General features: G+C 34.9%; 1 protein-coding gene across 1 annotated transcript; it reads left to right on the top strand.

Annotated features, from left to right (window-relative positions):
• Positions 1–11406: 11406 nt before the first annotated feature.
• On the top strand, positions 11407–95921 carry PCDH17 (protocadherin 17; the record flags this gene model as incomplete). The annotated part of the gene is made up of 4 exons (XM_082784495.1): positions 11407–14297; positions 37648–37706; positions 37853–38025; positions 95239–95921. The coding sequence occupies exons 1-4, from the start codon at positions 11682–11684 to the stop codon at positions 95919–95921; spliced, it is 3531 nt and encodes a 1176-aa protein (XP_082640621.1). The 5' UTR covers positions 11407–11681.
• Between the last annotated feature and the right edge of the window lie 48258 nt (positions 95922–144179).

Genomic DNA, 144179 nt, shown 5'->3' on the forward strand with positions numbered 1-144179 from the left:
AGCAATTAATCTAGGCTTAATAGGAGTTACTGCATGTTAAACAGGAACTAGTTACTAAGACATAAGGAAGTAAAAAAAAAAGAAAAAAAAAACAGATAAAAAATATATAAAAATGTATAAAATAATAAAAAGATATAAAATATATAAAAAATATAAAAAATATAAAAATACATCTGAATGAATATATCTAAAATAACTATACTGTTTTATTAATGTAACTGACTCATTAGATGCAAATTAAACATCTGTAGTGTAAACCAAATCTTAATATAAAATATTACTCATCTTAATACAGTACCCTCCCCTTTACACTACAGTGGACACAGCTAGGGGAACAGGCAAATGCCAGAAGTTAGCCATTTAAATACATAATGATTGTACACATTAAATTAAAACTGTCTGCAACATACATTTTGTAGTATTTTATTTGCAATTCAGATGTTATCTCTAGATGTATGTAAAGCTGTTAAACCTGCTAACAATTTAAGATATTATAATAAAACAGAAAATTGTAGCAATCCGTTTATGTTAATTTATTGACACTATAAATTCCTCAGGGCAGCAGCCATGAATACACTTTCCTATATAAAACTAAAAACTACAGATAGAACCATGCAATAGAAATACTAACTAGTATTTGTATTTGCATGGATTTCTTTTTCTGCCTTCCTTCCTTTCATCCTTCCTTCCTTCTCTTTCTTTCTGCCAGCCTTTCTCTATTTTTTATTTCATCATTCCAACAGTATGTGCTATTACTTTAAAATTTCTATAGTGACAAGTGATTTTAGGTACTCATTGATAAGATGCCTTAAAGGTCCTGATTTCCAGGACATAGGCACTTTGTTATTTTGAAAAGCCAAACCTCTTTAATATCCTTCATAAAGATGGATAAATTCACTTTATTTATTTTTTTATTCAGTCTCAAGGATACAATATTTCATGTTTTAATTTTAGGATCTGTTTTTGTTTTTACAGTATGTTAAAAGATTTTTTAAAGGTTAATTTTGCACCTTGGTTATTACATTTAGTTCTGGTGTTTTTTTAGTACTGGATTCTGACTAATCACTTATGACAAGATTGCAAGACAACCGTTTGCCTGCAGAAAGGGGGATGCATAGCGGCACCATACCAGGAGCAATCAGAGATGGGAATTTTAACTTTTAGAAATGTAATTTCCATTCTTGCTTGCCCCTGCCTCTAAGGGGGCACAAACTCCTACTACTCTGTGCCACCAGCCAACTGTCAGGTCAGCTCATCTCAGACGGCCGATGTGTTGAGGGGATGAAGCCAAAGCCCTGCATGTCCTCAAGCGCTGGCTGCCAATGCCCCATCAGGATGGGGACGGGTGGCCCTGCACAGGCTGCAGTTATCACTCTCCAGCTTTTGCCATGACCTGCAGTTCCACTAGCCCATGCCAGGAAGCAAACCCTCCAGTCTTCCTTATTTTCATGCACATTTGGGAAAAGAGTGTTTGACAATCTTATTTGGTTATTATGCCACCGAAAACAGTGTTGAGGTCTCAATTTGGTAGTCAAAAAATACAAAGAAATCATATGCTACTCCGTTATCTAGTTGTAGCTGTCCTGGACACATCAGGCAAAGAACCTGATCTTGTAATGCCTGTGAGGACTTGCACGTTTATTGGAGGTTTGGCCCTCATTGGATCCTTCTCTCCTTCAGAAAATGAAAGAGAGCTTCATACAAATAAATGGATTGCGCTGCATTTACAGACACGTCAAGCTTTGAAAACCTCATGCTCTAGACAGCCTTGCATTGCTGCTAATTGGTATGTTTTTCTTTAAAATGTGAAGATTCTAACCTTTTACTTGACAGATATGTGGGTAAAATGCCACACAACGTTTTGAAAGCTCATCTATAGTCTGCTGTTTACGAGCCTTGTTTATGTTGGAGCTCACACAGGAGTACACAAATGAAAAGGGTTAGCAGGAACACAACTGAATGGTTAACTTCAAATAGATGTGTAAAGTAGGAAAGAAAGGTTTTCACCTACAGAAAGTCTAAAGATGTTACTCTCTTTTAAAGGTAACCATACAAACATGACATTTGACTCAGTAGACTTCTTATATCATTACTTATCCCTAGATGTATCCCTGGACTTTTGGGGTGGTGAGTAGAAGAAGCAGTTTCATTACTTTTTTTTTTTTTTTTTTTTTTTTTTTTTTCTTTTTTCCCCTAATCTTATGAAATTGCTACAAGGAGAGAGTAAATGGGATTCAGTCTCGCTGTGAGATTTAACAACAGAACTGTTTACAGTGTTGCAATCAGTCATGTTTAAAGTAGAGCTACTAACTGCATAACTGAATAAGGGAATACTTTGGAAACAAAAGGGTTGCATAACAGGCAAATTTAGCTTGTAGAATCTTTAGTATGAACTGTATAAGAAATTTCATAAACCCTAGGGAGAGTTTGTAATTTTGTTGGTGGGTGCAAAATGCTAACTTAGAAAAACTAAAACAACAAAAATATGGAAATAACTGACAATCAAAAAGCTGGGTTAATTTTTTTCTTCTTTTTCCAGTAGGAACTTCAAATTTATATACACAGATTGCTTTGTACTTATAGTTCATGCCTATTCTTTTCAGGAAACTAACCACTGTACTAGAAAACCAGAAGTTTTGATGAAGTTTCAATCCAGCTAGGCAGTAAGGGTAAGAATACCAGCAGAGGTGAATCACTACGTAGCATTTTAAATTGGAATTATTTTAGAGTCTTCCCCAGTTCTCTGCTTCCTGACACAACTTGGAGGTGGCAGCACTGTCTCTGAATTTCTATAAAGACATTGGTCTTTGTCTTTACAAACCAACTGCTGACCTGTCTGACTGATGCAACAGCATACAAATCCTAAGCAGTGCTTTGAGAAGAAAAACTTTACCATAACTCTTTAGTTACTGCCAGTAACTATTGGCTCTGAAGCAACTGTAATACTGAAACACTAAAAAAAAGAGTGAAAAATAAAAACTTACCATTCCATAAGGAGCAATACCCGAATGATTAAAATTGGGGAAATTGTTTTGAAGAAGTGACCCAAATCTCCTGAAGCTTGAAGGTGTGAAATGTGGGAAGCCTGTGATGTTTCAGTTAAGAAACTTATTGGTTCTGCAGAGCTAGCCAGAGATTCAGCTTGACTCAGCAACAATATCAGCCTGCTCTCAATAATATCATAACATAGAAGGTGCAGTTATTTTATTCCTAAAAGGAGGTGCAGTGACACACTATGCTGAGATTTCAGTGAATTCCAAATTATTACCCATATTATTAATGTCTCTAGGGACATTCCTGTGTAGGAATCATGAAAAACACCCAGCGGCTTCCTCACACTCCATTTTGTCAGTAATCTTGTTTTGTCATTGTTGTTTTTATAACGAAGGGAGGTAGAAACAGATTCTTTCCATACTTAAGCTCACTGTACATAACTTATGTACATCACTGTACATAACTTTGAAGTATATGGGGTAGTATGTATGCTCCACACCTGAGTTTCAGTGGGGTCCCAAAGGACCGTTGTCATACAGTGTCAATGCCTAATTCTATATGATAATAGAGGTTTCAATATCATGTCTGTTCATCCTGTTCCTGCTTATTCTCTGTGCATTCTTTCTTTGCATTCAAGTAACACTTAGGTATGTCTTTGAATTTTGGTATGCAGAGAAACAATATTCCAAGCAAAATGTCATGTGTTTTCCTTCCTTCAAATTTTGTATTAGTATAGTTAGGTAACTCCAGTTAACTGCTAGTTATTCACTTTGGCTGTGACAACTGATTTGTTTCATCTGCGCAATGTATGTCAGTTAGCCAGATCTTAGAGCTGGATATGCTTCTACCTTTTCCATAAAGTGAGCACTACCAGCACTCCTACAAGGGTTTTAAGCTTCAAAGATCAGATTTCACTTCAAAATAAAGCTAAATAAATTGTTGTTTCTGTATTCTGTGCTAAATTAGACAACATGCGTGAAGAGAAACATGAGAATCCAAGTCCTAAGCCACTTATCCATGGCCTAACAAGTCACCCTTTCTCTAAGCTTTATGAACTTCTCTCTCCTTTTTTTTTTTTTTTTAATTCTTTTTCTCTCTCTCTCTCTATTTTTTTTTTTTTCCTCCTAGAATAACAGAGGTATAACTGTAAATGCAATATGCCCCAGCAAGATGGAAGAAGCAGGTCTTAAATGTTTCAGTGACAATCTCAGGCTTATCCCCTTCTTCCTGCTTCCCTTTCCCTGAAGTGTTCTAATAGCCCAATGCTCCACTTCAGCATCCTTTTTGAATTTCTGTCACTTCTTGGCTCCTGCCCTCCATTAGTCCACTAATACCATCTGCTCAAACACTTCTCTTGCCGTTACCTACTGCACTGTCAGTTCTTATTCCCCTTCTCAGTAACTGTTCTCTCTTCCACATGTCTTGCTGTTTAAATTGACATAAAACTACTTCCATGCAGAGCCACAGAAGTCATCTAATCTATTGTTCTGTTGGTACTTTGAAACAATACTAATAAACGGAAGAAATGCCCTTTTAATCTGTGTAAGTTCTGCTACTTTGTCATGATGGGATGCATCAAATCAGTGGAAAGGTTTCTATCGATTTCATTGAGTTTCTGGACAGTAGTTCTCTTACATTTCTCTAGATGCTATATGATTTCTATTTTTTATTGTCATTTCAACTAATTTTCCTAGTACTAAAAGTAAAGCTTGCCACACTGTAACTCCTTGATCACCCTTTTAGTCTTTTTTGAAGATAAACAGATTTTGTAACTTTTAATCCTCACACATAGTAACTGATTTTAATGACAGCATATTTTTAACAGTTGATTTACTTCATTTTTAGATTCTGTAAGAACTCTTGATGACTACCATTTAGTTAGATACTTTCTGCTCTTTGAGAATCTCTGTCTTGACACCTCAATATACACCCACATCTCATCTTTGTTACTAAAAAGAAAGATGATGAGGAAATATCTTCATTTGCTATGAGTACTACAGTACAGAAATTTAATTTCTCTGCAATGCTATCTCTTTCATAGCTGACCAACTAACAGGTCCACAAATTTTGTCTTATGGCTTCCCCATTTTGATAAGGCATATGTTTGTTTTTTTAGCAGTCACTTTGATTCTCTGATAGATGGATTCTTTGTTCCTCAAATTCCTTCCTCCGCTTCTCTAATTTTACCTCTTTCTATTGTTTTCAAGATGATTGGATTTGGGCTTTCCCAATGATACATTTTAGGCTCAAATAACTTAAATATTGAACCTTGACATTTAACTATATTGATCTTTTCCTTGCCTTCCCATTTTCTTTTATTTGTTTAGGGATGTTTGTTCTGAGACTTTTTTGCTAAGTACCCTTCATGCTGAGACTAAAGATTTTCATTTGAAAACTTTTGATTGAGGATAATTCCTGTTTATATATATATATATATATATATATATTTTTTTTTTTTTTTGGGGGGGGGAGTTAGGGGATGGGAGATGGGACTGGGGATAAAGGTTTACCTGTTCTTGCTGAGAACAGAATAAACTACTAGATTTTATAACAAACATTCCCCACAAAAAATAATAATAATGAAAAAAAAGGATAACATTGCATTATGTTCATGTTTTATTGTTTGTTTGTTTGTTTGTTTTAAAAATTGGTTTTGAGATAAGTCTTGTTACTACCTGTTATTTAGGTTGATGTGAGATTACAGCTTTCAATAAACAAACATTTAAAGTGTTAAAAATAGATTTCCAAATCATTATTTGATTCCTCCATACAAAGATCACTGTTAGGGCTGTTATATTGGACTTTGATCCTTTGCTGAGTTTCTCCAGCACAGTGCATTTAATATATTTTCCTTGATCAGCCTGATAGTGTAATAGGAATACACATATAGAAGGATTATTTAAGATTTCCATTTTGTCCATGTATTAGCCCCTCTACACTACAGTTTTATCACAAAACTGCTAATAAGTATTTTAAGATTCAGTTCATATTTTGTTTCTTTTTTTTTCAATCCATATTTAATACACAATGTCATGGCACAGCACATAGGTATCATTGGCCCTCATTGGCATTACCTTCACACATCTTATTTCCGTCTTTTCTACGTGAAAAATACAGCATAGAATTTCCATAGTATAGAAAAATAGTATAGAAAATTATGATGATACTCTAAGCTATCAAATAGGTAGTTTGTACTACAAATTTGACAGAAAAAAAAAAAAAAAAAAAGAAAAAAAAAACCACACCGCATTTTAGATATACTGTAAAATCATTGAACAAATAAAATATTCATTACTTGCACAGGTGGATTAAAATCAATAAATGCCATTTTGTTGCTATAAACTGTCTGATGTAACAAACATCAGTCTGGCAGAGGCACATATTCATATGCAGGAATAGTTTTTTACCTGACTTTTTCCAGTTAGGCACCTAAGTCTCTATTGGGATTAAGTGCCACAATTTTTAAAGATGTCAAGCTGATGTGATTTCCAAGAAATCAGTTGAACTCGCTAATAATCATGACTGAAAATGAGTATTAAAAAATAAGTCTGCTAAAGTTAGGACTAAAACACAGTGAATTGTAGGGTGAAGGGATACGACCTTCACTTACGATCATCACCATAGTCAGTCATTTGTTGTGATTCAGAATTTATTTTCCCTCTAAGTATTCTATGCATGTTGTTGGCACCAATGGGATGTTGTAAGCTGCAAGGTGTTTGATGGAAGAAAAAGGCAGAATTTACAAGCAAAGACTCCCGTTACTTGGATAAAGGATTATATAGTTTTCCCTTTTAATTCAGAGTCCCGAGTACTTGTTTTACAAACTGCAGAGTGCCCTCAAATGTATTGACTTCATTGTGGAGTCTGAGTATTTACTGTGTAATGCTGAGTCACATAAAAGAGAAAGGCAGTCTCTAGGCTATTGAAAAAAGTGATGGAGACACTGGCCTCCTCGCCCAAAAAGTCAAATACATCTTTTTTTTTTTTTTTCTTCTTTTGAATTATCTTTTTAACATAAACAGACCAAGAGATACACTGCCAGAAACCTATTACACAGTATATGTCATTGTAATACTGAAATTGTTTTATCCTGCTGGTGCTCCACCTGCTCCCTCCTAAAACCAGTTATCGTACACGTAGGCACACGCGTGCACGGTACATGCCCCAAATGCAGCAGACTTCCTAGCACGCTAGAGGGAGCCATGACATAATTGCAATGACCACTTTCCCCAGTTAGCAGAACTTGCATAGAAGATACCTGGACATCCTGAGACACCCTGCGGGCTTGGCATAGGCTACAGAATAAGGAAAGGAAAGCACAGGACTCAAGCTGCGGTGATACGAGGTCTCCTGGTAGCTCAGGGGCTAACTCTGGTGTTTGTCACATTTTAAAAATAGTGCTGCTTTTTATAGGTGACTTTTCCAAATAAGTGACTCGGACGAATACGCCGATTTTCCTCAGCCAATCTGAAGCCTGCATTCAGAAAGCGAAGCCTATTTTGTAAACATATCCTTTATTTCGTCTGTCTGTCGCTCTCACGTAGAAAGTTGGCACGTCTGAGAGTAGTGATTTTACGCTGCCACTAATGTATGTATAGTTTATTTATACACCGCATTTTAACACAGCATTAGTTTTACAATGGTTACTAGCAGACTCGTTCTGCATGGCAAACTATCCGTTTCAAAGCTGCAAAGAAGTCTTCAGGACGGGGGTTGGGTCTAGAAAAAGCACTTACTTGGATTTATACATTAGTAAGACTTTCTCCAATGCGAATGATGTTTATGGCCATAACTCAGAAAGGGCTGGAGGTTATTCTGTTGAGCAAGGCAGAAAAGCAGCTTCCTTAGCCCAATCTTTTAAAAGCTGCTACTAAAATAATTGTGAGGAGCGTCTTACAATTGCTCCAGAATTGGTCTCCCCCTCCCCTTTTTTTTTCTCTTTTTTTTTTTTTTTTTTTCTTAAACCTTAAATGATTCATGCTACTTACACGCTCGTCACTCACAGCTCGCAAATGGCAGCTTCCTTTCGGCACTCCGGCAATCCAAGCTCTCACCTTTCCAGCCTCCGGCCTCCCCCCGCGCCCCAGAGCCCCCCCCCAGCGCCGTGCCGGGGGTGGAGGCGGGCGCCGCGACCGCGAACCCCGCACCGGAGGCTGCCGCCGTGACCGACCCCCCTTTCCCCGGGGGGGTCCCCCGTGCTCCTGCCGAGGATGGGAAGGATGAGACCCACTCGGGGCGGCTCCTGCAAGAACCGCGGCGGGGGCATGCGGTGGGGGCTCCCCACCCAGCCACCCGCCCTCCCCTCCCGCAGCCCGGGGCTGTGCGGGTCCCCGAGGAGGGAAAAGGGTGGGGAGGGGGTCCAGTGTTCCCCGCTCACCTCCCTCGGAGCGATTTGAAGGAGGAGCGCGGCTGGGGTGTCACACCCGACACACACACACATAAACACACACACCCCAAAAACCTCGCGTCTCCTCCTTTTTTTTTTTTTTAACCCGTCATCACGGAGGAGTTGTCAATACGTCTTAAAAACAAATAAATAAATAGATAAATAAACAATAAAAATAAAATAAAAAAAAATAAAGAAAAAAAAATTTCAAAAATAAAAATAAAAAAATAGAAAAAAATAAGAAAAATAGAAAAAGGAAAAATAACAAAAATTTTAAAATTAAAAAAAATAGAAAGGGAGGAAAACCGCGGGCGGGGGTGAAGGGGAGAGTGAAGGAAGGGACGGAGAGGGGAATGAAGGGTGGTTGTGGATGGGGTATGTATAGGGGGTGCCCCCGCATCCCGCCCGACCCCCGCACACGCTGCGCGCCCGGCAGCGCCGCGATCTCATCAATGGCACCCGGCGCCCGCCGCCACCGCCCCGCCCCCGGCCCCCCCCGCATTGCGCAGCCTCCCCATTGGCCGAGCGGCGCCGGGGCGGTCCGTCGGCTCGGCCGGCGATTGGCTGCGCGTGAATCAGTATCAATGTTTAAGCCGCGGCGTGCGGCGCATAGAGGCAGTCGGCGAGCGGCGCTGGGCGAGCGCGGCGCGGCGTGGCGGCACCGCCAGTGCTGCAGTGAGGCAGGCGAGGCGGAGGAGGAAAAAAAAAAAAAAAAAAAAAGAGAGAGAGCGAGCGGCTCCAACTGTTGAATTTTCGCTGAATCTCCACTTGCTCCGCGGGCGGCTGGTGAAATGGATCTGGCTTACCAGGGATCGGCGTGGCTTTTGCGTGCTGTCTGGCTGGGGCTGGAGACCGTCTGTTTGAGAGGGGCCACCCGTCAATGAGGCGGAGAAGAGATCGGGTGTTTTCTTGGGGTTTTGAGAGCCTCTTCACCACAGGTTGCAGAATTAACTGTGTACTTTGGGGTCCGGACTCAAATAAAGGAGGAAAAAAAGCAGTGCAGGACTGAGACTTGGAACTAGATCTGTGAGCTATGCATTGGGAACTTATGGGTTGTTTTTTATTTTTTTGCTATCTTAATCTGAAAGATCTCTGATTATTTCACACATAACACTGAGGAAAGGTGGTTAAAAACACTCAGCAAAGCAGGAGACAGACGCGCCTCTGTGCCAGTGAGTGGATAACAGCCTTGTTTTCCTGATCCTCAGTCTCCAGGAGAAAGAGGTATAGTAAAAGTGTAGCTGGATCCGACACCCCCTTCTTTCATTCCTTTTTTTTCCCTCCAAAACATAAATCTGATTATTTTTTTTTTCTGTCTATAGAGTGAGTCAGAAGCGTTAGGAAGAAGCTGCAACTAATGTCTGTGAAGGGAGGAACATGAGGCGATAGTGAATGTGATTTGTTCCGCTGGATCTGACTCATCCAGCAAATTCAAACACCTGTATTTCTGGATCTGCCATTCATTTATTTCTGGTTGTAAAAAGAACCTGAAATAAAATTTACCATTCCCCAATATTTACTTATACATCATTTTACTGGGAAAGGTAAATCAGGGTGAATGTATCCAGCGTTGCTGCTGTTCTCCCCACTACACCAAGATGCCCAGAGAGACTACTAAAGCTTGAAAGGGCTGCAAAAAATGCATCACACCAGCCACGGAACTGCATAGGCTTTAATATAAGCGAATTAGCCGATTAAAAGATCTGCCACTTTATTCATCACCCAAATTGTTTTTTCTCTTCCTCTCCCCTCCCCTAAATGAAGAGGACTAGGCGGCAGTGTCATTGGAAGGAGATACTGAATAGAAAGAAAAGAGAGGCACTTGACAGCGCAGCCTTGTGAATACAGAGACTGTTTCCCTTTTAGCGAGAGACTAAGAGAGTGTGTGTGTGGTGGCTTTTCTTTCTCTCTCTCTTCCCCCCCACCCCCTTAGTCCTTTCCTTTCTCTCTCGCTCGCTTTTTTTTTTTTTTTTTTTTTTTTTTTTTTTTTTTTTTTTTTTTTTAATCTATCCGTGCAGCCATGGGTTGCCTGTTGATTTCCTCTTGACTGGAGAGAAAAGCAAACTGGAATTAATCTGCATCTAGAAAAGTGCAGCTCCTCAGACACGCATACGCACACACGCATAGATACACAGAGAAAGGATGTGGTGGTGGCGGCGGCTACTGGCCTGTCTTAAAGAAACCCAAGTGTGCATCTGATTGAACACAGCCTGTGATTTCTCTTAAAAGATATATGTTTACTGCTAAGGATGATGATCAGCTGGTGGGTTTCTTAATATTTTTCCACCCCAAAACGGTTGAGTGGGAGGCTGGTAGTGAAGGGAGAGAAAGGAAACTACAAATCCGGACACTAGTTTGTTATGTGTTTTGTTTTGTTTTCCCTTCTACTCTCCAATTCTAATTCCCTTGCCTTGTGATTCGGGAAGGAAAGAGTGAGGGTGTACGAGACAGAGAGGGGGAAATACCGGTGGCAGCGAGATGCAGCTCTCTGCCGCAAGCAATGCAAGATTAGATCTCTAAATGCAGCAAAACACTCCCTGAAAACCAACAACCCCGCGGTGCAATCAGACATTTCACTGCCTCTCACTGCACACGAAGAAGGCTTCAACAACAAGCTGAGACTTCTTTCCCCTTCTGTTTCTCTCTCATCCTTTCACTCTATCTATCGCATCGCAAGGGATGAGTAGCAAATAAGCTTTTCTCCCCTTGCTTACAGACCTGTGGCCACCACCCCTTTCCCCATGTATATATAAACACACGTATTAAAAAAAAATCTTTTTGATCGTTTTTAGAAAAACAACCACCGCCGCCGATTTTTTATGATTGTTATTTTTACTATCCTTTGTACATCTGCGGAGATTCAAGGATCTGGAACACTTCGCCTGCCCAAAGGAGAAGACCTTTTTGCCAATTTTCTGATTTTTGAAATCCTCCCACTGCCGAAGTTGGACAGCCGAAGTAACTGCGAGGGGACTGCAAGCACGGCAAGCGCTTGCTGAAAGGCTGCCGAGGCTGCTCCCCCTCCCCCGCGGCCCCCCCGCTCGCTCGCTCCCTCCCTCTGAGCTACATGGTCCATTTGCTGCCTCTCATCCTGTGTCTCTGCAGATGTTTTAGAGCAACAGGTTCAGGAACTTAAAATATAGGGGTGGGGAGAGAGGAGGGGAAAAAAGAAAAAAAAAAAAAAAAAAAAAAAAAGGAACGGTGTTGGAGGAGGAAGAGCAATCCCCGCACAGGAGGCAGAGAAGACGGGGACAACCCTGGTCGCCGCTGCAGCTGCTGCCACCCCCACCCCTGCTCGGGGATGTACCTTTCCATTTGTTGCTTCTTCCTCTTCTGGGCTCCCGCCCTGTCGCTGAAGAACCTGAATTACTCGGTGCCGGAGGAGCAGGGAGCGGGCACGGTAATCGGGAACATCGGCCGCGATGCGCGTCTGGCGGCGGGCACGGCGGGCGGTGGGATGCTGCCCGCTGAGCGCGGCGGCCCCGGCGGTGGTCGCGGCGCCAAGTCCACCTTCAGGGTGCTGGAGAACTCAGCCCCGCACCTCCTCGACGTGGACGGGGAGAGCGGGCTGCTCTACACCAAGCAGCGCATTGACCGCGAGGCGCTGTGCCGGCGCAGTGCCAAGTGCCAGCTGTCCCTCGAGGTGTTCGCCAACGACCAGGAGATCTGCATGATCAAGGTAGAGATCCAGGACCTGAACGACAACGCACCGGCGTTCCCTTCTGACCAGGTGGACATGGACATTTCAGAGAATGCCGCGCCGGGCACCCGCTTCCCCCTCACCAGCGCCCACGACCCAGATGCTGGGGACAACGGGCTGCGCACCTACCTGCTCACCCGTGATGACTATGGCCTCTTCTCCCTTGATGTGAAGTCTCGTGGTGATGGCACAAAGTTTCCGGAGCTGGTCATCCAGAAGCCATTAGACCGTGAGGAGCAGAGCCACCACACCCTGGTGCTGACAGCACTGGATGGCGGCGACCCACCGCGCTCAGGCACGGTGCAGATCAATGTGCGCCTCATTGACTCCAACGACAACAGCCCTGTCTTTGAGGCAGCCTCCTATGTGGTGGAACTGCCAGAGAATGCACCACTGGGCACAGCTGTCATTGACCTCAATGCCACTGATGCCGACGAGGGCACCAACGGGGAGGTGCTCTATTCCTTCAGTGGCTATGCACCTGAGCGTGTCCGCGACCTCTTCAGCATCGACCCACAGAGTGGCCTCATCCGCGTCAAAGGCAACCTGGACTACGAGGAGAGTGGCCTTATAGAGATCGACGTCCAGGCTCGGGACCTGGGACCCAACCCTATCCCTGCTCACTGTAAAGTCACCGTCCGTCTCATTGACCGCAACGATAATGCGCCCACCATTGGCTTTGTGTCTGTTCGCCAGGGAGCACTGAGTGAGGCTGCCCCACCAGGCACTGTCATTGCCCTGGTGCGGGTCACCGACCGTGACTCTGGCAAGAATGGGCAGCTCCAGTGCCGGGTGCTGGGTGGTGGTGGTGGGCCTGGAGCCGTCCCTTTCACCCTGGAGGAGAACTACGACAACTTCTACACTGTGGTCACCGACCGTCCCCTAGACCGTGAGGCACAGGATGAATACAATGTGACCATCGTGGCACGGGATGGGGGCAGCCCACCACTCAACTCCACCAAGTCGTTCTCTGTCCGGATCCTCGATGAGAATGACAACCCACCCCGCTTCAGCAAGAACCTCTATGTGTTGCAGGTGCCTGAGAACAATATCCCTGGAGAATACCTGGGCTCTGTATTGGCCCAGGACCCGGATCTAGGGCAAAATGGGACAGTTTCTTACTCCATTCTGCCTGGGCATGTAGGTGACGTCTCCATCTACACCTATGTCTCTGTCAACCCAACCAATGGTGCTATCTATGCCCTGAGGAGCTTCAACTATGAGCAGACAAAGCACTTTGAGTTTCGCGTGCTGGCCAAGGACTCGGGTTCACCCCACCGTGAGAGCAATGCCACAGTACGTGTCACTGTGCTCGATGTCAATGATAATGCACCCCTCATTGTCCTGCCTGCCCTCATCAATGACACTGCCGAGCTGCAGGTGCCACGCAACGCCGGGGTGGGCTACCCAGTGGGCACTGTCCGTGCCCTGGACAGTGACTTTGGGGAGAGTGGGCGCCTCACATATGAGATTGTGGAAGGCAACGAGGAGCACCTCTTTGAGATGGACCCCACTAGTGGTGAGATACGTACCTTGCACCCCTACTGGGAGGAGCTCAGCCCTGTGGCTGAACTTGTGGTAAAAGTCAGTGACCATGGCAAGCCCAGCCTCTCTGCAGTGGCCAAGCTCATTGTGAGGGCCTTGGCGGGGCCCCTGCCTGAGGCTGGTGAGCCACAAGTGAATGGTGAGCAGCATCGGCGACCACACTGGGACTTGTCTCTGCCCCTGATCGTGACCCTGAGCACTGTCTCCATCATCTTGCTGGCTGCCATGATCACTATTGCTGTGAAATGCAAGCGAGAGAACAAGGAGATCCGAACCTATAATTGTCGCATTGCTGAGTATAGCCACCCTCAGCTGGGAGGAGGGGGAGGCAGTGGCGGGGGAGGAGGAGGCAGTGGCAGTGGAGGGGGCAAGGGCAAGAAGAAGAAGATCAGCAAGAATGACATTATGCTGGTGCCCAGTGAGGGCGAGGACAGCCGGGGCCCCCTCAATGTCATGAACGTGGTGAGCAGCCCATCCCTGGCCACCTCACCCATGTACTTTGACTACCAGACCCGCCTGCCCCTCAGCTCTCCCAGGTCTGAGGTGATGTACCTGAAGCCCGCCTCCAACAACCTGACTGTACCCCAGGGACATGTGGGCTGCCATACCAGCTTCACAGGGCAAGGGACTAACGCCAGCGAGGCTCCCCCGAGCCGGATGTCCATAATTCAGGTAGGAGACTTTTAGAATACCCTGGACCTCACTTTAGATGCTGGTTTAACTTTACATTTTGTCTGCAGTGAAATCTGCTGTAAGGCATCACTGAGGAGATCAACCCAAGTCATTAAGGAGAGGTGGACTTAATAAAAGTGGAAACAGATCACATTTGATGTGTCTGGTTCTGCTGTCACACTGGCATTTCCTGTGTGGCTCAAAAGTAAGTGCTCACTGAAAGAAATGGAGCAGTGTAAAAGAGGTGCATGTAAGAGTGCAGGTAGGCACTTAATTTTGGGTCACTTGGGGCACTTTGGATTATTTTCCCAGAAGATCATCAGACAGAGGTGGGCACTTCCACAGGTTTCACATTGCTTTGGTTTGGGGCGTAGAAGGGGGAGGATGTTTCTGAAGCAGTCATATCATCTGTAGTAACGTGACATGGGAGAAACTCTACACACTGAGGACATCTATTGCAACAGTATATTATAGCCCTCCAATCCTGTATGTAAATATGAGCTATCTTTTCCAGATGTATGTTTTTAATTTTTTTTTAATTTCCTTCTTTAGAATATATATACATAAATATTTATTTTTGACATAGAACAGTATCATTGGGGCCCCATTGCCTCCTCCTCTCCCCATAAACAATCTCCAATTTTTGCTTAGTCAAGTAGAAAAATTGTACATGGCAGCTCCTTTCTACCCCCAAATGTTAACAAAACTCATATCCTGTCATAAAACAGCAAAACAACTAGTCAGATTTCCAGTAGCCTGAGTCAATATTGATTATTGCTTTATAGTGAAAGACTTATGTGCTCTGTCTTTTACCAAAGCTCATTTAGAAATTACAGCTGGGCTGCATTCTGCTGTCAGTTATATCCACACTGTCCTCTACTGACTTTTGTGACTCTGAGAAATGGCAGAATTTGGACCATTGGATAAAGGATGCTGATCAAATGAATTAATTTCTAGCAGATAGTTTAAAATCCAAACTCAGAAGATATATTCCAGAACAGTGAACTCACAGAGTGAAGATGAGGGCAGAATTTGGCTCCAGTTGATTTAATTTAAAATATTACTTCATGATTAATGCAGCTTAATGTTCAAATACTACAGGTATGTTCCAAAGTGATTTTTAACTTTTGGATTGAAAGCAGGCTCTGGATAATGACTATTAAATATATTTGAAATGTCATATCTGTTTTGTCCTGTGGTTCTCCTAATATGCTGTTCTGAGTCATAGGGGAATGAGCTGAGTGTATCAGAAGTGACACAGACTCATTTTGTGAATGCAGCTAGTGGGAAAGAAGTTGCACTGTAGACACTTGATGTATTGAAAGAAAATTCATTATACCTTTGAGTTATCCTACCCTGCAGTCTGTGGACATCGAATGTTCTAGTTGCCAACTGCATCTAACATTTTAAACTAAATAGAAGTGGCCATCAGTAATTGTCAAGTAACCAAAATTCTGGTAACTGTGAATTGAATACTTTTAACAGAAAAAAAAAAATAGAAAAAAGAAAAAAGAAGAAGAAAGAAAGAAAGAAAGAAAAAAAAAACAAGAAAAATCTGTCTGTACAAGGTCACTGTGAAATAATCCTCAACCTGTTACTGAGCTCTATCACAGAAACCATTTTATGCCTATCATGAAGTTGTGTTGCTATCAATTAGGTGAGCAGAACAATACTTAAAATCTGGAATTGATTTTAACAAAAAGTGACACTTCAGGAAAAAGTTTAGATTAGGACACAACCAGACATAATTTGATTTATAATTCATGCTTTACAAGACAAATAACTTTCAATGACATATTTAAGTAATGTAAATTTTTATTTTTTATTTTTATTTTTTAATGTAAAATGGAGTGGTCATAATGAAAAAAAAAAAAAGAATAATATATTTTTAACCTACTGACAAGTGTAATAGTTACTGAAAGACAGAAAATTTTACCTTTCTACAACCATGTAATGTCTATATAAAGCAATTAATTCATGTATTGATGCTACTGAGTAGTAAAGATTCAATTGTAGTGTAAACTCCCTATGGAAAATATGACTCCTTTTTTACAGTGTTCACTGTATATCAGTCATGACTTTTTTTTTTTTTTTTTTTTTTTTTTTTCCCTGAGACATATATAAAGCTCTAAGAGGAATTTCCTACCATAAAAAGGTGTGTTGTGGTTTCTATAAGAGTTTTCAACACAGGAAATGTGGGAAATGTTTACCATAACTTCACACAGAACATACATATGTAATGTTTTGCTCTTGCTTTCCTTGAATGTTTACACAGAGTGCTTGGGATGTTTAGATGGTGCAGATAGCAGATTAGGAAACATTTTTTCTGTAGTGAACACTCATTCAAACATAGTTTTTAATGCTGTACTTTGTAGTTATATTAACAAAACAAAACGGCATATGAAACCAAGCAGTTTTCTATTCAGGAAAGTCCCAGACTCAAAGTAGGTAGATGGGAATATCTGATCCTATTTGCTATGATTTTGTATTACTAAAATACATTTTGTATTCTCCATCTCTAGAGTAAATACTATATAAGATTTGCATTTAGACAGTAGAATGTACATTTAGAATGTAGACAAGTACTTTCTGTCTGGTCCTTTATTTCTGTGTCATGTAAAATTCAAACTGCAAACTTACAGAGAAACAGTAAAGGATAAGCCCTCTATCTGCATCTAATACATCCTTAATCAATCCAGAAAATCTCTGTCTGGAAGCGCAAATTGCACAGTTAAAATCAAAGTTATAGCCAGTGGGGGGGGAGGGAAGGGTGAAGGTGCAGAATCCAAACAGTTCAAAAAAGCAAAAAGGTGTTGTTACCTCAGTAAAGGAAAGCTAAATGTTTTGTAGTGAATATTCACTTTAGTTTTTCCAGATATATTACTGAGTCGTGATAATCTTACACTATATAATTTATACAATGGACCTGCTTTCCTTCACTCTCATTTTCTCGGCAAGTGTTTAATGGCAGATTTCTGTAACAGGAAGCCATTATTAAAACTTTATGTTTATATACATATAAATATATTTACTTATACACTATGGATTTATATATATACACATACTAAGTGTTCTATTATTACTTAGTACATTCAACTGAGTTTATAAATATTTAAAATCAAATAAATAATTTCTTTCTTAGTAAGATCCAGGTTTTCTCACTCTTATTAGGAGTGCCTATTTTTTTTTTTCTTTGCAGTAATGGCTATTAACATCAGTAAGTATCATGATTCCCTGATTTCTGGTGAATAGAATTTTGTTCTACATACAGCTCAGGTTGTATCAATGTACACCTGTGGGTTAAACTCATTGGCTTTGGGTTTCAGACTGACACCAAAGGACCATCACTTGAGTAAAAAACTGCTTGATACGTGTTAGAGCTGTGTAATCTTGTAAGCATCTTCTGTTCATTAGTCACAAGGTTTAAAAACTTGTTGTTTATTCACTACTTTGTAGTATTTGGCTATATGCAGTTATCCCATGTTATTAATGAACAATGAAATTATTCAGTGCCATATTAATTAGTTTAAACATGCACACATATAGGTACATATAACATTTTGGATTAATAGACAAGGATGCTGAATACCTACAGCATAAGAGAGGCATTGACATAGTAGAGCTGCAAATGCTTAGGGTCTGTGAAAATAGACCGTTTGTGATTCAAGCGCTCATGAGGTTGATGTGCATGAAGAACAGTGTTTAACTGGGAAGTTAGAACAGCCACACGTTAGCATGTTTCCTTGTTTTTTGCTTCAGCAATCATATTCTAAACATTCTTTAGAAACAGTGCTTTCAAAGGGTGAGTCAATAAAAAATATTTAAATATTTGCAGGAGAAAATGGAGTCTCTTAATGGCTGAAATATAATATGTATTCACTCTAGAATTTAAAGACTACTGGGAAAATTCTGTTCATCTTGTTCTGGAGAGTACATCAAGTTGATCTACTCACCTGGTTAAGAGAAACAGTATTTTGTTTTATTTTGAAGAGCAGTCATTAAATATTTGTATATTTAAAGCATATATATGTATAGATACAATTATGAAAAATGTATAAACTTACACACATACGTTCATATCTCTCCTACCAAAAAGTTCTGTGTTAATCAGTTTGTATTAACGTGGGAAAATCTTTCCCTGGTTGAACAAGGCACAATTTTTTTTCCTGCAGGTTTCCAACAGATAAAAGAATGGATGGATACAGGGAAATGAATAGGTTGTTTAAATAAATAGGTTCTGGAAAAAGATTCCTCAAAGTGATATGATAGAGTTATAGAAACCTGTATCCATATACAAAGATTGTTGATGATCCTAGAAATTATTTTTTATTTCACTTGTGGTGCAACTTGGAGAGGTTTGTATATGTATGAGGAATGAGAAGGGACTGAATAAAGGAGGCGGTGGTCACAGCTTTTTCTAAACAAACAACAAAAAAGAATGATTGTGTTGCAAGAAACTCTCAAGCTGGGAATCACTGCAGTTGCTGTATCAGCCAGTCCTGCAGCATTTTAAGATAAAGTACAGATCATTCCTAATACTTCAGGCACCTGATGTTTATGATGCACCAAAAGATTACTGTCAAGCCCCAGTGCAGCTTCATTGCCAGGTGTGTGGTAGTACATAAGAAGTAGCAGTCTTCAAGAGAAATAAAAATATAATTTGTATTAATGCTCCCTTGTCTTTACATGTAGTGTTGTTCCATGCTTTACTTTGATTGCAAAAAGAAGCACCAAACTTTACTTACAAAAGTTGCATTCATTCTCAGTGTTTTACATTCTTGTCATAAATCAGTCAATAAGTCTGATTTTTGTATCTTCTGCTGCAAATAAGGAGTATTATTCTCTTGCATTTTAGCTGATAGAAGTTTACATTTTGCACCAGGGAGATTTGGGGGCAATTTTACATGTTTGCAGGTAGACAGGTCTGTACTCTATATGTTTGGATTTTGCAGCTTCATATTCTAGGGCCATATCTAAGGATTGTTATCAAATGTAATATCAGAATTGCCTTACTATAATGCATTATGGTAGTTATTACAATCTGTCAAGGTTAGATTTCTTGCAAAATTACTCAAAATAACTACGAATGCTTGCATTGTGTAGATAGAGTCTGCAATTAGTATGATTTTGTGTTTTGCAGTTCTGTAGCATTATGTTTACTTATTCATCGAAGTAATATTGGGGTTGACTGGAAAAGAATTGCAGGACAGAATCTTTTTTTATGTTTTGGTGAAGCATTATCTCATTCTTCCTCAAGATACCCTGATAGCACAATGTACTTTGGGACCAGAACTGGCAACCTAGAGCTCACCCTTGCATCCACCCCGGCTGCCGAATTAGGCAGAGGAAGCAGGACTGGATTCCTGTTTTATGTTACTGCTGCTCTGGTTTTGGTCTTAATCTCCTTGCCAGTATTGTTTATAGTAATATTATTTTCAAAAGGATCATTCCTGATATATAAATCCATGTGAGATCTAAATAATTTTGAAATGCTATAATATTAAGCAATAAAAATAATATAGATAAAGGCAACTTAGGAGGCTGAAGTAGAACACTGATGTAAGAAAGAAGTTGTTGCTGCCAGAATAGAAATTCTCAATTACCAATAAATTAAGAATAATAACGTCTCCATAGAATTTGCTGTTTTATAAATTATAAGAGTATAAAAAAGTTAGTGAAGTTAAAAAAAAAAAAAGATGAGGCAAGTCACGCAACATTTACTAGATCACACAATGGGTCTTAAAGTTGCTTGAGCTTTCCTCATCTTGGTTCTCACGCTTACTGCCTAACCTTAACAGGGAAAATTCACATACATTTGTGATTACCATTTTTTTGTACGAATGATTCTTTGACCAGTTATCTTTTAACAGTAGATTTGGTCAGCTTTCTGTTAACCTTACACACGCTGGTGAAAAAGGCTGGTTTTACTCAGATATCAGTCAATAGCATAATTTTGACTTCATCAATTATTTCAGTGGTTCAAGAGTAAATTGTGACTAAGATTCTCACAGAGTGCAGCTAAGAATAGTATGATTAGGCCTGTTATTTTTAGACTTTAGCTTTTTGTATTTTCTTACAGCTTCTTTACAAACATTAATTGAGGAGGCTGGAATTTAGAGGATTTCATAACTATGATGTAAACTGTAACATAATCAGGTGTGCAGCTGAAAGGAGAAATCAGACTCCATTGAACATATTGCTGAGCATATATTTTCATATGTTTTCACAAACTTTTAAAAGTGTGCAGAATACAGATTATTCTTAACATTTAGCAAATATTGTTATGTAGTAAATTATCATTAGGTACCTGTGAAATATTGCCAGATAACATGGGCTATTAAGAAGGCATAGGTACAAACTTACTTTTCTAAGAAGGTAAAAATATCATCAAATAAGAATACATCCAAAGTCACAATACATGACCATGTATCCCAGTTGGGATTTTGTTTTCAAATGAAAAATATTTTTTCAACATTTTTTTCTTAATTTTTTATCTTCCTTCTCAGGAAACAATAACATACATGCTAATATTTGCATTTATATTTTTAAAGATTTTGCTTTATCTCTCTTTCCTTCATTGTTCCTATAAAAATTAACATGTCTTGCCAAATTTGTTTTAGGTAGAAGACACTCATTATACATATAAAAAGTGTATGTATTTGGCTTGTTGTTTTCTTACTGAAGAAAACATGTAGGATGCATGGCAGAGGTCTTGAGATACCTCTTCAAGATTTACGATTCTCAGCACGTATAAAGGAAAGACATTTTGCTACTAGTACTAGTATTTTACAACAGGTGAGAATTTTCTGTGAAAAGAACTTAAACAATGATTTGTTGACCGGAGCAGAAACACAGCTCCGTTTTTATCTTGAAAAGTGTCAAAGCAATCCTTTGATGTCAAAAGGTCAGAGTAGAGCAGTTGGGACAAATTTTTGCAGCAGATAGTCTTACAGCTTTATGCTTTCAGTTGTATCTCTACTTCAACTGTAAGAAGAGAAGTGGAGAAATTAATGCTAAAGGGTTTGAGAATCTAGGAAAAAAGTGAAAAGTATCAGGGCAGTGCAGGTTGTTACTTAAATAGGGAAAAATAAAAAATAAAAAGAAAGAAAAATAAGAAAGGTACGCAGAAGACAGTGGCAAAATCATTTTGTGGGAAAAGTTCACTGAGTGTAAGAGTTTCATTTGTTAGGTTTTTAAGGAAGCAGCAAGGAGATCAACTATTTGTTGCAGCCTTTCTTGATATGATTAGATGAAATGGAGTAGTATACTGCCTGCCATAAGTCATAGCCAGGGTGTGTTCTAAGCCCTTGTAATGTATTTGTCATGGTCTTTTTAGAGCATCCTTTAGTTTTTTTGTTTTGTTTTGTTTTATTTTGTTTTGTTTTGCTTTTTGTTTTCTTCCCTGCAGAAGATTCTGGATTAATTACTGTAAATCCCACAAGAAAAAAATAGATAAATTATTAAGCATTTTAGATAAAATTCTCAGTATTAAGTACTACATTCAAGAACAAGCAAATTCATATGAATGTCTCTGTTAATTAGGATATTAGGCAGTGCTTTAAATAACCTCCTTGATCAGTCATATGTTTTCTAGCTGAGTCCCAAAGGCTTCTGATACAGTTCCTGCTTATTAAGGTCATAGGAGAAGTATATCTTTCTTTACTGAATTGCTTCAACTAGTTAGTGGTGTTACCTGTACAGGATAGCATCAAATCAGTTCATCTCTTACTTGCTTGAAATGATAATTATTATTATTTTTTTCCTGTCTGGTGATGTGTCCTCAAAAAAGCAGTCCATCTACATATGAAGATAAAGCTGAATTGCTTCAGCCAATTATTAATGTTGCTTGTAAAGAAGCACAGCATAAAGATCAGTTTGTATCTTATTTTCATGTGGTGAGGAGCCAATTCCTCTTTCAATCCCCAAGACAATCAATCCCATGCTGATCTATTTTCAGTTCTGTATTCTATAGGCAATCTAGACAAATAAATACTTCAAGTGAACAGTATTTCATATTAGCTGTGGACATTTCTACTGGCTGTCATATATGCATCAGACCAGAGTTCCTCTGGTTCAGAAAATACTTTTGCTCATAACAGAAGAGTTTCTAATCACATTCTGTTTGCTGCTGGGTGACTGCATGCTGCAGTCTCCATGGCATGCCAAAGGAGGACTCTAAAAGGGAAAAACAAAACTCTTGTTACAAGATACAAATGCATACTTTCAGTTGTGTGGGTGGTACCTCTGATCGATGCATTGTAAGTTTTTGCAGTGATAGACATGTGAAATTAGTTTCAGGCAGTGTTTCAGACTGTCTATTGATATATGTGTGACACGCTTGTATTTGCCTGTACTAGTTCTAGTGACACTATGATTACTGGTATTTGCAGTCCTTGCCCTGGAACACTTCCAAGCAGTTTTATTGTATTGAAATGGCTCTTACAGTTCATTGAGCATCTAGCATAACACTGCTGAATATGATTGGCGCGTTTGCATATATTTATTCAAAAAAAATCAGGCAGTTAAACTGCATAATTATGGGAAAACGAATCATAACAATAAAAGACCATTTAAGTTAACAAGCTTTGTGATCAAAGGATAAATACAGGTTGGATAAATGAGACTCTAGATGTAACTAATCTACATAAATAGGCTTTGGTCTGATTACAGGAAAGGAATGTATTAAAATTATCTAAAGGTATTAAAAATAATTTTTCTTCAGTACCTTAAAAACATTTACTCTTATTTTATTTTTAATATTTCTGCATAATAAAAATAACTACGTTCAGAAATAGACCATGTTTATGTTTTTAGTTCTTGATTAGCAATGTTTACAGTGCAGAGAAAGCCTAAACTAACACAAGTAAACAAGAACAAAAAAGTTTTCATTCTAGATTAAATGCATCGTGACAAAAAAATATAAAAAAAAATTAGTCATTTATTTTTTTTTTACTGTTGCAATGTTTTTTTTTTTTTTTTTTTTTTTTCCTTGATTGACTTTTAATTAAAGAAAAACATTAAAGGGAACATTTAAAGGACAATTTCTTGTTTACTGTCTTTATCAGCAGAGAGCAGCCTTTGTAGTCTTTGAAAGCCAGTGCATTAAAAATCAATTCAAAGTCTTCAAAGCTGTAAACTCTTGCTTGCTTTGTAGATATATACTGTGTTTAAAATCATTGGAAGCACACTTGACAATTGAATTAAAAACAAAAGGTAAATAATGGCTTCATCAAACTTTTGAAGGATTTTAATGTATTTTTAATAATAGCTAAAGGATTTTCTTGCAGAGAACAGACATGTGAATAACAATTTGTAGCTTTTAAATGCATAATTTGTTCCTAATGACAGTTATATGTATTCTTTTATTAATAGAGTTTTGTTTTAAATTTCTGTTGGTGTTATTCTGTTCTTCTTAATGAATACCATGATTCAAACACAGAACATGTCAGTCAGTATCTTTACTTACTATATTTCTCTTTCATTCATTGCTGATTGCTAAGCAACCACTTATGGTTAAGCTTGTTTAGCTACAATTCAGCGTTTTTTCCTTTTTTTTTTTTTTAATTTTTTATATATATTTTTTTATTTTAAAGTTAAACCAATAACCAATATGAGCTAAACAAATTTTATGCATACTTAATGAAAATATTTGGATTTTATAAAATTTTAAAGGTGACAGAAACCCAAAAGCATTGTTTCAACAAAGCACCTTAGACTCAGCACTTGGTCTTTGTTCTGACATTTTTGCCTGATATTGAGGTAAAGTCTGTTCTTTCCACAAATCTAGAAAGAGCAGAACAATGTCCTTAATCAGCAGATGATTAATTTTAAGGCCTATGGACACCAACTTAAAAAAAAAAAAATAAAAAAATCACAGTAGTATTATGTCTTCCAAGGCATGATCCTTAGAAAATATTCGGTGAATATTTTAATTTAGGTCAACAGAGGCACAGAGTTAAATAGATGGCTTACAGGATTGGAGTTACTGATATGTGTAAGCATATGCGGAACTCAATTTAGAATCTGTTACTTGAACTGCTCCCTGTTGCTTCTCTGCCTTGCTTTAAAAAACATTGCAAAGCTGCAAAAGCTGTTCGTATCACTTAGCCTCAAACTGCATTCTCTAGTACTCTACTGAGATAGTCCTCATGTCTGAATATTTGATGTTTTTGCTCTTTCACATAGACTTGCGTAATTTGATATGCAGATTCATAAAAACAATCCTGCTTTGATGATCATGAGCAAGATTATCCAGCCACAGCTGTAAAGTACCCAGTGTGTTCTTTTCTGATCTCTTCATCATTTCAGTGGATCAAATGACAATAAGAATATAGTGGAATTTAGAGTGCCTTTAATGAATTTAAATGTCTTTTAAAAATGGGAGCCAGGAAGCCTTGGAAACTATTTGAATTTCTACAGTGTATGACAGATAATATACGTGCATGTGTGAATGCCTACATGTAGGTACATAGATGTTAGAACAGCATAGATTGAAAACAACTATCTAGCTGGATAAAAAGTATTGTTAACAACCTATGCACATCTAAATTATTTTATTTATTTATTTATTTACATTGTATATGATCTGTGCAGACTTCTGTCAGTCTGTATCTTTTACTGCACCCTAGAAAGCATCAAGTTCAGAGACAAATTCTGTTGTCATTTTTTCCTGAGGCAAGGATATAAGTAAGGAAGGACCTAATTTTCCACTTCATGGTAGAAGTTATACATCTTGCTTAAAACTGTGTATCCCACTATCAGACTTCAGGATTGAGAGATATGATGAAAAGTAGGGATGAAAAGTAGGTACAAGTCATGTAAGATGTGAGCATAACCCTCAATCATTTTGCTAAGGTATTAAAAAACAAACAATAATTTGTATCTTACAGTTTTGAGGCAAGAAACTTATCAGTCAACTTTGTAGCCATGGGGTGAAAAAGAGAGGAAAACAAAATGTTTTGTGTTATTTCCCTTAGTGCATAGTCTTTATATTGTCTAAGCTTGCATTCTGTCTGTTTAAACCACCTGTAACTTCTTATCAGGCCTAACAAAATACAATGTTGCAAGAGACAGAATAATTTAATTAATTTGTTTTATTAGTGTATTAATCAGCCACCATGTATTTGATCTTCCCAAATAGTTTGCATCCCATCATCACAAAAATGTGATCACACTGAAATAATAATTCTTTCAGTTGTGAAGTAGTTCATTTTAAGTATTCATGTGTTCATTGTTTCAAACAGACTACTAGATTTTTGAAGAAAGCTTTAATTAAACTTTATTTAAAAATATATACACAGAACACACATTGAGCCTCTTTTCTTCATCCCCTTCTACGCTTATATTGGCAAAGGAACCTTAGGAGTGAGTAGCCAGATTTCCAGGTTTTGACCCACTTCTTAGTCTATTTTACTTGGATGAAGATAAAGAAAAAGAAAACTGTTTCTATTAAACAAGCCTTAGGTATTTTGGCTAATATTGGCAAAGATCTTTAGATAAAGATAAATTGATTGCAGTTATACTGGTCTTGCTGATAGCAGTCAATGAAGAAACAAGTTCATGTGTTGAAGAGCTGGAGGAGGAGAAGAGATTGTTTAAAAAGGTTTTGTTCTGATTTAAATTTTGAGCCATACATTTTCTATAGTATTTTATAATAAAGACAATTACATTGTAGTTTGGGTTAGAATACATGCCCAGTTCTCAATCTCAAAACCCAATTTGTTACTACCTGTGGCTATTTTATTAAAAAACAAACAAACAAACAAACAAAATAATTGGTATGAGTCTCAGCAGTCTAAAAGTAAATTTTTATTGTTTATTTTTTCCAATTACAACACCTCCTTTAGGCAGATGTGTGAAAATGGCAGTTTAATTCTTGCCAGTATTTGTCTATTCCTTGTACATTCTAAAAATTGACGGTAGCTTGGCTCATCATTATGTTGTTGATGTTCATTATGCTATAGTTAAGTTAAAGCAGCAATCCTATTATTAATCTTTAGAAATAAGGCTTTACACCATTACCTTGGAAACTCTCTGCTGAATTTTGATACAAAAGTTCCTAGGAATAAGATCCTAACTCAATTTTCATGGAAGAGGATTGATTTTGCTCTTGATCTTAGTGCACTTTTGCAGGACAGATAGTATTTTATTACTTTATGCCTGAGAAGATTTAAACGACAACTACCAACAAACCCAGTTTACTCATTCTTGGGAACTCGTGTTGAAGTTAATGAAATTGCATGTGAACTGAAGACTGTATTTTTGGCCTTGCTTTTTGTTTTATTCACAATGGCACAGTAGCCATAGTAGCTTATTTAGAAATAAGCATCAATAAGTTACAATGTCATTTAATTCTGTAAATGAATAACTTTCCATGGAAATAATTTAATCCATCTCCCAATGAAATTCTCTCCCTGAAAGAAAACAAAACAAAGCAAACCAACAACAACAACAAAACTTTTGAGGATATATGTGCAGATTTGCATTTACAGGTATTCTCTCTCCTAGAGACAATTCTGTGTAGACAAGAACTTTGTGTTGAGTTCCAGTGAAGTTGGAAGTTGATATGACTTCATGTGGGCTCTTGATCCACCTGCAGAGAGCAGCATTAGTCTGTACTACACATAATTGGTTTGTCTGTTCACTGGGAACAACCTTAAGTTAGTATTTTTCCCCTTTGCATGAGTTCTTGTTTGGAATTTCATGCTCTATACCTGTAATATTTTCAATTTCTTTTCCCATTTTGAAAGAGGATTCCTCCCCACACACACTTATGCATGCTGGTTTGGGACTTATGTAATGTGGACATTGTTTATATAAGGTTGCATAAAGTCTTTGAAAATTTAAATGTAAGAAAAAAAAAAAAAAGAAAGAAAAAAAGATATACATCATTCAGCTTCCATTGCATGCATTCTGTTCCTGAAAAAAAAAAAAAAAAAAAAAAAAGTGTTCAAGTGCAGTCTGAACATCCTGCTGATTAAATATAGAGGCAAACCCATAATTTAATCACTGTATTCCAACTATACCCTCAGTCAGATATTAGTATTCCTGTACAGTCTCTATTCCTGGTGAAACTTGCAGCAGTGTCCTAGACATTGACAAACTAACACAGAAAGAGGACTTTTTCTAATCCTGCAATCTTTGCAGAGAAGTCTTTGTTGTAAGGCTTATTTTAACATCAAAATATGATTTCATAGTCTCAGTATGACAAGTTTTAATGAGAAGCATAATCCAAAAATTATTTTTCCCTAGGTTGTTAAGAATTTACATGTCAAAGTCACCCCCTAAAATACATATGAGTTTACAGATTACCAAGATAAGTGGGTGCAGTGTTCTAGGTAAGATGATCATACCTCAAGAAAGGTAACTATCTTCACTTGTTCTGTCATGTCAATTAACTTAATATGTTATTAAATTATAACCTGTATGAAGTCATTGCAGTATGCTAACATTAAAGTGACAGTGATATGGGTGATTATATGAAGCTCTGTATCCAAAAAAAAATTATTTTTTCTGTCCAAGTCTACTTGTCCATTGCTATTGTATTAATGGTGTATTCAATCAAATTTTAATTTTATGAGTTATCTCATCATAGGCAAATGACTGTTATGGCTTTAAAATATATTTAGGGACAGAACCTCTAGCTAAATTTGTGCAAGCCTAAATTATTTATTTTATGTCACAAATAATAAATCAACTCATCATCATTTCACACTTGAAAATCTCCTTACACAGGCATGTGAATCTGTAAAGTTAATCTACTATTTTGCCATAAATTCAGCCATTATTTTGGCAGTATATTTAGTGGTGTGTCTTTTTCTAATGCTAAGAGGAAATAATTATGCTAAGATATTTGTGTGAGAGCAGGCCTTTACATACTATCAGAAAGTCTCTTATAGAATACCTTGTTGGTGATTAACAAAATATTGTAAGAAATTTACGTGACATAAATGTGATATTATGGTCACGTAAATGTAACCATATTGTAACCTTTAGCACCTATGTTTTACTTCTTATTTCCTAAGGAATTTAAGGGAATCATTGCTTTTCTGGGGAAGGCTTTTAGGAAAAGAACGGGGATAAGGTTGCGGCTTGAAAGGAAAAGAGGTGATCTAGATTTACTCCGTTCTTCTGTCCATCACCTTAGAAGAAATCTTCAGTGTCCCCCTCTAAATACATTTTCTGTACAGGCAGTATGGTTTCAGAATCAGGTTCTGCTTTATCTTTATTGTTTTTTGTTTGTTTGTTTTTCCACACTGTAGTGAAGAAGCACAGAACTGGACTCTTCTGCCGCATGCAGTGTCTGTTGCCTAGTGAATCACCCTTCCCTGTCATTGACATTACTATTCTGTTTAAATGTTGTCCAAGGAGCAGACCATATGCTGGGATAAAGGAACATTACATTTAAGAATATCTTCTCATCACTACCATAATCTTTCTCCTGCTCCTTTTCAGCTTTCTACAGCATGCAACATATGAATCTGTGGGAATGTAGCACACTACTTATCCCATAATTGAAGAAGACTGATCCAAGGACTACTGAAACCAATTTGACAATATCCATTGATTTCAGTGGACCTCAGGTCATGGCTAGTGGGAGTTTTATTGTTGACTTTAGTAAGAGTATAGGTTGGACAGAAGAAGGTAAATGTAGTGGTAGATGTTAACAAAAACTTAACAGATTTAAAATATCTGGTGTCTTTGTTACCCCTTACTAAATATTATGAGTACAAAACAGTTTGTCAGTGTTAAAAGGCCATAATTTGATCTCCTCTTCACCTTATATTATTGCAGCTTTTATAAAGCTTTTATATGTTCAGAAAGCATTTCTGATATGCTGCTCTCAGAAACAGGAAAACAGCAGTTTAAAAAGAGGACAAATTCTACAACTCCTACTGGCTTCACTGAGTATTTGTGTTTGGTAAGATCTTTCAGATATATGTCAAAATTAAAAATAAAATCCCAAGAGCTTACAATTGCATAGTGGAATTTGTGTTTATGAAAGAAAGGCAGAAAAGACAAAGTTGTTTTTACACAGGAAAAAAAAAAAGGTTACTAACGTGAGAAAAAATATTTTTGAAATGCTAAGAAGTACTTTGATAATCTCCTTAAATTTCGAGACAGTAGTGTTTTTTTTTTTTTTTTTTTTTTTTTTTAAGTCTCCATCTAATTTTAATTTCTTAACTTATAGATTTCATAGTTAATGTGGTTTGGAATGAAAAAAAAAAAAAAAAAAAAGCAACACACAAAAATAATGATATCAAAGATATTCCCCCAAATGTTATTTTGATTTCATGCTATGATATTTTTAGAGTAAACTGATGAGTGCAGATTTCATTCTAGTTAGCTAACTGTAGTTGAGTTTGTTATGCAGTAAACATAATATCTGTTAGGAATACTAAGGTAGACTCAATATGGTGGGAGCCATAGATAAAAGGTGCATTAAAGCGTTTCAAATTCAATCATTAGGTTTCATTGCACCCATCTGCTACCAGAAAATATAATTGGCAACTTGATTCATTGACCTTTAACTGTCATTTTGGACCACTTTTTTGTTTGTTTGTTTGTTTGTTTGTTTTAATCCATATTTTCAAGTTAGACCTACAGAGTTAATTTCATAAGAGAATACCTAATACATTTTGATGAAATTACTTTTTTTTTTTTTTAAGAAACATTTTTTTAAAAATATAATTAGGTTTAATGGTCTGTTGTATATTCTACTAATCCAGTCAAAGTAGTTATTTAATATTGAATAGGTTAAAAGCAACTAATGTTCAACTTCATTAAGGCTTCTATTAAATAGAAGACTTGCTGAACTTCTACTTACATATATATAGCATATATATAAATACTATATAATATATATTAAAATAATTAATATGAGGTAGCAGTTCACGTACATATATATATATAAAAGTATATATATATTCTACTTATATATATATAAGTAGATATATTATAGATATAGGTATATATATACACTACTATGCATGTAGTATATATATAGTATATATATATTCTACTTATATATATTATATATATTATATAATATATATATAATATATACTTATATATATAATAATATATATATAATATGTATATAATATATATATACTTATATATTATATATATTATATAATATATATAATATAAGTAGAATATATATGTACTTATATATATGTGTGAACTACTACCTCGTATTAATTATTTACAGGGTTTTCTGTTATGCTAAAATTATATTTAGAAGCTTCATTATATCGAGATTATACATCACAATACAAGAGCTAAATAAACATTGAAATTGTGGAGCTTTTTATATTTTATTCCTAAAATGTGTCTTATCTTTTTATTTTTCTGGCACAGATACTAACTCATGTGCAATCTCCTGGCATTTCTATGTGTGTGGAACAAAAGCATACTATTTTATGATATAACAGTGTTACTTTCAGCAAGCAGGAAAAATAATGTGATAAATGAGGATTATTTAATATTTCCTCAGTGATGGTAAACTATTAAAGGGTTACACATGTTTTTCTTCACACAGTTGCACAAAACTCCTCAAATATTTATATACTATAGAGACAGATGTATGTAACCTAACCTTATAATCCCATTTCACAGCTTTCCCTGATACTGGGGAGCTCAATAAATAGGAAGCCGATTATATTGGCAGTATAACTCCATTAATAGGATTTGGATTTGCCTTATTGACAAGCCAGTACTGTTAATATGATCCAGTATATTAAATTGACAGGAAAACTGGAGCAATAGAATGTATCTGCAGTCTAATTGACAAGGAAGCTCTTTCAAAAGGTTCTTAATGTGTTTTTTATTGACAGCGCAGCTTCAGGAAGTACATATCATTTGTGAACAGTGTAAATATATTGGATGCAACTGTACTAGTAGATTCAGGGGGAAGTAGTTACTGTTCTGTTTTCCCATACTTCCATTTTTACTTTGATATAAGTTGTATCAAGCTCTCATAAGATCTTCAAAAATATTTCTTAAAGCACTAGTCTAACTGCACTGCTCACAGGCGTTTGACAAGTTGTGAATTATTTTAAATGTGTTCATCATTTTTAAATGAATAGAGGCAATACAGAGCAATGCAATAATGTGTCATGAATTTCATTATGTTTATTTATTGATGCTGTGGTAGCAGAAGCAAAGCTATTGTACTTTCAGCTAGAGCTCTTTACGTGGTGTGATATTTTGCACCTCTTCCTACGTTCTGATCTTGCACCTTCTCCAAAAAAATAGTTCATTGTAAGAGTTCATATTACAATTAGATTTTCCTAGTCCCATTTGACAGCTCTGCACATTCTCTTCCCAGATTGTGTTAAATTCATTAGAGGTATACATTTCTTGTTTCTGTTCTGCAAAATAAAAAGAGACTCAGAGACCTAAAAACATTATGAAACCAACAGCAAATAAGTTCAGCCTGGAAAGTCTTCTTGATTCTCTTTTCAGTAGAGGAAATTTTGGGGTTCAATTTCCACGCTTTTTTTCCTAGCTACACCTTTCTTTGAGAAGAAAGTCACACCTTTCTTATAGGTCTCCCCATAAATACATATGTTATAACCTGGTACAGGAGCTTAAGGCTTTTGTTAAGCTTACTTTCCCTCTAACGAATAGGCAAACTTTTTCCTGAAAGGTTAAAACCTTTATATACACTTATATATACACATATAAGAAAAGCTGATCCTGGTTTGTTCTTGATCGTCTTTCAGGTCTCTTTTTTTTACCAGGGCCCAAAACAAATATGTCTCTCTGCAGTGACCTCTTTAGCTTCTTCAGACTTCAGGTTGGTGCAACCATCGATGAAGTGAGAGAAAGTTTGACTGGCCCCTGTTTCAGTATGGTATTCCATCTTCTTCTGTGCCTTGTTCATCGCAGTGTAAACTTGTAAAAAAATTTAAAATAATTTCTTTTAGTGAGACAGTACTACAAATATAACTAAAATGTCTATATCAATATAGAATATAAAATGTCTATATCAATAGGAAATCTTAAATAATAGATCAATTATATATATATGCAACAAATTTGGTATAACTGGATAGATTGGTAAATTATTCCTCTACTTACAGGAAAGAATGGTAGTTTCTGTCCCCTGAGTCTAATTTTTCAGAAGCCATACCATGCATCAACTGAATAGCTCAGGAACTCTCCCTCACAGTTTTGCTTTTCTCACTCAAGAGAAAAAGAAAACACAAGTCACCAGCATCTTTCAGTAAAACGTATAGCATCCTAGTGAATGATGTGGCCTTATGCATCTGTTTTTCTTGTCCTGTGTTTTTAAAGAACACTACATATGTCAGAAATTCACTTAAACACATTGTAGTTCTTGTAGCACCAAAATATACATTTTTGCATCAAGTGTGAAACTTCTCAAATATGTATGTCATATAAGTTATACCTCAAAAATATTTTCAGAAGATTGAGAGTGGAGAGTAGATACTAGGACAAGATTTCTTAAGACAGTATACTTAATTTTGCCCTTTAGATAAGTAAAATAATTTATTAAAAATTTACGTTTATTTACTTTTCTACATTTTATATCATTTTAAATATATTTTAATTGTATTTTAATTTATATTTTGTTCGACTAATATCTCTTCTTAATGAAAAAAGTCCAATGAAATCAAAAGCTACTTCTTCTAGCTAAGCAAATACGCTCAGTGGAAGACTGAGGTGCCTTTTGCAAGAATTGTATTATATTGAACACAAACAGCTCCTAACAAAATCAAGACAATTGTCAGGTCTTTCAAAACTTGATTTGGCAGAATACAATTCTTTTGGCTTGAAAAGTGATTGCCATTATATAGGAACTTTTTTTTTTCTTAGGGGGAAGGGTGAGTGCTTGGAATTAATCTTCTTAAGAAAAGACACAAAGTCCATGACTTAGATATTAAATGATAGTCTGATAAAGAGGATGATATTTCATTTCATTTTTTTATTTAATGTTTAATTAAAAAGAGTTAGATTCAGCAAAGACATTTTGCTTTATTATAGTTTCAGGTATGAACACCTACATAAAATAGAATTGTGTTGAATCATTTCTGAGAATGTGATACTTGTTCTTGTAATTCTGAGAAAAAACTATAAATATTCTAGTACCCTAATATTCATAAATCTGATTAATGTTTTAGTCCTTCTTTTTTAGATTTTCAAATACATCTTTCCCTAATATGACAATTATTTCCAGGCATAATTTGTCAAGAATACTTAAATATTGCATTTCTCTCTCTCTCTCTGTCTCTCTCTCTCTCTCTCACTTTTCCTCACTTTTTTTTTTTCTTTTTATTTTATTGTTCTTTAACTTTATTTAAACAGTGTGAATTAGACCAATACTTGCTCTAAAATTTTCAGAATGATGGTATGAAAAAAGGTTTTGATTAAAAAGAGAAAAGGAAGAGAGCTAGAAACATCCAATTTTTAATAGAGAGCTTTCTTTTTATAGGAGTTTTTGAAAGCAGACGTCCTGCAAAGTGCTCCACGATTCTTTCATTGAGCAATAGTCAATTCCCTGAAATTTGATTGGATAGTATGAGCCTGTAATTTTAATCCTAATATTCTTTTTGAAATATATACATATAATATACATAAACACATGGAGAACCACCATAGCTTCAGCTACAAAAGTATCAAAACATTTCATTAATTTTGTGAACATCAATTTCTAAAAGAAAACAAAGAAAGAGAAATTAATGTAGCCCATTGTTAAAAATATTCCCAATAATTCCTATTTCACTGTGTCCAGGCTGGTTCAAACTGCTTTCACTTATGAAGCTTTTTTCTTTTCTTTTCTTTTTCTTCCTTCCTTCCTTCCTTCCTTCCTTCCTTCCTTCCTTCCTTCCTTCCTTCCTTCCTTCCTTCCTTCCTTCCTTCCTTTTTCTTTCTCTCTTTCTCTCTCTATCCTTCTCTCTCTCTCTTTTTTATTTTTATCTTTTTTTTAATTTCTTTCTCTCCCATGTGAGATTATTTAAGGTTTATAGATCTTATCAGGATTTTTTTCTGATAAATGTTAAAGTGTAACAATTTTGTGTGTATGACCTCTCCCTTCTACTGGGAATAAAGTAAATAAAAGTTTAAGGGAGTTAGACATTCACATCTCTCCATGAATCATTTTGAATCAGATTCTTCTAAATCGCCTAGCCTTAAAATTAAATGTTTGCTTATTATCCCATTTGTTTTATATTGATATTGTCATATGTGAAACAATGCTCTTTCTGCTGCCTAGATTTTGGACTGCCCTTTTACAAGTCATCACAAGTATGATATTTCCATAGTTCATACAAGAAGGCCTAATGCTTTTAGAATAGAAGGAAAAGAATACAACTCAGAGCTGTGCAGCTGTATACGTATAGTTGTCAACTATTTATAGCTGTCCTTTTGCAACAATGAACTTACTGTAAAATGGCAACCAGCTGTTTAGATGCAATATGAGGGAAATTGGTCAAATGACAATTTAATTAAAGGTCATTAATAATTACCATAAATACAAAATTTCTCAGAAGCAACTTCCACTGTTAAGAATGTAGGTAAGATTTTGTGGTAATTTCTATTTTAAAATTTATATTTTGCCTAGTTCAGGGTGTGTGATATGCTTTTATTGCTATGACAAAGTAGAAGCAAAAGAAGCAAAAAGTATGCTCAGTTCTGACTATGGTCCAGATTATAGAGAAGTCCTTAGCACCATGTTTAAGGACCTGCTATAATTAATTGCAGGGCAAAAGTCTGTTTTGTGTTTCCTAAACAGATAGTAGAGATTTGATGAAAAGGCATTTTATAACATATATTTTGCCTGATGATGGCATGAATAATGGGTGTTGATTCTAGTTGCAACTGTGTTTAAGAGGAAGCAGATTTATCAGTAAAAGTATGAGGTCAGTTTTCCTGGACATCTATAGTTGAAATATTAGACCTAGAAAATAAATATGAATTCTGCAATTGTATACGTTTATTTAGGTCAAGATGTATGTGTATGTTGTAACCTTATATATATATATATCATACATATATATATGATGTGGATTTGCTGCTCACAAGAGATACTAGCTTTCAACTTGAAATGGGAAAAGAATAAAAGTCAGAATTAAGGCTGCTTCTGAAATCTGTTGTATTACATTTAAAAGATTAAGTATAAGAATGCTGTGCCTCTATTTTTTATTTTTTCCTTTTTTTTTTTTTTTTTCTTTCAATATTCATGTTTATATCTTTAAGCATGTTAAAAGTTAAGGTAGACTGTTGTTCTAACTACATGTTTTAAAACCAGGATTTTTTATTTTCCTAAGTTCTTTTCAAAGCTCCCTAACTGAAGTGGTTAAATTTCCAAAAGTTTGAATAGCTGTAGCTGAAAATATGAATACTTCTGAAAAGCTGACTTGGAAAACAGTGGCATTACACTGGATTTGGTGTCCCATATTTTCAGAATTCTCCTTCTGTAATGAAGAGTATTGTTTACTCTTGGACAGTATTTAAGAAGTTTTATAAGCTCACCCCTTAAAGCTGCTAAAGAACACGTATCTAGTTGGATACACAGACTTTTAAACAGCGTGCAATTTTGATATGATAAAGACATTTAGAATTATAAATTTAGAATTATAAATATCAGTGTTTTATGCTATATTTTTAAAACAGAAGAATAACAATCTGATTCTTTCATACAGTTTATATCGAAGAAAATTTGCTGCTAAAACTAGTTATTTTTAGTTTTGCTAAAACTAGTTATTTTTATAACAACATACAAAACATATACAATGTACTCTGCAGCTTTAATTAGACATTTCTTCAAAATGTGAACACGATCTGTGTTATAATCCTAATTTCTGAAGCAAAAGACTTAACTAGCAATAAGAACTGCTAGTTACACTTATGAAGTGTAGATACACTTAATAAATCCAAAATAGAAGACTTTTATCTTCTGTCTCTTTCCTAATTCACACAAGTTATCCATGATACACAAACACATCCATTTCATATATGCCTTGATCCTTGATCCATCTGCCTGGCAGATGGCTACCTATTTATTGTTGCTACCATGATTGTTATGTTTCAGATGTGACTTCATACATCTTTTCTGAACTCCTGTATTCCAACCATACAAACAGTAGCAAATATTTCTAATTATTACATGCCTACAAAACAAATCAAAAAACAAGTCATGAAACAAAACAAAACAAAAAAATAAACAAACAAACAAACAAAACACAAAGTGAAGCTAAAAAAATTAAATGGGAAGTGGTAGGGAACAAAAAATATCAGGGAGACCAGTCACTTGTGCAACTTTAAACTTTACCTTGGACCTTCTGCTCCATTAATTGAGCACTGTCTGTGTAACTGATGCTGATACATGAGATGCTGTTGCAAAACTCATAGCCACTGCGAAGCATAGTGGTGTGATATGAAGTGATGCAGAAAACAGTAGAAGCTCTGTCACTAGGTCAGCTGCAAGATAAAGTGACATGTGTGAATCTACAGTATATGGGGTTTTGTGAAAGATTCAGTCTCTCTTTCTCCCAAAGAACTTCAGCTGATGATACAAGGAGAATTCAGTTCCCCTTGGCAGGACTCCATGTCGGTCTGGATGCTGTAAATACTTCTGCTTCTACAGTTACTTAGCTCATGCTGCTAAAAATATACTTATGACAGAGTTAATGAAAGTATCTTCTTTTTTAAAACCACTTGTCTACAACAATCATTTAATGTTCTTGTTTGCATGTGTGGTTCTCATTATTCAGATGTAGCTATTAATACTGATGACAGTTAAAGAGAGAAAATCCAAATATTTTCATACTTGCACTTTTCCAGTAGAATTAAAAACAACAAAAACCAGCCAAATATCCACAAACAGTCTTTATTTATTTATTTATTTATTTATATGTAATTCACAAATTATATTGCAATATATTAAATGGCATTACAGTAGTAAGGGCTTCAGAATCCCCATAGATGATGTAATTATGCTTAAAAAATTAGTATTACCGAATAATTCACTTTTGTAATATGCAAAAGTAATTTTTTTTCTCTCATTTTCAATAACCATCAGTCTTAATATCTAACTAATAAAAAAACCATAAACAGTGTCATCTGTCAGGTTGCTAACAGAGAATGCCACTTTTTGGAGCTTCATTGTTTACTTTAGCAGGTAATTTGTGGACCGGAATCATTTAATTGTTTTGAGCACATAATTACATGCCAGCATTTTCCAATTTAATTAAAATGTACAAATCTGAAGATTAAGAGAATTTTTGAATTATTAATCATTTCTCCTCTAGGAAATCTTGTTGCTCTGCAGGAGATTTGTCCAGTGTACAACTATACGTATTTTTTTCCTTCTCTTTCGCAGACAGACAATTTTCCCGCAGAGCCCAATTACATGGGCAGCAGGCAGCAGTTTGTTCAAAGGTAAGGCCTATTAAATAACTTTCTCGGCTTCCCCATTTGCATTCTTGTCAAAATTGCTTTGCCAGAGAGTACAATTCAACTTAGAACAAGTAAATACAACTCTCTCTCTCTCTCTTTTTCTCTCTCTTTTTAAATATGTATTTCAGTAGCTCCACGTTCAAGGATCCAGAAAGAGCCAGCTTGAGGGACAGCGGGCATGGGGACAGTGATCAGGCTGACAGTGACCAAGACACTAACAAAGGCTCCTGCTGTGACATGTCTGTTAGGGAGGCACTCAAGATGAAAACTACTTCAACTAAAAGCCAGCCACTTGAACAAGGTGAGTGAAGTCTCCAATGCTTACAGAGCGTAAAGTTTAAGCCATCATTATAAACCTATTAGCATTACAATTGCAGTGTATCAGGGTGGAATAGCCCTCTGATAATACTATCAGAGAAAACAGTAAATCTTGTAGCTAGCCCAGAGCAAAGACATTCAGTATCTTTCAGAATGAACATGAAATGAAACCACAAGTATCCTTTTTTTTTTTCTTTTTCTTTTTCTTTTTTTTTTTTTTTTTAATCCAAAGCAGATTAAAAAAAAAAAAAAAAGAAAGAACTTTTCTAAAATGATTAGAATATACTTTATCTCCATTGGCATTGCCTGTGATATATTATACACTGTTCTTCAGCCAAAGCGTGATTTGAAAACTGAAACTAGACATGACTGCAACAGATAAAAGAATGAGTCATTTACATTCCACATGTAGTTTGGAGAAGAGGAAAAGGAAAGAGACTTGGGATATCAAACAACAGTAAAAATGGATCAGAAGGTGTTTCATTTCATGGATGTAATTTTCCTATTTGTAATGTTGATTTCACAATTAATAGTAGCATGAGAAGTGTCAAATACTAATTGGATTTTTAGTATAATTTCATTCATTTTCTAGGAAGATATCAAAGATGAGTATCTGTGAAACAGCTCAAATAACATATTTCAGGACAATGACAATAATCTCTGCAAGCCTTCGTTCTGACAAATAAGCATATTTATTTCTTCAGATAGTGCTCAAACAAAGTTTCCTTAGAGATATGTTTTATCTAACTATAAGGTCTTCTATTTCAAAAGAAAAAATATTTATTTATTTATTTATTTATTTATTTAGCATCAGACAACCTGGCCACTCCAGCAGTGTGTGTTTGTGCAATTTACTTCATAACCTATAATCAATAAGGAAGTGTACTACTGAATTATTTTGAAATGTTTTATATCTTTGCTTTAGTTTAGCTTGTGTGGAAGATGATTCAGTGTTAAAGACAGTTAACAGATAATTAAATAAGTCAGCCTTAATAAGAAGCTACATTTTTAATTAAGCAGATATACATTATAAGCTTTTTATTAATTGTTGATTAATTGCAACTAGATTTTTTGTCACTAGCCTAGTCTGATCTGTTGTACAATCATGAGGAATACATGTTCATTTTTTTTTGTTATGTTGAGATTGCAATATATTTTTTGCTGTGTATTTAGAATACTGCAGTATAATTTATTCTCTATGTACTTGAAAGTTGACCTCACATATGACCTTATTTTCCAAGTAATAAATGCCAGAAAGATTATTTTTTCCCGACCTTTTGCCACAGCAACTCTCTGCTTATAATTGGACATTGATCTGTATAAAGATGCAATACTAGACTTTTTTTTTTTTTTTTTAAGAAGCTGTTTGAATGTTTATCTAAATTTGTCAGTTTTGTATCTCCCTGAATATCTATCCAGAAAACAATTAATTACAGCAATGAAAGCATGAAGTTCTAAAATCCAAAAAGTTTAATTAGGAAAATAATTTACAATACATTATATATTTTTATTATTATTATTATTATTATTATTTTAAGAAAAATACTGTATAGCTAGAGTTCAATTTATACTGAAGTTTGTCCAACAGCATAAAGCCTAATACTGCTCAAAATATAAGAGCACTAGTCAGCATATTAAGCCAACCACTCCTATTATTTATTTTCGTTATAACACAGAGTTATATGTGCTATATGAGTTTATGGAGGTTTACACTTATCATTATATCTATATAAGCAGTCCCATTCATCAAGAAACATCTCATCGGTGGCTTATATTAATTTCTCACATTCTCATTAAACATATACTGAATTATGTACTAAGTACTGTCAGCCACTGAGTTGCAGCAGCAGGTGTTTATGTGATTCTTTTTATTGAGAAAAAGTATGAGCATTGAGAGATAAACTAACTTTTTCTTTCTTTCTTTCTTTCTTTCTTTCTTTCTTTCTTTCTTTCTTTCTTTCTTTCTTTCTTTCTTTCTTTCTTTCTTTCTTTCTTTCTTTCTTTCTTTCTTTCTTTCTTTCTTTCTTTCTTTCTTTCTTTCTTTCTTTTTCTTCTTTTTTCCCAAATATAATTACAAATGCTAATGACATCCATTTGTTTACTTGTATGAACTCTTCCATCTCAAATGTAAGGTAATAAAGTCATTGGCATATTATGAAAACTGAACATGCAGTAAGAACTTTATGGGGGTTACAGATCATTATTGTAACAAATGTGGCACAATGTGTTTTTTTCAATGAAATCAATGATTACTTGTCATTGAGCATAGTATGATTAGGGTTTTTAGTCCAATGTAACTTCTCTCTTTTGAAAGATAATGAACAAAATTGCTTTTTCTAGTCATTAGCCTAGCCTAGCCTAGCCTAGCCATTTGCCATGTTGACAGAGGGTGAGAAATATGTTTGTGGGTAGAAAAAAGATGGCATTTTCTTCAGAGAAAAATTGTTCTCTAGGAAAAGGAGATGGACAGCTTGCTAGAAACAATTTTATAGAGTAGTACCTGAAGCAGTACCAGAAGTGGTGATTCTGTCATCTTTCTGGGTTGTGCTGAGGAATGGGAATTCACTGTTTTGTAGCAAAGTTTCTGGCTTGATTATTGTAATTTAAAGATATCTAAAATGGTTTAACTTCTACAGTTAGAACAGTGACATTTGTGAAAAATAAACAGTCGTAACAGTCAAGTCAGGATCTAGATTTCATATTCCTAATTTAACAAGTGAGTTAAGTTTGAGTTTGAGAAGTTACATCTTCTGTATGTAGTTGTTGCTATTGTCATTATTCCGGTTTCACCCAGGGCAATAATAAGAATCTTAGCAGTACTAGTATTTTAACTACAAGTTTGAGCAAATCTTGCTTAGGCAGCTTGAAAATCAGTAATGGAGAAATAAGACAGTATGTGAAAAATAATTTGTGTAAATGACATATGATTTTGGTATGCAATGGGAGGCAAACTCATTTTATGAGTTTCATTAAAATAGTGAAAGCAATGTAAAGCCTCAAAAACTTTGCTATTAAAATATTTGATTTCAAGGAAAATATTTCTAAACAGCAAGTTTTGTCTAATGGTGATCTAATGGTGACATTAACACAAATGAAAAAGATCACCAATCAGCTATCATTATGCAATGCTTCTGGATGCTCTTCACTTGGCCTTAATGGAAAGAAAGGGGTGGAGGGTGAGGAGGTGTGCGTGTGGGGGGTGGGTGGGAGGACAACCTTTTAAATGTTACATTTAAATATTACAAGACAGTTAGTCTTGTGTTGAAATAAGTATGCCTCCTTTAAGTTATTTCAGTTATGTATCTCTCCCCTCCCCCCGTAAATTCCAAGCAATTTTCTGCATAAAAATATCTGTTCCTGATCAGCTTACTTATGCTGATTCAGTTGTCTTACTAAGCAGCTTGTTGTGTCTGTTACTTTTTCAGTAGAATAGTTTTAGACAAGTTTGTCCTGATTACTTTTTTTTTTTTTTCCTGTTTTCTTTCTGAGACTTTAAAACCCACCACTAATTCAGACAGTTTGAGATCACCCTACTTATAAATCTTACAAGAATTATTAGTTTTGAATATCTGTTATATAAAAATTGCTGTTACACCTGATGTATTATCTATTATTCACATTTGGTGATTAACTAACAGAATAATATTTTTCTTTACTGTTGTTTGTGCATAGCAGCAATAATCTGTATTCCTTGAAAAGATATCCAAAGCTAAAAATTACAATATGATATCTACAGGGATGCAGTACAGAAAAAAAAAAAAAAAAAAAAAAAAAAAAAAAAGCATTTTATACTTTTCTTAGTAAATCCTGAATATGTTTATCTGATAATGATAATTTTACTGATGCAAAACTATAGAGATGTGGAGGTTTCTTGCAGTTGCTTATATATTGTCTTAGATTTTCATCAATATTTCTTCCTTACTTTTTTTTTTCTCTTTTACCTTTTTTACCTCTCTCTTTCTCCTTCCCCTTCTGTTTTCCTTCTTTAACATATATATGAATTCAGCAGTTTTGTTTTGTTTTTTTTTTTTTTTTTGCTTTATCACTCTGCATCACATCCTGCTTTCAGAACATTTGCTTGCCGTTCACACCTGCATCCCGTAGAGGGGGTATTTCCGCATGTGCTGTTACCTATTTAACAGTAGCACAATCACGAGAGTAAAGGAAAACCAGAGATACCTCCATGGAGAAAGACTGAAAGAAAGCTTCAGCATTGGAGTCAGAGACTCCTCTAGAACCTGTATTCCTTATCAGGTTTCTCTGTAGGACTGTATGCTTTTAATCTAAGACATAAGTGACTAGGATAAAAGGGCTGGAGTGAATCTTCAGGGAAAAAAAAAAAAAAAGTGAGATATTAAATATCACTCAAAAATATAATTTTATTTTTCTGTTGTCACAGCAAAACAACAACATGCATTACAATTGATGTTTCCGTGCATGCAGCAGTCTAATCAGTGTTTTAACATATTTGTGAGTACTGTCAACTCGAGTTTGTCCACTGAACTTGTTAATGGAACAAACCTCGAGTAACTTGTGCATTTATATTCTCAATTTCTAAAAAAAGAAAGGTCTCTGAAATCTGGTATCCTGCATTATCCATCTGCAGTGGAATAGAAATTACCAGATTTTTTAGCTATATATATACATGTATATATTTTTTCTGAAATATTAATTGATTTTCTTGTTATAATTCTTTAGTGTTAGGATAACTAATATTCATTCTGTTTAACTAAATGAGAATTAGTCTAGACTGATAAGTGAGGAAAGTTCAACAATCAAATTTCTGCTGTCATCAATTCTTTCTCTGCCGTTGGGGATGATGAGTTCTTTTATGAGTACATCAATTTAAAGAGGTAACGGAAAAGAAGACTAGAGAAATATTTGTTTACCAAGTTCTCAGAGCTAGTGAAAGACTATACTGAGAAACTGACCGAGGCTGGGAGTGCCCCCAGAGCTGACACAACCTGTGAGATATTCAGCATTGCTTCCTCACAGTAGTGTTTTTTCTTCTGGACAGAATGTCTCTTATCACATTCTCTCTGTACTTAGAATGTGAATAGCTGTCAGACTGCACCACTAGGAGTCTTTATGTCGCCTAGGAGTCTTTATGTCCAGGACTATTAATCCTTCCAACTGTTACCCCTAATAATCTCAGGTAAAACACTACCTCGCTGTTTTATGTCAGGGCTTGAACACAATATCCATTCTTCAATTTCATCTGATTAAGTGTTTTCTAGGCAAACTACAATAGCAACTTATTTGCATTGAGAGTCTCACCTTTCATTTAATATGACTTAATATAATACCTGGTTCTAGAGCTGTAAGTCTGGAAACAGTTAGGTGTAGCCCACACAAAATGAGATTTTTTTCCCCATTCATTTTTCCTTTTCTATGTAGTTCTCACTTATTTGTTCAGTTTTCCTGCTTTATGTAAGCACATGTGTGGTCTTGGGTGAAGATTAAGACAGGCCAAAGACTAATTTATCTATTCTGTAGCTTATTATGGAGGAAGACTGCTTCTTGACCAAGTTTGTCATCAACACACTGTGGATATTTGATTTATGCCTCATTCTAACAGTGGAACTTTTAATTTAAGACTGAAAAATCTGTAGAATTATAGACTTCTATGAAGAATAAGGCAATATTTACATTAGCTAGATGACCCCCTCAGTGCATTAAAAAAAATAAAAAAAAAATCATCATTATGACATTTAAACTGTCAGCACTTTCCTACTTTTCTGTTGTGAGAACATTTGTCAAGGAAACAGTACTTCTGAATTTAAGAAAATTAACAACATTATTATGGTCTCATCCTTCTTGTGAAGTCTTTGCATTGGCATCTAAATTTTAAATATTTTTATAATAATAAATAATAATTTTAATATTTTTCACTCTTTTAGTTAGTGGAATACACAGGAAAGTTTCAGATATTTTTAGTGCCTTAATCTCTAATAGTAATTTAAAGCCGACTAGGTCTTTGCAAGACTTGCTTAGATAGGCTGAGCAAGGCTATGCAAATGTTCTGTAATGTCATTTTTTGAGTGACCAGAATACTATTTCCCTTTTGAATCTAAGTAACTGAACTCAGCTGAGGAATATGGGTCAGTTGCGTTTGCTATACAGATGCCTGTCATTACCTTTCTCATGTACCCATAGTACCTAGTACCTATGACATATCCATTGCTGCATTAACTCTTGAGCAAATTATATGATGGATTTGGGAAAAATAAAGACAAATTCCTTTATCTACAAGTTTATTTACTCATAGTATTAAAGTATTATTATTATTATTATTATTATTATTATTATTATTATTATTTTCCCCTCTGCTACTCTTATGTTGAATATCTTCTTAAGTTTTATTTTTAGAACTAGTACTCTACCAGAGAACTTACTTCCACCTGTCATTTATTTTGATATTGAGTCTAGGATCATGAGTGGCACTTTGTGACATTAGTTTGGGTGATAGCCAGCTGTGTTTAGAAGCTGAACCCAGTTTGTTTGATGCTTCCTCATTAGAAAGGAGAGTGTTCCCATGCATAGCTTCTCTCCATGGTGGGATCTCGTCATATGAGCAGCTCTGGAGTTCAAGCAAGGCTATCCAGGTGAGGAAAGAAAAATCTGATGGAGCAGGTTCTTGTCCTAGCAGAAATCAGAAAAGGATGTGAAGTGGCAACATAATGGAGAAGGGATGGATTAGCTTAATACCTTGACTACTTACTTAGCTGCCTTCATTGTTACAAAACAGAAAAGCAGTGCAAACATTCTGGCAGCTGAAGTGACAGTGAATACACTTTGCATCAGGGTATCTTAGCCTATTATTTCCGCCTGTTATTGCCTATTATCCTGCTTTTCAACTGGAGTTGAGTTCTGCCAAACTAGGTTTTTAATCAGATGTGTGTTTCATCATCTTGCAGATTATTATCATGTTGTAGCAGTGACGTTTTGTGAAGAGCATACACAACATTTAATTAATGTACTTAGCCATAGATTAGGGGGGAAATTTCTATAACTGACTTTCAATACATACAGAAGGAACTTTCTGCATCTGTACACACACAAAACATATCACTGAGACATACGCAAAAAAAAAGGACTATAATAGTTCAGCACATTGTGATCTTTGCACCATTTGATGTGTCATGCTACATTTTCCAAGTAATTTTATTGTCCCCCTATTGTTTCTATTTATTTTTTTAATTACAGATTAGTTCAGTGGTCTGTATTTTTGCCCTGTATCTTGATTTCACTGGAAACTTCACAAACAAATCAATTTAGATATATTATTACTGACATGTTAAAAGGCTGAAACTGTACCAACAGGAATGTTAATACATTTCAGAAGTGATTTCTTTGATGAGCTTATTTGCAAATTAATGAATATCATGCACTTCAAGATCAAAAGTCTGTTACCATGAGTCTCACATCTGAGATGTAAGTGTAAATTTTAACATTGGGATGCTATAACTGATGGTGCTCATTTCTTCATGCTTTGCTTTTAAGGCAACAAAACAGAATATTCCTCCCCTGTCACTAGTCTAAATCTCATCACTTCCTTTCTGTACTCTATTTTGACACTGCCTTTCCTGGGGCTGAGCTCAGTTATTGTACTGCAGTTTGTTCTTGGAAGTCTTAGAATCCATAAATTAACTTTTTGCTTTATTCCCACTAGAAGAGCAAGTGAAGGATTTTCTATTCCCAGTAAAATGAAGCCCTTCTATATCAAAATCATTATCTTGAGCTAACATTTTTTATTTTCAGATTCTTTTTATAAATTGATAGGAAAGTAGGGGCATAGAAAGATCAACATCTTTTGAAACATGGAAATCAGAAAAGTGATAGTTTTCATTGTTTCAGGTTTTATACATTTCCCTGGAACATAATTGGATATGCTAACTTTTGTTAATGAAAATTTTAGGGCATATATTCATGTATTGAATAGACAATATCACACAAACTGTTTTAACTGGACTAGGGAGTCCATTTCTTTCTTAGACTGTTTTCTTTTAATTAAGCTAATTAATTAATTCTAGTTTAAATATATGTGTGAATGTTTATTCAGTTATATAAAAAGTAAATTCTATATGTAATTTACTATATATTATATATATCCTCTCTCTATATATCCTCTCTCTATATATCCTCTCTTTCTAATTTTATATCATCATTGTATGACTGTTAAAGAGTCAACAAAAATATGGATATGATAAAAAAATGATATTACTCAGGTTTTCACACAATCCCATTGCACATTCCAGCAACATTCTTGTTACCAAATTGAAGGAATGTTCTTTAGATGGAGTTACTCCAAAGCTAATGCCTATTAGTTGGAAACCTGAATTTAGATTTTGGTTATCAACAGTTTTATGTCCAGCTGAGAAAAACATATCAACAGAAGCATCTTAAGTAAGAGACAGGAATTAATTATTCCATTTAGTGATACTTCAGTTAGAATAACATTAACTGAATTTTATTTTCCTGGAACAAAGAATATCTTATAATTTCTATATACAACAATCCAGTCTGTCCTTTTGCTGGCCTTTTTTGTTGTGTACATACTGCTTTTCTGCTATGTCCAGGTTTCCAGAGGGAGAGAAACGGTATAATTTAATTCAGTCTAGAGTTCCAACACATGCTATTTAGTGACACAGCCTTTGTAGTCTGTTTGTGAGGGCATTTTTAAGGAAGATCTGAACAAATTCAAAGTAAATAGAGGGGTTAGAATAAAATCATAAAACAGTAGTTTACAAAGCATGACCCATGGGTGAAGTCTGGAAGAACTGTTTTTTGTTTAGAGTTTGTATTTGTTTAAATGAACAAAGACTGAATGGAAACATAATAAAACTAAAATAAACAAAATAAAAAAGTGTATAAAAAGTTGTCATAAATAGACTATTAATTTTATTTATTTAATTAATTAACTAATTTGTAGTTTGCTGGGAAAACTGTTTAGGTTAAATACGAGGGAGAACTTTGCTATAAAGATATTTATGCACTGAAGCTGGCTATCCATATATGTTAAAGAATCCCTCTGCATTTCTAAATGTGGTTTCTAAAACATGTTAAATTTGTTAGTGATAACCCAGATTTATTTCAACCTACTGAGGGCCAGAGGATCCACTTTAGCACTGCTTTATATGATGACATAATTAAATGCAAGGGCGAGATGCACTGTCTAGTCCTGAGTAATGTACTGAAAAGGAATATTTACACTGACTTGTTCTATACCCTTTTGTCTGTAAACATCTTTTATGGGAAGAGCTCACCACATGGGAGAATTGCAGGGAATGTGGACTGTGCAGTGCTTCACAACAAGAATCCCTGATATACTGTAATAGCACTTAGCATTTAACGAGGACTTTGCTCAGACACAGAGCTGCAACATGATTAGCTTATTACTGCTCAGTGAAACTTTGTCTACTCTCTGTACATCAGTGATATACGCATGCATTGTGTCAGCCTGTGTGCCTACTGCCCATCCTTATATCCAGAATGGCATAACAGCTGGTTTCCATTCCCTGCTGCTGCTTTTTTCTATTCCAGCTGCCTCACTCAAATAACCTCCCTTCCCCAAGTGGGCTTCATATGGTTTGAAAGGGACTTAATGTACCTTAGTGCATAGGGAACTTTTGATGCATATTTCATCATGTTTCAGTTCTTTCTACAGGGAACAGTGCATGTATAACAGATGTTCCCTGAATACTACCCCTTCCTGAAGGTGACATGCCCTTTTTTGTGTTTCATCTCTAATGTATATGTAGCTGGTATTGCCTGTGTGGTACTAAAAAGTACTGTTCCATGGCTGCCCCTGTACTGCATGCCAAGCTGTATTTAATTCCATCTGCTCCCCTTCCAGCATGAAATGGAGAGGAGCATATGCCCAGTATAACCAAGTCATAATGTGGCACAGAAAAAAAATAAATTACTTAAGACATGTACTTTTTTTTTTTTTTTAATTTACGACCATATTTTTTTTTCTAGTTTTATATCCACAAATTGTCTCATATAAATCAATATTGATGGAAATATGAGTAAATGTCAAAAAATCCTTCATCTTTTAATAGTTCCTCTGGTGTATATGTAATGTGTATTTTTAATATATGTACACATGTGCACAAAAAAAGATATTAACTGATGATCCTGATTTTTTTTTTTTTTTTAAACTAAACCTGTATCTTAAACATATTGAAAATTAAAAGCCTTAAAAGTTTGGGCTTTTTAAAGATTGCAAATATGAGTTCATTTCAGAAATTAATTTTATTAATTTGCAAATTAATTTAATTAATTTCATCAGAAATCTTGTTCTGAGAAAGTACATTTTTGAAGCAAAAGTTAACAATCCAAAATATACTATAGATATTTCAAAAAACAAACTTTTTAAATATATAGTTGCTAATGTATAGTACTGCACATATAATGCACATATGCATGTGTACACAGATATATTTAATATATTTATTTAAACATATATATTACAATGTAATTGTAATTTAATCTCCTTAAATATTATTGGGATGTGCACTTTGGATTTTTATAGGAAATAATCCAATGTGCACTTTGGATTATTATCAACCTTTTTTTTCACTTTTGGCTTAAACTTTACCATCTGTACATACAGAATTTTATTATGTGAACCAATCTTTGCTTGAACAAATAAATGCAGTTCTTAAAAGTGTAATGTCAGTTGCCCATTGGACATACCTCTAGTTAGTTACAGTCAAACCCTTAAAATCCCCAAGTAAAGCCCAAGAATACCAGAAAGACAAGTGGAATTGTGTCTGTTTCAATATTGAGGAAAGATTTCTGCAATTGGTCTGTAATCTGCAAGGCCATGGGAAGTGTCTATTTGATCTGTGTGCACGGATGAATATGAATAATCCAAAACTTTATGCGCTGTTATTGGTTTTAACATGTGATTTCTTTTCTACTATCTGAACAGGTAGTAGAGGTACAAGGTTATGTACTTTGATATGAGGAATCTATCACTTGTCTATGAGATAGTTTGTTGTTGCAAGCAAAGTTCACACAAAGATGATGTAAGTGTACACATTATCTAAATTTGCTTTTTCTTATTTGAAGAAGTAATAGTTTTTATTATTATTATTATTTTATTCCCCCTGAGGTTTATAGAATTAATACTTTACCTTCATAATAATTTCAGAAAGTACCAGCCTCACAATCCTTTTTTATTCACACTCCTCTTTTATAGGAATATTTTACTTACAGTAGATTTTTTTTACATTTAGTGTAGCCAATTGCATCCTATAAACATGTCATTTTTGGGTGGATGCTCTTAATAAGGACTAATATTTTCTCCACAACAAAAACTGCAAAATAATTTATCCAATCAATTCCTGTCAAAATTTCAGCCTGATATATTTTGTATGTTTGGTATTTGTTCAAAACCAAATAATGCTTAAAACCAGTGATGTAGTCACTGCACCAAGCCTGTCTGAATTTAAAAAGCATTTGGACTGTGCACTTAGTCACATGGTGTAAACTTTTGGGCAGACCTGTGCGGTGCCAGGAGTTGGACTTGATGATCCTTATGGGTCCCTTCCAACTTGGGATATTCTATGATTCTATGATTCTAATAATAACAATAATTATAAACCACCATCAACAAAACACATTAAAAGAATTTGTTTAAAATATTTGTTAATTTTGTTTCCAAGTCCTAAAATACAGCAGTGTTGAACATGACGCTGAGTTAGGTCAGGTAATAGTTTCTTTTCTCAAGTCAAAGTGTTATGACCAAGTAATACCAGGTTGTTACCCAGGTTGCATAGGAATGGGGAAGCTGGTGGATCAAAGAGGGATGGAGAAAGAACTATACTGTATACTCCAGCCACTCCAGACCACACTGATTTCAGGACAACTCTAAACCCACTTTAGCTTGTCAGTATACTGTGACTGCTTTTTGCTTCTCCAGAGTACCATAAAGCACACTAATGAATATGACCATAAAATTTAAAATAATAAAGATCATGTAAAGTTGATGCTGCATATCCATTAATCACTGGGATTATCATATAATTGGATTCCCCCGCCCCCCCCCCCCCCCCCCCCCCCCCTTTGGCATTCAGGCTTATAGTAAACAAATAAGGATATTCTCAAAACTTTTATATGGATGGAATTACTCTGCAAAATACACATCATCATGTGTGGTAAAATCTATTACAGCTTCCAACTGTCTCTAAAGCAAGCAGTATTATATTAATTCAGGGCACTTAAATTTAACATTTATTACACCTTCCAAACACTAAAATAATAATAATGTATTTGACTGGAAGAAACTAGGAAGAATCCAGTAAAACTATTTCAGCTATCATTGTATGGTTATTTCAGAGTAAGAATAGCATTTAAGTAGTGGGAAATTCTGAAATAAATATCTTGAAATTGAATGTCTTCATGCTTTTATTGTGGAAATAAAAATCCATGAGATATTTAAGACATGTTATTGATATATAGTTATAAAAATGGTGAACTTCACCCACAGATACATTTTATTTGTATGGAATTATTGATAATATCCATATTTGTGTTGCATTCAAATATTTATGTATCCATTCTTTATTATTAACATTTCATTTTTATTCCTTTATTTGTATTTCTATGTTTTATTGTATTTTGTGTACATTCACATTTTTTCCTCAGTATCTGGAGGATGGCAGATGTGTTTACACTGATAGAATTTTGACACAATAGTAGTCTTTCAAAAACAGGTTAGTTAATAATTTGGAACCCATCTTCTCTGTGATCTTTAGAAATGCTAACCCATTGCTAATTCATCAATATTTGAAAGTGATCTCAGGAGTTACTTAAAGAGGTTAAAGAAGACAAGCTAAGCTCTAATATTGAAAGCTTTTTTTTATATATATATGTATGTATATATATATCTTTACTACTTAAAGTCTAAACATTTCTTTAAATTCTTTAAGACAGGTGCCAGTAGAACTTCAAACCATTGTAAGCTTAATAAACTTCTTAATCTTTTCACATGTACATGAAAACAATAGATGGCTTATTGTTTATTACAAAAAGATTCTTGTATTTCTACTAGCATGCTTGAAAGATGAGTACTGTCCAGCTGCTTTCTTCATTGTAAACTTGATTCATTTTTGTGACATGCACAAGTATGGATAGACAGAAAGATTTGCAGGAACAAGAAAAAAATAGCTTAGAATCTTAAGGTGTGGGAAGACAATGTAAAGAGGAAAAAAAAGTAATCAAAATACAGATTTGAAGAAGAAACTGGAAAACTGCTTAACTCTCAGAGATAATATGCTTTTGTTGAATTTACTAATTCTCTGCAAAAAATGATCAACATTTTTATTTTTCCTGAAGATCAGCTGCAACTAAATAATACTAATATTCCATATTAGGCAGGTACTTGCTGTTGCATAGTGGAGGTCCATCAAAGGCAGTAGGGTTGCCTATTTTGAACACAGTAAAATATTCATTAAGTCTAACAAATCAACTAAACATTACCTTTTTTCTTTCCTATCCAATGTCAGGTATCAGCATTCTTTTGCTGAATGATATCATTTGTGGCTGAACAAAAATAAAATACTTTCTCAAAATATGGATATTTTATTTAGGAATTTAGTGCTTTCACTAAAGTTCAGTTTGCTTTCATCATTTGAGAACCGATTACTTTGGTAAATGTAACAAAAGTAGAAAATTGTTTAAGTTCAATACAGCAAAAATTACACTTTTTAATCTTAAGTTCAGGGAATGCTAGTTTGTTATCTTTATTTACAGTAAATTTTACCTTTCAAAAACTAAGACTCAGAGTTTCTCCTAGATATTTAGTCCTCTATAAGCACAAAGAAAGTGGGAAACCTGTATCTCAAAGTTGATGTTAAAAAGAAAAAAAGAAAAAAAAAAGCTTATTTCATCACTAAATTCATCAATTAATTCAACACATCACTAACCTCTACATTTTCAACACTTTTGGAGAGAAGAGACCACAAGTTCTTAGGAATCTTGTCATTTCACCTATTGTCTTACCTGCATCTGAGATACCTTGATTATATATATATAATTAGTTGACAAGCTCTTTAGAATTAACGAAGCGAGAAATAGGCACTTTTAGAGCATGATTCATTTGACCTATTTTACATGAATCGTGCCTTAAAAAGGTTCATATCTTTCCACTGTCAGTAAAAGGTGATTAACTCAGACATAGTTCAATATTTGCTGATGTTGAAGTTATGAAAGATGAATTGCAGTTAGTGTTTATTCAGGAAGCAGCTTTTAACACACTGGCCATTGCTTATCCCAACTTTTTGGTGTCTATGTCTATGTTTCTTAGCTGAATCACTTTCATTTGAGAAACATGATTTCTGTTTGCACAGCTGTTGTTCCGTATATGTGTATATGTTCCATATACATGTATGTGTAGCTGGGAGCAGTTTCTTCACTCACAAAGCTGAGTGACTGTTCATAGCTTCTGATGCTTTAGTTAATTTTTTTTTTTTTTCCCTCTTGAATTCTTATTGCCAAATTGCTGGTGCCAGAAGCAATAAATTCTAGCATGTTAGAGATTTAAAGTTAGACTCTGAGATCAACCTGTACTTTGGCTTCTAAAAATCCCTATGTGCCAAAATACTTTACTGAAATGACTCACAGAAAAGGAAAAGGATGGTCTTAGTTTACATGGACCTGTACTTAAAATTGAAATAAATTTATCTGACTTCCTGAGCTATTATAATTTATGTTAATTAAATACCAAAGGATGAATAAAAAACATATTAATTTAAGGATTAACCTCTATATTAGATATCTGTATCTTACATAGTGTTAATCTTCAGTAAATTTTTATCACTTGGCGAATTGAAGTAACTTGTGATCTTATTAAAGTTAACTTCTTCTTTTGTCTAAGGCAGTTCTTGTATGTTCATTAAAGTACAACGGATTCTGGAATAGCTGCTAATCCTTGGCAAATATATTTAAGCATCAACTGGCATTTCATAAACATACAGTAGCAATCTTATTTAATCTAAGTAAAGATTTACTTAAGATACTTGGGTTCTATCCTCTTGTATTACAGCCACTGTAGTGTGTGCCATTATTGGTGGCAAGGTGAAGTTTATCTGCAGAAGAACACTTGCCACTCTTATCTCAACTCCACTGCCAAAGCCATCTGCTGGAGGTATAGCACATGTTGGCACAAAAAGGACTTCTACTAACCTTTCTACACCCTGTCCTCAAAAGAGATAAGCTAAGCTAAATACATAGTGATATGGCTACACTCATGACAACGCTTTCTGTCAAATAACTGGGGTTGTCTTTTTTTTTTTTTTTTTTTTTTTTTCCCCACACACTTCCAGATGACACAGCTCGCCAGAAATACTTCACAATATAGATTCTGACAAGATGCTACTCATTATCAATGTTATTAATAGTGAACATATAGTGAACAGTAGTGAACTTTCTTACAAGGCTCACACAGATAAAGATTGAACTACACTTTTGGCAAATTTGAAAGTTGTGGGGTTTTTTTTTGTTTGTTTGTTTTTAATCTTTGTTTCATAGAAAGTCATCAGAAAGCTTCATCTCAATAAAAGTAAGAATATAAGCATATATATAAGCATAGTTAAGTATTATGCTTTCAGGAATAAATGAGATCAGATTTTGAAACAAATTCAGCTTAGAACACTAATTTTGTAATAAAAACTATCATACTAAAAAAGTACTGAAAGGGGGGCTAAATTTTCCATTGGTTATTCAATTTTTTCTTCCATGATATATATAAAAATCACATATGCTTTCTGTGATCATAATCCTGATCCTATCTGTCTTTTGTTTCATATCAGTATAACAGAATCCACTGTGAAATTCTACTCCCATAAAATGCATTTCGTCGGGACTAGTCATGCAGTTGGGTACATATATATTTGATTTTATGAAAAAAAAATCTTAATAAAGAATTATTCTAATTTTTTTGTTGGTACAAATATTTCAATACATTTTATTAAACTGAACTAAGCTAGTATTTAAAAAATAGCTCCCTGACATTCAGAGTAATGGATATGAAGGCAGGAGTAAAAAAAAATTGTTAGGAAGATGCAGTGTAAGCACTGATTCAGCAAATACCAGACTGATTTAAACATTTTCTTTAATACAGAAGATATACATCTGCAGGAATTTAAAAACATATGAATATAACTGTCTAGTAAGGCTTGAGATGTGGAAGTTTCTGTCAGCTAACAAATTAACACTCATCATCCAGCCTAGAGCAGCTGTATATACTTCATTTATAACAGTTGTAGGTGAACTCAATCATCCACCTAAACATAACATCTAAGTCACCTTGTGGAATTTCCTATCATTCTCCAGCAATTAAACAAAGTCTTTAGGTTTACTACACTTTTCTGTATTTAAAGTTCTATGGAAGAGAATCAATGAAAAACAAAACAACAAAAAATAAAATAAAATAAAATTGCATGATTCCTGGATGGATTTTTCTTCCAGGAATTTGGAAGAAAAAAATTGCACTGTGGACCCTTCACATCCATAATGGCTTTTGTAATAATCTCATAGAATCATTAAGGATGGAAAAGACCTTCAAGATCATCTGGTCCAACAGTCACCCTACTACCAATGTCACTCACAAGTTACTTAGGTGCGTGTACAAACACAATTTCGTTGACTGAAGCTGCCATCTGATAATTTTTGGCAGTGCTCTTACATTAGGAGAAATATTAAATAATCGTTTCCTATTAGTTTTTTCAGTGACAATCACAAATTACAAATCTTTTAATATTTTCACTTTGTTGTGTTTTCTCCACGCTAAAAGAAAAATCTTAGTTTATTTAAACTCTTATTTTATGAAAGCCTTTTCATAACTTTGATGATCTTTGCTACCCTTTTTTATCTTTTTGGTTTTATTATATTCTTTTTAATGTGGCATGAGCAGAAATGCATATAGGAGTCTAGACACAATAGCTGTGGATTTAAACAGAACATTTTGTGTTTAAATCTCTACTCCTTTTCCAAGATTACTTCCTACATGTATTCTAACTATTCTAATTCCATGAGCTGACATCTTCATTTGACTGTCCAGATTAATACTAAAATCTGTTTTAGAGTTCATAGTTTGTATATAGACAGTTGCTACTGTTTTTTGTCATGTACATTACCTGCATGTGTTGGTTATTATATGACACCATGACAGCTATTTGCAGGTCTTCACAACCACTCTCAGATTTTACTACTCACATTTGCTATGTTACATTTGTTTGACACCAAAGTTAATTTAAGCGATAGTGTTACAATACTCCAATTTCATATTTAGGTTCCATCTGATCTTCTCATTTGTTGGGAGTCATTTTACCCATTTTCTCTAAAACAGTATTAATCTGTTATTAAACTGTTGAGTATTAATGTTTCAGTTGCAGGCAGTTTTTATGACTCATTTCTATTCCAGAATAACTGCATTTTGAGAATCTCTCTAAACTTCCTTCAGTCTAAAGTAAAAAAATAAATCTTTTATTTTTTTTTTTTTTTTCCTTTTTTTCTTTTTTTTTTTCTTTTTTTTTATTTTTTTTTTTCTTTTGGAATGGAGGTGTTGCTTGTGACCTTTCTTTCAATGTTGTTTTCATATATGCTGATCTATGTCAGCCTCACCAATTAAATAATTCTCTGACATGCTTTCCTTTTTTTTTTTTTTGGGGGGGGGGGCTATAAAACTTCTATATATTACTTGTTATATCATTAATAAATTGTCTTCAGAATCTTTCCCATCCTTCCCTAAAATATTGTAACATTTTATTAGTTTGACTTTATACATTTTTCTCTTCTTAATTTGCATGATTCCTGCCTTTTTAAAGAGTTTTTTTTGTTTGTTTTGTTTTGTTTTGTTTTGTTTTGTTTTTTTTTATATCCTCCTTTATGCTGCTGTCTCACATGCTGGTGTGGTTGTTTTACTCAGGCGGGCAGCTAAGCGCCACCACAACCACCACAACCATTCTCTCACTCCGCCCCTCCTAGAAGAGGAAGGGGGAAAATATAACACAAAGAGCTTGAGATTTGAGATGAGAATGATTTAATTAAAGGGAAAGGAATTGGGGAGAAAAAGAAACAAAAGAAACAATAAGGCCACTCAGAAGCACAGAGAGAAAGGAAAAAAAAAAGTTATTCTCTACTTCCCATCAATGAGCAATGTTTGGTCACATTCTGGGAAGCAGGGCCTCAAAACGCATAGTGGTTGTTCAGGAGGACGGCCCCCTCCCCCATGAGAGCCCCCCTTTTTATTGCTGAGTGTGACATCAGGTGTTATGGAATATCCCTTTGGTTGGTTTAGGTCAGCTGCCCTGGTGATGTCCCCTCCCCATCACTTGCCCACCCCCAGCCTGCTGGCTCCTGGGAGCTTGGAAAGAGTCCTGATGCTGTGCCAGCACTATGCAGCAATAGACACAACACTGGAGTGATACCAGTGCTGTTCCAGCTACGAGTGTAGAGCACAGCACTGTGTGGGCTGCTGCAGGGAAAGGTGACTCCATCCTAGACAGACCCAACACAGCTGGATATTTTTCTATCCATTTTGTGTTTTTGATGAGTGGTATACAGTTACTCTGAACTTCTACTACAGTATCTCTAAGCAGTTTGTTATGCTCTCTGCAAGCATTTAGTCTTTTAGTTGTCCTTTTCAACTTCCTTTTAAAAAGCTTTGTCATGTTCAGGTAATTCTTATTTTTGAAGTTAAATGTTACTGTAGTCAATTTCTTGTCTTTATCTTTTATACAATGACATTGAATTTGAGTGCTTTATGCATTACAGTGTAACACATAGATAATTATATTTTCAGCCCAGCGTGTTGAATGTTAAAAACTAAATCACACAAGCAATATTTATCCTCTTGTGAACTCTTTGACTAGCTGCTTTAAGTGCAATGTACTTCATCATTCCTATGTAATTTGTATCTTGGCTTTATAATTACTCTAGGTTCTGCTGGGTATTTCCTTTCCACTTCCTCTGTGAAATATCTGTTACATCAGATTCCTCACTTAGAACAAGCTGCTGCAATTTATTTATTTATTTATTTATTTTAATACAAGCAAACAAAACAACAAAAACAACAAAATCAAATTTATATAGAATCAAGTAAATATTTGGTCTGGTTACAAACCTTTGTGTGTCCTGTTCAATTAGGATTTTATTTGTTGGAGTTCTTTGATATTTTCTGCCCAAATATGGTAAACTTTTATTCTAACCATTCTTCCTTTTTGAATTTGAATTGGGAGTTTACTGTAGATGACAAATCACCTAAGATTGCATGTTTTTCTGTGCCTGTGATTTGCCTTTAAGAAAAGAAACAAACAAATAAACACAACAATTATAACAAAAAGCCTCTTTCACAACACTTTCAAAGGTTGCCAGCATTTTATTTTATTTTTACTGGCTTTAGGAATTAAGGCTTACTTAATTCCTATCCCTCTTGAATATGTTCCATCCATTATAAACATTTCCTTAGTCACTAACTACCATCATCTTATCTAAATCAATTTTCAACCCCAAAAATGTATATAAATCTGTGTCTATGACAGAAAGATGGCAAAAGGAAAACCACATGTATACCAAGTCAATTATAGAGATCCATATCTGTCTCATTCTCATGTTGAATTTTACCTTTCCCTTATGATTCAATTGACTCAAGCCTGTCTCTTCATAATGTTATTTATATATATATATACACATACATATATGTATATATATATATATATATATATACACATATGAAAGAGACTTTGTTGTTATACTGAGTTATAAGGTTCAAGTAAAAATATTTTACTTCCTTTTTTTTTTTTTTTTTTTTTTTCTCTTTCTGGAAAACAAAAACACACACAAAAACAACAAACAAATGACATCAAATTACATCATATTGTTAGCCTTCAGTCTGTGCCACTATTTTGTATTTTCTGTTCCTTCAGATTTTTATTCTCACACTTCATGGGTGTTTTGTTAAATAACAATAACAAATACACATAGTAACAACATCCATTTTGCTTTATGATGATGCATTATGATGATGCACATCAAAGACAACATTTTTTTCTGACATTTTAATTGTTACATTGTTATGCAGCACATTGAATGCTTATTTTAGGCCTGCTCCTTACACTGCTGTCATTTTTACTTTCCTTACCCTTGGAAAGATATTTTTAGAGCTCTTTCATGAGTTATTGTTGCAGAATTCTGCTCAGGAATATAAACATCAGTTTATTACTTTCACTGTTTAATGTTGTCACTGTTTTTCCCATTCTAGTGCATGTCTTAATGTTTTTGTCTTTTTCTACATTGGCGCAGCTGTGAAAATTTGTCCAAATTAGCATTACAGGTGGATTAGTTAAATCACTCTAAATCTCTGTATAGATGTCTTCATTTGTGTTTAAAATACAGCTGATTTGACTAAGCTTAAATCAATTCTAAAGTCAACTAAACTAAACTGAATCAGAAGCATTTCATTCTGAATAGGAATAAAAATAAGAATAAAAGAATAAGAACATCCACAATAAATCTTCTTTAAATTCACCCATTTAATTGATAAGGATTAATTTGCCAGTGTTTCCTCTCTTGCTTGCATCAGACATGCTTACTTTCCTTTGCAATCAGATATGTATGAACTTACATGCTCTGAAGTTCAGTGGTGTACCTTAGAGATGTTTTATCAAAGGCTGTTTCTCTGAATCTTCTGAATCTTGCTTAAAAATGCACGTCAGAATAACTGGTTTAGACCAAAGGTATGCCGGGTATACACATTCCAGCTATACAGATGCTATAAGTACAGTAATTAAATGGTATAGAATTTGACAGATATTATAGAATTATAGAATTGTTTATTTGGAAGGAATCTTAAAAATTCTAACACCTCTGCCACGGGCAGAGACACCTCCCACTAGACCAGGTTGCTAAGTCCCCATCTAGTGTAGCCTTGAATACTTCCAGGTATAGGGCATCTACAGCTTCTCTAGGAAACCTGTTCCAGTGCCTCATCACCCTCATAGTAAAGAATTTCTTCCTTGTATCTAATCTAAATCTACACTCTTTTAGTTTAAAACCTTTACTCCCTGTTCTATTCCTACACTCCCTGACAAATAGTCCCTCCCCAGCTTTCCTGTAGGCCCCCTTCAGGTACTGGAAGGCTGCTATAAGGTCTCCCTGAAACTTTCTCTTCTCAGGCTGAAAAACCTCAACTCACTCAGCCTGTCTTCATAGGAGAGGTGCACCAGCCCCTCAGTCATGGACCTTGCCTGGACTTGTTCTAGTAATTCCATGTCCTTCTTGTCCTGGGGGCCCCAGAGATGAACACAGTACTTGAGGTATTCATGCTATACAACTTTCATGCTATGACACTTCTAATTTGCTTACTCAGATCTGACCAAAGAATCTGTAAAGAAGGAATCAACTTCACAGCTCCACAGATTCACAGCTTCTTAGAGAAGGATGGCAGTCTCGGCTAATCTGAGAGATTTTACCTTCAATTCCAATATATATTTATTTTAAATTCTTCATGTGGAACCTTAGGAAAAGCAAGCTTCTTTCAGTTTCTATTCTAAAAGTTGTTAAAGTAAAAACTGAAATTTATGGAATCACAAACTCACAGAATCACAAGCAAAGCCATGAGCCCTGTATTCGGATTTTTCTTACCCAAAGAACAGAAAAGGACTGAATGTAAAGCTATGGTACACTGCACTGTCAGGCTGAACGACTCAAAGTTAGACAAGGATACCTGCAACTTTGTTCAGCTGAGCTTCAATTCCACCCTGATGCATGCTGAGAATTAGCATGATATACTTTTTTTTTTTTTTTTTCTCAGTGGTGACTGTCAGACGTGTAATTTTTCAAGCATATCCCGGCACTTGTTCTATACAGGAAAAACAGCTCTTCTAGCTATTTTGTAAGAATAGTGTGCAAGGAGAGTGAATTTCAGTGAACAATACATAAAAATTGACAGTAGCAACATCTGAAAGGAAAAAAAAAAGACTCCTGTTTCCTTGTAAAATACATGAGGATGTCAAAAATATTAAAGTCATATTGTTAATGAAAAGACAAAGAAATATACAGCACATTCATTTTGATAAGTACAGTATGCTAAATTCCATTGAATTCAGATTTTACCTACCCCTTAATCACTTTTCCAGATGTCTCTTATCACAATCTATGAGAACTAGCAATCCAAATCATTTGGATTCCATTATATTCATCCTGTGAGACCTGAGAGTGCAGTGTACAATAGCTTTGCATTCAGACCGTGAGACCTGCTTGTGCTCAGCTGGTTATTGGTACAAAGTCCAGAATGGGTCCCTATGACTCTATTGAATTCATGTTTTTGTCTTCATTTCACCTGAGTTTCCATTAGAACAACAAGAATTGGATATATGGATATGGAGCCATAGGCAAGGTTTACATCCTGGTAGATCTACACCACACTGTAAAGTTTGGTGTAACCATGGAGGAATTAATGACAGGCTCTGATTTCCAACCCCTAGCTTATAGACAAGGCAGTTTTTATTTACTGGTGTTTAGCTTCCATTTTTGTTAACTTTTATTTTTCTTGGCTTTGATTACTTCCTCAGTGTAGGAGAACCTGACTGGAGCCATTTTTTTTTTCTGGTGACGTGTCTTTTCCATCAAATGACAGTCATCAAATGAGAACATTTTACTTCTAGTCTTGAGAGCTTCACACTCACAAAAGTGGCCTAGAGGGACACAGCTGTCTCATTGTGTAGTGAGCACAGAATTATTCTGTGATGCATCCTGCTCAATAAAAGCCTTAAATATTATGACCAGGTTCTTGAACTGGCATTGAAAATGAATTGAGAACCAGTGGAAAATATGAGCTGTTGGTATGATCTGTTGTGGTAGCTTTTCCTTTTAAACAGCTAGTTGTCTTGTTCTGTGCCAATCATACATGCTCCCTCCACTCTGATTTGCACATAATGTTAATGACAACAGGAAGAGATTATCAAACTGATAGTTGCTGTCAAATCCAACTTAAAAAAAAAACAAACAACACAAACATACAATAATATCTTCAGAGGTAAAAATAAGGAATTCCTGTTCCTTTCTCTGTATTTTTAATGAGATGTAATGTAGAGATGTAGATGTAATGTTATACAGAACTTTTGAAATTTCCTTCCAACTGAAATATTCTATTCTATTCTGTTCTATTCTATTCTGTTCTGTTCTGTTCTATAGATTTTGTTCTACCTAGGTATATATACTAAGTGTATGATTTATGAAAACAGAGGACATTCATAGTATTTAGATATTCAGATTCTTTTATTTTTATTTTTTTTATTATTATTATTGTTTTTTTTCCTGCTGTCATCACTTCTTCCTTTCTCTGGCTAACACTAAATGAGACAAATACTTGACCGGTGTGTGTAATGATAGGATAAGGAGTAACAGCTTTAAAATAAATAATATAGTAGATTTATATTAGATATAAGGAAAGAATTCTTTACTATGAGAGTGGTTAATTACTGGGAGAGGTTGCTCAGAGAGGTTATGCTACGGAGAAGTTATGAATGCCCTCTCCTTGAAGAAGAGATGCTACCTGATCTAGTGGAAAGTGTCCCTGCCCATGGTAGTGGGTTGGAACTTTCAGAGTCCCTTTTTACTCAAACCATTTCGTGATTCTATGAATTAATTATTTTTTGTCCTTTAGATTTAATGACATCTGTGTGATGATATAGAAGAAGTAGATATAAACTATAAAAGGTCCATCATTTTGTGGATGACCCATTAGTGAGATTTACAGTCTCACTCATGCATGTGGCTAGCAAGTAACTTGTGGTCCTAAGTAATATGGGCATATTCATGCCCTCAACGTGAAGAATTCACATCCTAGAAATCTCTTGTGTACCCAAGTTTCTTTGGATGCTGTTGATGCCTAGGAAGGCCAATACTTGGGATAGAATTAATGCACTTGAAACAAACAAAAAGCTTTCTAAGGGAGGGATTGTCCCTAGAAAGTGTTAGCTCCTGATGAGCATGTGGTCTGTCATGTTCTCTTGAATGTCAAAAGTTTAAAGTATATAAATGGACATTCATATAGAAGATATAACAGGATGAGTTTTCTTGTAAACCATGAATGGCTACTGTGAATTTATTCCTTAATAGAAAGTTCAGACTTGTACTACAGACAAAATATTGAAAAGAATTTTAAATATTGTTGAATAAAACAAGATTGCAACACCCATAGGAGTCAGATTTTACAAAATGTATTATAAGTGCAGATACAATGCATCTAGTCAAATGTGTTAGAAATTCTAAGGTGCTAAAAGCAAGCTTTAAAATCATTTCTATTCAATTTTTCTGGATAAAGAAAGTAGGCATTCCACTCACAGAACAGGAGGTTTCTTTCTCTACGGTATTAGAGAAGATATCTTATGAAAGAATTATAAATTGAAATCTACATTGTGAGCAAGCATCTAGTTCCAATACGGGTGCAAGACTGAATTTTTGCCTTAGTAAAACAAGAAGAAAAAAATCAGGCATGAGGACTGCCAGTACTGACATGTGTTTAAATTCTTCCCACATCTTCACTTGATTGACATCTTCAACAAGCTGTTAATGACCCACTCCATTTGCTTTAAATGAGCCTTAAATTTTTAGATCTGATGTAGTTTTGTAGGAAGAGGGAATTAAGTAGATTTAATTGCCTTTTTTTTTTTTTTTTTTTTTTTTTGTGTGTGTGTGTGTGTGTGTTTGTTATTCACTATTCAAAGGAACATTATGCTTTGCCACTGTAATAAAATTTCTCAGTAGTCCTTTATTTGATTTGAGTTCTAGATGCAAAACTGTGTGCTAGTTATAATGAATCAGTATTCCTATCCAAGCTAGGCTGTTTGTGTTAAGTAACAGTTATTCATAAAATAAGAGTTTTTCTCGTACTGTCTTTCAGTGTTTTAAAGTAGTAATTTAGCAGCTGTCTTGGACAGGGCTGTGAGCATGTTGGAAATCAAAGGTGACTTTGATTCCGTTCATGAGATGGGTTGGTACCACATTTTTATTAGTGTATTTTCCTTCCTTGTACTTTGATAGTTTTAGTCCCTGGGGCACAGAGCTGAGAAATAGAGATTGTAACTATCATGCTAGATGAGGAAAACAACGTAAGTGATGATGCAAAATGTATTGTCTTTGATAGTGAACAAGCAGAGACTAGCTTGTGTAAAACAAATTTTTACAGTCTAACTGTGATGGGTTATTCTCACCACATTGGTACCTGCTGAGGAGCTGTGTTATATTTAGTTCTTTCTTTAGTTCTTTATTTCTTTCAAGAAATGAGTTGCATGTCTGTAGAGAAGTGATGATATAGGCAACCATGGCTGTTAATATGCACTTAGCATTTTATATTCAGGCATGAACATCTATATTGGTGCCAGATGCTAGTTAATTTGTGATTGTGATTGGAAAAAAAATATTGGCAAGAGGGCTGGGAAGTGGTGAGCTAAACATCAAAGTGCCTATCATTGTAAGCCTTTATTGTTTCAAAATGAAGAGCTCACAATCTTTCCCCATTAGGAATGAATAAAAACTTAGAAGACGTGATAAATAGTGAGCTATTCTACTTCCTTTTATGCTGGGCATTCATATGGGCAGTACTTCACAGTGTGAAATTTGGACACTGTCTTCTGATGCAGGCTTATTAATAGTTTAGTTTCTGAATATATATGTTGTCAATTATCCACAAATATTTATGGTATATTGAATTTGCATAAGATGGAATGTATACAGTCACAAATTTTACATGTATGATATAGTAAATATGAATATAAGCATATATATGAATAGTAGTACATTTGGTCTGCAGGTTTGAGCAGATTAACCTCCCTATGCCTGTCTGTATAACCTCTCCTGTCCTGTAGCTCCCTTCTGAAGGAAGATAGCTGTGGATTGCATTTATCTGGTAGACCACACTTTAGGCACCCTTGCTTTGGAGAGAAGGGAGTATGCCATTAACTGAGTTAAAATGAAATACGATATCTGGTATAAAGTAGTCACCATGCTCTCTGTGACCTCATCCCTGCAAGGCAGCAGCTAATCAGTGTTATCTGGTGGGGTCTTTCTATTATGTCCCCTCTCTTACAATTTCTATCTGCTCAACAAATGACATATGATCTTTCATCTGCCTTTGTGCCTCCAATAAGCATAAAGTCTGATGGGGGCAGGAGGGGAAGGAGACTAACCTTTTCAGCTCGATTACAGAGAGAACAATTTGTTTTTGTAATTAGAGCTCAGCAGTGATCTCTGTTTATTTCACTGTTACTCAGCTCGGTGTAAACAGAACTCAATTTTGACAACTGTTTAGCTCATGGCACAGTTTTAAAGTATTAAAGGATAATGGAAGACTTATTAGATTAGCTTTTGCCATGATCTTTTAGTGTCCCAGATAATTATTATTTGTGATACAGCTGAATGGTTTAGGCTTGTATTATTATTATGCATGCATTTCTGTGTAATACTTTATATACTGTTGATGGGCACTAAAATATGCATTAGGAAGTATACATTTAGTCAGATTGAACAGATATTACTGACATTTCCAAGTGGCTTAAATTGTTCTTTGTGTGTGTGTGTTTCATTTCATTTATTTTCCGTTATAACTGTTCTCAGTTCCTGATTTTTCTTTTTAAAACAAATCAATTCAATCACTATTACCCTTGATCATTCTTAGTAACACTAGTGTGACTTCTACCACACTCCTTTGATGCAGTCACTACATTACATTTCTTCCCGAGCATTTTACTTTTGTCATTCTCTCCATTTCATACACTTTGGTGTTGCACATTTTTTCTTGCACAATCTCCTTTTTTATCTTTCTTATTTAGTATTTCAGATCATTCCTGCTAGTTACACACTGTTTTCACCCTTGTATTTGATTTTTCTCATTATTACATTCTCGTATCTCATTATTAATTATATGTTGCTTATTTCTCTGATCTATTAGCTTTTGATCACCTTTTCCCTATCTTGCATAAGGCATGTCTTTTTAATCTTTTAATTGCTTTCCCTTACACACTGTTCCCATTCTTACTCTTTTTTGCTGCCTAACACCATTCTATTAGTTTGACTGTCTCTGATCAGAAGTGATGCTTCTAATCTTATTTTCTATTTCTAGTAAGAATGTTGTATACTGTTTTGTCCTTGTTTAAAGCTATGTAATTTTCTTTCTTTTTTTTTTTTTTTTTTTTTTTTTTTTTATCCAGTAGTCGAAGTTTGCAACTTATTCTTAGTTCCCTATATTTTAGGGCAATAATTTGAAGGTAATTACATGATCACCCTAAATTACTGGAACATCTGAGCAAGAAAATATTATTTTGAGTTTTCACATTTGAATAATTATATTTTCTCTTAAGATACATCATGAAAAGGAGCCTGTGTCAGTGACTGAGTAGATACATTTAACAAAACATGAATATTAGTTCAAGAATGAAATACAATTGTATTTTCATCTCAGTCTTAATGAACATTGTTGATTCATGCTATGAAAGCACAAAGATTGCTTGCTTAGGGCAAAGAAAGCTCTGTCAAGGTTAATGGCCCCAAATCCTTCCTGCCCTAAACGTATATACATATATTTTAACTTAAATTTCTTATATTTGTTTTGAAAAAAAAAAAAAAGAAAAAGAAAATATTCCAATAGGAAAATAAAGTGCCACAACAACTGCACTATGTGGTCCACCTCCCTCTTTTTCTTTTATATATTAATTTTTATGCTGCACTCATTCCAGTGCAATACTACATAGCAGGATGGCTTATTACTAGTTTTGTTTAAATTAGTTATCTCATGCTTGTGATTAGAGTTCTTGTTTATTCAGGCAAAACTTAGTAAGTTAAAGGCATCCAGGCCTTTCAGACATATTTTCAATTTGGAAGTTAAAGGCATGTATCTCTTTCTGAAGAAATCAGTCTTGTCAAACAGAAGTATAGCAAAAGAGGAGATTACTATCATCACTGTGTAGTAGGAAAAAAATATATATTATAAATATATATGCACATCTTGCACATATACTGCCAAGTTATCATGAAAAGAGCAGGTAGTTTTCTGAAAGACATCCTTCTCCCACATTTTCATTATCTATTAGATATTCCTATTCATTCTGTTGACACTCATCACAGTAGTCTCTGAGTACCTCCCAGTGGTGTGATAAGCTCTTGACTTAAGATCTCTCATTTTCTTTCCAGAAGGAGAAAACAGCTGAGTGCCTCAACTTTAAATTCATACATTTTTGGTATCCTATGTCCCAGAGGGCTCCAATTCTAGCTAAAATTCTTAATTCTGGATGAATATGAAACACCATATTCAGATTTGTGGCATTTAATCTGAAAATGGAATAATAACTGAGCAAGAATAGATCACTTTCTGCCTGGCAGAGACAGTTTTGTAGCCAGTTAGCAAAAGAGGAAAATATTATTTATAAAATGTGTTTTTTTTTTTTTTTTTGAGAACTTTAGAATAGAGATGTTAAGCTACATGGTGTATTTACTGTTCTTCCTCCTCATTTTGATAGCCAAACTGGAGTGAGAGTTTGCTCCAAAAGAATTTTAGCCACTATATCAAGAGCTTGACCTAAATAACCCTCTCTCTTTTCACTAAGTAGGTGGGGATCATAGTAAGGGTAACTTCTTAATTTACTTATTTAAGTAATGCCCCCTCCCCCCAAAACATATTACCTTATTCTTTATAGTGGTACAATTTTATCCACAGGAGACTACAATATAACTGTGAGAGCTTTACTATACTTCCGTGGGTCTTTCAGCACCATTAACTCCGTTGAATTTCTGCTAAACTAGTTAATATTCCTTCATGAGATGATCTTGTTAAAGTACCTTCCTGATTAAGGTAGCATCATTTTTCTGAGACAAAAAGAGGTCAAACTATCTGCTATGCATGAGGTGTTGGCTTTTGAGTCCATATGTGAATTTGAGTGAATTATGTAACATAATATATAATATATGTAACCTATTTATGATACATATATCTAGGACCTGAAAGTATACTGATCATTATGCAGTTCACCAGAAGTGCAGGTTTTTGCCATGCTGGCTACACATGGAAGTTCTACTATTTCTCATTTCTGTCAAAAAGGTATAGCACATTCTCCCTAGATCAAACAAACTAGACAGACCTCATGGTTGACAATACTAAATAATGCAGAGATACAGGAGTATAAGAATAATGAATGTCTTGTCTTCCTCTTTAGATCCATCATCAATGTGCTGTCAAATCTATGCCATGACCCGAGTCCAGACTGAATTTTCAAGAATATTAAACTTGCTTAGATTTTTTTTTTTTTTAGTTAACTAATGTCTTCCTGAGCTTGCTTAGGATTTAGATGATCAGATAGCTAATGTCAGTTTGTTATAGTTGGTATGTCTCAGCATTTACTAGAATACTGTTTTTGCAAAGAAAAGAAATATGACTTCTTTGACCAACACACTAGTCAGCATCATTTCTAGTCAGGATCAGTACCAGACAACTTCCAGTTATCACTCTTTATCTTCTAACCTGAAAAGGGTATCATTCACATTTCTTAGATCATTGTTTTCTCAGGATATGCACCACATCTCTGGTGAATAATTATACTGAAAATGGGGGTTTCTGATAGGCACATACCTGGTGCTTATTGCTGAAGTATATCCAACAATTTAGAAAGCAATTGATTATGAACTGCTTTTAATAAAACAAAAGTTTACAGTTCAGCTGTATACTGTAGACGTTAGATTGAGTTTATTGTTTTTAATGGCAATTTGAGGTGAGATATGACATACTTGGTAAATGTTGATGGAAATAAATCAAAAGGATTTCTTGGTCTTAGTCAAAAAACAGGGGAGTCTCTATATCTGATGAAAAGTAAGATTTTCTGAAGGACAGACTAAGTGCACTTCAGTGGCTGAGGCTCAGATATAGTTACAAAGATTTGTTGCATCTTCATCTGGTGACCAACCCCCCCTTTCCCCCTTTTTTTTTTTTAGATGTGGCCAGTGGAATTTCTTAGACAGTTGGGATATATATAGATATTAATTTTGTCTCTCTGAAATCAAGATAATTTGTTTTTCTTTCTGAGAGCTGAGAAGTATTTGATCACTACCAGAATAAGTATGGTCAAACCAAGGCATTTTCAGATTAGTATCCTCAAACATTTTATGTAAGAACAAAGGTCAGGGCAAGATAAACTATGATGAAAGAGTCCATGTAAGAAGGTAAGGGCTATTTCAAAGCTGTGAAGATATTACTTTCCAACAGCTAGCTTGTCTTGGTATAATCCTGAAGTGATGTAAGGTATATATAGCAATTGTGTCTTCTTTATTACTGCATACTAAACATAACTCAACGGCAATTACAAAATCTCTGGTTTTGATGAAATATAGGGGAAAAAAAAAGCAAAACATTTATAGGCAGACATTTCTTATAATAAGAAATTAATTTTCTCTACATTTATACTTAAAATCTAAAAAGAGATGGTTTTGCAAAAAAAAAAAAAATTAGTTCCCTAGAATTACTGCAACATACATGCAAAGATTACCTTTAATAAGTGGACATCCACTGTCAATAGAAGCACAGTGTATTGTTCCTCCTCTTTAAAAGACATAATTCTCCTTATATATAGTCATTTTAAGAAGATATAAATGTGTATCTTTTTCAGATCAGTGTAGCAGGTAGAGGTCCCAATATCATAAAACTGCAGATTCTAACTAATTGTATTAGTCACTATAGAAATCCATTTAGTAGAATTCCGATCAGTGACTGCTGAAAATGTAGAAAGTTATGTGCTACTTGGAAGAGGTTATTGACGCTACCTGAGCAAGATGTAATTTGCAGTGTAAAAATACAGTATTACAATTTTGTTGATAATGTGCAGAAAGACTCTACCATAAATAATAGTACAGTTGTATCAATCTCTTATAAAACAGCTCTTTTTATTTTTATTGAAGATGCTGATGCATTTATTATTATTACTCACTGATAATCTAATAAATCTAATAAATCTCTAGTAAATCTAATATCTAAATTGCAGTCTGTCTGGATCAGTTCCAAGAATCCCTGTTTTCTAGGGATACTGCTGCACAGTAAGTAGCAATGTGCTACATGGCAGGTAGTTCTAAGCAGTCTTCCAAGGTAATTTCAGTATATACAAGATGCAGAATGTCTTTCAGTTACTTTTAACATTCTTTAGCATTTCCTCTCTGCTCCTAAACTGTCTATTCTCCTTTGATTCCTTTGCTGGGAGCAGTTAAAGTTGGTGTGGAACAAAAGAGTTTTCTGCAACTTCAATAACTTAAAAGCGTAACTATAAAGAGAGTCCTTTCAAGCATATGCTGAAGAAATCCTTCATGGATTTATTTATTTATTTATTTCCCACAAAGTAAAATTTTGCATTACAAAAGACTTTTTCTCCTGTTATGTATACATATATTTATAGCTAACTTTACTGGGAACATTGAAAAAGATGTCCATGTAATCTTTCAGTATTAAAGCAGGTTCTAGCATTAGACTCTGTTTAAAAAAATCTTTTCTTTTTTTTTTTTTTTTTTATATATATACACATATATATTAACAGAAAGAGGGATTTGATATTGGAAGTGTTTTGTTTTGTTTTTCATTTGAAAATGTTTTTTAACCTTCTATTTGGGGAGTAAAACAGACATCTTTCAGAAGGACAAAGGAATGAAATAATCTCATAATCTGTAACTATCCTACATGTAATTTTGCCTAAAGAAAATATATTATTTATTTATTTATTTATTTTTAAATTCATATTTAGTTAAAAAACATTCTTTTATTCATCTGTGTCAAACTTACTATACTACTGAAATGGCTTAATTTTTCTTTTCCTTAAAGCCTGAAGTTCAGGATCTGCAGTTTTGTGACCCTCTTAAAGAAAAAAATGTTTCATATATGTGCATTCATGTGCATTCTCCATGGTAAATTTTAACTATTAGTCACCTTTTGTGAGAAGACAGACAATATTTTTCCTCCAGCAGGAGCCATCAGATTACATGATGTCTTATTAATAAAGGGCAGTATCTACTCCAATTGTAAAATTATAAATGTGTGAGCAAAACTTCACATAAATATAAAAATAAAATAATCATGCAGCAGACAGGCTGTAAAATTATTAAAAATCATAATTATTTAAGCAAGTCTGGCAGAAAATATGGAAAATATACAATAGTGGCCTCATATACCAAGAATATAAAAATAAAACTGAAAATATTAAACCAAGCAAAGCAATTCAATCCTCAGAGCACAAATACGAGGAGTTATCTATTGCTCATATTTCCATGGGGAAAATTGCTTATATTTCCATGGGGAAAATGTTCAACTTTATAAACATGTTTGGATCCCATCTTTTATAAACTAATTCAACATTCATTGAATAATTTCAGTTCAGGTATTTATACAAACCTGAAGACAGAATTCTCTAACTATGGTAGGTTCTACTTTCACATTTATTTTCCACATTTTGTTTGTTTAAATGTTTCACATAAAATGAAATCCATTCTATTTCTGCATAGGATTGGCTTTTGTAATTTTGCTCTTCCTCTTTGTGTGTGTGTGTGTGTGTGAATTGAAGATTTACTACAATTTTACTAATTCTTTCTCATTTAATTCCAGCTTTAAATAATGTTTCCAGAATTAGGACCCTTACTTATCTTAATCAGTTAATTATTTGGAAATTTAGGGAAAAACATCTTGTACCTTTTTCAGTACTGAGGAACTGCTATATTTTAGTGGACCTTTTGAACATCTGTCAGTATAACATTTTCCATCTCTTTTAGGCTAAATGTCAAGTGCTACTTACTGAAATGAAGTATTACAAAATGAGGAGGATTTATCATGAAACCATGATTACTTTTGGGATGTATACTGAATTTATGTCAAAATTAGAAAAGCAAAGTGAGCTTATTTTTGAGATAAGAAAACAAATACATAGATAAATACTGAAAGACTGTCAACCTTTATACATAATGTCTTAAACAGATCTGGAAGCCTTCCTGGAGTGAGTATGGTGAGAGAATTCCTTCTGCTTTAAATGGACAAACTCTGAATTTTGCTCTCTCCCTTTATATGTACCAGATATCACAATAAGAACAAAATGTACATATGCATTTCCCAGACTTATTTTTCGGTGTTTTCATGTGTTGTAAAAACATACTTCAATAAAGAAATGTATACAAATTGAAAGGGAAGCCAAAGGAAAAACAAACAAACAAACAAACAAGCAAGCAAACAAACAAACAAAAAAACTGCAGGGCATCAGTGTGAAAAAATGTTTAAGATGCCTCTTATTAACTGCTCAATCTGTTTTATGCTGGATTTCTGCATAATTATGTTAGAGAGGAAGGGGAAAGAACAGATGTTGAATAAAGATTGAAAATAAGAAAATGAGACTGTTCAAAATATATATTTTTTAAAAAGTAGCTATAGTTGCTCTCAGCTAGACTTTTTTTTTTTTTTGGTTGGCAAGACTTTTAGACAGCAATCTATTTCTCAAATTCATTGCCCATTTCTGCAAGATTAAAGTAAAACAAAGTGTTTCTTTTTCAGTCTGATCAGTTGAACAATTATACAGCTCCAATAATCCCCAAGTCACTCTTTCAGAAAGCAGCAGAATGTTTCCTCAAGCAGTTTCATAAAGTAGATTAAATGAATAAGATATCAGGTCAGAAATGCTATAAGCTCTTTCCATGGGAAGTTTTTTTATTGCTCATGCAATTAGTCTTTTTTCATACTTAACAAATAATATCTAAATAATGCATAGCAGATACATTATTTTTCCACTGTTTTTCTTTATAGAATAAATGCCACTAAATTAAACATCATTGTTTTTCCATCCCTTTTTCCCTTTCCTGCATCATGTTTTAAAGCAAACTGAACTATATTTTTTTAAGAATGCCCCTCACCCCCCTTTTTTTTTGTTGTTGTTTTTTCTTTTTCTCTACTTAGTTGTTATTTTCTTAGTTGTTATTTTCTACACTGAGATTGAATACATTATGAAATTGTGGACTAGATAGAGGTATCTGAAAAAGATTTACATGCAAATTACATTCAGGTTACTACATTAAATCCTTTTCATTACCACCCTACTGTATACTCCTTTTTACCCTGAGTAGTTTATTTGTTTCAATGCAAGTTGAATAAGCCCTGTGGGTTTGACCAGTGACCCTTAACTAAAGAAATTGAGCACTTGAATGGCATTGCTACTGCACTTTTTTTCACAAGGCAGAGACCATTCTGGAAGAAGGATTCAGAAGTGAAATGAATCCTTTCTGCAGTGTTTTAATTTTCTTCTTGATAATGAAAAAAAAAAAAAAAAAAAAAAAAAAAACATTAAAAATTACATTAAAACATTAAAAAAAATAATATATATATATATATTTAAATGTTTTGTTGTTGTTGTTGTTGTCCTCACCCTACATACCATCAAAAGTGGGCTTTGGTCTGATGAATTGTCTTCAGGTGAAGAAATATATATATATATATATATTTTTTTTTTTTTTTTCTTCTATTGTGATTGAAATTTTAAATGTAAGATTATAAAGCTATGTAGGATCTGTCTTTTTGAAAAGTCACAGCTTAAAAAGTAATAGCTCACAACTCAATAGACTTGTTTCTTGAAAAGCTTAAAAGTAAACTGATGAAGAAACTATAGACTTTTAAGCATCTTATATTCAAATAAAATTTGAATATGACTGAAATTTTATCTGAAAAAAAAACAAACTAAATTACTGTCTTATTTTAGTTCTCTGGTATAGCTTCTAATAAAGAGTACACCATTTAGAAGAGGTATTGTAAAAAAAGGACCATGTCGACTTGTATGACTGCGAGTATGTAGTGTGTGCATGTACATTTTCTAGATACTTTCTTATTACAGATTTTCACTGTAATTGCAAGCAAATAACAGTAGCTCAATGTTATAGTATGCTTAATATGGCAACTGTGCCATTGCTACCAATCCCTGTAGGAAAGCATGGTTTGTGGATACCAGCAGGTTGACGGATTGTTCTGTGGAATCAGAACAAATCTTTCTTATGATTCATTTTTGCCACAGATAAGCCATAAAATGAAGACAGCAGATTGATGGAGGTTTAGTTTTTCTGCTCTTGTTTTAAACAGTAGATGTAGAACAGGTTCTTCTACATTATAGCCTGAAGCTGAACTGCCAACATAAAAGATATACAGACTTAATACTTGAGAGCTGGGCAGAAGAATTCCTTCCCACTTTTTTTTTTTTTTTTATTTATCATTATTTATTTATTTATTTTTCTGAGCAGATTAAGCACCACATAATATAGCTCGTTACTGCCTAGTGTAAATTTATTGAAAAGGCAGTTTTTGCTAAAGTGCCTGAAATACTTTGTCTTGTTACTATCTGACCTACTGCAAAACACAGATACCAGCTAAGAAGGAAAAAATATTTTCATTTCAAATCTGCCTGTCCATATTTTGAAAATTCCTATATTTCACTAAAATGTAACAAGCTTGAACCCTTATTTGTACTTTTTTTTCTTTGTGATTGCATGTGAGACTCCATGTCTCACTTGATGTCATATAATTGTAGTCAGTGTACAATTATGTCCTATTATTAAATCCATAATAGGAAAATAAATAAATCAATAAAACAAAATTGAACATAATATGAAAAGAAAAATATCCAAAGATTATAATTATTTAGTTTTTATATATCATAACTGAATATATATCTTAATAACTTTATATATATCATAACAGTTTATATATAAAAGTTTATATATATCATTCAGCTTTGGATACTGATTCTCTGGTTTATTTTTACTTCTGGATATTTTTATCAAATGAAAAGTAAAATTATGATGCTTCATAAAAGTATATGTCAAGAATCAACAGGGCAGTATGCTACACGTTTACAAGGTGGAACAAAAGAAGTGAAAAATGAACTGATAAACAGAAGAACAAGACTTGAAACAAAAGAATGAATAATAATAATAATAATAATAAAATTTATAAGAATATATCATTTTTCACACACTTGGCAGCAGTTTAAATTTCATTCAAGTTAACATACTTTTCATGTAGATAATTCTCCTGTTCATCACTACACACATATATATATATATGTCTAGAATCAGACCTTTTACAGGTGTGCACAGGATAAAAAGTACTACTATTTTAATTCCTGCTCATCTCCTGTTGGGTCAGTTGCATGGATGTGTGGAAAACTTATGTTAATGCTTAGCTAGAGTCCTGGTTTTTGGACATCTTTTAAAATGAATTCTGGTTTAAGGCTTACTGGAGATAAAACTTTTCTGTTACATCTTCTTTCAGTTTTGGTTGATACCATTAAAAAAAAAAAAAAAGCAAAACAATCAAATCATATCTGAGCTTAAATAAAACAATTTAAAACAAGTAAAACTTATATAGGAATAGAAACTGTTTTAAGAGGTGAACTGGGAATTTTTTATAATTAGCTGGATTTTGTTTGTTTTTATTAGGATTTTACCCTTATGCAATACATATATATACAGGGCCTTCCCTCTTACTCTGTGTTTCATGTGGGTACTTACATTTTTTTGTTTGTGCTTTTGAATTTTTCAAAAAGACCTATTGACATATATTTCATTATAAAAGAGTTTTTTTTTTTTTTTTTTTTTTTCCTACTTATGTAGAGTATGGCATTCTTAAGCTTGCTAGGTTTAAAGTTTGTTTTACCTTGACATTTTTCTCCATAGTGAAATTCTGATCTGAAAGTTTATATTAATAAATTTCCCTTCTGTTTGAAATGATCTTGAATGTCTATTAAAATTGTATTCAAATAAATGATGTCTAAGTTATTGTAGGCTGAAGATTTATAAAACAGTGCATGCTGCAGAATGATAAGTCTAAACTCGCAATTCTTATTTAGAGAAAGAGTTTAGAAGTATTGCCTGAAGTTTTTGTCTTCCTCTTCCTCACCCTATTTTTATATATTTATCTGATATGATCTGATAGAAGTATGTTGGCCTCTTATTACTAATTTTGTCCTATAATCTCCTCAGATTTCACCTTTTTCAACCTTTGCTCAAAGTATGAGAGTATGAAAGATAACCTGTTCATTTTTGCAAATATCACTAGGAAATCTGTACATGAGTTCCTTTTCCCTTATGGAAGAGGTCAGAATATGAGCAAGTTAAATTAGTTCTTTCTTGACTGGTGTAGGAAGATACAGGTTTCATTAATCGTGTGATGTAACACAGCTGGGCATGACAAGCTAGAGCATGTCTTCCAAGAAATTTCAAAACAGCTTTCTTGAAAACTGCTGTGAATGAAATAGCACATTTTTATAGTAAGACTAATTAATCAAAATAGGCCTTTCCTAACATAGAAATAAAATTAATCCAATTAGATGTCAGCTCTGTAGCTGTGCTCAGAATCTCTGCCAAAATTCTGTGCAAAATACATTTCCACAAGAGTTACGGAATACAAATAATTTTGTATTTAGGGTAGAGAAACAAACATTGTCGTATATTTCTATTTAAAGATATTACCTACATCTATATTTAGAAATTCAGAGTGGGATTTATTTATACACCTAATTAGCAATGGGATTCAACTTAAATGTAGGTATATATCTCACTACAGTGAGATACCTAAAGTGAGCATTGCGTTCTCTTTTAAGTAGATCTCCATTTACTATAATGGGAACTCAGACACCTATGTAACATATGAACTTCCTTAGAGGCACCTAAGTGTCTAAATCTAGGGCTATGTCCCACTTACATTCCCTAGTTAGGTAAAAATACATATACCTGTCTGTATGAGCAGCACGAAATAGTACTACGTGTGGAGTGGAAGTGTCTGAGTTAGTTCAGCATCAGAAACAATTTGGACATATTAATATATGTAGTATATGTTTTTCTCAGGCTTATTAGCTTCTCAATAAGGAATAATTTTAAGAGATTTTAAATTGATTAGCCAAGAGAGTGATATTTGAAAAATGTAGCCACTATGTAATATATGATAGTGTTCATGATCTCTTCGTGCTTTGCACATATTCAAACAAAAATAAGTGTTGTGTAGGGAGGAGATCAGCCTTTCAACAACAATTATAGCTTATTGTTGAAAATCATTTTAAGATGTATTTTCAAGTTTTCATTTATTTATTTGTTTGTTTGTTTATTTATTAAAGAAATAACACCATAGCAACTCCAATAACTCCATGGAATTGCAATTTGAAATTGCAAATTGAAATGTGTCTGACTGTTTCCCTGATTATGAGTAACTTTTGAGACAGTGCCTATCCAAGGACACAGAACTCAGAAATAAGTTTCCACAAATTTTGCATTTATAGACAACTGTAATAAACTATATAATTGCCCAAAATAAGGGAAAAAATAATGTCACAGAATATTAGACACTGGAGACTCTTTACTGAAGAAAGACATTTTCAATGCCTCAGTTACCAAGAAAGCTTCAAGCAGACTGTGCCTTCCAAGACATGTTAGTCAATAACACTAACACAAATAATAAATGCAGAAAATAAGTATTAATTAGTTCTATTGCTCACGGAACTATGTGTTTTTGTTACCATGTTATCATTCAGATGATAAAGTGAAATTCTGTGAATATCTAGCATTTGTGTGTCTTTGGAAATTTAATAGAATTGCCTTACTGTAAAGTGAGAACAGCTTGGTTCTTAGGAGGAAAAAAAAATAATAAAAAAAACTATTTTTATCTCACATCTAGACTTTTATAAAATACCATCATATTTTATTTTATTGAAGACAGTATAATCACCCCTGAATATATCATTTCTTTAATACATTTTTTTTTTCTTTAAAAATGTTGCTTAAAAACACATCAAGATACTCAATCTTTTTGAATATGTGAAAGATCCCCAGTTTATGGCACTATGAGACATGATTTAGCAATGATACTCAACAAGTCAGGTCAACAGTTAACTTGAAGATCTTGAAGGTCTTTTCCAATCTAAATGATTCACAGACTGTGGAAAAGCTCATGGAGGGCAAAACTGTTATGACCAGGAATATCAGCAGAAGGAACATGCTAGAAGGCCAGTGAATGAGCAAAGCTATTCAAAGTTTTGCAGAAGCTTAAATTACCTTTGGTGGAAAATGGAAAGTCAGAGGACGGAACTGTAAGTGAAATGATGCTCTAAAAATCAGGGACAAACCAACTGACTTCTGAGATTCTTGAAAGGCTGACAAGACATTTGATTAAAATACTGAATATATATGCATTTAACACAGGTAGTACTTTTCTTTCCATTCTCACCCTCTTTAAGCAGACAACTTGTATTTAGAAGAATAAATTAGAGAAAACTGGTAGCTCCTTAGCTTCTCCTGATCTGCTTGCAGGTGTACTTCACTGAGCCTGATTTTACATGCCACTCTCCATAAAAGAAAGCAAAAAATGAAAACACCACCAGTATGTTTTGAGAATGCTACAGATTTTGCTCTATGAATGAAAGATAAGCAGATGGTTCTTGGTACAATTATTAGCTACTCACAATTATAACTGATGGTGTTCATGGGACAGGACACATTTCTACAATATAGTAAGATTACAGTATGTCCGTTCTAATGCTTTAAAGCATCTTGTTGAATGATCTATCCTCTATTTTTGATCCTTTACCTGTTTTACTGAAGTATCTGTAAAACTGCTTGTTAAGAGAAAGCATGTTAACAGGTGTCCTTGTGCATTGGAGATAAATGCATCCTTGTAGGATGAATACATTATGGATATAGAATTGTCTTCACACTTCTCACAATCACCTTTTTTTTCACCTCTTCACACAGTGAACACATCCAGATTGTTGTCACTGCACTTGATTGCAGCATAGGAGGCTTACAGGGTCACAGCCAGCCTTGTATCTTTTGTTCTGTCAATGCAATTCTTGTGAGCTTTATTCTCACACTTTCAATTTTAATGTGGCTTTTTAAAAAATATTTTTATACATTAATAGCATAATTAAGTATTTTTCATATATGTGTACAATGCCAGCTTTGTTTCTGTAATGTATATTCAAAGATAGCATTGTGAACATCTATGTTTATTTATGCATATGAAGATGATTCTTCTGACAGTCAGTGGGATACAAAATAATTTTGTACAAATTGTATTTATTACAGATAAAATTTGTAATTTTGAAAGACTCACATGGACCCATTGTACCAGTCTATTTTGCGAGGACCTGTTTTACAATTCCAAAACTATATGCACATCAAAGAGAAACAATAATAATAAAAATACTAGATAAACCTCTTTTAAAATTTGGGGTGAAGATGAGTTTTCACAGATGAACTTTATGTTTTCACTAATAGCAGTTTTTCTGTGTAAACAAGTACCAGTATTATGTGCACTAATTCAGGAAGATGATGAGTTCATGTTTGATTTTAATTATGTGTCATCTCACTGAAAATGAGGAAATTTGTATATTCCTGCTGAATGTTAATAAATAGTGAAAGACGAAAGTACATAATGTAGAGTTGAACAGCAAATCTGATACAACTTACCCAAATGGGCACACAGCATACCTGAAGATTTTGAGGAAAGAGAATAAATAAGATGTTTTAAAACAATTTTGTCTTTTTCTTGTTCAAAACACTTGATGTGACATCCCATAATGTTGGTGAGTAGAGAGACTTTTAAGACAGGCAAGAGAAATCTTAAATTCAGGTGTGTTTTAGCCCTGGCCTGTTACTACATTTTGAGATAATCACATGGCATGAGTTAAGGATTTTATCTATATTACAGATCTGTTCTCAGAAGGCTTTACATTCCCCATTGCAGCCTTTGATAATTCAATTAGTCTCTCAAAAAGTTGGGAGTAGCTGATAAATTCACTTTAATGTTAAATCAAGTACCCCAGAAGGTTTCTCTTAATACGACCGCTTCTCTGGGAGCTGAGCTCTAGAGGTGATACCTCCCAAATGGAGCCTTTTGCAAGGAATATGTGGGCCTCAGGAACAGATTAAAAGAACTGTCTGTACCAACATAGCTTCTTGCTGTTAATAAATTTACTTCAGATCATGACAGTGATCTCATTCACTCAGATGGTTGTCCATCTAGTTTAATTTAATTTAATTGACAACCTTAGCTCTCTCCATGGATCAGATTCCATGGATCTGATGAATGTTCTCAGAAACAGAGAATGTCATTAAACAAGCTGATTTTAACCCTTCCTTTTAAACACTGTCTTTTGGGATTCCCAAATCTTATTGGCAGACACTGATTGCTGAATAACAAGTAGGAGGGGATTAGCTACATCTGCATTGACTGTGTCTTCAGAGAATGCTAACAATAATACCAGTTCTGTTTGTCTACTTCTAGGAAATGAACAAAGAGTATGTGTTAGATGAACAACAGGATTTAGTATAGTAAATAGATGTATGTCCCTGTAGAAATCAGCTAGCAAAGCAGAGAGAAAAAAGTTCTAATAAGAAAATGCTGCTTAGTACTTACAACCATTTGGCCTTAATAGGCAGATTATCATTGACCTTCTGTACAGGATTACAATCTTCCTAGAAGTAAGACTTGAATTTTAGGTGTATTCATCCATATCATCAAAGATGTATGTTGTCATCATAGTTGGAGCAGCCTAACTGTGACACTGGAATTATACAGAAAATGCTTAATTTTCCTATCCAAAGGTAGAAAATAAAAAGGGATGTGGAATATAAACCTCTCTGTATGTGTGAAATGCTTTATTCTATATTTTTATTCCACATTTTCCTCTTTAAAATTAAATATGGAATTATATTAAAAGATAACTTGTGCTGATTGTTTTATAAAACAGATTCTCACAGTAAGCAAAATAAAATGTTACTTTAGATATGTTTGTTTCAAAGAAAGAGTTTGAATTAAAACAAATTAATTTCTAATGAATACATTCTATGAAACTTAGAAATTTTACATAAACATTCAGATTTACTTTATAATTTCTTGTCTTACTTTATTTTTACTTGAAAATCAGAGATTTGAAAAATATTTTCTTTCTATGCTGAGTAATTAACTCATTATAGACTGTGCTGGTTTTATATACTTTTCATTTGCATATACTTTGCATTTTCATGCAATTATTATTTTCTCCTTAATATTCCCCTAGCTTTTTTTCTACTTAAAAACAAAACAAAACACTCTAAAACTTACAATATCTATCCCAAGATATGTTGTAAATGTCAGCCTAGCTAATCCATCCAATATGACTTTAAAATACTCCTTGCAGTTATTCAGGTGCAATGAACTGTGGCTGCAAAATATTGGAGGCAGTTTGTAACACCCAGCTGCAATTGAATTTATCTTAATATCATGTAAGAACAGTAAAATAGTGTAAAATAGTGGCTAAAAGTATCTGTGTTCATATAACACAGGAGCATTTGATAATGCAGATGTGCTCTACAGGATTACCATCACTGGTTTTCATCATCTTTATACTACGACAACAACAAAACTGCTAAATAAGCATGTCAGCTTTTCAGAAGACTGTGACTGATGTTTTATGAACAAAGTTGTTGACAGTTTGGAAATCCCTGTTTATCATCCCAGCCTGACTTTCTCAGAAATGCCATCATTAAATCAAAAAGCACATTCCAAATTTAAACTGAGAATTTATTTAAAGAAGGAAAGAATATTTGGGCTGATGTTTGAAAGACAGAGACTCAATGAATGGGAGAGTTCAGTCCTACTGAACCTTTAAAATAGGAATTTTGAGCTCAGAATTGTTTTCAGGAATGGAATCAGCAGTTGGTGGGAATTTGAGATATGCTGATTTATACCAATAATATTTTGTCTTTGGAAAGGAGAGAAGTGGCACACTGTGATTTACTTTACTCTTTACTTTTCAGACAACTCAAAATCTGGTTCTAAGATCCAGGGATAGCAATTCTATATTCTCAGGATGGACAGAAATGCATGAAAAAATCTGACACAAAAATATGGCCTGATTCACAAAAAATCCTGTTAATTTCCTTGTTAAGTAAAATTTTAATGTATGCTTTTGAAGTATTTGCAGAAGATTTGTAGGTTTGAACTAATAGCTAGAAGAAAAAATGTGAAATTTAGCATTTTTGCAAATTACCCAGTACTCTGCTGTTTAAGATTCAGTTAGATCTAGGAGCCAACAGAGCCTGGGCAGCAAAAACAAGGTATGGCAGCTCAGAGGAATTAGTGTGGAGCTCGGCTCTCATCTTCCTCTGCCTCTTAATTCAGGCAGGAGATAGGATGATGTTCTGGACATAGCTATTATGTTAACTTGCTCTGCTCACAAAGTACAGCTGATCAGCTGCTCTGCATTTTTCTTGCTAAGTTTCTGGAAACAAAAATAAAATAAAAATAAAATAAAGTAAAGTAAAATAAAATAAAATAAAATAAAATAATAAAATAAAATAATAAAGGGTTCTTCATACCATGTAAAACATTTTGCTTGTGTAAAGTTAGCAGCACCTGTACATCAGCAAAGCCACTCCCTGCTGTGACTTTGATAAGTTGGAACCAGTGCTGCAGCCTTGAGGACAGACTGGATCATCCACAATTTCCCTCAGAGAAGAGCAGCAAATCCCAGTGTGTTCCTTCAGGTATTCAAAATAGAACACTTTGAAGCAAATTTTACTTGTGTAAAAGGAGTTGTAGTTTGGTATAAGCATGGTAGCACAGTATTAAGAGGAGAAAATAAGCTGTTTTACTTTTGAAAGGAAATATCTCAGTGGAAAAGTACTAGGAATTTTGGTCTGAATATATAGTGAATGAAATATTCAGTGGGAATCCCAGAAGTTATAAATGCATGTAAACCCTAGGATATTACTTTGCAAGGGAACAATTTTCTTACCAACAGTGTCACTTCTTGGAAAAGGGGACTCAAAATGCTGAGTTACATCTCACCTACATTAAATTAAGGGCAATTAGACTCTCAACAGTTTGTTGAATGATGAAAAGCTTCAGCCAGCTAATTAGAAAAGCCAAACCAATGAGTGTGTATGACTCTAATACAGAAATAGGTATCTTCAGGATATGAACTCTGTGCATTCATTGAAAATAGGTAGGCCTGTCTGGAATTATTTTAGATCTGGAGTTTATCACCAAATACTGAATGACTCTCTGAATCCATCCTTCTCCATTGTCTCTAAAGACAACATAAAAATTCTAGTTCTTTTAATTGCAGGAAATTAGATTATGTGGTTTTCTCTGTTTCTTGAAAGAGATTATTATCTCTCTTAGCTGCTGTTAGGCATCTGATGAAACTAATATATATATATATTTTCTTTAATCCTTTGATTGACAGGAACTCTCCAAAAATCTTGTAAATTATATGTAAGATCTAGTTTTCTTCCCTGTTTCAGTCTAGTAAAAGCTTAAAGAGGAGGGCTGAAAAAAACGTCTTGCCTCATTCACTAGGATGTAATGTGTGTGGTAAGAGCTGCAGGCTCAAACAAGTCTTCTGGCACATATATAGTTAAATTCTCCCACTCTATGAGTAAATTTGTGTGTAAAAGTTGCAGAACAATGCTATTCAAAATAAAAATTTAAAATGACCACCATGTAAAATGGCACGTTAGAAATGTTTGATTGTGTCCAATAAATGAGACCTTTCACAAAATATCAGCCATAGGAATGCATATATTTTCCCTGAATCCCAAACAGACTTAGACTGGCATATTAGTTAAAAAGCTATATAAAAGGAAAGATCATGTTCAATAGTTGTACTTTACACAAATAAATTCTAGTAAAAGACTTATCTTGAACATATTTCTACGAGGAGCAGCTGAGGGAGCTGGGCTTGTTCAACCTGGAGAAAAGCAGGCTCAGGGGCAACCTTATTGTTCTCTAGAGGTGCCTTAAAGGAGGCTGTAGCGAGGTGGGGGTTGGTCTGTTCTCCCACATGCCTGGTGACAGGACGAGGGGGAATGGGCTAAAGTTGCGCCAGGGGAGTTTTAGGTCAGATGTTAGGAAGAACTTCTTTACCGAAAGGGTTGTTAGACACTGGAACAGGCTGCCCAGGGAAGTGGTGGAGTCACCATCCCTGGAGGTCTTTAAAAAACGCTTAGGGATATTGTTTAGTGGAGGACTGTTAGTGTTAGGTCAGAGGTTGGAGTCGATGATCTTGAGGTCTCTTCCAACCTAGAAATTCTGTGATTCTGTGATATTTTGTTACCATGGATGATATGTCAGATGTCAAATTACCGGTTCTTTTATACTTTTTTTTTTTTTTTTAAAGAATTAATTTCTGTTTTCCCAATTAGAAGGAAAACAAAACAAAACAAGCAAACAAAAAAAACCATTTTGCTGTAGGGTTTTGAGGTGAACATTGACACAAAGGCTAAAATAACTTCAAAAAGTCTTCAGTTTAGTGTTCATTCTGTGCAGCTACCTCCATCTTTTAGATTAGTACTGTTCTGCATGGTCTGCCTAACCAAAGAATAGGATTTTCCATGCTCTTTGATCTCTTCAAAATATATTGAAAACTGAAATCAAGTGCTTTGCCTTAGTTTGACTTTGCTGGCAACAGTGAGCTGAATAATGTACTAGGATTTAGAGTCCTCCTAATATCATCTAAAAAAAAAAAATCTTCAGAATTGATCATTGATCTGGCTTTAACTGGGTGCTTTGAAGACATGATGTGTGAATAAAAGAATGAGGAGCAACAATCAAAATTGTTTTAAAAAAGAGAGAGAATAAATAGAAAAAGGAATACCAGCTAAAACATATATAGAGGAAACAACCCTATATGATTAAGAGGCTGTACAAAGTGTCAAATGTCATTCTAAGAAAAGAGCACAATTTCTGTTTAAAATATTCAGAAGGCAGAGCTAAATTATTTTCTTGATAGCCATAGTGCAGAGCTCTTTGCATATATTGTCAATAATGCAAAAATTGTTCTACAAAACACAAATCTCTTTTCATTTATTTCTTTCACATTAATCATCTAGGTTAGAGGTTTTCTACATAGTAATACTAGGGACAATTAAGACTGTTTAACACAGAGACAGATGCCAGATGTATGCATGTAACAGTTACAGAGGAAGCATATGCATAGTATCAACTCTACAAATAGTTGAGCTCCCTAGGCACTCAACAGTTTTGAAGCTAAGGGAGGGAATGTTTTTATGTTACAACATTTTCCCTTGGTGGTAGCAAATTAGCTGCCTTGTATCCATCTTCAGCTGCAACTGCAGAGTCACTTGAGAGCTTACAAATAAGTTTAGAGCTCTGCTAAACTGCTTCTTAGATACCTAAGAAGCAGGATATGCACCATGTGCATGATGTAACAGATTAACTAAAGAAAAAGAAAAAAAATGGATGATTTTTTTCTTCGCATAAGATAATTTTTTTATACCTTAACTACTTGCAGAATTTGTGCAAGGTCTTTATAAAGAGACCTTTACAATTACTGGAATCCATCACTATAATATTTACTTCATTTACAGTTTCATACATGCTTTCCACCATGACTTTACTTTAATGGGTGCCCCCACCTCTTAGCCTTTTTGTTGTCTTGGAAAGAAAAGACAAGAGACTACTACAGATACTTTTGGCCTGAAATCTTCATCACAGATAATGAAAGGAGGATATAAATGGACCCTTATATCTACCTTAAGGCTTTTCAAAACCCGCCTCTGGGTTTTCTATAAATAGAATAAAATAAAATAAATAAAATGTTGCTCATGTTTCCATCTCTACAATGGGTTTGGCAACATTTTATAGCACGTCCACCACATTTCTAGGGGTGTAGCATCTTCATCATCTCTCCAGGGTAAGGACTTTTTTAAAGGAAGTCTACAGATAGACACTGACTGACATATTCTGAACCCTTCAGCAGTTTTAAAGGTATCAACTTCAACTTCTACTTGTTTTGCCAGAACAATATTTAAGTCATATAATGCCTCACTGTTGAATTTTCTTTGAAGGATATTTAGACACATAATCTGAGGGCAAAGCTAAGACCCTGATTGCATTTTTCTTGGTGGCATTTTTTGTACCTAGCCTTTAACTCTATTTCTAGAACTAAAACACATTTCTTGTAGAAATATGACTCAGATGAGGGATTTCTAGAGACCAGAAAAAGAGCTTCTAACAATTAACAGGCTTAAAAAACTGAACATATTAGTGAAAAAAAAAATGAGCACATAATGACAACATCCTTGGACATAGACCCCAAATTATCAATTTTTTCTTAATGGTATGTTTGGTCACATCAGAGTCCTCTGACATCAGGACTACAGATTAAGCTATAACAAATGAAAAGATTACAATGAAAAATGTGACTCTGTTGAGCAGCTCAGTTACTGCAAATAAAAGTAACTTGCAAGAGAGATTTTCTGTATTCTTGTTGTTTATATATATAGTCTTGATCCTGGAAAGATAAGAAAGTGATATAGATTAGGGTTTTTGATGAAGGATCTGTGGAAATGAAGACACGAATACTCTGAAATCATCTTGAGTGTCTTTCAGAGATTCATTTACAGTCCATGGAGAACCTGGAAATACGTTATTTAATCTGTTTACATGTACAATCCTCTTTGCCAAAGTAGTTATTTTTAGAGAGTCAGATTTTGAAAACGCATCATTCATTATTCTTTCTGATTGATGTAATTAGAGCATCATTCAGGCAGAAACCTAAGTAAGATAGCATTATGAAACTCAAATTCGTAAAAGAGTGAGGGTGCTTCATAAATTGGCATAAGGTTAATCCCATTCTGGAGACCTCTTTCGAAGGTGGTAATAAAACACAACACCAGCAATCTGCTAAAAAATAGTCTAGGGCACCATCTAATCAAACAATAATGAATATGCTACTTATCATGCCATAAGGGAGACTCCATATGAAACCGGTAAATCATTTCTTTTTTCCTAGGAAGACATTTCTGTGTCTGTATGTCCAAATGAGATTTCCTTAAGGAGAAACATCAAGGAAAGTGTTCTTCCTCCTATTCTGTCAGATACATTTCACCTCCCATGAAGCCCAAGTGTATGACCCTTATACAATATCAACCTTTTGAAGCAGAGAATGATACCCAGTGGGTTTTTCTATCTATCAGTATAAAGCAGACATGGTCTTATTATGTCTCGTAAAGGAGATTTTAAATGTAAATCCAGGCATGCTGGCAGGAATGTGGGGAAAGCTGTATTCTTCTTCACCAAAGTAGCCAGATTTTTGAATGGTTCAACATCTATGGTGCTGCTAAATTTTGTTGTTGTTGTTTGTGTGTGAAATTTTGCAAAGGAAAACAGATAATATCTGAAAAGCTTTAATGTGTTGATTCTGTATTGGACAAAATCCTCCTCCTACACAGAATGATACACTTCCATTCAAGAGAACCTACCTATAGTCAGGATGTAAATAGAGCTATCAGAGGATATAGAAATAGATTTCTTCAGAAACCTGTTTCTCTACACAGTGGCACCCTCATCAGTCAAAGTCTGTAAACAAGTTGTCATATCCAAATTTGAGACAAGCTTACAAAGCAAAAAGCTTAGTGCCTTCTAATTAAAGATCTGTATACTGAGATAATTGGCAACTGATGAAGAAGGTTCAGTAGTATAATATATAGCTAATCATTGTTGGCTTGATGCTGTGACAGATGGGGATAGCTTCTTTAAATTATGGAGTTTTTATATTGGTATTTTCAGGAAATGTCAACAGCATGATTATTTTTTCATTAATGTTGTCTTTCCTTCCCATTCATTGCTTTTGTTTGTCATAATCACTTGTCTCTAACTGTACAGTCTATTATTATTTGTATAGGACACAGCATAATGGGGCTGCTTAATGATTGGATTCCTAAACATTGCTGCAGTACAATATACAGTGTTTAGCATTTACTAAGTATTACAAATTAGATATGGAAATTATAGATATTACAATTATGACTAGCTCACAATAAAGTTAGCAATTTATTTATTTATTTATTTATTTTAATATCATGCAAATTCTGCTAAGGATTGCACAAATTCAGCTAGGTTTCAGTTATGAGTTATTCCAGTTTATGTGTCAGTATTGAAAAAATCCTAATATAAAATCTGTGGAACTCTCTTGATCAAGAATAAGAAAATGTGTTATACTAAAAATATTCTTTCTAACAGATCCTCAAACCTATCCTTTTCTGTTAATCACTGCAGTTTTGTTTCTCTTCTTTTCTAGGAAACAGCTTTTGGGCTCTACAACAAAGATTTACTGTTTAAAACTGTGAATTTGTCAGGTCACTAAAGTCTCCCTGTAGCTTCTCTACTAAGTGCAGAGCTGGCATAGCTAGCCTTTGTACATTCCTGCCTACAGTGCTGGGCTAGGAAGAGTTTTTTATGGTGGGATGGGGAAGAGGCCAAAATATTTTTTCATGGCTGTCATATGGTAATTTTGCTGCAAATTAGAATAGGTGCCAGTCTGACTTGCAGGCAAACTTTGGAAAACAAAGCTGGGTTTCCAAAGGTTTCTCCTCTAGTGGGAAGAAATTATTATTCAGATGGGCACTGTTTTTTCTCTGCTGCCCCAGACTGATAGGAAAGCAGATAATGAAGTACCCCCTCACCTTTCTTCTATGTGCTTTTTTCAAGGTACAATAGAAAATAAGCGTCAGTTTCTAAGGTAGCTCCTCTCCCATTAGGTCTGTTGGGGTTTGTTGGGGAGAAGTGTCCCTTGCATTTGCCATCTCAGTGCATGGGGCTGGAATACGCTTTCACTTCACTATCAACTATAAATGACCGTGTTTGTACAGTCACTTTTGAGAACGATAGCAAGAAGTGTCAAGGACCATGAGCTATGTCCAGAACACAGATGAAAGCTGTTTTTCTGCTTTGGAAGTTTTGACATTATTGGGAATTTTGGAAGCAGAGCCTGTCCCTGTCTGTGACTCACAGGTTTGATTTGCCTCCAGAACAGCAAGGCAGAGGCCAAAGACCCATTGTTGGGATCTGTGGACCAGCCCGCTGTGAGGATGGAAAATTTTCAGGTAACAGAAATATTTTCTTGCTGTTATGCTGTCTTTAAGTAAAAATATATGATCATCATTAAATTGTTTATATGAATTTAAGGCAGATTTCCATAAAACAAAATGTTAAATATTCTATAGTGCTTATTGTAATCCTGCAATATTTCTCTAATATTTATAGTCTGGGACAACTGTGAGCTAGAATTAAAGCCATAAACCCACCTGTTTTTTATTGTTTTAAAAGTGTTTTATATTATGCCAATATTAGAAATATATTTATCCTCTGTTCAAAAAACAAGCAAGCAAGCAAACAAAACAAAACAAAACACAATGACAACACAAACAACAACAACAACAAAAAAAAAAAAAACAGAGGAAAATTATAAGGATTACAGGCATAAATGCTTTAGTTATAATATCAGGAAAAGACTGCATGATCCAAGAGGTTTACAAAGTGGCAGCCCATTCTTATTTTACTGCCAGTCATTTTGCTAATCTGAGCTACATAATTGCTTTGCCTAACTGAAAGGAGCCTTTAAACAGACCAGCCAATAAAAATACTCAGATTGGAGACAGTTCTGCTTAATAACAGTAAGCATGTGTATGGAAGTATTTGTTTACCTCTGCTCATTTATGTCAAAATCAATTGTAATTAAGCAGGAATCTAACCACAGAAGTAGTACTTTAGCTGGTTGTTCTCATCAGAAGTGTCATATACCCCTAGTCTTTAGGCCATGTCAAAGAAGCCCATTTATTTCCATCCTGTAATAAATACCTACTTACAGTCCTTTCACTTCTTTAGTAAAGGCAATTGTCTGTCTGAAATCAGAAGAAGATTTTCAGGTATATTGCAGGAATTACTGAAATTATGAAATCAGAGTTATTTATATTCTCCTTTGGATGTCAGATATAATTTATTGTCCATTTGTTTATACATGTTTACAGAAAATACAGACCTTCCATATCTATTTCATGGTATTAAAATATATAAATTGTACTTTACTAAAGCATATACTACCTCTCCCCCAACCCCGCCTCCCACCCCTCCACAATGCACACCCATAGTATGCCTGTCATCAGACCAGAGGAATATGCACTACAGATAATTTTATACCTTGGTTCATTATTGATTGAATTCTAAATGGAAATGTTTTCAGTAATGAACACAAGTTCACAAAATTAAGGGTAAAATAAGTCTGTTTCATAGGGAATCAGTGTGAACTCCATGCATGCATTCAAAGGTTTTTCTTTTTTCTTTTCTTTTCTTTGTAATGTGAAACAAAGGCCAGAAATACCTGAATTACTGCTTGTAAAGTAATAAAGGATAGAACATTGCAAGAGTGAAGGTGAATAGCGTCATCAATGTGAAACTGCATGCTTCAAAAAGAAGATGCACTTTTTGGGATCAGTCCTCTCCTGTGTTTTTCATTTGGAGCTGTTAGTCCTTGAGATGTTCCAGTGAGCCATCCTTGCTTATTTTTTAGCTTCCATATTTATATAAGGGGAAAAAAAATGAAAGTCTATTAGGAGATGTTCATGTGATAGTAGAAACTAGGTGTCAACTTTTGATAGAGAAAAAAGGAGTTAATGGGTAAGACAAGAAGAATAAGTAGCATTTCCTGGGACAGTCAAAGGCTACAACAAAGGCTACTGTCATTTGAAAATATTCAGTATTATTTGTGCATTTATTTGGTCATATTTTTATTTATCCTCCTTTGATGAGCATATGTTAATATAAAACTATATATATATATTACATTTTGAAACAAGTTCTTAGAAAAGAATGCACTTAAATGACTATTTAACAAGTCAAATTTTATAAATTAAGTGTCAAATTGTCTACTTTGCTTCACTTCTAACACAATTTGATAAAAAGATTTACAGGATTAGGGTGGAATATGATTATATATATATATATATATATCTGCATGTGTGTGTATATGTCCAAGCTTACATGTATGGGATGTATACACATATACATATATTTAAAATCTGATTTTCACTATACACAAACTTGAACACTTATTTATATAATGAACACATTATATATAGTACTTTGATACAAATTACAGTGTTCTTCATGTTAAAAACATAGCACGTGAAATATTTCATAGAAGTATTTAAATGCTGAGGTTGTACATGTATTGTTTACTTTTGATTTGCTTTGTAGCTTCGTGTGTATGTGTAATTTAAATAATTAGGCTCCAATTAAACTGGAAAAAATGAATTTGTGAACACTGATTATGCTGAGTCACTGCTTTTTCTTTTAATTTCTTTTAAGAAAAAAAAAATCATTTTTGTCACCATTATGAAAATTGTGTATAATTAATGAATTAAGCTGTGATATCACAGTTTTAGCTATTGAAGGGAGCCAGATATCTAAAGCATTAATTAATTAGTTAAATGTATAGTGAAATATATTTATGGTGAAATCAAGTACCTCCTTTTAAGCGTACTCATAATATTTATGAGGAAAGGGTAGGAAATTAAAAGTAGTGCAATAAAAACATCTTTTGCTTTAAACTTGCTACAGAAAACAGCTGTTAAATACCGGCTTCTCTGGTAATTTAGAATAAAATATGCAAGGTATGTCTAAGGTTACAGCAAAAGACATATCTTGCACTGCAATTCATATTTTTTCAACATAACTTTCTTTGTAAACCATCTCAAATTTCTGTCCAGTAAAAGCTTGCTATATAGGTGTCTGTTGTTTCCAGTTAGCTTCTTTCCATTTATTTCGATGGCTGACAATTTAGCAGTTCTATTTTTGTGTGTGTTCTCCCTGAAGTGCATAAAGCACTTCTGATTGTTTAGCCTTAAAGCTCCAGAGAGTTTGGAAAACCTCTAGGCTGCTTCTGTTCATTGTACACACTTGCACTGTTAAGGGCTTATTTTCAACAAGAGGGAAACAAGGTAAAGACCAATGGTGCATATCACTCTACCAGCACATCTTGCTGTACAGAACAGTGTTTGACCTATTTTACATATATATATGTATATATATACCATTAAATTGATTCTGTTTTCTCATAGGTACTAATTTGGTCCTTGGTGATAGTTCACTTCATGTTTATAGTTTCTGCTGCTAATACAAAGGGGCCTGTTCGATTTTCTTCACTGCCTGCTAGCTGTAACAGGCAAAATTACAGGCTAATGGTGAGATGAGCAACTTATTATGCATGATAATCAATACTTGAAATCCATTTCCCATGATGTGACACAAAAAAAATGAAGTGAAGACAGATTTTCAAAACTAGAATATCAAAACTCATGCAGTGCAGGTGGTTTTCACTTCAAGGTCATTCGGGATTTGTTTCTTCACAAAACTGCCTTATTTTTTGACTTCATATTTAATTCACTCACTGCTAAGATGCCCGGGGAGCAGAAATGGAAAGTTAGTCAATATTGCAAGTATGAATGCAAGTATAAAAACTGCTTTAGCAAATGCAGGAAATGGGAAGGGGAAGGAAGATGTTACAGCCAATATATATGATATATAAGCTGTATGGCATATATCTCTTTTACTTACAGAGCTTGCCAGCAAACTTTATATTTTTATTGATGTGAATGAATAATGCAAATACTGTATAAGTTATCCTCATACACAGTGTATGAGTAGGCAAATGAGCTAACAAATTCAAATTTTAGAACACAACTTGGTGACAAAATCAACCTAATCAATTTTGAAAATCTCAAAGCATAGTTTTTGGCACAGTACTGAGTACCTAGCATAGTTAAAAAATTTCCATTGGCTGAGAAATTCTCTGATCTTTACCTTTCATCTTAAGTTTATTAATTTCAACAAATGAATCAGTTCAGGGAATTATTTTGTTAATAATGTACAGTCAATTTTTAGATTAAGAGAAAGTTTTAAAATGGAATCTCCTATTACATAAATTATCCAGCTGTGTATTTTATACTTATATATATATTTAATGTTGATAGTAGGAAGTTATGTAAGTTAATTTTCAGATGCTATGACACAAAGCTAGTACGTGAAAGACTGAAAAAGCTTCCCTTCTTCAGATCTTCTGATTCTCTTCTAGTAAACTGTGACCTTTCAACATATTAAACATGGGAGAGCTATTTTCCTTTTTTTTTTTTTTAATTTTATTTTAAATTTTTGTCTTTTGCTAAAAAGAGACCAAAATTATATGAAAAAAAAAGTATAAGTTATAGTTAAGTTTGCAAAAAATAAAAAATAAAAATTGTTGGCAAATCTATTACTTGCTCAGGAAAACCTTCAAAAATGCCCGCAGACTTTTATTCAGCATTGTCGTGCATATCATATAAGAAGAAAGTCATTTCAGATATATGTTAGAGAAAATCCTGAATGAAGCAACTATTATTTCTCATTACTTTACACTTTTTCATTACGTTACACTTTTTAAGCCAGTGGGTAAGTTTACCACAAATCCACTCTAGGATTTGTAGGAGGAAAAGAAAAAATAGCAAAATCAACTTAGAGAAAGCATTTGCAAAGTCTAAAATGCCCAAATTGCTATAGAAAGTTTGGTTTGCCTTGGCCTTGGATCATTCTATTTTATTTTTTTTTTATTTTTCTTTCTTTCTTTCTTTCTTTCTTTCTTTCTTTCTTTCTTTCTTTCTTTCTTTCTTTCTTTCTTTCTTTCTTTCTTTCTTTCTCTCTTTCTCTCTTTCTCTCTTTCTCTCTTTCTCTCTTTCTCTCTTTCTCTCTTTCTCTCTTTCTCTCTTTCTCTCTTTCTTTCTCTCTTTCTTTCTCTTTCTTTCTCTCTTTCTTTCTCTCTTTCTTTCTCTCTTTCTCTCTTTCTCTCTCTGTCTTTCTCTCTCTCTTTCTCTCTCTCTTTCTCTCTCTCTTTCTCTTTCTCTCTTTCTCTCTCTCTCTTTCTCTCTTTCCCTCTTCCTCTCTTTCTCTCTTTCTTTCTTTCTCTCTTTCTTTCTCTCTTTCTCTCTCTCTCTCTCTTTCTCTCTTTCTCTCTCTCTTAATCTCTCTCTTAATCTCTCTCTCTCTTAATCATTCTCTTTCTTTCTCCCTCCCTCTCTTCCTTCCTTCCTTCCTTCCTTCCTTCCTTCCTTCCTTCCTTCCTTCCTTCCTTCCTTCCTTCCTTCCTTCCTTCCTTCCTTCCTTCCTTCCTTCCTTCCTTCCTTCCTTCCTCCCTCCCTCCCTCCCTCCCTCCCTCCCTCCCTCCCTCCCTCCCTCCCTCCCTCCCTTCCTCCTTTCCTCCCTTCCTCCCTTCCTCTCTCCCCCCACCCCCCCCCCCCATTTCTTTAGAGGGAGGGATTAGAAGTTTCACTTGGTAGCTTTACACTGCAGAGCTTTGAAGCTGTAGAAGCTCTGGAAAACTAGATACAGAAAACCTTAGTGGAAGTGAACTAATGGTTGGAATAAGGTATATGTTATTTTTATGTATTAAATGTATGACTATATTTTTCATTAAACAGTTTTCCCACATGTTGTGCCTATGGGTGGGCATATATGTCCATTCCATTTCGTTCAAGTGAAGTGAAATCAGAATTTTTCCCAGTTCTGTCAGTGTACTATAGTCTCAAAATTGGGGATGCATTTTATTCTTGCTTTTCATTATGATTACTCTAATTTGTATTCTACACTAGAACCAGAATACGGTTTACTTTTCCTTGGAGGTCCCCTAAATTTTTTATCTTTTAAGCCTGTGGCTTAACATTCTCTTCCTCAAAAATCACTCTGTGTCCTCCTCATCATTCTTACTTGCTTTTGTTATTTATTTATTTATTTATAAGATATTAAACTTTTCAAGGAAGGGAGCATGTATACAGAATAACACTCTTTCATAGGATTTCATCATTAATAATAATAATAATAAAAAATCTCAGCAAATTATCTCATTTTGATTTAATTGATCATTGTGACATACAATTTTGGATAAATTTAAGTCACATTATATTCATGTCTATTGGACTCAGAAGATGTGTTTTTTCTGTGTTAGGTTTTTACAGTGCAGCTGTTCATGAATCTGGCGGTTATTTACAGACATCATAAGATTACAAGGAATTTATTTTTTAATTTAAAATTTACCCTATTTTCAGGTCAACAAGTTTGCTCTTTTTTTTTTTTTTTTTTTTTTTTTTTTTTTTTTAAGATCTGTTGTACATGTGTGTGCGTGTGATACATCCTTACATATAAATACATATTTACTTTTTTTTTTTTTTTTTTTTTTTTTTTTTTGCCAGCTGAAACTCCAGGCATTTAGTATGTACTGAATTCCTCAAATCAAATTTGAAACACATTTTTCTATTTTGTGGCTGAAAATACTTAATAGTTAAAAATCAGACTCAAAATTCTGATCAAAACCTAGAGATGGTAAAAGGATTAATTTTGTCAAGAATTTTAAAATGGTGAAGGGTGACCCAAACATATTCTCTTAGTGCAAAATAACAGACAAACTAAGAACTATTAAAATTTATGTTCTAAGACTGTATATGACAATATGTATATATATTATTTAAATATATATTTTTTGAAAGAAATAAGACTACAGAAATCCTGATAACATTATCAGTTCAAATATCATGTCATGGTTTGTCATTCTTTCAAACTGTATGTATTGAGGAAACACATTTTCAGTTATTGCACCACAGCAAAAAAACAGGAAAGCTGATTACATGATCCATACTCATGCCTAATAAAATTGCAATACACACTTTTTGACAAACTTATATTTAATGCATACTGGTGGAAAATTTTAGTTCTCTGTTCTCAGCAGGAAAAGTAGGCTCTTTAACAAAACATTTTTATTTCATGACTGTCATACAACATAACAATTACAAAAGAAATGGAGGTGACAAAATGAAAAGCTAGCTTGCTGATTTGTATGAAGTGTTTGTATTTCCAGAAAGGCAGTCATTGCTCAGTTATTTGATTTGAAAAATTAATCCTGATAATGCCTTTTGAGTTCCTTAAGTAGTGTTCGCTATTTTCTAGGATGAGTTTTACAGAACAAAGCCTAACAGATTTCTACAGCAGATTAGTTTACAGATGAAGCTCAATTCCACTGAGAATGATTCTCTAATGACCCCTTTTTGCTTCCATTGGGCTGTGTGAATGCTTTAATACCTAGAGAATAGCATTAAATAAATCTATTGTTTCAACTAGTCAGTCTATGCAATCCTTCTGAAATATTTTAATTACAGCTTTTCTTTTTCTCCATAATTAAGAAACCAGATGTCAAGTAAGTCCATCACAAGTTGATCATAGACTCTCCTTTAATTTAAAGAAAACCACTTATAACTAGAGTTTTTCTCTTTCTTCTTTGTTTTGCAGAGCAAGAAGAATGTGTTAACTGCACAGATGAATGCAGAGTGCTTGGTCATTCTGACAGGTGTTGGATGCCACAGTTCCCTGCAGCCAGCCAGGCTGAGAATGCAGATTATCGCACAAATCTCTTTGTACCCACAGTTGAAGCTAATGTTGAGACTGAGACTTATGAAACTGTGAATCCCACTGGGAAAAAGACTTTTTGTACATTTGGGAAAGACAAGAGAGAGCACACTATTCTCATTGCCAATGTTAAACCTTATTTAAAAGCCAAACGTGCCCTGAGTCCTCTGCTTCAGGAGGTTCCCTCAGCATCGAGCAGCCCAACCAAGACATGCATTGAGCCTTGCACCTCAACAAAAGGACCTCTGGATGGCTGTGAAGTGAAATCAGGAGCCTTGGCTGAACCAAACAGCCAATACTTGTCAACTGACAGTCAGTATCTATCGCCTAGTAAACAGTCAAAAGACGCTCCCTTCATTGCATCAGATCAGATGGCTAGGGCATTTGCAGATGTGCATTCCCGAGTAAGCCGAGACTCAAGTGAGATGGACTCTGTTCTGGAGCAGTTAGACCGTTCAGCCCGGGATCTAGGCAGGGAGTCGGTGGATGCCGAGGAAGTTGTCAGAGAAATAGACAAGCTCTTGCAGGACTGTCGGGGAAGCGACCCTGTGGCTGTCAGAAAGTGAGGGGAAAATAAGGACAGGCTGGCAGTTACATTCCTCTTCTGCTGATTAAAAACAAAACAATCAAAAATAAATAAATAAATCATAAAATCCCCTGGCTGTAACAGATTTACAAGAATGAAGGAAGACCAATGCTGCTTTAAGGCTTTTAGTGAACATCTGAAGTGCCCACAAGTATGTTCTTTTCACTGCTCTTTCTTTTTGACAGATAACACTGGTTTCATTTTGACCAAACTTTCATTAGGGCAGAGTCAAGTACACTAAGAACTATATGAATGAAGGAAAGATGGTGCCATTTTGACAATCTGATAGGAAGGTGTGAGAAAGGTGGAATGGAAATACATCTGATACTTTGAGACTGTCCTCAATAGCTGATGCTGACTTTACTGTTTACGTATAAACCCCAAGAAAAACAGGGTTGAATATTTCTGCTGATCTGTGGTGAATTTCCAGCAGTGACCGCAGGCTTCTACTGAAAGTCCTAAAAAGAGTTCTTGTAGTAGTCCAAGTGACACCGAACATTAACATTCATTTGTGGTAAACATTTATGTACAAAGTTATCTGCCACAAATATGAGAGAAAAGAAAAAAAAAAAAAAAAAAAAAAAAAAAAAAGGAACAAGAAAACAAACAAAAACCCACCATTCCAAATCATTACTCAACAAAACATATCCTGATCATTAGTAAAACACTTCATATCACATTAAGGTTAAATGTAAAATGATATAGTCCATCTTGTCCTGCACACACATAAGATAATTCACTTGATAAAAAAGAAAAAAAAAAGGATTTTAATATCTATTTAGCATTTTAGTGTCCAACAAAACTATAGTTAGTGATAAGTTTAAAAGAAAAAATAAGGGGGAAATAAGTTTTGAAAAAAAAAATAGTTACCTTTCAGGGTAATGCACAAAAGAAATTAACATTATTAACACTTTTATATTCATTTGTGGACACTAAAATAGCTCAGGAAAGTGAAAATGTCTTAGACATCCACACAAATCACATGATCATTTATATGTGCAAATGTAAGAAGATTCAGTGTGTTTACATCAAATGACATATTTTTATTGATTTATTGCAGATTCAGTGCATATGAGCCAAATTGTTGAGTGTATAAGAGCTATATTGTGTATTTTATTAAATTAATATATAGTTGTGTTGCAAAAATATTTGGGCTTATATTGTAAATGGCAAGTGTTGCCTCAGTAGCTGTCGAACTCTATGAGTTTTGTTTTTTCCTGCTTCCTTTTCCCCATGGATTGTGGGAAGCAGTGCCTCAGAGCAAAGTCTCTTGTTTAATGTATGGTCTACAAAGTACTGCAGTACATAATCTGTTCAAAATGTGTTTGAGTGAGCTGATGGAGCTAACCGAATGGCCTACAAATACATCCATCAGTCATGGTTATGTGCAAGTCCTTGTAGAAGCTAAACATGCAAACACATGTTTAATAACAAAAATTACACTCAAACCCACACCTGGAACCTCCTTGTTTGTTTTGTTCTGTTTTGCTTTCCCAAACACATGCAGATAGTCTATTTAATGTAGGCTATTTGATTGACTTCTTAAGAGATGACACCCTTTTTAAAGTTTTGCTAATAAGTTGAGAGAGCTGCAAACATGTCGGTGCCAAAACATGTCAAGCCATGAACAGTATTTTCTCTGATTCTTTAGATTATGCCATTTATTACTGTAGTTCTAGTTATACATGGTTTATCTGGGGGGTGGGGGGGAAGTTTTAGTTTTGTTTTCATTTGTTCCAAAAAATATTTGCAGAATAACTTGGAAAGAGTTTCAACTTTTCAAATAATTTTTCTAAGGGTAATTTTATTGCATTTGAAAATTTCAAAATTACCTTCAGATGGAAGTTGAAAAAAGACAACCCACATTCAAAATAAAATAACAGAAAGAAAAAGAAAAAGAAAAAGAAAAAGAAAAAGAAAAAGAAAAAGAAAAAGAAAAAGAAAAAGAAAAAGAAAAAGAAAAAGAAAAAGAAAGAAAAAATGTTTAGCTCAGGGTCTGTCCTTATATGCCTCAGATACTCTTGGATGCTCTATGGCACATTTTTTAAATATAGTGTCTGGGTTATATTAAATTTAAGCTCTACTATACAAACACAAATAAAAGAGGTTATTTAATTTAGGTTGGCAATCTCAAATCTCACAAAGCCATACTTTTCATCAGTTCAAGGAAGAACAGCAATACATTTTCATGTTGGCATTGCTGTTAAAGGGTGATTTTAATTAGTCGGTCCTACAATGAATTGTCTTTGGTTGTTGGAAACACACATTCTGAAAGTTTGCTCTTAGCTCCTGCTGTTAGAAGAAGTTTACAATTACATGTAAACAAAGGATCTTGTACATGTTTTATCAAGCTACTCTCCATGTTTTGGACAATTTATGTAACTAAAATGTGGTGTTGTCTGTGTTATATATATTTTTTCTTTTTGGCCAGGAGACCCAAGATTGATTTTGCTTGATAGCTTGATAGCTTGAAATTCCATAGTGGAGAGGATTTCCTATCATTTGATCAGTCTTTTATACGTATTTCTGTGGTGCTCATCACTTCAGTGTCTGTGCACCAAGTCTTTAGCTCTGCCAGTGAGATCCATTATTCAGCAAAATCTAAGCCAGTATGTAAATGCAGTCAAGTGATAGAGATTTGTGTATTTTATAAATGATTTTAACACTGAGTAACCAATTGTACAATTCATTGTATATGTCTGAAGACATAAACCCACAATATTTTCAGAAAGGGCTGTGCCAATGTAAGAAGAATTTACCTTAAGGCTCTCTGTCACTAGTAACTTACTAGCTTTAGCTGTTTAACACATTATCTGTATTTAGTAGTGATTATTTATTTACCACTCTGAGGTAATTCAGAATTCATGACTCACAGCTTTATAGGAGAGTTTAGGAAATCTTGCTTTTATTTAATTTGGCTGACAACTGCCTTGTGTTATAGATCTTTGGCATACTGCTTCCAGTAAGCATATCCCAGGTTAAAAAATCCGTTTCATAATTTAGGATTCAAAACGTACCAAAAAAAACAGTGAAGCTTATACATTGTGAGTTTTGCTGGTTCAGTTAAAATTAACGTGATTATGTGTGAAGGAAATACCACACACGAAAGAATTAAAATGTATATTTTTTTTTCTCTTTGGTATCTCTGCTATCTATCACCACTGGAGAAAGAGACAGCAATGGAAGATGGAGTTTGCGCTATTTCTCTCGTTCTTATGTACATGTCTTATAAAACTGAAATAAAATGTCTGTCACATGACTATAGAGAGAATGGCTGAGCTAAGGGAAAGCAAGTAAAGTGATGAATAAAATTGTACTGTACACTGTGAATAGAGCATAAGACATTTTGTATTTTACTTCCTTTTTTTTTTTTTTTTTTTTTTTTTTTTTTTTTTGATTAATGAAAGCCAACAACTGAGAGTTCCTTAAAAGATTGGCCAATCAAATCAGGACTCAAAATCAGACCTTATTTTTTCCCCTCTTTTTTCCTAGCAGGAACATCAGGAAAGAGATTCTTCTAAACTATGATTTGCCACCTGAGGAGATAGGCTTTACAGTCCAAGCTACTCCCAGAAGTTAAATATTGCTCACAATAGAGCAAGGTACATCACCCAAACAAACTTTTAAGCTGTTTGTTGCCTAATGGAAGGGAAATTGCTAAGGTGAAGAAGTTGGAAGCCTAGCGTATTATACACCCACTATTGTTTAACTACTTTCTTTTGACATGAGGCAATGATTACTATTGCATTAATTCAAATGGAAGTGTTGGCTATCAAGATTTGTTGATTTGAAGTGTAACTGAATGAAACCTGATTAAGGTTTTAACTTCTCTGGCCCAGTTGTGCTACAGGTTGGCATTCACTTTTATCAGCCCATGTCTCCCCATATGGCTCAAAGTTGCACCAATGACTGGTGAATGACACACAAACACACAAGAAACAAGCAAGCAAACAAACAAACAAAAAACCCCACACAAACAAACAAACAAAAGCAGCATACATTGTATGAATTATCTAAAACACTATCGTTCAATGGCTGTGTTTAATGTGACCTATCTGGAAAATGAGGACTATGAATAAAAAGCAATTACTAATAGTGGTGTTGCCTGCTTTTGCATTCATTAACACAGAAGAAATGTGTTAAACACTGCATACCACAGGGAGCCTGATGGTAATTACTTTGGAAAAGCAACTTGTGGCATTGCGGCTGTTACAGCTAGTTATCAGTTTGCCAAAAAAATGACAGTTCCTGCTTCATTTATTAGAAATGTGTAACCGTTTTCTCTCAACAGGAAGGTGGTGAAGAGTTTTCATCAAGCTGGGTAGGTTTATCTTTTAAGCAGCTGATGTGCTGAATCCCTACAGGCTCTTATTTGCTCACAGATATATGGAGCTGAATAAAGGATAGTTTGGTTCAGTACACTGGTGTGAGTTCACCAAAAGCATTATAAATGAGGGTAAAAGTTCTCAAAGGCTGTCAGCCCAACATGAAAGATCAAAACACAGCCTGAGTATACAAGTGGAGAAAATAATCTAAAGAATATAAAGCCTTTTTTTTCTTCTTCTTTTATTTTGTGTGTGTGTGTGTGTCTTTCTTAAGAGCCTGAGTAAATAATTTCATTTCATGTTGCTGTAAACATGACAAAAGCTGAGAAAATATGAGTATGTCCTGCTGATTGTGGTTGTTATAATTTAATACCTTAATTAACCTTTTTTTTAAAAAAAAAAAAAATAAAAAAAGAAAGAAAAAAGAAAAACAAAAAATGGAAAGAGGAAAGCAAAAAAAAAAAAAAAAAGATAACTTCTGTTTGAACATCGTGAATTACACTGAGTATGTGGCCCTCCTTTCTCCTCGTGTCTGTGTGATGTAACATTGACAGCAAATAATGTAAAACCTCTTTACTGGTTTATTTATTTATTTACTAATAATTAAGTAATTAGGCATTGCTTTTGTCAGCTAAATAGGATTTTTAGATTTTTAGATTTTTAGATTGTTCAGACTACTACAGGTATTTTAAAGATATAGATTAGTCCTGAAGGCAGAATTAACTTTTACCCATTGCATGTTTTCTGCAAGCCTCTTTGCCAGAAACAAAACCAGCCTGCATCTAATTAGCTGGCTATTCTAGACATATAAAACCCCTATTGTTTCCTTCTCTTTTTCCTGCTACATATATTTGTCTTTCTACAGGCTGAATTCCAAAATCTAGCAAGCCACTGTCTGTGCAGAGTCCTGCCAGAATGTACCTTATGCTGCTGAAGGCCTCATTGGACATGGGATGTTGCTGTCTTGCTGTCTTCAACTGTGTGTAATTCAGAGCTTGGCTGGATCCACAGTATATGTAGAACAAGTCATAAACCATCCCGGCTTTTCTTTACCCAGAATACAGAGTCATTGATTTCTCATTTGGAAAGTGGCCAGATTGTCAAATAGAGATTCTTAGATCTCCCTTAAGCCAACCACATATAACTGCTTCAGGGTTTTCACTCATGGGATAAATGCGTTGTCTTTATCCCTTATTGAGTCTAAGACATAAAAGCAACTGAAAGCTTATTTTTTCATTTGGTAATGTTTCCCCCAAAATTGTATTTCTCCTGCAGATACAAGAGATGGCTCTCTGCCTTATGTATAGCTTTATTTGTGAAAGGTCACCTTAGTATCAGTAGTGCATGCAGAAATGGATCAGGGAATTAATGAGCCACTTTAAAATTTTCTGAGATGTATATTCCATAATGCATATGTTATGATTCAGGGAAGAGAGCAGAGTATCTTGGTTTATTTATTACTGATGGTTCCCAATAATGCCTGGCTCACAAAAGCCATTAGTTTTGGATAAATATTTTTTCTGTGATCTGGATACATTCCTTTTTAATTATTATTGTATATGTACATTTTCCCCTAAATATATACTGTTCAAATTGTAGGCCCTTTGTTATTCTTTAAAATTAAAATAGTGTTCTGACATAGGGATCCTTCCCTTAGGTCCTTTGGGTTAGAGATATTTTATTTGTACCAGAATCCAAAATGTCTATAAACTGTCTGCCATTTACCTTGGTAAGAAGCAAGAATTTAGACATAGATTGAAACATAGACAACTGGACAAAAGATTTAATTTTTGACGTGCTGGGAAACTGACTAATTAAAATTCCATCTCTTAAAATATTTTGTGTTTAGTGCCTTGACTTTTAAGTCCATATAATTCTTATTAAAGCACACTTGCTGAACTGCTGTCAAAGAGCTAGGGGATCAGCAAGTCTATCATCCTCAACTTTTTCCAAAAACAGCATTTAAACTGCCTCTAGAAATCAGTTGATTGCTCGTGCAATTCAAAAATATATTTGCAATATGTTTGCAACAAGAAATACTCCTTAACAAATCTGCAATTACATTTTGTATTAGCTGTAAATTTTTTATCTTTTTAAGGGCAATCGCATGCAGAACTCTTTTCAGTGGTTTGATTTGAAAGTGATAAAAAATATTATTGAGCTGGCATCAACATTAAAATGGAAACAGCATACCTGTCTGACCATCAGAAAATGACATTTATCTTCTTCTGTTATTATTGTTTTTAGCAAAATATTCTATGTATCTGTTTTTAACCCTTTTACAACAAACATCTTCTACAATGTTACATGCTATAAGGATTTCGCAAGTATCTCTTTTATTAGGCACACTTCCTCATTTTTTATGTCCATTTAAATATTTTACATTGCAAATTTGTCTTGTATAGAGAATTCATATACTACCATACAATTAAAAAAAAAAAAAAAGATATTCTGTACATAAGAATTCCATTTATTTCTCAGAATTCTACTTGTTTAAAAATTTGATCATATTATATTTGCTAAAACATATAAAAGCCATATTTTTATTTTCCAGTTAAAACACTTTTCTTTTTATGGATAAATTCTCCATCACTATTGTGAGTTCAATGGGAGATCCTGTTGAGAAGAATATTATTAGTAAACTAGTCAACTTTAAATCATTGCTTCCATAATAACTAAATATATAGCTATTTCATCTTCAGTGAAAATTATTTTGTTTTGGTATTTTTAAACTGAAAATATGAGGAAGTTAAATAGCTGATATGTATATTCTAGATAATTAATGTATTCAATATCTTCTAACCATAATATGGATCATAACTATGTATTTCATTATCAATACATTTTTAGGAGCTGTCTTAAACCATATGACAAATTGTATTTATTCTCAATACCCTTTGGCTTTCTATGCTTAAATCAATATTGGCCATAGGAATGATTATCTATAACCTTATGTCTCACTCTAGGTGGAAAACAAAATGAGTGCAAACTATTGCTGTAACATTTAATAACATTTGTATAACATCAAGTGAATTTAGTAAATATAGCAGAAAAGAATAAATGTGAAGCTATTTTAATAATGTTACAGTACCATTATATTATAAGAGATTTAGAAGGGAGATTAACAACTGTTAAGAAGCCTTTATCTTTGACCACAACATAAACTGCTTAAAAACATTGAGGTTCTGCCTCAGGTCAAAGTCTGCAGTGGAAAAGAAGTGAAAGTAATGGAAGGCTCCAGAATAAACACCCTGTCCAGACAGACTCTGGACTTCTTTTGTGCTATTTTCTTATGGAAGAGATTCTAAAGACTGGTAATTATGCTTCCATAATAAATTTTGCTCAGCTTCCATAATAAATTTTGCTCAACCACACTACTGTGTAAGTGAAGCAGCTCCCCATTATACACCAACTCTGCCACTCAGTGCACCAATACTACTTCAGCAGAATCTGATTAGTTGACTGATTTAAGGATGTAATGTGGGCAGGAAATGCATTTGTTTAGTTGACAGTGTTTTTTGTACATGTCAAAAGTAAGACAAAGCACTCCGCTAAAAAGAAAACACATAAGTTTTGAAAAGGTAACAGTCTTCTTAAATAGTGTCCAGAAGACAGTAAATAAATAAATAAATCAGGAAAGATGCAAATATAGCCTTGTTCATGGACAGTTTTCTTCCACAGTTCAATTTAGTAACACTGCTGATGACTATAAATATACCACCATTCTTTTCTAAACACATCATTTCCAGTAGACTAAAACAGGAATCTAGAAACAGGGAAAAAAAATAATTAAAAAAAAAAAAATAAAAAGCATGCTTGTTAAAGTTCTCCAACAATTATTAGTAATCTCTGCAGTGCTAAAACTTAAAACCACTGCAAATTCAAATGTGTTTGGAGGCAGAAATCAAGAAAAAGAAAAAAAAGAAAAAAAGGAAATAGAACAAGATGGTTTGAGCAGACTTAGAGTACTTACTAGATCTTATCAACCTAGGGAAAATGGCAGGGACCCCCTATATATATACTTCTTGCAACAGTGAGAGAAGTAGGAACAATTTTAGGATGTTTGAATTGAGGGCTCATCTTCAAAAAACTTTCCTGAAGGTTTGCCGTGCTTAATGTGGGATCAGGAATGTAAAAATGAGACCGGTCTACTGCTAACCAGTAATTCCTCTAGACTAAGGTTCTGTTTGTATCACCTCCTGCCTAGAAGAAATTAAAGCTTCACTGGGCAATGACAACATTCACTAGTGAGGAGCCATCAGGTGCTGCAGCCGAATCTGAAATCCCATAGCTTCCTGAAAGTGCTTGCCAGCTCTCCTATTCACTTTTTCTTTTTTTTTTTTTTTTTTTTTTTTTTTCCTTTATCCCGAGTGTTTGTAAGGTGTATTAGAAAATACTAGTCCACATTTCCAAACCTTTGAGGGTGGTCTGGAGGAAGACCAATCCTTACTCAATTCATGAGTTGGCTAGCACAGAATGGATTTTTACAGCCAGATAAAATTCGGTTAAAATTTTATTTGAAGAACCACGTTTGCTCAGTTTGTGAATTTCTTTAATTATTGTTTTTGTTTCATGTTATAAATAATCCGGAAAGACTTCAATGCTGGTGAAGCTAAAAGCATATTCATTTTTAACTGCAACATAAATATTAATCATGATCATCAATACAGACCAAGGACTTAATTTGGCTTAACATGAACAAATACTCAACAACTATGTAAAAATAGAAGTTATTATAAGCAGTAATTAATATACTGTGTTACCAGCTGACTCAAAGCACTTTGCTCAGCATCCTTAGCTTTAAAGACTACATCAAAAGTGATGGTTAAATGTATACCAGATTCAACAAAGCACGGCAGCCCTAGGATTTCTCTTCTAGTGGTGAATTACATTACCATCCAAAATGTGTTGCAGATTTGTTGGATTTTATCTGAGCTTTTGAGATGGAATTTTGCTATATTAAAAACAAACAAACAAACAAACAAACAAAAAAACATACACAGTATAATTGCTGATTTACCACCTCTGCTCAGTCTAATTCAGTTCTTATGGTTCATTTGCATAACAAAATTTACATTTTATTTCACAGAAAATGGTATGAATCCACCTGCCTTACTTCATATAATGTGTCAGAAAGGAGAAAAAAAGGTACAAGAAAAAGAGTGAAAAGTCAGTTACTTTTATTAAAACAAATAATGAATATACAGGTGTACTGTCTATGTGGGTAAACCAAAGTGCACAAAAATAAAAATCCTGCTCTCCATCATTTCTACCCCCTAGTTTCTGTTTTATTGGGCATTCACAACTCAGAAGAAGTAATTTTCAAATGTGCTGCTATCACATGCCACCATCCTCATAAAATTGTATTCATTGTGAAGACTGACAGAGAATGTGCAGATATATGCAGACATATAGTGCCTTATCAAACTGCAACATCATTAAACATAACTGTCTTCCTATTGACTTGGACCTAATTCAGACACTAAAGATCACAGACAAATTACACCCTGCCCACAATGAGGTGATCAAAATAATAACAGATTATTTTTTTTTTTTTTTTAAATCAACAGTTTATACATATTTCTTTATATTTTTTTTTCACTTCTTTCAAAGCTCAAATCCTATGGGTGACAGCTGTCATTTTAAAGGTGACTCATTACTTTCATTTACAGAGTCCCCTAACAGATGGAAAGGTCTTTGTTTCCCAGGGAACACTGACAGGTTATGATTTCCAAAGCATTTAATCATTTTAACAAAACTTATACACATCTGTCAATTACTCTATCCAGTGATGTTAATAATACAGCAATCTGAGAATGACAAAGAATACTTTTCTTCTCATGAAACCACAACTTTTCCATCAAGACTGGAGAAATGGGAAAAAAAAAAAAAAAAAGTACTTTTGAAGAGCTGTTTTCTTCCAAAGTGAATATAGGGAAAAGAATTTTTAACAGTGAAATTTTATTTTCATGGTACCTGTCCACAGAGCTTTCTCCCTCTCCTCATAAACTACAGTGATGCTATAAATCATTAAAACATACAACAGATAAAACATGACAAGCTGGAATCACATGAATAAGTAAAACCAAAGTCACTGTGCAGAACTGATAATTTTGGTCAGGTACAGAGCAAGGGCTTTTGCTGTGGTGCTTTTTGTGCCTGATGGCAAACACTTCAAGCTCCCAAGGCTTCTGAACAGAGGCAGCAGATGTGTGTGTGCCATTAGATGTGTTGGTTCTGTCTCATGACTTTGCTCATTCACTACTCATTCATACATTATAGACCTGAGGTCACAACCCCCTTACATAAACCACATATTTAACTGCAATGATATTACAGAACATCTACATAGATGTTACATAGCCTTTACAGAGCAGTGACGCTGCGCTACTTTTTGGCATCTGTAATGTTCAATATCAGCTAAAACCTAAGCATTTAAACTGCAACTTTTTAGTAAATCAAAATATTTTCAAAACATCTCATACCTCTATTACTTTTAGAATTATCTATATATTGTTATTATGATACCTACTACAAAATAAATAAATAAAAATAGCTAAATTCATTTGCAATGCAAACATGATTTAACTGCACTTTAGTAACATAATCCTTACATCTTTCAGTGAGGCTATGCTTTTAAGATCTTGCAATGGAAAATCTTTGTATCATCAGGTTGTTCTTAGTGCTACGTAATATCATTGTAATCATACTTAAGACAATGAAGAAGGAATAACAGGTACTTATAAATCACTATTGATAGGTATCAAAACGATTCATATTTAGAAGAGTTTATAACAAAAAATAATCAAAAACAGCAAAAAAAATCATAATAATAATCCAATGCTTTGGACAGAGAAAATCTTATTATCTCCATACCACTCACAGCTGGAGTAATCAGACTGAGAATTTATAGGTTATGCAGTCCACACAGGTAATACATGCTGGGGCTGGGAATTTAACTTGCTTTTTCCAAGATATCAAATCCAGACCTTTAACTACTACAACAAACTTTTTTATCTTCCGTAAACTCAGGTTGGAACAGTTACTAGAATTTAACCATGCTCCACAACAGTTTAACACTTTCCCCAGCTTCTCTGTATATTGTATAACTTCTCTGTCATTCTTCTGGTAACAAAATAGTCAGTAAGGGTGTTTCTCAATTATTATTTTTTTTTTTTAGAAAAACTTAGATATTGAAGAATCCTGTGTATATTCTTTTGGAAAGAGTATGGACTACATTCAAATGCTATTCTGTAAAGTAAAATAAGTGGCAGCTGGCACCATACAGTTTTGTTATAATGAAAACATGAGGTGGTTGCCATTACACAGTCCTGCACTAATGAGAACAGTAGGAGCCTAGCATTACAATAGTCTAATGAAAACAGGAAATGGCTGGCATTAGATTGGTATAATGAAAACAGGAGGTGGCTGGCATTACACTTATACAATAAATAAATTAAGATTTCTGGCCCTACTAATCTCATCTACTTCATATATGATTCCAGCATGTAAGAGAGAGGCTTATTTTTTACAACACTTCAGATGCAGGACAACGTCTTCTTGCAATTTTTAATTTCTATTTGATGGAAAAGTCTCAGGGAAATAGGGATATAATTTAAAAAAATTATTCTTCTTTTTATTTAGAAAATAATCAAAAGCAGTATAATTTCTGACGTCTATCCTGCTAGAATGTGAAGGCTAAAACTAGTTCAATGAAAGTGAAATTCAATACTATGGGACTTTTTAATTAGCCTCACAATTACCCCTCCCGAATTTGGTTTAAGTATCCCATGGCTAAAAATAAATTGGGGTGTTTCAAGTGACATAGAGAATTAGAAAGCAAAAAGAAAAGAAGTAAAAAGTTAAGCACAAAATCAGTCATTCCACTAATGGCCTTTCCTCTAAGAAAAGAAAGGTCAGGTGTTTTTGTTCCTTGTTATTCAAGCTAACCTCTGTAGCTGAGCCTTTTTAATCATTATTGTACAAGAGGGTCTTCTGTGTAGCTCTTAGATAATAAATACACAACCATCGTCTCTTTTGTTGTGACTTTTAGAGCCACCAGGAACTGACTGATTCTCACTCTCCTTAATCTGTCTGAATTCACTGTCAAGTTCATCTAGTTCAAGACCAGTACATTAAGATACTGCAGCAAACCATTTGTACGGTACCTTTCAGCTCCTCAGTCTCCCATTTCTCATCTTCAAACTCAACAATTTTTTTCTGGACATTTTCCATCTAAATTAAGAGAAAACCTTTGCAGTGTGATTTTCAAAGCAGCAATTTGCGTGCTAGAATGTTCCAGCCTAAAATGCTGTCTGTTTCCCGCAGTCTGGTATTCTGCCGATAGCTTCAGTTTTCATGCTCAGATTGCAGTGAAAATATTCCAGTCAGGTATCTCCAAGTGAAACAGCAGTGTGATGCAAATAAGGAACAGATAATCAAATCAAACTTTCTAATCGAGTTTTGCTATGCTGACTCTCTTATTTCTCTCTACCCTGCAGTTTGCATGTTGTTTTACAACACTGCAAAATTAGCTTAAAGAGTAAATACTTGTGAGTTTTCAGAATCCTGTCATGTCCTAAAAAGAAAAATATTTTTCCTGTGCTACTTCTACTGCTAGTTTGATTTTGTGGTGTTTCTGGGGTGGTACAGACTGAGTCCTTTGGAAATAGGAGAATATGAGATTAGGAAGCAGACAGAAGGGTAAAACAGTGTGGTTGCTATTAGCAAAACTTTCATTTTCATCTTCCCCTCCTTCTTTTTTTTTTTTTTAATTTTCTTCATCAAATAATAATAAAATTAAAACAAACAAACAAACAAAAACCAACAGATTTTCAACTAAGATGTATAGCACTGGAATTAACATATGTTTTAGAAAATCTTCTGTTATGCATTGTGTGTGTTCAGGTCAGAGACCTGGCTTAATCAAGACAGGAGGAGACGCGTACCATGCATCTGAGATTAGTATTTGGCCCTCAGCCATTAATGTTGGCATTCTCAGAACTGACTCAGTCCACTGCCAAACTTCTGCTGGGATTTGGATTCACTGAATCTGACTCACAGCATTTAATCCCCCAAGCAGTATCTCTTTGAATTGTGGAGCTTGCAAAACATCCAGGTGGTGGTCCAGACATAACTGTGCCTGTAAAAGCTCAAGAAACAGCATACCCAGCTTAAGAGTTTTACTACACAAGAAGCCCTTTACCATGCAAGTCTGAATGTCAGAACTTACTCTTCTTCTTTTTATTGCGTTCATTGTACTGAAGAGACAATAGTCACACTGCTTATTGTATAAGCATTCAAATCTTTTTAAAATACTTGAGATCTGATAAATGTTGTCTGCTATAAATCTACTTGATGGGTCTCCTCAATCCATAAGCAATATTTTTCATTAGCCAGCTTTCCAGTAAAATAGCCTTAAAAAAAATTTTTGCCTTATTTTCAGACTAACACATTTTGTCAGGGTTGGCATCTTTCTTACATTATTAAATATATCAGTGAATACCACCTGGTGTAATTCAGTCTTGTTATATGATTCAGATAGTTGCTTAAACTATGGATTTTTCAAAGTCCAAATTTTCTGGCAGAAAGAATATTCTTAATAGAATTTTAGATAAATAGACAGTGTATCACTGAAACTACTGATCTTGATTTAAGATAATTTGACCTTTCCATGTCAAATATTCAAAATCATTTATATTTTTGTGGCAACAAAAAAAAAACTGTATAAAAGCTGTTTGATAATGCTTGATTTTTATTTTGTGCTATGTACCAAAAGTAGCACCTGACATTCACAATAGAACATGAATAGGTGTGACAGTGAAGTCCCCATAGAAGCCGAGGACTTTAAGTTCTTTTAAATTGTAACAGCGAATATACTCCCTTCTGTGTTTCTAAGCAAGTAGAGAAAACAGCATCATGAAAAAGGTGGCTTTTAATGGAATGCAGAAATTAAAATTTTAAAAGTCTGACATCAAAAAAAGAATCACAGGAAAGTGAAAGATTTAAAACTGAGCCAAATGTTCAGCTAAATTACATTCTGATCCAAATGCTTTTGTAGACATATTCACCGGTTAAAAAAAAAAAAAAAGTATTTCCATTTTACTACACAGTTATTTAATTGAAAGTTTTCCATTTTCATGTTCATCTGTAATATGATTATATGATTTTGGACAGTCCATTTAATTACAAATATTGAAATGGCATCTAGACCTTTTTTTTTTTTTTTTTTTTTTTTTTTTTTTTTTTTTTTCCCTTATAATAGTTTTCTGCTTTTATTTGCAGATTGAGGAAATACTTGTAAAATCTAGAAATCTAGATAGGTATATAAAAAGCCCTTATTTTAACCAAATATAAGCACCAGATTATTATCAGCACTTCCTTTAACAGAACACTTTTTTAAAAAAAAAATATTTTTCCAGATTATTAATTGACTTATTCAAAAATTATTCTTACATAGCTTACATAATGTTACAACTTCCATACCATTCCCATGGTAGGGAAAATGCAGGATTACTTAGTTTTAAGGCACCGTAATTTATTTGATGGTAGACAGTAAAACTTTGTAAGCTATAAATGACCACAAGAGCTTCATAGCTTAGAAAATGCTTGCATTTTCAGTGTACACAAAATCTATTTTGTTACAGTATCTACTTTTGCCAGATCAAATCAACTAAGTGGAGCTCACCCTAGTCAATTCTTGGGATGTGTCCAAGGAAAACACAATTAAATCTACTAAGTAAACTGGACTGTTTACCAGGTGATACTATCCTTCTAAGCCAACATTAAACTAATCAATATTTATTTAAATTATTTCACCTGATAAGTTTTCAGAGCCTTTTCAGAGCTCATGACATGAGCTCTGTTCTTATTTTCCCCCGTCTTATAATATGTGAAATGAAAATTTTGTACAAAATCTACATGGACCACTATCAAACGTTCTGTCATCTCTACATTCTGTGGTCCTGAACATCTATTACAAGACTGCCAGAGGTGGCAGAAATTAAAATTGGTGCCCCAGGTGGGGTCATCCAAAGCTAGATTTCTATTGCCATCTTGTTTGAAGAGTGGAAACCTTGTCTTGCCCTGAGCTTCTTGTTTTTGGATCAGAGTTAAAAAGCATGGCATTGATTGTTAATGGCTCAATTGTAATTCTTTTAGATAAATTATATTTGCTCATGAGGATTTTTGCACCACACTTCAATTTGGATTATTATATTATCCAAGGAAAGATTTCACATTCTCTGAGAAAAATTGAAGTTTTTTCCACAAATGCTGTGATTGTATCACTACCATTGTTAAAAGAAAGAAACAAACAAATAAACACAACAACAAAGAAAACTTGAATACACAATTATAATTATCTGATGATGATGATAATAACAAGCTTATTCTGTTCATGAAGGAACTTTCATTATAATTAATGTTTATGTATTTGCCACATATATGAAAAATGGTTACAAAATATTACAAAGCAGGCACTTATTTTCCTAGAATTGCTATAAAGCACGCACTCACTTGTGCCAGAAGTATTTGGTAAGTAAAAAAAATCCTTTCATTTGGGCATTAAATGTGTCTAGGATCTCTGATAAGAGATAGACAATAACAATAGAATAAAAGCCTTGTAAAATTTTAGTCTCCCACTGACCATGTATTCATATCATGTACAAACAGAGAAACGCTACAATCTGAAATCAGATTATTTTACTCTCTGACCTTACATCTTAGGGCATCTTCAAAAGTCAAAGCTTTTGGCTGCTAAGAACACAGATTTCACTAAAACTGGCAACATTAAGGCAAAAACATTATTGGTCTTGAATACTTCAGCACTTGTATATGTAAAGCATGTACATAAATCACATCTCAAAGAATAGTTGTCAGTATCTTTATTATTATTTTTTAATAATAAAACAGTAAAACAACAAGCTTTACAAAGAAAGAAAGAAACACACAGTTCCACACTTCAAATTACTCCCAGTCAATCTAAAGAGAAGTCTAGTTCATTCTTTCCTAACTGACATAAACAAAACTGATGCAAACAAAACTGATGTGGACAACTCCCTCCTCTTGATTTCTCATAATTACAAAATTTAAAAAATAAAAAAATAAAAATCATAAAGAACAAAACCAAAACGCACCATAGCCTAAAAACTCTGAAATCCAGGACCCTGACTTTGTCTACACTGCTCTGAAGATCACAGCACTTTTGGTTGGAAGATAGTTGCAGGTGGATGCTAGCTATTTGGGAAGAAAGTGCATGATATTCTGAATAAGGACCTTTTTTATGCAGAACTTTAGCATGAAAATGGAGAGAGTTAAGAGTTTTTTTTTTTTTTTTCTTTTTTTTTTCTTCAAAAAAAACTCTTAACTCCTCTTAAGAGTGTTTTTTTTTTCAAAACCAGAGTGAGAAGGAACACTGGGAATGTGGGGAAAACTCACAAGAGTTTTCTTGTAAATTTAGTAAATGAGACTTTCTCCTTCATTATATGAGGTGTCCAGATCAGAAGTTCTTGCCTTTATGGGGTTTTTCAACAAGCTAGAAATATGCTAGGAGGGCAATACAGGATTAGACAGGAAGTCCAGGAATTTACTAGACTACTCTGGTAACAATTTTCAAATGCAAATACTGGAGGGTTGGCCTAGGGGTGGTACCTACTCCTGCTGCTCATAAATATAGAATTTGGTGGCAGTCACAAAGGGCAGCTTGGGTTGCAATGTGGCTGAGATTATTAAATTAAGGATCTGGAAGAGAAATGGAAAGGCATAGATGTCCACAGACTGGTGGACATCCCAAGATTTGCATTTAGTAAGGGAATGAGCCCTGGAATGCACTGCCCCTCCAGCCCCAGTAGAGAGCTTCTGTGGTTCTTGATACCCCCACTGGGACACAATACTCTTAGGATCCTTATGAGATGCATCAAAAGGCTAAAAAGGGTAATACACCTTCCACTAGCTTGTCACTAAATTCACCATCTGATAACAACCTATTAGAATCATCCTGACAGAAATGTTGACAGCATTTGGATCTGCATTTCCTTTCCTACTCTGTGAAAAATGTTTGCACAATTTCCTAACAGTTTCTCTCCCAGTATAACAAATAAACAACTGAGTTTAGTTATGCTCTTCTGCATCTTTATAACAACATTTTTTCTTTGTCACAGGTTACATTTTCATAAAAAAATACCTATAAACTGGGCACAGCAGTATTAGAATCTCACTGTCAATAAAGAGAGAATAATTGATAACAGAAACTGATCTTTCCAATTCCTCCCCAAAACAAAACTCATAAAAAAGTTAGACATAAACATTTATTCTAAAGCTGAAATGACTAAACATACTGTTTTTGGTTTATATCCGGTCATCACTCTCAATGATTTAATCAATAGATCAAGCAAATGGTTACCACATCTGAACTTGTTTCCACTTATCTGTGTTTTCCAGGACACCAAATATGTGTTTGCTAAGTTAGACTCTACAATTTATGCTAATAGGTCTCACTTACTGCAGTTGGGGTTTAGAAACCTGTGGATTAACTATATAAACATAAGCATCCAGCACTATCTCAAATGTTCAATGGCATTATCTTATTGTTGCATTTTTTTCTGACAGTATTTTTTCTCCTGAAGTGATGTCCATAAGATTTTTGTTTAAGACAACAAGGAGAACGATGGGAGAACTGGGAGAGAGAAAACTAGATTTTCCAAACAAATATATATATATATATAGGTAACATTTATGCCTGATATTCCTGGTTTAAATAGCTTTAACACTCAGCCAACTTAATAATTTACCAAACCATGCCAAGTGAAAAGAGAAGAAATAACATATGTGGGAGGCCTTGGATTTTTATCTGTATAGGACAAAACCTTTCAATTTTTTTTTTTTTTTTTTTTTTTTTCTAAAGCCGTTTGTCTCCTTTGCTGAGAAAATGAAAGGGGAAGCAATTTCCACTCAGAGTATCTCAAAATGGATCTCTGTGTCTATTATGCTTTCTGAAGATTTATCTAAGTCACCTGAGAATATATGACCACACTCAACAAGGACCTGTGCAGCTTAGAAACGCAATTTGCATTCAGCGTAACACAGGGTTCCATACACATTTTTACAAATCATTGTATTCTTAATGCATATGTTTTCCCTAGATGCCTCATATATAAAGAAAGTCTTTGAGTAATTATTACCATCTGCCTGTACTGCTTTGGAGCCACCTGCAGTACAATACAGACAGATGAGCAGTCAGAAGAAAATAAACAAACAAACAAACAAACAACAAAAAACTTCCTTCTATAAGAACAGGAATTTTTAGAAACAGGATATCTCCCTTCCCTCTCTATATTTTTTATATTCCACAGACACTAAAGAAGAAAATGGAGACTAGGCATGAGGGATCAAACTCTTCCTATCTTGGTTAACATACCGATGGACAGATAAGATACATCTTTGACTCTTTAGGACTTCATTGACCAAAATTACCTAATTTTATGCACAGTGGAATATTTGCAAAATTTGAAGTAGCATGCACAAAGGAGCAGCACACAATTTAATTTACTGTGGATAAGTTTGAATCTTGACTCTGACATGAGGAGATCGAGTATATTTTATAACTAGTATGGTAACGGAATTTAGCAGGACCACATAATGGTGTTCCAGCTAAAGTATAATCCAAAATTTGTACCCTGCTAATGTGCCTTGTTAGTACTAAAGGCAAACTTCTTCACTCAAATGAATTTCTTTGCATAAGGGAAGAACTGTGAAAAAAGCGAACCTTCTAAACAAGCCAGTTTTTCTATGATGGTGTTTCTACTAGCTATATAGCATATGCATATGTTGACAAACTAAGCAACAGCTGCTTTATTGGCAATATTCAATGCTAAGACATTGATGCTATGCCTTAGAGGGAACTCTTCTTGTAGCAAACCACAGCAAAATACATCTCATCCTGTCTGAACTCTAAAGGAAACAAAGCAGGTATCCACTGCATTTTAAATGATCCAATTGGAGAAGAGCAGCAGCATGTATGAAAAGTGCTAGTATTCCATCCAAGGCAATTAAATATTATTATATATATATTTATTTTAAACTGGTTAGGTATCTCTAAAAAAAATCTCTTGAGTTTGTACAGCACAAACACACTCATAGGAAGGTTAAAGTTAGCAACTTCTATGAACCTGTGCATTCTTCTAGCTTGGCAAAATTCCTAACAAGGATGTACGAAGAGTCATGAAGTGCCTTGTTCTCACCTTGATGAGCACTTAAAATGTAATTTACTGTTGCTCTCAATTATTGTAGATTCCACAAGTGTTTACTGCTTTTGGCATCCTGGAACCTCACATCCAAATGATGATGAATGAATGTAATGATTTGTTCTGTTTTAACAGAAATCTGGTGCTAAGGCAAAATAAGATATTTAGGCTAATTTGCATGACTACTTCTTGAAACTTTAATAAACATTCAAGAAGATGTGCTAACATTAGGATGAAAAAGATGTTCCAGAATAACAGACTTATCTATGGAGTAAGTTATTTCATTAAAAAAAAAAAAAAAAAAAAAAAAAAAAAAAAAGAGAGAGAAAAAAAGAGAGAGAGAAAGAAAGAAAGAAAAAGAAATAGAAAGTGGAATATTTTGCAAATATGTTCTTTTTTGTATTAATTATGAAGAAGGTCCTCTTTAGTTGTGCAGTTACAGTTGTGATAGATGGGAACCTCTAGCACCCAAGGAGGAGGTTCCAGTGCTTAGGAAATTGACAACTGCTGTCTGCCTTCCTCATTAGCATCAAATTTCTTTCTGTAGGCAAAAACTATGAAAATTCCTCAGCAACTTTTTCTCAGCCTTTCAGATGTTTTAACTACTTTTTTATTTTTTTTCTTTTCCTTCCATCTTCCTCTTGTGTTTTGCTCTTTGGCCACAAAGAGAAAAGCAACTATGAAATAGTGTTTATTTCCTCCCTTTTGTAGTCCCTTTCTTATGTATTAAAACAATTATAGATGAGAACCAGGTACAGAATTTAGCTAAATATGTACTTCATAGATTCCTACAGGGAGGTCCAGATACAAAACCTCAGAAAAAAAAATAATATATATATATATAATAATAATAATAATAATAATATATATATATACACATGTACTATCTTATATGGCACCATAAGTGGCCTGGTATTCCACATGAGATTAAATGAACCCTTATTTCATTTTGCATTTGTACTGGGTCTGGCTGGAATGTTAACTTTCCCGGCAGCAGCCCATTCAGTGCCGTAGTCTGTACTTGTAGCTGGAACAGCAGTGTTATCACACCAGTGTTGTGTCTACTGCTGAGCAGCAGTGGCACAGCATTGGGCCTTTCTCTAACCCTCCTAGGGGGTGGGCAAAAAGTGAGGAGAGAAACATCACTAGGGCAGCTGACCTAAACCAACCAAAGGGATATTCCATACCATGTGGTGTCACACTCAGCAATAAAAGGTGGAAACAGGAAGAAGAGGGGAGGGGTGGGCTCTCGTTGAGAAGACGTCGGTCCTCCTCTCGAACACCGGCTGCGTGCGTTGAGGCCTTGCTTCAAGGACGTGGTCAATCATCGCTCATTTGTGGGAAGTAGAGAGTAATTTCTTTCCTCTGCACTTCCATATAGCTTTCATTTATTTTGTTTGTTTGTTTTCCTCCCTTTTTCCCCTTTCCCTTTTATTTTCCCCTTAGTTAAGTTGTTTAGTTCATGGTAGTCTTTATTTAATTATTATAATTATTTCCCTTTAATTAAATTATCCTTATCTCAACCCGTGAGTTGTTCTTTGCTTTACTTCTCCCCCTCCTTATCTAAAGGAGGGGGAGTGAGAGAGCGGTTGTGGGGTTTAGCTGCCCAGCACGGTAAAACCACCACAGCATTTTACTACAAATAGAAATGGACTGTAAACAAATATATCTAATGTCCAATATGCTTTTTTTTTTTTTTTTTTAAACCAAGATTCCAGGTAGCTGTATATATGCATATATTACAGCATCAGCCTGTCCACAGTTTTCACTGAAGAACATTCTTTCAACATAGGCTCTATCAGGAACAGGTTCTGCCTTTTGGTCCTTCTTTTCAGACTTCTGACCCAAATCTTAGATCCATATCTAATGTTTTCACTTTCTTTCACCACAGAGCCTTCTGTTCTGACAGATGGTATTGCAGACTGTAAAATTTGAGGACAGGAATGTGGAAATTTAAGAATAATTTTGTGGCTGTGGGTTATCTTCTGAAAATTTGCCATGCAGAAATGTAAATGGCACAGGTTTTCCTAAATAAATGCCTCTAAGCTTGCATAACAGTTACCTTTGAAAATTTGTGTCCATAACCTGCATTCAGTGGGAACATTCAGTGAACATTAAGCAGACAACATTAGAATTATAATTTAAAGTAAAATTATGACAGCATTATTCAATCTTATCAACCATTCTTCTTTAAAAATAAGAATCTATAGTCAATGCCAATAAAATAGTTTAATACATTTATGTACATAAAGAAAAAAAATCCTTTCTACTAAATAGGATCATACGTACAAAAACATAGTAATTTGGTTATGCTATTTATTGAATTGATAGAGAAATTAGAGACAGTAGTTCTCTGCATTATGATAGACTCCTGGTTTGATCCAGAATGTCAGTAGGTTCACAGACTGATGTAATCAGAGAGCTACATGGAAGACTTCCTGGTGCTGCTTTGTTTCTAACAAAGATTCTAGATGGATTCTCATTTAGTCTATTCATAAATATTTGACGACTATATTTGCTTATGCAACATGAATGCATCATTATTTAAACTAATCCTTAGGGAATATTTCTGCAGTTGCTATGTTTTTTACAGTACCATGCTCTTTCTATAATTTTGGTTTTGGACATCTCTTGTCATCAACGGTTTAAGGCTGTACAGAGACTATAAACATTTAGATGTCAAGAAGAATGTTTAGGCATTGCATATGTATGTTTTTGCATTTTGTTGTTTTTGTTCTTGGTTTGCTGTTGCTATTCTTTAACTATTACTTTCATTCTGGTGCTTGAAAAATTCACCCTAAAATGTAATATTCTCTCATGATGTGTTAGGTCATAGAATAATGGAGTTGCTAAAGAATGTCATTTAAAGATATTGTTGTCTAATACTTTAGGAAAAGTTGTTCCTCTTTAAATGCACTTATATGTATGCTCCCTAACCCAGACCACACAGACTATGTCTATATTACTAAACAAAATATGGTCGAGTCCAATCCTGTACTTTGAGGCACAGACTGGCTCTCGTTCATATTCTTCAGAGCTATCTCCTTCCAGAATAGATTGGTCTTATGTGACACAAACCACTCAGCCCAAAGTCCCCTCTAGAATCTATGTGATGCTCTTTGGGTTCTCTAACTTCATTGATTAGTATGCATATAATAATCTGTGGTATTAATTCAAATTGTTTGAAATAATATTTTGGGGGAATGGCATACACTGAAGTCCAAGTACATAACGGTTTTGAGTCCAGGCTGATAAGAAATAAGAGGATGATGAAGACAAGATATTTCACAGGAACCAAAAAGCACACAATTTACAGAACAAACAGCTTTAGAGTTTGAAAGACATATTTATTAAGGGTTGTATTATATCCTTTCAAGCTACCATGCTTGTGAATAATTAGTCTTATGTCTAGTGCCTCCTGCGATAGTCATGCTGTCAGTCAGGTTACTGTTCTTAAGCAATACTGACAGCATGTATTTCTCCTTACCCGACCAGCTATGAACAAACTTATCAAAGGGGTTCCATTGTGTAGATTTGAGGGAATGCAGTCTCCATCCCTGCCTCTTGTAAGTCTTTGATCTGTCTGCTAAAAATACTCATTAGTGATGATGGACATGGGTTCAGAACCCAAGCATCTTCACTTTCCTTTGATGATGTAGGGAGTATAGATGACTATTTTTGTTTTAAGAAATTCTGTGAAAAAATTATCTTTTTCTTTAACAGCTTCAAGTCCTCAAAGAAGTACACTGGATACCCACAAAACCCTGGTAAAACTCTGAAACTGCAAATTCTGTGGGAGCTGTAGTCTTCAACTGTGTTACTGACTCTCAGAAGAAAGTGATAGAAATAAAGTAGTAAGCCCGAGAGCATGTTTGAGGATCTGGATATAGAAACAATGCCAGACCTCTGATAAGGGTTAGAAATGGGTTAGGATGGGAAACTGATCCTCTGAATTCTTGTGATTGTTATGGATTGTTATGTTATGCTGTTTCAAGCAAACAGCTGTCTTGAGAGAGGTAGTTTAGATCTGAAGTTAACAGGTAACCCTCTAAAGTTATCTATTTTTGTGCTGATTCTTAAAGTTAAGTTTTATAAATATACCTCTAAAAGAACATGGGAAAAATGTCACCCACAAAAAGTGTAACCTCTGTATGTCCCAAAAGGCTGATTGAGGAAAGAAACACAATGAAAACAGTAAAATAAATAAATAAATAAATCACTATTTTTCATAACTCACAAAATAAAGAGCATCTCAGGAGACCATACATGTAGAATCATTATCTTGGAGGTCTTTTCCAACCTTAATCTGGTCCAAACATCCCCTATCACCAATATCACCCACTAAACCATGTTCCTAAGCACCATGTCCAACCTTTAATGGTTGATGAACAGGCAGTAGCTTCATAATGATCAACAAGTTTTTGTTTGTTAGTTTTCACACTGTGTAATTAAAATGAAAATTTTATTTTCATAGGAAGTTAATAATTCTCAACAAGTACTAAAAAAAGCTCAGGAAGTAAAGATTCTTTGATAGCTGTTAAAGTCAGCGGACTAAATGAAACTTCCAGCAAAAGAAGCCTCAGGCAGCTGATGCTTGGAAAAGGAAAGCAAGACCAGAGAAAGTGTCACTTCTTCCTTGCCTTACTTGTGCTCTTCCCAATTGTTTGTTGGATGTTAGACTCCAGGTTGTTGGACTAAATGAGCCCTTTGTTGTTTTCTGTTATAGACACTAGTGTTCTTAAGAGAGTTGTAGGAGTTTTGCAAATGTCACCTTATAAACTGAATTTAATCATTTCCCATTTGAGCTAGATCTTTTTTGAACCACTGAATTTCTTTAAGGAAATATAATCTAACAACAGTGTCTATGTAAGTTGTTTGAATGAAAACCACCTTGGGTTTTGTGGGTTTGTGTATGATAATGGCTTTTTTAAAATAAATTAATTTATATATACTTTAAATAAACAATACATACTTTTATGACGCATATATCTGTCTATACAAAAGTCAGGTATCTTCTGCAATGAGTAGAACATGATGCAGTAATTTTTTTTTTTTCTTAGTATAATGCACTAAACAGGTAATTTTTCTTAGCCTGATGCATCTGAATTACAAGATAGCAGTAGCCATACATTGCAAGGGAGTGATCCCTGATACCTACAGGCAAGAAAAAACACTCATGTCCAGAGTTTTCAGTTAGCCCTTCCTATATATGATTTGACATCTCCTCTAGGCTCCATGTTTCAGACATGGTTTTGGTTGAAATAGGGTTAATTTTATTCATAGTGGCTCATACAGTTCCATGTTTTGAATTTGTGACCAAAACATTGTTGATAACATGCCAGTGTTTTAGCTATGCCTGAGCAGCACTTGTGCAACTTCAAAGTCTTCTCTGTTTCTCACTCTGCAAAACCAGCAAGGAGGCTGGGGGTGACAAGAAGCTGAAAAGGGGCATAGCTAGAACAGCTGACTACATCTGACCGAATAGATATCCCATACCATATAGCGTCATGCTCAGCAATAAAAGATGGGTGAAAGTAGGAGGAAGGGGAGGATGTCCAAGTAACTGTTACATGTGGCGAGCCCTGTTTTCCTGCAATTGGCTGAACTGAAGTGGCCTGCCAATGGGAAGTAGTGAATGAATTCCTGATCTTTCTTCTTCTGTACTTATTAAAGTGTCTTTATCTCAACCCACAATTTCTTGTACTTTTACCTTTCTGATTCTCTCCCCTATACTACAGGAGGGGAGTGAGCAAGTAGCTGTATCAGGCCTGACTGGCTACCATGGTTAAGCCACAACACAGCCCTCAGATATCTAAGTACTGAGTCATTTTTCATGCCTTATATATATATATATATATATATGCACATATATATATATATATAATTATTATTTATTTTATTTTATTTTTAAAGTTCGAAGTGTCTGAGATAAATTGAAAGCTGTGCTGCATTTCAGCCCACTAAACTGCTTTTCTCATTGTCCAGATCTGTGGATATAACCCCAGAATTGCACAATATCACCAAAATATACTACATTTTAGTAGTGGTCCTTGCCCAAACCACATTTGAGTTTTGGCAAAGGTAAATTAATTTGCCCACACACAAAGAGTTAAAATTAAATGAGAGCAGGAATTAGAAAGAAATACTCAGTCCTTCTCTAAAAATTAAAACATAAATTTATTGTTTTTTTTTTTTTTTTTTTGTGAGGAAGATGTCTCTTTTTCCCATAGCTGCAATCTTTGTAACATCTTGTTAATATTTTCCCAATTAATTTCATTCAAAAACTAAATATATATTGTAGCCAGAATAGTAAAGCTAAGGTGACTAGTTGAATACTGCCAGGTTGGTGATGACTACAGTGTTAACCAAAGAGAGATTCTTTACCCACTCAGCACAGTAATGAGCACTCACAGATGCAGCTTTTCACAGAAGCAACTTAACCTTAAAATCTGCAATTAAGAGTGTGGTTTCCACGGAGACAGCTGTGAAAGATGCAATGGAGCTGCAAAATAAACAAGTTGTAGAGTGTCAGACACAAACTAGCCTGAAAGTAAAAGAAAAAGCCAGGAGAAAACAAGGTATGAATTGTTTTCTGCACTGTAGCTCCTCACGTGACCTAAATGTTATTTAAAATGTAAGCAAGTCAGAAAAGGCAACAATGGAGGATCATATTTACAAGAAGTGTTATATATCATCAAGAAATAAGCATAGAAAGCTATGAAATAAATAAATAAATAAATAAATAATGCATAACATGATAGATATTAGCAATGGCTGGCATTCATCCTTACTGTACAATAATAACAATATGAAATCCCTTTCACTTTTTAGAATACACTTCAGCATGTTACTAGATACTACTTCAACTGCATAGAGAATATGTTGTAGGAAAACAAAATGTTTCAGAAGTGTCACATTAAGGATGCAGAAATCAAATAATAAAAGATACAAAATGCCAGTAATGAGGTTGCTCAGCTTCAGTTTTCTATTTAGATGTCTAAACATAAGTGGAAACAATCTTTCCACAGATATTGCCAAGGACACTAGCTCTTCTCCATTTATAATGCCCATTTCAGGAGAACTGAATTACTAGACACCCCAAACTGAAGCACAGACTGCATCTGTCACTTACTGCAATTGGAATTCATCCTGTGACATTGCCTTCATTGACATAATCAGCTGTATCACTCAATACCTAGTCAGGAACTTTGTTCATTTAGTATTCACATTATTCAAAACCTGTGGTGTAAGGTTGTATTTAATACAGTTCTCAGATCCTGCTCTGGACATGGAATTTCCCCCCTCCCCAATATTTTTTCTTCTCTAGAGTCTCAAACGCTAAACAGCCAACAAGTCTTCATCCCTTCCTGTCTGTGTTAATGGGATACTACTTTACAGGTGCAGACCAGCAGAACAAGAATGTTATAGTCAAATGCTCAAATTGAGACAACTAGTATCCAATTATTCAAAGTACTTGGCATTAAACTTCTGTTTTACCTGTTAGTAAACAGCTTCCAACACTTGACACACAGATCTTGAGTGAGATATGTAGAAAAGAGGCAAGAGATGATACTGTCTAAGGTGTCTGAGTTTTCCCAGAGTAATTTCAGTGGCTGTAATGTAAAATGCAGAACTAGGTTAATGTCTCAATCTATATCTCTTATTCAAAATGTTGCTTTAATGACAAATTAATCTTTACATTCATTGAGTGCCACAGGGTCCGTCTTCAAAAGAAGTTCAAAAGTAACTCTTTCCTAAACTGTAGGAGTCATGGCACAGTGTACAGAGTTGAGGGATGGTCCAAAACAGTTTCCAACATGGCAAGCAATGCACCAGGTCCAGGATGCATTCAGGGAATCCCATCAGGGGCAATAAGAGTCAGGGCAAAAGACAGAGCCTGAGACAAGCTACAAAATATATCTGAACCAGGATACAAGCTACCCACAGCACAGGGACAGGGTCCATCCAGAAGGCAAGGCTGGAGAAAAGTTCCCCTACAACCTAGCTCAGGCAGGATCTGAAGTAGCAAGACTGAGCTGAAATTGGGCAGCTGGTCAGAGCTGTGGGCAATGTGGGCAGAGAGTACTAGTGGGGCAACCAGGTGATGCTGTTCAGGGTCATTAAAGCTTATTAGTGCACTCATGACACAAACTTATAATCTTGTGCTGGTTTGGTGTCTTGGCCTCCTAACAATCTTACTTCTTTCAACTATGTTTTCTGTGATTTTTATATATATATATATATGTAGATAGATAGATAGATAGATAGAGTTCTTGTTTTTATGTATTTTTCTTCTGCACTCTGGAATAATCTTCATGAAGAATGGTAATTTGTACAGCAGCCACTAGGTAAGGCTGATGTATGGAAAGGCTTCATAGCTTTTACAATATTAATAGTTATTTCTTACATTATTCCTCCAAGCATCTCGGTAGCCTATTCTAACCAAGGGTTTCACTAACAGGTTTATGAAGGTGCCCAAGAATCAGGAGTTCCTGAGGGATGGCTGGGATCCAAAAATATCACAAAACAGAGAGAATGCGCTGCAGAATATTGTTTTTATTTCTACCAGTATAGTTTCTGTTTTCTCATCCCTTTCCACAATGTTTTTTAGGCCCTCTAGGAGTGTATGTCCATTTTGAAACAATTCATCAATTGTTTTAGATAACTAGATAACTTTGAACAAATTATCATTTGTGAATACAAAAATTGGAAAACCTGTGTCGCGTTAAGGGGTGTATTAACTGTTATGGGCCCAGCTGGATTCAGGGTACTGAACTATCACAATCACAGAATTCATCAATAACACATTAACCGTTAGGGGTCTGGTTGGATTCAGAACACTGAACTACCACAGTCACGGATTCACCAATAACGTACAACCACCCTTACTCTAGTCACGTTTAATGAGAGCTATCACAACCAGGAACAATGTGATTTATTACAGCAACAGGTACACAGGTTTTTTGGTTTGCCAGTGATAGTGACTGTCTGCAAAAGCAAGCTAGCATGCATTAAATACACAGGTGTTATAGGTTCACAGCCTAGAAATTAATGCATTAAAAGAATCAATGTCTCTAGAAAGATTTATAACCAAGTGTTCAAATCTCACCGAAAGGTGTCCCAATGGGGGGGAAGAGAGGCTCAGCCTGTCGACTGATCCCAGGAGTCAGGAGGTCCTAAGGCTGTTGTTCTCCCTCAGGGTGGTATCTTCCTTAACATCCCCTTGGAAGCGGATAGCTTTTGGGATGGAGGTGCGTTTTGGTATTATAATTATATTATAACGAGCAAAACTACACTAGGGTACAGCATTTGTCAAAACATGACGGATCCTTGGCTCAGGGTGGCAAAAAGTGCAGCTTATCGGTCTCAGTGTGCACAAGAACAATAGAATCCCCACCTGGTCACAGAGCCTAGCCATGGTGTCTCCACTCCGCTCTACGCTCCATACTGTTCCTTAGAGCTAGCACACCAGATTTCCCCAGTGTGATAGCATCTAAGTTTGGAAGCCTAGGGAACGCTCAGGCAATGTAGCTATGCCCTACTCTGAAAGCCTCTTCAATGCTGAACATTTTCTTTAAAATGTGAATGTTAGTTTTATTTTCCTAGTTACTTCAGGCAATTACACCACAACCTGATAGCAGGTAGTTTTCTTTTCCTAATAATTTTCACATCCCTTTTGGTCTTGATTGTCATCTTTGTGTCATCTTTCCACCTCACTGCACAATCTTCTTTTCCAGATCATTAATGAAATGTATTAAAAAGCATTGATTTTAATGTGAAACATTTGTTTTTAACTTTAAAATATCTTTCATCTGGTTTAACAGAGACAGCTACAATAGTCTAGATGCTGACATTGATCTAATCAATGAAAAGATGCTAAGCAGCCTCACATTACTGAAACTTGGCATTGAAAAAAAATTGTATGAAAGAAGGTAGCATAAGTGTAAGTGACATACAATAAATACTGTCTGTGCCAATGAATCTTGAATTTCTTCCTGATGTCAGTTGCAGTGTCAACAGTACAAATGTCTGTACTAATACTTCAGATAGACTATATCCCATTAGTTAACAGCTTTGGTTGGGATTATGACCAAATTATGTTAGAAAGCTACCAGACTTCAAAGACTTAAGCCCATGAATCTTGCTTGTTAGGGAAAGGAGGTGTGCTTCAGGCCACTATAAATTGAGATTAGGGCTCTGCCACTGCCTTTTGGGAAGAAATCAGTCCTGATAGGATGTGTTACATGTGCTCTGTAGAAAACTTCTGAACTGAACCTTTTTCGGAATATAAGAGAAAAGACATCTGACATCTGAGTCCCAGCTCTGAGGTCTGATGATTTTTTTTCAGACACATTAAGACTGGTTTGTTCTGTACATGCAAAGAATCTAAAGCTTAGGTGTCTGACTGGTTTTCTGTAGATATGTATATGTATAAGTTCTCACACAGAGAATACTTAAGGTGAGTAGATTCCTAATTTTGGTGTCTGGAGGTAGGTAGTATGAACCTGTTAACTTTGAAATCAGATGTGAGCTGAACTGTTATTGAAGTTTTAGTGTCTAAACTTTCATCTACATACCTTTACAATTACTCCAGGTAATTGTAAAGTTCTTTAAGGTCTTCCCTCAACCTTCTTTTCTCTAAGACAAACAATTCCAGCTCCCTCAGCCACTCCTCATAAGACTTGTTCTCTAGACCCTTCACCAGCTTAGTTGTCCTTCTTTGGGCATGCTCCAGCTCTTTGATGTCTTTCTTGTAGTGAGGGGCCCAAAACTGAACACAGTATTCAAGGTGTGGCCACACCAGAGCCAAGTACAGAGGGACCATCACTTCCCTACTCCTGCTGGCCATGCTATTTCTGATACCAGCCAGGATGCTGTCGGCCTTCTTGACCTGAGCATACTGCTGGCTCATATTCAGCTGGCTCTTGACCAATATCCCCAGGTCCCTTTCTGATGGGCATCTTTCCAGCCACTCTTCTCCCAGCCTGTTCTTGTTTATCAGGAATAGTGTAACCAGCAGGACCATGGAGGTGATTGTTCCCCTGTAATCTGCTCAATAGTACTGACCCTATAGAGTAGCATACATCTATGTGGAGTACCAGGTCACTAACCATTTCCTCATGGATTCATTCTGCTCCTTGTCCCTATCTGCCAGCCCCAGGGGGCTGAGTACCCAGAGAACAACTGGTCCTGCTGCTAAAGACTGAGGCAAAGAAGGCATTAAGTACTTCAGCCTTTTCCTCATCTCTTGTCACCGTGTTTCCCCACACATCCAATAAAAGATGGAGATTCTTCTTAGCTTTCCTTTTCTCATGTATTTATAAAAATAGTTTTAATTGTCTTTAATGGCTATAGGCAGATTGAGCTCCAGTTGGGCTTTGGACCTTCTAATTTTCTCCCTGCACAGCCTCATGATGTCTTTGTAGTCTTCTTGAGTGGCCCACCCCTTCTTCTGAAAGTCATAAATCCTCTTTTTCTTCCTGAGCTCTATCCACAGCTCTCTGTTCAGCCCGGCCAATCTTCTCCCACACCAGCTCATCTTTCAGCATGTGGGGATGGCCTGCTCCTGTAACTTCAGGATTTCTTTCCTGAAGAGTGTCCAGACTTCCTGGAGTCCTTTGCACTTCAGGACTGCCTCCCAAGGGACTCCACTAACCAGTCTCCTTAACAGGCCAAAGTCTGACCTCTGGAACCCCAAGGTGGCAGTTCTGCTAACCCCCTTCCCTAACTTTTCCAAGAATTGAAAACTATTAATTCATGACTGCTGAGCCCAAGATCATCTACAACCTCCACATCACCCATAAGTCTTTCTCTATTTACAATAAAAGGGGGTGGGGGGGTGGGGTGGGGCACTGTCCCTGGTTGGCTCACTCACCAGCTGCGTCAGGAATTTATCTTCCACACACTCTTGAAATCACCTAGACTGTTTCCTCTCTGCAGTTTTCTATTTCCAGCAGACATCTGGTACATTGAATTTCCCATGAGAACAAGGGCTAGCGATTGTGAGATTTCTCCCAGATGCTAGTAAAATATTTTGTCTGCTTCTTCAGCCTGGTTAAGCAGTCTATAACAGATGTCCACCAGGACATCTGACTCGTTGGCTTTAGCCCCGATTCTTACCTATAAACTTTCAATCCTGTCATATCCATTATTAATCTCAAGACAAGACCTTGTATACTATATACAATATATAGTATACGATATATATACATGTATAGAGAGACATATAGACAATATACTATATATATATTGTGTGTACTACTATATATGTATGTTTTTATAATGGTTCTCAAAATCTGTTTTGCATTAAGGCTAAGAGGCCTTTTATTTATTCATTCATTTATTTTTTGAGAATTAGGCCATACCTTCTAACACTTACTTATTTTTTTGTTGTTGTTCCAACTAAAAAACTGAAGTCATATATGTTATTTCTTGGTATCCCTAGGTTTGTACGCACAACATAAGAGCTGCCCATTCATCCTGGGCTCATGATGATTAAACAGAAGTCTTCTGAACTTGTATAGCAGTGTACTCTAAACTTGCTAGCAATTAAAACAGTAGGTAAAAATATGTAAAAATATGTATTAGCAGAAGTGTTAGCAGAAGTGTATAGAAGTGTATACAGCAGAAGTGTATAGCTCCAACTGATTTGAATATATATGCAATGCTTGTGGCTCTTCTTTACAGACAAGTGTAGGATAGGACAGGATAGAACAGGATAGGATAGGATAGTTCAGTTGGAAAGGACCTTCAAAGATCATCAAGCCCAACTGCCTGACCACTTCAACGTTAACCAAAAACTAAAGAAAGTTATTGAGAGCATTAGCTCTTTCAGCGCTGAGATCATTTTACTTTCTCCTTTGTAGAACTAATTTCACATTCAGTGGATCTGTAAAAGAGCACTCTTTCTCCACCTTCCTACCTCACAAATAAAAATGTGTCTTATGAACAGCCAGAAAACCATAATATTGCTTACTAATGACACAATTTACATGTTTTTCTGCATACCACATCATTTAAATCAGGAGACTGATTTACAGCTGTGTCCTGTGAAGAAATAATCACTGTGAAAGTATATGTTCAAACCTAACGTCCTAATTAAGTTATTTTTATGTTTCATTTGAGAGACTTACAGCCTACATTGCTCAAGCAGACACAAACAATAGGTATCTCATTTTCAGGAAATGTCCATAATTATTCCTAAAAAGAAAAATGGAAATCAAGTATATGCCTTGTGAAAGTAATTCTGGTGCAGTGTTATACAAATTGAAAATTCTGTGGATTTTTGTTGTAGACATAATAGCTCTTTTAATTGTCTTAGTTCAGTATTGCTATTTGCTCTGAGAGCTGTTTTACGGATATGATAATTTTGTAAAATTAATTCTTCATTTAGTACTTGACTTTATTTTAGTTATACAATGGGATGAAAATATATATGTCAGTCATTTGGGTAAATGCCTAAAAACTGCAAAAATTATCTAATCAGAATTAAGGACAAAATACAGCAAATAGTCTGGTTGTGCATTTCCCTTTACCTAAATCTACATTTCAAAGTAAAGAAAGAGATCAGCCCTACTCATAGTACTTTCAAGGACAGTTCTTTGCTATGTGGGGACTTGAGATTGTGGCTTTGAAATATGAAGTTGGGAAAATAAATAAATAAATAAATATAAAATGCTTGAAAGCCATAAACTCTAAAGACAGAATTCCATATCTAATTTAGGAGGTTTGGCAAGTGTTGTATATTGACTTTAATAGTTATGTTCTGTCCTTTTTTTTTGTAAAACGTCAGATGGTGTGTTGTAAAGCATAAGAAAGGTTCTTTCCATTCTTTTGTATGAGTATATTCTTCTTTTTGGGCATCTTTTTATTTTCAATACTTACATCTGTTGCTTAAAATGCTATTCCTGGTACAATTGTTTTTTAAATGCAAACCCATATGTGTGATCTCAAGAGAAGCTGGCAAATTTCACCAAATGGGCATCCCTAAATTACATGCCATCTGCAGCTAGTGATGAGAGGACTAAACCCAGTCAGCTGTGATCTTTCACCACTGCATCTATCATTTTGATTGGCTCTAGGGAAATCAACAGCTTTTGGCTTGAACTCTTCCAACCCCAACAGGTTATTATGGACTGGTTGAGATGTACTGGCTAACAACTGATCTCTGTTATCTGCATATAGACCTCGACGTGTTTTCTTGTGAAAATCAGTGGCAAACTGCAAAATTCAGCAGAGCAGAAGTGAGCCCTTATTCTTGAACTGATTCAGATTTTATAAGGTATAAATGTGCAGCCTTATTAACTTAGACAGTTGAAATATGCAAAACACAGAAGAAAATTTAAGAAACATTATTATTGCCTGTGTAATTGTAAATTGATAGCACAAGAAAAAACAACAACAACAAAACTTTTCAGAACAGCTTGTTCACATTCTGAAGGGATAATTGCCGAAGTGGGAATTATTTTATTATGTCATGTGAGACTTTAGGATCATTCTAGAGGAAAAACAAACAAAAAAAAAACTAGTAGGAAAATAATACACAGATGCTACCTTACTAAGAAAAAGTCCTCAAGAATACTATTTATGTCATTATTATTCCACTATTAAGTGCCATCCCTTTCATTCCTATCATGTCATATTCCTTTATTCTTGTGTTACTTTAAATTAATACAAGATATTGCATTACTTTAAAACAACTAACATTATCTACCTAGACTACTGCAAGCAAAATATTTGACACAGCTTCACATAATATCCTTTTCTCAGAATTGGAGAGACATGGATTTGATGGATGGACAGTGGATAAGAAATTGGCTGGATGGTGACACACACATTTGCAGCCCACGGCTCAACATCCAGGTGGACACTAGTGGTGAGTGTTTTTCCTCAGGGGTTGGTATTGGCACTGGTGTTATTTAACATTTTTGTTGGTCAAATAGACAGTGAGATTGAGAGCACCCTCAACTAGTCTGCAGACAAAACCAAGCTGAGTGGTACAGTCAACATGCTGGAAGGAAGGGATGCCATCCAGAAGGGCCTTGACAGACTTGAGAGATGGGTCCATGTGAACCTCAGGAAGCCCAACAATGCCAAGTGTAAGATCCTGCACCTGGGCCAAGGCAATCCCAAGAATGAATATAGGCTGGGAGATGAGTGGGTAGAGACCATCCCTGTGGAGAAGGATTTGGGGGTACTGGTGGTTGAAAAGCTCAATGTAAGCTGGCAATGTGAGCATGAAACCCAGAAAGCCAACCACATCCTGGGCTGCATCAAAAGAAGCTTGACCAGCAGGTCGAGGGAGGTGATTGAAATTAGATATTAGGCAGAAATTCTTTACTATGAGAGTGGCAAGGCACTGGAACAGGTTGCCTAGATAATTCAAAGAACTCTCTGGAAGTGTTCAAGGCTAGGTTGGATGGGCTTTGTATAACCTATCCAGTAGAAGATGTCTCTGCCCATGCTGAAGGGGTTGGAACTAGATGGTCTTGAAGGTCCCTTCCAACTCAAACCAGTCTATGATTATGAGCTAATTAAAACTGCAGTTTAACAATTTAACTGGAAATATACTGAGATGCACCTTGTTTTTACTAACTTGGAAAATGTACATGATTAGACCTCATGAGCCAAGCTAAACATTTCATTTAAAATGCATTTATTTATTTATTTATGGCCTAAATAGATGAACTAACAAAATCACAAAACAGGATTGGAGGTAAGGGATTCCTCATCTACAGAGCTCCAAATGGTAAGTACAGGATTAATTTATTTTAACCCACGAATGTGCATTTAAATGATGAGATAAGTGGGAATGAAGGGCATAGCATCCAGCATGGTGGGGAACAGGACGAATGAGGTACATCCTGGGAGATGATAAAAGAAGGGAACATCTGAAATCCTGTCTTTTGAGCTAAGACATCAGTATGTCTGTGGGATTCAGGATTCAGAGCCCCTTTTGAAAGACATCTGTAGGTATCTATGTAGAGAAGAGTAACCTGGTCTGTGCTTTCCCGGTACAGAGGCAGCTCCTCACAGCCATGCCTATGACCGAGTTCTTGTAACAAACAGAATGGGAAAGCCTCTCATTTATCTGTTGGGTATTTTCATGAGTCACTCTATTAGATGAAGATACTAGAATGATTTGACTCCACCTGATAGCAGTTGCTTTGGTAGGGCTTAGATATCAATTTAGGCATCAAAAATGTAACATATTAGAGTTGCCAGTGTTTAAATTTATCTTTTGGTCATTCAGCTATGCTTGTTTTCAAGTTCTGTCCTCAATGCTAGGATTTTAATATGCACATTTAGCATGCTCTGAGAGTGCATGCTGATGATATTCCTCAGGAGATTTAAGCAAAGGAATGACTGGTGTCTGCAAATAGATTCATTTAAAGGCTAGATGCTGAGTTGCTCAAATCTCTTAGAGTTTAGGTGCTTAAAGGATGTGTCGCAATTCAGCTGCAGTTACCTAGAGAGTTCTTTAAGGTCACAAAATAAAGGATGTTCAGAAGTTGGAAATTTCTAAGATGTTTTGAATGGGAAGTCTTAAAGATAGCAAATTTAGGATTTTGGTTTCTAAATTACATATATATTCAAATTTAGATGCCTGAATTATGTTTTGTTGTTGTTTTGGCCTGTTTACTAGCTTCTCGATGCTTTAGTTTCCCATGTGTGTAATATATCGCTATTCCAAAACAGAGTGCTGTAAGAGAAAATACTTTAAAATTTGTGCACCCTCATCTCTTATAGGAGTCTATTCAGTAGGGTATCTAATAAATACTTAAAATTTGAGGTAATATAAGATTTTAAGAAATATTATGAAAGAAAAGGGAAGAAAACCAGAAGATGGTACTAAGAAGATAAACAAAATGAGACATAAGGCAGCATGAAAATAATATTTTCTGACTTTTTATGGACTTCCTGGTCCTCCTCTCCTTCAAGATTTTCTTAAAAGCTTGTGCAAAAAGAGTCAAAGGTAGTTCAAAACAAATCATCTTTCCATTCCATTTGATATCTTAGGAAGTTAGAGGCTTATATAACTTTTAAAATAATATTTATTTTCTCCCATAAGTGACTAAAGGTTCAAAACTGAGAGGTTATGAGCTTGTTCTTTCAAGATGCTTTCTGTGAGCATTTTCTGCTGAAGCCAATATATTATGTGCACTGTCTCACTTTACCTGATTGCTTGCTAGTGTAACATCAGTAAGATTATAAGCATTCATGTTTTAAGAAATGTGTCATTTCTAGCAGAAAAAAATCAATTACAACCAAAATGATAAAATACACACACACACACACACACACACATAAATTTTGGTTATTATGCTAGGCAAACTTGGTAGTTAAACTCTTTGAATTATTGTAACAATTAAAGCGAGAATAAGACGCAAAAAAAAAAAAAAAAAAAAAAAAAGAAAGGAAAGAGAAAGCACTCCACAAGAGTGACTTGAGTGACTTGCACAGAACAGCAAAGACATTTGTAATATTTTATGCACAGTTTGCTATCATCCATGAACTTTACTAAAAATATATCAACTGATGGCAGACTTTGGCTACAGAATCCATCAAGTGTTTGCTGTGAGTGCTTAAACATGACTTTACAAGCAGCAGAAATATGAAAAAAACTTTAGATTTTTAAAACTCTGCTGCAAAATAGGGTATATTATTTTATTCCCCCACTTGAAAGAGCCATAGGACTGTCACAGTGACTTTTCCAAATTATGTACTTTTCTTTCCAAAGTATTGCTCACTTAGATGTCTGAATAAAGCTGAGACCTTTACATTGATTTTTTTCAAGTGTTTTTGCTGGTGTGTATTCCTCAAGACTAATGTTAGGACCCTCTCACAGCTTTGCACCATTACCTTTATTTATTACATTTACCAGAAACATTTTCTCTTTGATGTCCAGTACCCAGCGATCAAAATAGCTGCAACAGCTGGAAAAAGATCAATATTGTGGTGTAACCAACTAAAGCTTTCAATAGGTGACATGAAACCATTCTCTAAGGCAATGCAAATAAATGTTTATTGGTATCTACTTATACATAAACAAAAACAGGGATAAATGGTAGAAATGTCAAGTGATTTTCAGACAGTTTTGTACTGTAAAATTATTTTCTTTATGATGTCAACAAGAAGTTTTGTTATTGACTTTGGTAAAGGCAGTATTTTACTCAGAATACTTTTGTTTTATAAGGACAGATGGATAGAAAGGAATGAGGGGAAGTTTTCCATTATATTTTATTTGTATTCTCTGCAGTTGCAGAAGAACACAAATGCAAAGGATGAAGGTCAGTTCCTAACTAATCAGCTCAACAACACCGTTCAAATAGGAAATTAAATCCAGTGTATCAGATAACATGGATAAAATGGCAAGTTTTGGCTAAACAAAAATTTTCCATTCATGAAAATAATCTTTTGTGTTCTCAATATTCAAGCACAGAAGGCAAAAGCTGTTAAAGTTTCATGTCATAGTCTTAGTCCTGGAGCCCCATGCTACATGAAATTCATCTGTACTTGGGAGGGATGACGAGGTGAATTGACACTTTAAGTACTTGAAAAAATTATCTTTAAAGAATTTGAGTATTTTAAACTCACGTTTACTGCCTTTTTCTTTTTTGGCCATACAAGCTTGACTGTCCTTAGGATAGGTATATACCTTTCATGTTCTATTTGAAGGCAATTCAACAAACCTATGAAACTGCAAGGAAATGGTGCTTTCAAGATTGTATGGAGATGCAATTCTTTTCTCTACTGCCCTTCCTATCATTGCATATATCATGGTTCTGAGTTTTTATAGTATTTTCTTTGACTATGTAGAGTGGAATCTTTCCTTTATCTGTATTTTTGAAAAACATACAAGCAGAAAACAACAGCAACAAGGTATTGAGGAAGAACAATAGTTTTCTGTCTGTGTCTTTTTTCTTTCTAATTCTAATATCTGCCAAAGGGAAAAAAAAAAAAAAAAAAAAAGTAAATACGGAAAATAAGAAGATCAACTTTCACAAAATTAAAAACCTTGATTTTGTAAAAATTTGAAACAACAAAGAACAGGAGTGTATAATTTTATGAAAAGTATGGTGGGTTATTTTTTATTTTTCTCTCTCAAGTTTTCTCTTTTGGTGGCACATCAGGTAAAATCAAATTTGCATAATCTAGCGTGTTTGTGCATAAAAAATACATACACAACCTGTAGTTATTTCCAAGCTTGTGATGCACTGTGTCTGGGCTACTCCTCTGAGACAAGGAAAACTTTCCTTGTCTCCCTAACCTACAATGAAATAGGACATCATTATGCAGATACTGTGGTGCACTGCTTTTTGTTTGGGGCATATACAGAAGGGTTGCAATGTAGGCTATGGAGCATGGAAATCCTTTTCCACTCACTTCCTTACTGAAGATGGACAATTAAAAGTCTTTCATAGAGTGACTGAATTAAAGAGCCAGCATGGTGAATACACAAAACTGAGAATATAAGAAAGACCACTGGGGGGGGGGGGGGGGGGGCGGGGGAATACTGTCTGCCACCTCCTACTGCTTTGTCTTCATTCTCTCAACTTTGTCCACTATGACCTGGATTTTGCCTTTGTTTTTGTCATTGAATATGCCCTTTGGAGTGACCCTTTTGGAGTTTGCAAGCAAAGCAGAGACACCAGCTTGTGATGCATAATGTTTTGTTCTCATTGTTGCGTTCCAAATGGACTACTCTTGCCAGTTCAGTTAAAATGAAAACCAAAATCTTCATTTATATCTCTGTCCAAATGAAATGATATTGTCATTGCTTTTCTAATTTACCTTAATGCAGCTCCATCTCTGATTTTTCTGTCTATCTGTACTAGTAAACTGAGCTTGGGTATATTCATACATATTGTAGGAAAATGAGTTGTGAATTGTTCAGGAAAGATAAAGACAAGATAAAGACAACCAAATTCATGACAGAGAAATTTCTATAATTTATTATCATACATGATAATGATCAGCACCCATATATATATGCAGATATGTGTGAAATGGCTGACATGAGAAGTATCTTCCCTAGAAAAATCTTTTCTTACATGTTAGTATCACTTCTAAGTGTGTTGTTTGTGACTTTTTTTCCAGTCCAGATAGAATAGGATGCAAGACCTTATCAGCAAGATCTGAGAATAAAAGAATAATTTTAGTTGATTTAGCTTTTGGTCTTGAACCACTTTATAGATTCAAAATATTTGTAGTAGGAATTGCCTTACTCATCTTCAGATATCTACAATGTGAGTATGTACATATGAGCTACTAATTGCATATTTTTTTTTTAGTGACAAAGAGAAATACATGTAGGCACACTTTCATCAGGTGTGCTTTAACTGGACAGTTTTAGCTATGCTCTTTAAGGCTGACTGGACTCAAGCCCTGAAAGTGCCTGCCTTTTTCCCACTGAATGTAAGGGTAGACTATTTCAGACACAGCAGCAAGCTAAAATGTGATTTACTGATTGAAGAGACAGATACAGCTAAAGCACAGTCTGATTAACTCTCTGCCTTCATGTTTGAACAGAAGACTTACTGAAAGCAGCCCAGGTGAAGAAATGGACCTTTGATCAGTTGAATCCTACACTCAGTAAGACTTACTCTTGAAATGTAAGTTTCCTCCTAAAAGCAAACAAACAGACAAATAAACAAGTTCAATGTTTTTACTTTGAGTAGGTAAATTCCCTTTTGCAGTGGTTTCACAGAGTTTATGCTGTGGGATTCAGGCAGTGGGCTGCGTGCTCTCTGTTTTGCTTTCCACACTGACTGGAGAAGGATGAACCAGGTTCTGGCCTCACTTAGTCTAAACTATATTTGTTCATATACTCTATTCATGTTATACTTGTTTTCAAAGAGGTTTCAGCTCCATCTGGAAATGTTTCTCCCATGCCTTTTTGCAACTTTTTTTTTTTTTTTAGAAACCTCAAGGGGATACTTCCATGTCTTGGAGCTGTGTTAAGCTTCAGATGTTCTAATTCCTTGATCACCTGTTCTAGCTGAATCTTACCTCCTTCGGTATTTTTTCTTGCTCTCTTGGGAAATTTATGTCTATTTCTGACATCTGTCCCCAAGCCTTCTGTGTGAACACAGAAGCGAAGAATTCTTCTGATTGTGCTTTAGTTATGTCTGTCTCTTCAGTCAGTAAATTACTCAGGCCAGCTCTGAGAATTTCTACTGTCTCTTCCAATGACCTCTTGTTCAATATGATCTTGAATAAGAGAAAACTTTGTTATTTATCTTAACCTCTTCTACAATTTTCCTTTCATTTCACATTTTCACCATTCCTAGCAGATTGCTGTGTTTCCTACTGTGTTACATCATCTCTTCAGTTATCCTCATTCTTTTAATACTTTGCCTGAGCCTCTTTGTTGTCTTTCAATAACTTTTGTGCTGAATCCTTCAAGTTTTCTTTTTAGAGGCTGTTTTTATTTGTTGGATAATTCTGACAATGATAGAGCACACATTAATTTATTCATCACTGCTTTTCACTTTCATGTTATCTTTTTTCCTGTTGTTTGATTTCATTCAATTACACAAAACACTAGCAATCTTAAAATGTGTTTGGTGGAAATAGCAAGATGTATGTATCTAAATTTTAAGCACACAGAGGTGTATTTCTAGTTTCACCATGGAGTTGCTGTAATTTTTGGGGAAAACAAAACAAAGCAAAGCAAACATAAATAAATAAATATAGGCTAGACATAGGCCAAACTATACATCTGTGGGTGGCAAAATGTTAGAAGTGAGAGAGTGGGCTGTCAGAGCTTGGTCACCACAAATAGTAATTAGTGGCAGACACCGCACGTCATTCTCTCAGGAACATGGGATTAGACGCTGGAATACATAACAGAAACATATATAACATGTTTTATAAAATTGTTTTAGTCTTCTGGAGCATGCTTTGGGGTGAGTAACTACAATCCTGCTGACCACCATCACTAGTCTCTAAACATAAAATTGCAAAGAATGTTTCTGATAACTTAAAAACCTATCTAGAAGTTATGTTTATGAGAAAGTAAAAAATGGTTCTGAGTATGAAATAGTGTTTCCACACCTGTTTTATCTCTTCAGTTGTTATGTAGCATAGTCACATATGCTCCTAGAACTTCATTTTGTGGGGGAGTAGGGGAGGAATAGGAAAACGATACAAGGTATGTTATGATCACCAGCTACAGTTCACAGAAAAGAACTGGAGAACTGAATAAAGAGGAATTACCTATGCAACTCCCACCAAAATCTACAGAAGTATTTTTGAATGGAGAGTTTTTGTTTCCAGTCAAAAGTTGTTTTTCCAGTTTTTTTTTTTTTTTTCAGATAAGTCAATGTTTTCCACAGGGAAGGAAACAAAATAGCATAATCTTCCAACTAGTTTTGAGTGTAACAAATGTATATTTTTGTAAAGTGCTTTTAGACCATCAGATGAAGGTCACTGGGGAAGTGGAAAATGTCATTAAGAAATTCACTGACTTGATTTTCCACAGGTTTAGACTTCATTTGCCAGCTAAATACTACACTTCTTTGTCTACAGTGAAGTCTGTTACAAGATTCAAAATGAAATTAGATTGCATGTTCTAGTTCTCTGTTGGTATTAAGGTCACACCAAACTACATCTATAAATTACCTAGGCACAGTCAGTTCTTAATGCAGCCCCCAAGGACACTCCAGTGCAGTGGTGTGAAGAGAGGATTTCTTTGGCTTAGCATTAGGCATAATCATTCCAGGACATGCTTTCCCCTGAGCAGTCTTACAATACTCAAATTGAGGACAATCCACTTGATACAATTCTCCCAACACCCTGACTTGCAACAGGTCTTGAAACTCCTGACTATTGCAGTCTCTCTGATAACTCTTAGAATATTTGCTCCTCCTCAGCCCTCTGAAACTCTGCTGAAAACAGGCCTGTTACACTGGTTCTTCTCTTTGCTGTGCTGGAGAGAAACCCTGCTGCTTAGTATGGGAGGTACAGATCAGTAGTACCTGCTACAGAACGAATAGGTCTAAAATATTTATTATTAAACCATTCCTGAAGGGAAGCATTGTCACCCCCTGTTTTTATATGGAGGGATACAGTTATGGGGGGCTTACTCTTAGGGACAACAGCTCAGTGAGATCTTAAACAGGGAGTTAAATAAAACCAGGCTGGGGGGCATTCTAGCACTGACAGTAAAAACGTGATGTTATTTCTGTCTTGAAGCTGCCCTGAGAAGCTCTGAATAGTATGGTAAATAGTAAATGGATCTAGGAAGGTTGGATTTAGGAGTCAGGCATGTAAATACTTCTTAAGAGCGTTTCTGAGAAACTCACTGCCGATAATATATGAAGTAGAGTAGGAATTTACAAGCTAGTGCTGTAAATGCTGAGGTATTCCAAAACAACTGATGTATTCTTTATGAATAGTCCCTGATGCTACAAGTCACACGTTCTTGCTTAATGCTCTAAAAAAAAAGTACACTAGGAGTTTCACAATAAAAAAGGGTTTCATTAGAAAATATCAGTTCACGATATTCTTCCAGCACAGGCTGGATTTTATGGTGGAACTGGGATTCTCCTTAAAGTGTCCAATAATCAAAGTCTCTGGGCATTTATCTACAATGTGGGAAACTCAGGTTAAAGCCTTTTTTTTTTTTTTTCTTTTTTTTTTTCCACAGCCCAGTGAACAATTTAGTAAATTTTTATTAGCTATTTTGGGGTCACTATCCCCTGTTCATTTATACTAGCTTGTTCCTTTCTGTATGGATAATTAAATAGTCATTGGAATGGAACTACAGTTTCGGCAATACAGAGCTTTCTGAAAATTCACTGTCAAATTCCACCCAGTTCTAATAAATAGTCCCAGTGTATTAAACTGGCTAGGTCTCAGAATTCAGGTGCAAATACAGACTAGGTTGAGGCCTCTTTATGTTGATCCCAGTGAATATTGGAGTACACTGTACAATTTCTTATGTGTTATCATCTTTGTTTCATCCCTCAGATTTTTCCTGATTACTTGACTCATTTTACAGCACAGAAATTCTTTTGATTTTTATGCTGTTTGCTTAAGTCAGACAATCAATAGCAAATTTCTAACATCAGTTTTCTCCCTTTATTATCTTCAAAATGCTTCATTGTAGGCAGATCAGATTTAACCCAGCTTCATCTCTGCTAAGGTCCTTGGTGTTTTTTCCTTTTTAGCTACACTTGGGGAAAATGCCAAGCACTCTTAACTACTGTGTTCACTTGGAAATTACTTCACTGGCACTTGTCTGGGAACACAGAAGAGACACAACCTAATCGATCCATAAAGGTGAAAATAAGAGCTGTGTAATGCAAAATGTATTTTTATGGTAAAAGGAATTCGAAATGCAAAACATTGAAGGTAGAGAGAAACAATAATATGTTTTTTGCAGAGAGGCTGATATTTCTAGAATAGAAAATTATGAAAATCAAAATGACAGCTCACAGCCATTTTCCGGCTGTCCCTTAGATAAAGTCTTCCAACTTACCTCAGGTGATTTGAAGAGGTACAATGTCTGGAACTTCATAATGGAAAGAGGTTAAATGTATACTAATGTAAGTAATTGAAACACAACTTGTCTTACAAAGTCCAGAGGAAATGTCACAATACTTATTCCTCCCACCTTCTGATTCCATTAAATTAACTACACACATTGCTATCAATGGGCAAAATGTACTTGTGAAAGCCATTTTTTTTAATCTTACTGATGACTTCCTGATAACTGTTAGAGCACAGATTATGCAGTGGCTCTCTGGGATCCATACCCACCAACACAATAGGAGCTAGTATTACATATGACAGAGTCTACAACTGTTGTGCAGAAAGCCTATTAGAGCTTGCAGTGAGGAAAATAATCCTATTTATAAAGAATTGATGATGTATTAGCATTGCACAGGAAACAAAATGTCTGGCATTACAGACAAGATGGGGTGAAAAACACATATGAAACAAGTGCAGACCTCTGAACTTATCAGATACCTATTCTCTGTTCACCTTTTAAAGCATTTTTACAGTATTTTTACAGTATTTTGCTAACCATCTACATGCAACAACACAGAAAATCCTCCCCCTAAAAAAAAAGTAAAAAAAATGCCTCTACTGCAGGGCATAGGTGGGCACAGCAGCCAAGATGACGGTGTCTTGGGGCAATGCACTTGAGAACTTCAGAACAGCAGTGAAGACTGAGTGAAAAAAAAAAAAATAATTCAATAAAAAAGGCATGTGAGAAACAGCCCTGCAGACACCAAGGTCAGAGAACAAGTAGGGGGAGAAGGTGCTCTGGAGCAGAGATTCTCCTGCAGCCTGTGGTACAGATCCTAGTAAAGTGGGTTGTCTCTCTGCAGCCTGTGGAGAGTTTCATGCCAGAGCAGATCTCCACGCTGCAGCCAGTGGAGGACCCCACACTGGAGCATGTGGATATACAAATCCAGAAGGAAGCTGCAGCCCATGGAGAGACCACACTAGTGCAGGGAAAATGTGTGAGGAGGAAGGATTTACAGAGAGGAACTGACAAAAGCTCCCATTCCCCTTCCTCCCTGTACCATTTGGCAGGAAGGAGGTAGAGAATTTGGGAATGAATCATTGTGTTTGACCCTGGGAAAAGTGGGAGCAATAGGTGTTTTAGGTGTTGATTCTTACCACCCTTTTTCATAATTGCCAATAATTACATTATTTTTCCCCAAGTCAAATCTGTTTGCTTGTGATGGCAAACAGATGTGATGGTAAATGATGTCCGTGTCCTTATCTCAGCTCAGAAGCTTTTTCATCTTATTTTCTGCTACTGTCTTGTTGAAGAAGGGAGGTGAGAGAGCAGCTGGATGGGTATCTGGCAGCCAGCCAAGGTAAGCCTACCACAATAGCACATAAGACAATCCTTAATAGCGTACTTTGCTCTTTTTGTACCTTTATTGCTAAAGTTACTCCTAAGAAAATTTTCAGTGTTCAGTAGTTAGTGTGGCTCTGGAATCTTCAGTGCTGGAACATGAATCTGTGTCTTAGGGTGTCACCCAACAATGTATTACTTTGGGAATTTAACTAGTTTGAGATCTGTCTTCTTCCAATTACTCTTTATATCTGTGCTAATCTCTCTCTTTTTTTAACCAAAGTTATTAAATTGGCTCAAGTTATATTGCAATACCACAAAAATTGGTATTGACATGACAGAAAGAATGGCAAATAGTTATCAAGGAAGTAAGAACAAGCTACTGTTAAGTGGGGAAATCTAAAGTCCACCTTTACTGCAGCAGCAAATGTATTTGGAAAAGCATCTGGATCTCTGTGTTGGCCTTGAGCTCCCTCATCTAGTTATTGTAGATTGACACTTTATAACAGCACTCTATAATTTAAATTGCAAATGACCATGAAACCTGCCCTAAACCCTTCATTCTGAAAGATCATCTTGTATGTGAAATATGTGTATCACCAGTTGAAGAGCAGCAGCATTCTTTATAAATGCCAACACAAGCAGACAGTATAGTGTCAAGAGTTTCTTTAAAGTAGCAGAGAAATTCATAACAAGAAACAGACAGTGAAGGTAACACTATACAAATTAAGGGGAAAAAATGAAAAATTAAATGTTTTACCAATTCTGCCAGATGTTCTACAACACTAGAAAAGCCTGTTTCCAGGAACTTATACTAGAAAAAAAAACCTTCAGTAATAACAGCCCCAGTCTTCACTGAGAAAAGTAAGAATATAAAGTAGCATTTTGTGTGTTTTGTTGTTGTTTCTTTGTTTGCTTTTTCAGGAAGGAAACTATTTCTTTATTCACAACAGATGACAGTCATGTATTCAGAAATAAACTTTTCTAGGAAGCCAAAAAAATATAGTAGAAGAAAAGCAAATTTTGAAAAGATGAATAGAAATTGACAGTATAAAAGGCTATCACCTGTGATCTACCTTGGCAACAACACGGCTATTGAGAACACTGAGTCTGTTGAACAACAAGATCAGCTGATCTTTCCTGATGGTGAGATCTCATTCTCTGTTGAGTATCCAGGTCATGAAGACATTGTTCAGCTCTTGGGTGCATTCATCTGTTCTTTCTATGAATGCACTTTCCAGAGGCTTGGGGAAAGCATATGTCTATGCATATATGAAGAAAGTTGATATTTTATATGGATGCTACTGACGTAGAGCCTGGTCTAGGCTCCTGTTTTTTGTTTGTTGTCAAGTATTTATTGTCATAACTGCCTCCATGCTGTCATCATTATTGCTCAGATAGCCAGCCCACATTTTTCAGCACAATTTATTCTAATAGCTGCACTGCACAATACTTTCCTTCAGTTTCTGTATTTATTTGAAAGAAGCTAATGAAATGCACCTTGGAGAGGAGTCATGGCATATTGAACCAGAACTAAGTCCTTACCACTAATGGGGACATTTGTTTTCTTTGCCTTGCCTCATCTCAATGCCACAGATAGTGTGGCATATGTCACCACATTCTGTGAAGGAGCACTATTTTATTCATCCCCAAGTCTAAAATTTAGTGATGTTTTGACCAAAATGTGCCAAACTACACACTATTATACAGCAGTTATGTAAATATGATCTAGTATAGCTTAGCCTTTCTTACTTGACAAATGATGCTGACAGACTGCCCCCTTCCTGAGGAGCACATCCATCTGACATAAGTTCTCAGAGAGGCCTGAACTGCTTTCTTCCCTGTAGACAATTATCCCAGACTCGTTAAGTGACAGTTTTTGAATTCCCCTTCCCTTCCCTTCCCTTCCCTTCCCTTCCCTTCCCTTCCCTTCCCTTCCCTTCCCTTCCCTTCCCTTCCCTTCCCTTCCCTTCCCTTCCCTTCCCTTCCCTTCCCTTCCCTTCCCTTCCCTTCCCTTCCCTTCCCTTCCCTTCCCTTCCCTTCCCTTCCCTTCCCTTCCCTTCCCACAGGAAATGTAAGAAGTTTCTGTTATTATACAAAATATTTTGTCAGTGATAAATTATAGATGTGATCTTGTCTTGCATACCTGTACACCTCTTGGTGTACATATAATAGGTTTTCACTATATTCACTATATAGTAGTAACTATATATATAATATATATATATATGTATAGTTACTATATATATATATAGTTACTACATATATATATAATATATATAATATATATATATATAATATATATATATATTATATATTATATATTATATATTATATATATATATGTAGTAACTATATATATATATAGTTACTACTCAGTGGACAAATCATGACTCAGTTGAACGCAATAACAGTTCATGTAGTAGTTTTCACAGCTGCCTCAGAGATTTTTATGTGTGTGATGCCATAAGAGGCATCTTTCCTCTAATAACATCCTTGTCCTTACAACTGATTTTGGTATGGGTAGAGAGGCTGGTCAAGAAAATCAACCATATATCAAGGGAATATGGTAGGAAGAAAAATAGCAGAATTTTGTGACTGGCATCCACAGAGCTATCCAAACAGAAAAGGAGTCTTCTGGGGGAAAAAAAAAAAAAAAAAGCTTTAAATTTTCTTAATAATAACAACATCAGCCACTACAACAAAGATTTTTATTTACCCAGGTGGATATTCTTTGACTGGAGTGGCATAGGTATAATTAAGTATAAATTTGTATTCAACAACTCATACAGTCATATGATATAGTCATTGTATAGATAATTTCCAGAATATGGTAACATTGCATTGCA

The sequence above is a fragment of the Aythya marila genome (assembly GCF_965140915.1).
Source record: "Aythya marila genome assembly, chromosome: 1".
Taxonomy (NCBI): Eukaryota; Metazoa; Chordata; class Aves; order Anseriformes; family Anatidae; genus Aythya; species Aythya marila.